General features: G+C 42.8%; 1 protein-coding gene and 1 long non-coding RNA gene across 3 annotated transcripts; one reads left to right on the forward strand and one right to left on the reverse strand.

The window, feature by feature from the left end:
- Nucleotides 1-3,760: 3,760 nt before the first annotated feature.
- Nucleotides 3,761-121,149, forward strand: LOC106571794 (pleckstrin homology domain-containing family G member 1). Of its 2 annotated transcripts, none has more exons than XM_014145252.2 (17): nucleotides 3,761-4,020; nucleotides 74,611-75,152; nucleotides 86,988-87,088; nucleotides 88,475-88,544; nucleotides 105,246-105,292; nucleotides 106,451-106,601; nucleotides 108,357-108,488; nucleotides 111,188-111,370; nucleotides 111,454-111,549; nucleotides 111,900-111,986; nucleotides 114,560-114,593; nucleotides 114,706-114,798; nucleotides 114,927-114,985; nucleotides 115,185-115,367; nucleotides 115,540-115,662; nucleotides 115,853-117,710; nucleotides 117,876-121,149. In XM_014145252.2, the coding sequence occupies exons 1-17, from the start codon at nucleotides 3,936-3,938 to the stop codon at nucleotides 118,907-118,909; spliced, it is 4,878 nt and encodes a 1,625-aa protein (XP_014000727.1). In that variant the 5' UTR covers nucleotides 3,761-3,935; the 3' UTR covers nucleotides 118,910-121,149. The 2 variants fall into 2 exon arrangements, with proteins under 2 accessions (XP_014000727.1, XP_014000728.1); XM_014145253.2 differs by lacking the exon at nucleotides 3,761-4,020 and adding an exon at nucleotides 27,552-28,070.
- On the reverse strand, nucleotides 91,287-94,319 carry LOC106571795 (uncharacterized). Its single transcript, XR_001321008.2, has 2 exons — nucleotides 93,132-94,319; nucleotides 91,287-92,613 (listed from the first exon to the last, which is right to left on the reverse strand). It is a non-coding gene; the product is annotated as an uncharacterized lncRNA (long non-coding RNA).
- Nucleotides 121,150-121,896: the final 747 nt, after the last annotated feature.

A 121,896-nucleotide genomic window follows, 5' to 3' on the forward strand; every position in this document is an offset into this window, starting at 1 on the left:
AAATAAAATGTGTAACTACACACACGCTGCACTTTGGTCTACTCCTTTCAACAGCCGTGACAGAATCACCCACCACCAAGGGACCAAGCAGCGTGATATGGACCTGTGGACATTTGAGGAGATAAGGAGGAGTATATCCAGGGCTTTGGAGGATTTAGGGGCAGGAGAAGAGCTCCTCCCATGGGAACAGGTGGAGGCAGCAAGAGCGCGGCAACAAGGGAAGCACGAGAGGCAGCCCCCCCCAAAAAAATTGGGGGTGTGCACACAGTGAGATTGGCAGAGTCAGGTTGGAGACCTGAGCCAACTCCTCGTGCTTACCGTGAGGTGCATGTCACCAGTCTGGCGCCACCTGTACCAGCCCCATGCATCAGGTCTCTAGTGCGCCTGCCCAGTCCGGTGTGTCCTGTTCCTGTTCCTCGCACTCGCCCTGAGGTGCGTGTTACCAGTCTGGCGCCACCTATGCCAGCCCCACGCATCAGGCCTCCAGTGTGTCTTCCCAGTCCAGAGCTTCCGGCGACGTCCCCCAGTCCGGAGCCTCCAGCGACGTTCCCCAGTCCGGTGAGACCTGTTCCGGCTCCACGTAAGAAGCCTCCAGTGATGATCCATGGCCTGGAGCCTGTAGGGATATTCCATGGCAAGAAGCCTGTAGGGATGATCCATGGCCCGGAGCCTGTAGGGATTATCCATGGCAAGAAGCCTGTAGGGATGATTCCTGGCGCGGAGCCTGCAGTGATGATCCATGGCATGGAGCCTGTAGCGACGGTCCCCAGTCCGGAACCTCCTGAGACGGCCTGCAGTCCGGAACCTCCTGAGACGGCCTGCAGTCCGGAACCTCCTGAGACGGCCTGCAGTCCGGAACCTCCTGAGACGGCCTGCAGCCCGGAACCTCCTGAGACGGCCTGCAGCCGTTTATTTGGCCTGTTTGATTCAGAAATCCACCTGTTCCAACTCGCCCAACATGCCAACAAAGGAATCTAAAAAGTTACCTGTAAACTTCGTCCAAACAATTCAAACAACGTTTCTAATCCAACCTCAGGTACCCTAATATGTAAATAATCGATAAAATTTAAGACGGAATATAATGTGTTCAAAACCAGAGAAAAAGAACGAGGAGCGTGCGCCAAAAGACTAGAGTCCTTCTGAGGGATACTTCGAAAGAATACGAATACTTCTTCATTTTTCAAAAACAAGCATGAAACAATTTCTAAAGACTGTTGACATCTAGTGGAAGCCATAGGAACTGCAACCTGGGTCCTAATTATTAGACTTTCCCATAGAAATGCATTGAGCAGTCCAATGACCTCAAAAACAATCCTGGATGGATTGTCCTCGGGGTTTTGCCTGCCAAATCAGTTCTGTTATACCCACAGACAATATCTTAAGAGTGTTGTCTATCCAATGCTACCAATTATATGCATATCCTGGCTTCTGGGCCTGAGTAACAGGCAGTTTACTTTGGGCACGTTTGATAAGAAACCCAATAAAGGACTCAAGTCCTTTATCAGAGGAAGGAAGTTTGACATGCTTTTTACATTTGTATTACAAATAGGGATGTGCACAGTTATTTGAATACTAGAATATCTGAATTTAGACATACTCAAATCAAATCAAATTAATTTATATAGCCCTTCTTACATCAGCTGATATCTCAAAGTGCTGTACAGAAACCCAGCCTAAAACCCCAAACAGCAAGCAATGCAGGTGTAGAAGCACAGTGGCTAGGAAAAACTCCCTCGAAAGGCCAAAACCTAGGAAGAAACCTAGAGAGGAACCAGGCTATGAGGGGTGGCCAGTCCTCTTCTGGCTGTGCCGGGTGGAGATTATAACAGAACATGGCCAAGATGTTCAAATGTTCATAAATGACCAGCATGGTCAAATAATAATAATCACAGTTGTCGAGGGTGTAACAAGTCAGCACCTCAAGAGTAAATGTCAGTTGGCTTTTCATAGCCAATCATTGAGAGTATCTCTACCGCTCCTGCTGTCTCTAGAGAGTTGAAAACAGCAAGTCTGGGACAGGTAGCACGTCCAGTGAACAGGTCAGGGTTCCATATGTTATATCACACTATAAGGAGTATAATCACACCAAGATGTTGTCTGTATCATGTATGGTTCATAGGGTCTTACAGGAGGCATGTATAGTTCTAAAAAGGGCCTAAAATGGCTACTTTCATCATGATTTTCAAAAGAATGGTTTGTGATACCAATCGTCGCTCTCTGATGGAAACCTTGTAACAAAATGTTAGTATTTTTTTTAAATATAATTATTGAAAGCTGTAACTCCCCTCAATGTATACTAAACAGTTCATGACTCAAGGACTAAGAAAGTGAATACAAAATAGCTTTGGAAGTTTCATAATTGTATATTGTATTGTTTCAATTTGTTTTGTTTTTCATCAGAAAGCGACAAAATGTAAAAAGTATTTCAAACATCCTTCCTCCCAATGAAGTTTATGTGAGAATTGCCAGAACAATTTGAAATACCAACAATATTTTCAATTTTCAATGGCGTGGAATCGCCCACGTAATCCATTCCAAGGACTGGCATCCAAACAGTTTAATTAATATTCCTAGAACATGAAAATCCTTCATGGAGAGAACATGAAAATGTATAATTGAACTGGTGTTTGGAACTGACAGGGCTGTGAGGTATCTGAATTCCAGGAAGCCTTGTTGCTGTCAGAAGTTAGGAACGCCATTGGCTCTCAGTGAGGGGACTTTCCTCTGGCCTGGCTGTGCACACTGCACTGTGAGGATGCAGAACAATGAGTCCCTAATGACTCACAGTTGCAATGACCACTCACTCACTCAGATATGCATGCATGCTTATACACACTTATTCACATTCACTCAGTCATCAAGTTGTAATGGATCTGAACGGTTAGCTCCTAACTATTTAAGTTGGAATTCCAACAGTTCAAGTTAATCAGCCGAATCTAATGTCATCTTTATCTTCTAACCCTAAACTCCAGAACTGAGTCAGAAAGTGGGAGCAAGGGAGTGGTAGAGGAAGGTATAGAGAGAGAGCGAGAGATGGGGGGAGGTGGAGAGAGAGGGATCAGGCTGAGATCTGGTGCTGTGTCTCTGGGCTCTGGGTAATGTGACCCAGTTGTGTTCTTCATTTTTTTAAGGGAAGACAAGACTGCTGCTGCTCGTCCTTGGGCTGTCCTCTCTCTGTCTTCTCACGCTCTCTCTCTCGTTCAATACTGATTTCCATCCTTCTCTCCATTTTGATATCCACTCTCTCATCCCTGACTTTTTAACTCTTAACTTATTCGATCCATCTCTCCATCCCTCTCTCCTTGTGCTTTTGTTGACACCCTCTCTATCTCTCTGTCACTGTAATTTCTATAATTTGTGCCACCTGCAGTGTTGGCTGTTCTCCAGTTCTCCCAAGGAGAGTGAGTCTGTGTGTGTGTGTGTGTGTGTGTGTGTGTGTGTGTGTGTGTGTGTGTGTGTGTGTGTGTGTGTGTGTGTGTGTGTGTGTGTGTGTGTGTGTGTGTGATGAAGAAAGAGAGAGCAAGCGAGAAGGACAGAGACATAGAGCGAGAAAGCGTGATAGAGAAACATGGAGTGAGATACCTCGATAGAGAGTGTGATAGAGGGAGTGTGATAGATAGAGAGTGTGTGTAGGGAGAGAAAGAGAGGATTCTCTTGCAATGGAAATTGGTCAGGATGTGGGCTAGCTTGACGCGTGCTCCCTTCTCTCTTCCCTCCCAGTCGGCTCTGCTGCTTTCTGTTTCCGCTCCCATCTACTCCCCTCGCTTCTCTCTGTCTCTCTCTCTCTCTGAGCTGTCTGACCTCATAGAGGTGGGGACCTGTCTTCTACTGACCAGCCCAATGCACATAATAGCTCTCCGCTTCAAAGCGTGTATGTGTTTTTATAATTTAGTGCGTGTGTGTATGTGTCTGAGTGAGGCGAAACTTCCCGATGCATGGAGATGGAACTAAACAGTGAAAGATTACTGGGAAATCAGCATCTTGCGCTGCCCAGAGGAATTACTAGCCGTGGGAACAAAGGTGAGGAGGAGGAGGAACTCAATAACGTTGTTGCTTTGTAAAATTGTTATATATTGCACACTTATCATGGCTGTGTGATTATCATTCACACTTTGTCAGAGAGATTCACAGCAGAGGTCTGTTTGATACTGTGGAGCAGTTTTGAAGTAATTCATTTGAAATATAACCTGTAATATGTGATACAGATTCTGTGCTCGAACTGAAATCAACTTGTCTCCTATAGTACCACTATTTAGGGTTTTCCCTGCCAGGGTCTCGGTCTTCATATAATCATAATTGTAGTGGTCAATGTGCCTCGGCTGCACTTACCGAAATTACTCTGTCCAAGGTTTCAATTTAGCCTGGAGCTAATGGTAGCCTTGGACCCCACTTTAATTAGATGGCGGTCCACTGGTCTTGTTGCCAGTCTTATCTCTACACTAGATGCTATCCTCTCTTCTGCAATTAAGATAAAGACAAGGTAAAGACGTAGTGTGTGTGTGTGTGTGTGTGTGTGTGTGTGTGTGTGTGTGTGTGTGTGTGTGTGTGTGTGTGTGTGTGTGTGTGTGTGTGTGTGTGCGCACTATGTATCACTCTACTAGTGTCCAATTGTGTAACTAGTATCCAACAGTGTAGCCTTCTGGTTCTCTAAAGCTTCATGTTTGTGTTTTGGTCACGCGAGGGATACAGGTTGGTAGGTGCAGTATTCTATGTTTAGAGTGCCAGGATGTTTGTGTGTGTGTTTGTGTGTGTGTGGGTGTGTGTGATGGAAGTATGTTGTAGTGTAGTATAATGTAATTAGATGTTAGTGGTTGTTTTTGTCTTGTTTTATTGACATAAAATGAAGATGTGGGTCTGGGCGTTCTAAGACTTATACAAATGGAATGCATTGTTTCCCCTATACTCATTTAGCAGCAGTGGAGTGAAACAATACGAAGACAAAATCTATATAATATGCAATGGGGTGTGAAATGATTGACACCCTTGATAAAGATGAAGAAAAATGAGTGTATAAAATGTTATTCAAATACTGAGCTATATTGTATGCTCAAATAAGTAATGATGAGTGAGCCTCTGTGAATTTCTCGCTCATCATTATTCACCATTCATTCAGAATAAACCGAAGCTGCAAAAAAATCCTAGACATTGAAATGTGATTTATTTATTTAAAGTTCATGATTTAGAGGATAGGGGTGATTTAATGTTATCCGTATTATAATCCCAGACTGTATTATCTCACCTTTAAACACTAGCGTGTGTGTCTAGGTGTCGAGAGAGAGAGAGAGAGAGAGACTTTGGATCATATTTAGCCTTGATTTATTTTAACTTCTTTACATCTTGAGTTTGACCAAAGGTCACAGTTCTTTCATAAACTCTAAATTACCATGGAAATGTGTGTGTTTCAGTGATACGTGTTTGTTTTCTTCCTATGGTCCAGGGTGCTGTGTTTAGTTGTGTTGTAGTGGTAGGAATAGAGAGGGAGGAGGTGGAGGAACGGAAGGCCATTTCACAATCTCTCCCCCTCTCACCTTCTTCCTGCTGGACCTTTCTCCGTCCGCCACACACACACACACACACACACACACACACACACACACACACACACACACACACACACACACACACACACTGTCCCCCATACACACACACACACCGTTCGACATACAGTAAACACACAGACACACAGTCCCACTCACTGTCACACATACACAAAATCACACACCGCCTCACATACACACACTACCGTGTCCAGTCGTAACTCTGGCAGCTTCCTCTCTAACTTTACCATTTCCCATTCTGTGCCCCACTTCCAATCTCCTTCTCTCCCACCCTCTCTTCTTCTCGCCCTCTCGCCCTCCTTCCTTTCCACTCTTCTTTCCCCTCTAGTGATTTGTTAAATCCATTGAATGGGGTATGTGAAATGAATACTAAACACTGTACTACTTACTACCCTGATAGTAGTGGATGTCATTGTAGTTTATATTGTGGTCAAAGAGCTGCTGCTTTTGTTGTTTTAGTGGCAATGCTGTTTTGTTGTTGTTTAGTCTGCTGTAATGGAGAAGATGCTCCTTGTTGTCTGAGTCGGTTTTCTGGCTCCTCCGGACCATTCCAAGTATATACGTTTTAATTGCAACTTCAGAATTCTGGCCGCCCAGCTTCAGACATTCCTGAACTTGTCCGGGCATCATGGCCAGACTGCTGCATGCTGCTCAAGGAATATGTGAATCTGGGAAAAATGGCCCTTTTAATTTATAGGATTCACATAATATTCAACAAATATAGAACCCAACATCTGATCTGGACAAACTTCTTCCTACCATTTACTGTTTTACACAAGCATATGGAGTAGCCAGTCAAATAGAAAAAGTAGCCAGCCAGGCTCCAACGGGCTGGGGAGGATGTTAAGATTTTTTTTGTCAAACAAGCTTTACTTTGGTGGCCTCTAGTACCTTGTAATTGTAATTTCTACCAGCAACTATCAGGAAATAAAACTGATTAAAAAAAATCACACTTTTACAGTATTAGATTAATCAGCTGTTGTACAATATGATATAAAACACAGATCACTGCGCTGGGCCTTAACAGAATCCTGTAAGTCTGCTGGCTTCCACAGGCTTCAAGCTTCCTTTAAAGAGACATTTTTTATGATTGAAGAATGAAGCAGGTGTTAATCATGGGCTTTGCTCCACAGAAAGCAGCAGATGACTACTCCATTGTCAACACTTTGATTAAATCAGTAGAGCTACATCAATATCTTTGAAAATACCACAAAAGTATCATTAGCTTTAAAAAATAATAATCTGTTTTCTTTTATCATATTTTATACCAGGCTCTCTCTCTACTAGCTTAACTATTGTTCCTCCAGTGAGGAGTATTCCTCCTATTCATCAAATGCTTTCATCAATTATCTGCAGATAATTGCCAAAAAACCTATCAGTATGCAAATTAGGAAGCCAAATGAACAGCACTCTTACCAATGCAATTCGGTAGGCTCCTGATGAATAACTCACTTTCATTTGACATGTCTGGCAAGTCCTGATGGACCTGCAACTAGCTCTCACAGTTTCACGCCAGAATTAGGCGTTAATCCATGTTTCTCAAACATCAGTTTACGCATTAACTCCAAATGTTTTAGGTTAGGGTACATTTTTGGCATTAACTCCAAAATCTTAAGGTTAGCCGTTAAGGTAAGTGTTAAGGTTTAGGATAAGCTTAAAACTAAAATCGAAAAAACTACTTTCTATCGCTGGATTAGAACATGCAACCTTTGGCACCAGAGGCAGATGCTTACCGAAACCTATTTGAAGGTAACAGCATGCACTGTTGCCCCTAGTTGAAGGTTTCCACATCATCTCCCGACGTCCTCAGTCATGGATGGTTATCAAAAACTGACTTGTAATCACAGGTGACCTGGCTGTGGGTGTCGAAAATACAAATTAGATCTTGCTCGGATGAAATACCATAGACATATAACTACATTGTATGATTTATGAACAATAAAGGACATGAGAAATGTTATTCAGTCAGTTCAACCTTTCATAAACTAGTCAAGATTGACAAACAGCAATCAAAGCACAGTAAATAGCCTATGCATCACAACTACGTGGCTACATATGAAACACGCCAGGGTCCAACATTAACTTTTTATCTCACGCCAAAAATCTACTGGCCCGAACAGAATTTCTACTTGCTCAGACATTGTGTATTTCTTAAATGCATTGGGGTCATGCAACAAAGCCCCCCCCCATTTCTCCTTCACCCAAATCCAGACAGCTGATGTTCTGAAAGAGCTGCAAAATCTGGACCTCTACAAATCAGCCGGGCTAGACAATCTGGACCCTCTCTTTCTAAAATTATCTGCCGAAATTGTTGCAACCCCTATTACTAGCCTGTTCAACCTATCTTTTGTATTGCCTGAGTTTCCCAAAGATTGGAAAGCAGCAGCGGTCATCCCCTCTTCAAAAGGGGTGACACTAGACCCAAACTGCTACAGACCTATATTTCTAAGGTCTTCGAAAGCCAAGTTAACAAACAGATCACAGGCCATTTCGAATCCCACCGTACCTTCTCCGCTATGCAATCCGGCTTCAGAGCTGGTCATGGGTGCACCTCAGCCACGCTCCAGGTCCTAAACGACATCATAACCGCCATTGATAAGAGACATTACTGTGCAGCCGTATTCATCGACCTGACCAAGGCTTTCAACTCTGTCAATCACCACATTCTTATTGGCAGACTCGACAGCCTTGGTTTCTCAAATGATTGCCTCGCCTGGTTTACCAACTACTTCTCTGATAGAATTCAGTGTGTCAAATCGGAGGGCCTGTTGTAAGGACCTCTGACAGTCTCTATGGGGGTGCCACAGGGTTCAATTCTCGGGCCGACTCTCTTCTCTGTATACATCGATGATGTCGCTCTTGCTGCTGGTGATTCTCTGATTCACCTCTACGCAGACGAGACCATTCTGTATACTTCAGGCCCTTCTTTGGACACTGTGTTAACTAACCTCCAGATGAGCTTCAATGCCATACAACTCTCCTTCCGTGGCCTCCAACTGCTCTTAAGCATCTCCAATCCAAAATTAAATCTAGAACCGGCTTCCTATATCGCAACAAAGCCTCCTTCACTCATGCTGCCAAACATACCCTCATAAAACTGACCATCCTACCGATCCTCGACTTTGGCGATGTCATCTATAAAATAGCCTCCAGCACTCTACTCAACAAATTGGATGCAGTCTATCACAGTGCCATCCGTTTTGTCACCAAAGCCCCATACACTACCCACCACTGCGACCTGTACGCTCTCGTTGGCTGGCCTTCGCTTCATACTCGTCGCCAAACCCACTGGCTACAGGTTATCTATAAGTCTCTGCTAGGTAAAGCCCCGCCTTATCTCAGCTCACTGGTCACCATAGCAGCACCCACTCATAGCACGCGCTCCAGCAGGTATGTGTCACTGGTCACCCCCAAAGCAAATTCCTCCTTTGGTCACCTTTCCTTCCAGTTCTCTGCTGCCAATGACTGGAACGAACTGCAAAAATCACTGAAGCTGGAAACTCATATCTCCCTCACTAGCTTTAAGCATCAGCTGTCAGAGCAGCTCACAGATCACTGCACCTGTACATAGCCCATCTGTAAACAGCCCATCTACAGTGCCTTGCGAAAGTATTCGGCCCCCTTGAACTTTTCGACCTTTTGCCACATTTCAGGCTTCAAACATAAAGATATAAAACTGTGATTTTTTGTGAAGAATCAACAACAAGTGGGACACAATGAAGTGGAACGAAATTTATTGGATATTTCAAACTTTTTTAACAAATAAAAAACTGAAAAATTGGCCGTGCAACATTATTTAGCCCCTTTACTTTCAGTGCAGCAAACTCGCTCCAGAAGTTCAGTGAGGATCTCTGAATGATCCAATGTTGACCTAAATGACTAATGATGATAAATAGAATCCACCTGTGTGTAATCAAGTCTCCGTATAAATGCACCTGCTCTGTGATAGTCTCAGAGGTCCGTTTAAAGCGCAGAGAGCATCATGAAGAACAAGGCACACACCAGGCAGGTCCGAGATACTGTTGTGGAGAAGTTTAAAGCCGGATTTGGATACAAAAAGATTTCCCAAGCTTTAAACATCCCAAGGAGCACTGTGCAAGTGACAATATTGAAATGGAAGGAGTATCAGACCACTGCAAATCTACGAAGACCCGGCCGTCCCTCTAAACTTTCAGCTCATACAAGGAGAAGACTGATCAGAGATGCAGCCAAGAGGCCCATGATCACTCTGGATGAACTGCAGAGATCTACAGCTGAGGTGGGAGACTCTGTCCATAGGACAACAATCAGTCGTATACTGCACAAATCTGGCCTTTATGGAAGAGTGGCAAGAAGAAAGCCATTTCTTAAAGATATAAAAAGTGTTGTTTAAAGTTTGCCACTAGCCACCTGGGAGACACACCAAACATGTCGAAGAAGGTGCTCTGGTCAGATGAAACCAAAATCGAACTTTTCGGCAACAATGCAAAACGTTATGTTTGGCATAAAAGCAACACAGCTCATCACCCTGAACACACCATCCCCACTATCAAACATGGTGGTGGCAGCATCATGGTTTGGGCCTGCTTTTCTTCAGCAGGGGCAGGGAAGATGGTTAAAATTGATGGGAAGATGGATGGAGCCAAATACAGGACCATTCTGGAAGAAAACCTGATGGAGTCTGCAAAAGACCTGAGACTGGGACGGAGATTTGTCTTCCAACAAGACAATGATCCAAAACATAAAGCAAAATCTACAATGGAATGGTTCACAAATAAACATATCCAGGTGTTAGAATGGCCAAGTCAAAGTCCAGACCTGAATCCAATCGAGAATCTGTGGAAAGAACTGAAAACTGCTGTTCACAAACGCTCTCCATCCAACCTCACTGAGCTTGAGCTGTTTTGCAAGGAGGAATGGGCAAAAATGTCAGTCTCTCGATGTGCAAAACTGATAGAGACATACCCCAAGCGACTTACAGCTGTAATCGCAGCAAAAGGTGGCGCTACAAAGTATTAACTTAAGGGGGCTGAATAATTTTGCACGCCCAATTTTTCTGTTTTTTATTTGTTAAAAAAGTTTGAAATATCCAATAAATTTCGTTCCACTTCATGATTGTGTCCCACTTGTTGTTGATTCTTCACAAAAAAATACAGTTTTATATCTTTATGTTTGAAGCCTGAAATGTGGCAAAAGGTCGAAAAGTTCAAGGGGGCCGAATACTTTTGCAAGGCACTGTATCTACCCCATCCCCATACTGTATTTATTTATTTATCTTGCTCCTTTGCACCCCAGTATCTCTACTTGCACATTCATCTTCTGCACATCTACCATTCCAGTGTTTAATTGCTATATTGTAATTACTTCGCCACCATGGCCTATTTATTGCCTTAACTCCCTTATCTTACCTCATTTGCACTCACTGTATATAGACTTTTTTGTTTTCTTTTTTTCTACTGTATTATTGACTGTATGTTTTGTTTATTCCATATGTAACTCTGTGTTGTTGTATGTGTCGAATTGCTATGCTTTATCTTGGCCAGGTCGCAGTTGCAAATGAGAACTTGTTTTCAACTAGCCTACCTGGTTAAATAAAGGTGAAATAAAAATTAAATCAATCAATAAAAATGCAGGTCCTATAAGTTGGCATGCTTTCTCTCTATATTCAGCTATTAATAGGCTACTTTGATTATTATCAAATCAAATCAAATGTATTTATATAGCCCTTCTTACATCAGCTGATATCTCAAAGTGCTGTACAGAAACCCAGCCTAAAACCCCAAACAGCAAGCAATGCAGGTGTAGAAGCACGGTGGCTAGGAAAAACTCCATAGAAAGGCCAAAACCTAGGAAGAAACCTAGAGAGGAACCAGGCAATGAGGGGTGGCCAGTGCTCTTCTGGCTGTGCCAGGTGGAGATTATAACAGCACATGGCCGATCTCAAAGCCGATCTTTGAGAGTATCTCTACCGCTCCTGCTGTCTCTAGAGAGTTGAAAACAGCAGGTCTGGGACAGGTAGCACGTCCGGTGAATAGGTCAGGGTCCAGCAGGTCTGGGACAACAGGTCTGGGACAGGTAGCACGTCCGGTGAACAGGTCAGGGTTCCATAGCTGCAGGAAGAACAGTTGGAACTGGAGCAGCAGCACGGCCAGGTGAACTGGGGACAGCAAGGAGTCATCAAGCCAGGTAGTCCTGAGGCATGGTCCTAGGGCTCAGGTCCTCCGAGAGAAAAAGAGAAAGAGAGAATTAGAGAGAGCATATTTAAATTCACACAGGACACCAGAAAAGACAAGAGAAATACTCCAGATGTGACAGACTGACCCTAGCCCCCCGACACATAAACTACTGCAGCATAAATACTGGAGGCTGAGACAGGAGGGGTCAGGAGACACAGTGGCCCCATCCGATGAAACCCCCGGACAGAGCCAAACAGGTAGGATATAACCCCACCCACTTTGCCAAAGCACAGCCTCCACACCACTGGAGGGATATCTCCAACCACCAACATACCATCCCGGGACAAGGCCGAGTATAGCCCACAAAGATCTCCGCCACGGCACAGCCCAAGGGGGGGCACCAACCCAGACAGGAAGACCACGTCAGTGACTCAACCCACTCAAGTGACGCACCCTCCCAGGGACGGCATGGAAGAACACCAGTAAGCCAGTGACTCAGCCCCCGTAATAGGGGTAGAGGCAGAGAATCCCAGTGGAAAGAGGGGAAACCGGCCAGGCAGAGACAGCAAGGGCGGTTCGTTGCTCCAGCCTTTCCGTTCACCTTCACACCCCTGGGCCACACTACACTTAATCATAGGACCTACTGAAGAGATGTGTCTTCAGTAAAGACTTAAAGGTTGAGACTGAGTCTGCGTCTCTCACATGGGTAGGCAGACTATTCCATAAAAATGGATCTCTATAGGAGAAAGCCCTGCCTCCAGCTGTTTGCTTAGAAATTCTAGGAACAATTAGGAGGCCCGCGTCTTGTGACCGTAGCGTACGTGTAGGTATGTACGGCAAGACCAAATCGGAAAGATAGATAGGAGCAAGCCCATGTAATGCTTTGTAGGTTAGCAGTAAAACCTTGAAATCAGCCCTTGCCTTAACAGGAAGCCAGTGTAGGGAGGCTAGCACTGGAGTAATATGATCAAATTTTTTGGTTCTAGTCAGGATTCTAGCAGCCGTATTTAGCACTAACTGAAGTTTATTTTGTGCTTTATCCGGGTAGCCGGAAAGTAGAGCATTGCAGTACTCCAACCTAGAAGTAACAAGGCATGGATGAATTTTTCTGGGTCATTTTGGACAGAAAGTTTCTGATTTTTGCAATGTTACGTAGATGGAAAAAAGCTGTCCTTCAAACAGTCTTGATATGTTCGTCAAAAGAGAGATCAGGGTTCAGAGTAACGCCGAGGTCCTTCACACTTTTATTTGAGACGACTGTACAACCATCCAGATTAATTGTCAGATTCAACAGAAGATCTCTTTGTTTCTTGGGACCTAGAACAAGCATCTCTGTTTTGTCTGAGTTTAAGAGTAGAAAGTTTGCAGCATCCACTTCCTTATGTCTGAGACACAGGCTTCTAGCGAGGGCAATTTTGGGGCTTCACCATGTTTCATTGAAATGTACAGCTGTGTGTCATCCGCATAGCAGTGTAATTTAACATTATGTTTTCGAATGACATCCCCAAGAGGTAAAATATATAGTGAAAACAATAGTGGTCCTAAAACGGAACCTTGAGGAACACCGAAATTTACAGTTGATTTGTCAGAGGACAAACCATTCACAGAGACAAACTGATATCTTTCCGACAGATAAGACCTAAACCAGGCCAGAACTTGTCCATGTAGACCAATTTGGGTTTCCAATCTCTCCAAAAGAATGTGGTGATCGATGGTATCAAAAGCAGCACTAAGATCTAGGAGCACGAGGACAGACGCAGAACCTCGGTCTGACGTCATTAAAAGGTCATTTACCACCTTCACAAGTGCAGTCTCAGTGCTATGATGGGATCTAAAACCAGACTGAAGTGTTTCATGTACATTGTCTGTCTTCAGGAAGGCAGTGAGTTGCTGCGCAACAGCTTTTTCTAAAATTTTTGAGAGGAATGGAAGATTCGATATAGGCTGATAGAACTAGGATACTTCAAAATTTCGGAATTGCTAACTGGTTGAACGTGGCACGTGTATTACTACAAGTCATACATTTCCGAGTTTCCTAGTTCCGACTAGCATGCGGCATCAAGTACTGCTCAAGAAATTGGGACTAACGGGAGAGTGGTGGTGCTTAAATGAACATCCAATCATATTGCTCAAATATGTGTAGTCTTCAATGGTTTACAATGGTAGGCTGCAACAGAGCAGGTAAATATTGAACTGGAATGCAAAAATCGTTCATGTCGGACCCTGCATGCTCAAGAAAATAAATGAATGTGCCAGAAAACAATAGGCAAAGTGGATTTCGACTCATCTTACCACGTTAGGCTATATGAGACGTGTAAATTCACTCACATTATATGGGACGTGCAAATTTATGCTCTCTCACCCAGTAGCGGTGCGTGGGTAAAATCAGAGGAAGCCAGTCCAGAAAATAAAGCCATATTAGAACCTATGTGTTGTGATAATTGCGTTGTTTGCTCTATAACCTGTTCGTTCACCGTGATATATAGACCTAAGGCCGAGACAATAAGACAAAGTGGCAGAATAAATTCAATCACACATTTGTTTCATTACAAAACTGGAGAACAACATCTGTCCATTGAAGTCTACAAAACATATTGCATGTATCAAATCCCCAAGCTGACAAGGTAAAAATCTGTCGTTCTGCCCCTGAACAAGGCAGGTAACCCACTGCTCCCCGATAGGCTGACATTGTAAATAAGAATTTGTTCTTAATTGACATGCCTAGTTAAATTAAACATTTATTTCAAGGACATTTCTAAGTGACCTCAAACTTTTGAATGGTAGTGTACTTCTCAACTCTCAATATTCAGCTTAATTGCAACTATTTTATAACCAAGACATTTGTTATGGCTTTGAGATATGAAGCGGCGCACCGGCCATTGTGATGACATAGGCCTATAGGTCTCTTGGGCAGTAGCCTACTACTGCAACGTTGTTTTAGGACATTACATTTACTGTTGGATGAATACATGGTTGCAAGCAATGGGTATTATATTTACAGTTAGCGATTTAGTCTGTTACGTGTTTTGAGTTACCAATTCCTCTGGTGTTAAACCCCAAATTAATCAGCCTATGATATTAGTTTGTTCATATAAAGACCTATTTAACTCATCTCTACTGAAAAAAATTATAATGTGGAAATTCTAGAGTCCTATTTTGACAGTAAAATATAGCAACTATAGTCTAATTGTCAACCCAAAATTAATGTCAATCACTGGATTAGATTGCACATAAAAATATCTTGAGTCATGCATTCCTGCTCGGTCGTGTTATTTTTATAAAATTTCTATTATTTCACCTTTATTTAACCGGTAGGCCAGTTGAGAACAAGTTCTTATTTACAACTGCGACATGGCCAAGCAGTGTGACAAAACAAAAACACAGAGTTACACATGGGATAAACAAACGTACAGTCAATAAAATCTGCATACAGTGTGTGCAAATGAAGTAAGGAGGTAAGGCAATAAATAGGCCAATGGTGGCGAAGTAATTACCATTTAGCAATTAAACACTGGAGTAATATGTGTGTGTGTGTGTGTGTGTGTGTGTGTGTGTGTGTGTGTGTGTGTATATATGTGCAGATGAGGATTTGCAAGTAGAAATACTGGTGTGCAAAAGAGCAGAAAAACAAATATGGGGATGAGGTAGGTAGTTGATTGGATGGGCTATTTACAGATGGGCTGTGTACAGCTGCAGCAATCGGTAAGCTGCTCTGACAGCTGATGCTTAAAATTAGTGAGGGAGTCTCCAACTTAGGGGATTTTTGCAATTCGTTCCAGTCATTGGCAGCAGAGAACTGGAAGGAAAGGCGGCCAAAGTAGGTGTTGGCTTTGGGGATGACCAGTGAAATATAACTGCTGGAGCGCGTGCTAAGGGTGGGTGTTGCTATGGTGACCAGTGAGCTGAGATAAGGCGGAGCTTTACCTAGCAAAGACTTATAGATGACCTGGAGCCAGTGGGTTTGGTGTCAAATATGTAGCGAGGACCAGCCAACGAGAGCATACAAGTTGCAGTGGTGGGTAGTATATGGGGCTTTGGTGACAAAACGGATGGCACTGTGATAGACTGCATCCAATTTGCTGAGTAGAGTGTTGGAGCATATTTTGTAAATGACATCGCCGAAGTCAAGGATCGGTAGGATAGTCAGTTTTACGAGGGTATGTTTGGCAGCATGAGTGAAGGATGCTTTGTTGCGAAATAGGAAGCCGATTCTAGATTAACTTTGGATTGGAGATACTTAAAGTGAGTCTGGAAGGAGAGTTTACGGTCTAGCCAGACACCTAGGTATTTTTAGTTGTCCACATATTCTAAGTCAGAACCGTCCAGAGTAGTGATGCCAGTCGGGTGGCCGGGTGAGGGCAGCGATCGGTTGAAGCATTGCATGCATTTGGTTTTACTTGCATTTAAGAGCAGTTGGCGGACACGGAAGGAGTGTTGTATGGCATTGAATCTCGTCTGGAGGTTAGTTAACACAGTGTCCAAAGAAGGGCCAGAAGTATACAGAATGGTCTCGTCTGCGTAGAGGTGGATCAAAGAATCACCCGCAGCAAGAGTGACATCATTGATATATACAGAGGAAAGAGTCGGCCCGAGAATTGAACCCTGTGGCACCCCCATAGATACTGCCAGAGGTCTGGACAACAGGCCCTCCGATTTGACACACTGAACTCTATCTGAGAGGTAGATAGTGAACCAGGCAAGGCAGTCATTAAAGAAACCAAGGCTGTTGAGTCTGCCAATAAGAATACGATGATTGACAGAGTCGAAAGCCTTGGCCAGGTCGATGAAGGTGGCTGCACAGTACTGTCTTTTATCGCTGGCGGTTATGATATCGTTTAGGACCTTGAGCGTGGATGAGGAGCACCTGTGACCAGCTCGGAAACCAGATTGCATAGCAGAGAAGGTACGGTGGGATTCGAAATGGCCGTTGATCTGTTTGTGCACTTGGCGTTTTCGAAGACTTTAGAAGGACAGGGCAGGATGGATATTGGTATGCAACAGTTTGGGTCTAGAGTGTCTCCCCCATTGAATAGGGGGATGACCGCGGAAACTGTCAAATCTTTACGAATCTCAGACGATACGAAAGAGAGGTTCAACAGACTAGTAATAGGGGTTGCAACAATGGCGGTGGATAATTTTAGGAAGAGAGGGTCCAGATTGTCTAGCTCAGCTGATTTGTAGGGATCAAGATTTTGCAGCTCTTTCAGAAGATCAGCTGTCTGGATTTGAGTGAAGGAGAAGCTGGGGGGGGGTGGGGGGCTTGGATTAAACAACTTATTTCTTGAACTTATTTCTTGAGTTTATTACACTTCTTAATAAAGCACTATGAATGACTATACAAGATGAGTATCAGACCAAATTATGGACTAGTGCTATCAACTGTAAAAGATTAAGATGGGCAAAAGAACAAAGACACTGGACATTGGAACTCTGCCTAGAAGTCCAGCATCCCAGAGTCCCATCTTTACTGTTGACGTTGAGACTGGTGACACCGGGGGAAAATGTTTGTCTGGAGCCCTGTAGTAATTCAGACAGACAGACAGACAGACAAGATGCTGAGACAGACATCAGAGAAGATGCTGAGACAGACAGCACAACAGAGAGGCAAACAAAATGTGGGCTTTTGTTGTCCCAGTCCGCCCTTGCAGGTGCCTGTCCTATCAATTGATGCTAGAAGATACATATCATTCATTCTAGCGGGAAAGTGCTCGGCAGCCTTTTTTTCCTTCTTCTCAGATATCAAATTATATTTCAACAAAATTATGTTTCAGGAATGCTAATCTAATCAGCTTCTAACTACAGAAACAAGTTCAGAACAATCTGAGATGGTGGATGTTGAAATCCTCTTTCTAGTGCTTTTTGAGGTGGAATGATTCACCCCCTCTTTCCCAGCGCTGAGGGGTTGGAACAAGCTACTCTGTTCTTGTAGTCATATGGAGTACATCCATCTTTTCCTTGGGCGCACTCACACACACACAGTTTTGTTTGTCTCTTGTGTTCAAGCTCTCTGATCGTGTGTGTGTGTGTGTGTGTGTTGCAACTAGCTCTCACGTCATTGTTTATCCATGTTTCTCAAAAATACACATTTTAAGGCTAGGGTTAAGTTTAGGCATTAACCCTGAAATCTAAAGGTTAGGCATTAACTCTGAATGATTAAGGTAAGGGTTAAGGTTTGGTATAGGCTTAAAACAACAATCTCAAAAGTAACTGTCTATCGCTGTATTCAAACTTCCAACCTTTGGAATCAGATGCTACACATCACCATCCGTGTCCATAATGACATAGCAAAACCGAAACCTACTTGAAGGTAACACCGTGCACTGTTGTCCCTAGTGGCCGGTTTCCACATCATCTCCCGACATTCTCAGACATGGATCGACTTCGAATACTGACCAGTATCACGGGTGACTTGGCTTGTGTATGAACCCTTACCCAACTCCCAAGTGCGTGTTCTGTCTGAGTGCTATGAGGGAGAGAGAGCTTTATTGACTCTACGCTCTCTGTGCCTCTTCTCTCTCTCTGTTTGCCCTTCCTCTGTTACTCGGGTGAGCCGAGCACCTGGAAGTTACCACAGTGAATACAGCGCTATGGCCTCGATCATTCTGGCAACCACACAAACCTTCAAACCCGCAATCCTAAGTGTGTGTGCATGTGTGTTAGCCCTGAAGTAGAGAGTGGCCTTGTGATTGGGTGTTTTCTTATAACAGACCTTCAGGAGAATAATTTGCTTCTGAAGAGAAGGATGAATTATAGAAAGTTCTATAGACTAAGTTAGGGGGAAAAGAATAAGAGATGTTAGGCAAGGTTAACTGTTGTAAGGGAGTGAACATTATTTATAAGGACAAGGGAGAGGTTGAAATTTACACAAAAGTTACCCGGAGGAAAGGGGGACGGCTTACTATTTTTTACATTCAGCCCAGGGGATGCTCATGCAATTTGTAATCAATTAAATGTGATATTGCTCAGGGTTTGAGAATTAGTTGCTTATTGTAGTGTCTCGTGTGCCCGATGATGACCCTCATCCCTAATTCCTCGCTTGGCGCGCAATATCAAGTATGCCTACTGTGGTCTCAATAAAATTATCCATAGCCTATACCAGCCTTTCTCAATTCCCGGTCTGTGGTCTGCAGCATATTTGTCTGGAATAACTACTTGCCATAGGCCTACTTGCACAATGCCCTGAATTATGCATGCGCGGTAAACAAATTGTGTTGCCATGACAAATTAGCCTATAGCTACACTAAACACACAAGCTAGCCCAACTTCGCAGCCTGCATGCTCTCTCTGGATTTGTTTCAAATAACAGCTGCCCGCCAAAACCGGTCTGTGTGATTGTAACGGTTGTCGTCAGGGATAGAGGACCAAAATGCAGCAGGAATGTGGATGCTCATCTTGTTAATTTATTTTAAATCAAGAGAACACCAAAATGACAAAAACGAATAACTCACGAAAAACAAAACAGTCTTGTCAGGCTCACACACGCAAAACAAGAAACAATCTCCCACAAACACTAAACCAAACACATACCTATATATAGGACTCCCAATCAGAGGCAACGAGAAAACACCTGCCTCCAATTGAGAGTCCAATCCCAATAAACCAGACATAGAAATACAAAACACCAGAGACCACATAGAACATTACCCAAAAACCCGGAAATAATAAATCAAAATGCCCTACTAAATAAACCACCACCTCGAACCACGAAACAAATACCCTCTGCCATATCCTGACCAAACTACAATAACAAATAACCCTTATACTGGTCAGGACATGACAGTACCCCCCCCCAAAGGTGCAGACCCCGGATGCACCTCATAAATAAAAAAAATAAAAAAATAAAAAAAATCCCCCTAAACTAAAGGGAGGGAAGGGAGGGTGGCTGCCGTCACCGACGGCACTTGTGCTACACCCCCCCTCCCCAACCCACCTATACAGGTGGTGGTTCAGGCTCCAGCCTACTGTCCTCCAGAATGCAGACAGACTTGATCAGTTTCGGGCCGTAGGCAGACTCCCCTCGTTCCAGATCGTAGGCAGACCTCTTCCGTTCCACACTGTAGGCAGACTCATTTGAAACAGTTACTTATATTTAGTTCCGGATCGTCAATAGACTTACTCAGTTCCGGGTCATAGGCAGACCCCCTGGTTCCGGACTAGACACCGTTGCCGGATACTCTGGACTGCACACCGTTGCCGGATACTCTGGACTGCACACCGTTGCCGGATACTCTGGACTGCACACCGTTGCCGGATACTCTGGACTGCACACCGTTGCCGGATACTCTGGACTGCACACCGTTGCCGGATACTCTGGACTGCACACCGTTGCCGGATACTCTGGACTGCACACCGTTGCCGGATACTCTGGACTGCACACCGTTGCCGGATACTCTGGACTGCACACCGTTGCCGGATACTCTCGAGGCTGGGCTGACGCACTGGAAGCCTGATGCGTGGTACTGGTACTGGATGTGCCAGTCTGGGGACACGCACCTCAGGGCTAGTGCGGGGAGCGGGAACAGGCTGAGTCGGACTGGGTTGACGCACTGGAAGCCTGATGCTGGTACTGGAGGTATCAGCCTGGGAACACGCACCTCAGGGCTAGTGCGGGAACAGGCCGAGTCGGACTGGGTTGACGCACTGGAAGCCTGATGCGTGGTGCTGGTACTGGAGGTATCAGCCTGGGAACACGCACCTCAGGACTAGTGCGGGGAGCGGGAACAGGCCAAGTCGGACTGGGTTGACGCACTGGAAGCCTGATGCGTGGTGCTGGTACTGGAGGTATCAGCCTGGGAACACGTACCTCAGGGCTAGTGCGGGGAGCGGGAACAGGACGAGTCGGACAGGGCTGACGCACTGGACCGTAGAGGCGTACTGGCGGTCTCGAGCACAGAACTGGCATCGCTCTTACTGGCTGGATGCCCACTTCCCCCTGGCAAATGCGGGGCGCTGGTATTGCGCGTACCGGCCTAAAAACACTTGGCCTCGCCACAGTACCCATTACCCCGAAGCACGGGACCTGTCCATTCACTGGTTGCCCAGAAAAGGTACGGGGATTTGGCCTTGGGCTCAAACCTCGCCCAGCCAAACTACCCATATGCCCCCCCCAAAAAATTATTGGGGCTGCCTCTCGGGCTTAAACGCCAGTCGTGTTCCTCAGTAGCGTTCCCGGTCCTCACTAGACTTCCTCCATGGGCCCTCTCCCGCCAGTCCATGTCGAAATCCCTTTGCTCCTTACTCCGCTGCTTGGTCCATTTGTGGTGGGAGATTCTGTAACGGTTGTCGTCTGGAATGGAGGACCAAAACGCAGCAGGAATGTGGATGCTCATCTTGTTAATTTATTTTAAATCAAGGGAACACCAAAATGACAAAAACGAAGAACTCACGAAAAACAAAACAGTCTTGTCATGCTCACACACGCAAAACAAGAAACAATCTCCCACAAACACTAAACCAAACACATACCCAAACAGACTCCCAATCAGAGGCAACGAGAACACACCTGCCTACAATTGAGAGTCCAACCCCAATAAACCAGACATAGAAATACAAAAGACCAGAGACCACATAGAAATACAAACATAGAACATTACCCAAAAACCCGGAAATAATAAATCAAACGCCCTACTAAATAAACCACCACCCCGAACCACATAAAACAAATACCCTCTGCCACGTCCTGACCAAACTACAATAACAAATAACCCTTATACTGGTCAGGACGTGACAGTGATACATCAGACTTGCCTCAGCAACAATGCTATGAAGCCATTGAAAATGCACAAACATTTAGAAACAAAACATCCACATTTAATTTTTTTACAAAAAAGAGATGACCAACCAAACAAAAATGTTACACAATAATTTCACAGACAAGGAGAGTTTACTTAAGGCTTCATACTTACTCTCTCATAACATTTCCAAGTGCCATGCTCCTTTCACTTTAGTTAAAAAGCTGGTCATGACCTCAGTCGTGGATGCTTGTGAGAGGTTTTAGACCCAACCAGGACCGGCACCAGAACAAATCAGTTGGACGGGCCTTTGATTTACATAGGCGAGCACGTTTTTCAAGGGACCGCACTTTCACAATTGATTTTAAATAGTGTAATAGTAAAGAACCATAGGCAGCTTGTGAGTTTCTACCGATCTGCTCTCTCTCTCTCTCCCCCAGTTATGATTATTTTTATATGCGCATTTTTGTGGAACAGTTTCATGTCAATAACGTTTTGGTTTCTCAAAATCATTGTCACGAGGTTAAGCATAAAAATATGAAGTAAAATGTTCAAATTCAACTATGGTGAGAGCACCAGCCTCTGCCATATGGACACATTAATACACTGTGATCAATTGGTGGCTAAAGAAATGAGAGCATAGAACTCAGAGATAGCCTATAGGCCAATGCAGCAGCAGGCGATGGGCCCATCGTCAACTAAGTAAAATACATAGGCCTAAAGCTAACAAATAAAAACAGTAGACAATATCCTGGTTCTTCTGGTTCTGGTTCTTTCAATCACATTCATTCTGGTTCTTTAAATTCTGGTTCTTTCAATCACATTCATCTCTCTACTCTGCCTGTCTCCCTCCCTTTCTATCTGTCTTGACTGGAGCTATTGCTAGTGAAGTGCAATTGTATCAAATCATCACTGTCCCTAGCGAATTTGCAACGTATCAACTAGCCTGTTCTGGGACCTCAGAGTTTCCTGCGCTCGGGACAGACAGTAGTTTTTTATGATGTTTCCACTGGATATATGGGATCATCAGATCATGATATTTTTCTCTTTCACATCGAGGATTGTTGATTATCGAGGCCGGGAGTGTTGGAAAGATTTTTCAAATACTGAGGAACTATCATTCGCAATGGATGTAAAAAAACATTAAAAAAAATTGTTGACTTGTGTGAGGTGAAGAAGAAATGACTGAGAAGCTCAGCTTATTAGTGGTGTACATGGGGAGTTAAGACAATCAGAAATCAGATAATCAAATCAAATCAAATTGTATTTGTCACATACACATGGTTAGCAGATGTTAATGCGAGTGTAGCGAAATGCTTGTGCTTCTAGTTCCGACCATGCAGTAATATCTAACAAGTAATCTAACAATTTCACAACAACTACCTTATACACACAAGTGTAAAGGAATGAATAAGAATATGTACATTAATATATATGGATGAGCGATGGCAGAACGGCATAGGCAAGATCCAGTAGATGGTATATAGTACAGTATATACATATGAGATGAGTAATGTAGGGTATGTAAACATTATATAAAGTGGCATTGTTTAAAGTGGCTAGTGATACATTTATAACATCCAATTTTTTATTATTAAAGTGGCTAGAGATGAGTCAGTATGTTGGCAGCAGCCACTCAATGTTAGTGATGGCTGTTTAACAGTCTGATGACCTTGAGATATAAGCTGTTTTTCAGTCTCTTGGTCCCAGCTGTGATGCACCTGTACTGACCTCACCTTCTGGATGATAGCGGGGTGAACAGGCAGTGACATTGGAACAGGCCTTCCTGTGACATTGGGTGGTGTAGGTGTCCTGGAGGGCAGGTAGTTTGCCCCTGGTGATGCGTTGTGCAGACCTGACTACCCTCTAGAGAGCCTTACGGTTGTGGGCGGAGCAGTTGCCATACCAGGCGGTGATACAGCGTGACAGGATGCTCTCGACTGTGCATCTGTAAAAGTTTGAGTGTTTTTGGTGACAAGCCGAATTTCTTCAGCCTTCTGAGGTTGAAGAGGCGCTGCTGCGCTTTCTTCACCATGCTGTCTGTGAGGGTGGACCATTTCAGTTTATCCGTGATGTGAACGCTGAGGAACTTAAAACTTTCCACCTTCTCCATTACTGTCCCGTCGATGTGGATAGGGGGCTGCTCCCTCTGCTCTTTCCTGAAGTCCACGATCATCTCCTTTGTTTTGTTGACATTGAGTGTGAGGTTATTTTCCTGACACCACACTCCGAGGTCCCTCACCTCCTCCCTGTAGGCCGTCTCGTCGTTGTTGGTAATCAAGCCTACCACTGTAGTGTCATCTGCAAACTTGATGATTGAGTTGGAGGCATGCATGGCCACGCAATAATGGGTGAACAGGGAGTACAGGAGAGGGCTGAGAACGCACCCTTGTGGGGCCCCAGTGGTGAGGAACAGCGGGGTGGAGATGTTGTTTCCTACCCTCACCACCTAGGGGCGGCCCGTCAGGAAGTCCAGGACCCAGTTGCATAGGGCAGGGTCAAGACCCAGGGTCTCGAGCTTAATGACGAGTTTGGAGGGGACTATGGTGTTAAATGCTGAGCTGTAGTCGATGAACAGCATTCGTACATAGGTATTCCTCTTGTCCAGATGGGTTAGGGCAGTGTGCAGTGTGATTGTGTGATTGTCTGTGGACCTATTGGGACGGTAATCAAATTGGAGTGGGTCTAGGGTGTCAGGTAGGGTGGAGGTGATATGGTCCTTGACTAGTCTCTCAAAGCACTTCATGATAACGTAAGTGAGTGCTACGGGGTGATAGTCATTTAGCTCAGTTACCTTTGCTTTCTTGGGAACAGGAACAATGGTGGCCCTCTTGAAGCATGTGGGAACAGCGGACTGGGATAAGGATTGATTGAATATGCCTGTAAACACACTAGCCAGCTGGTCTGTGCATGCTCAGAGGGCGCGGCTAGGGATGCCGTCTGGGCTGGCAGCCTTGCGAGACTTAACACGTTTAAATGTTTTACTCACGTTGGCTGCAGTGAAGGAGAGCCCGCAGGTTTTGGTAGCGGGGCGTGTCGGTGGCACTGTATTGTCCTCAAAGCGAGCAAAGAAGTTGTTTAGTTAGTCTGGGAGCAAGACATCGTGGTCCGCGACGGGGCTGGTTTTCTTTTTGTAGTCCGTGATTGACTGTAGATCCTGCGACATTCCTCTCGTGTCTGAGCCGTTGAATTGCGACTCTGCTTTGTCTCTATACTGACGCTTAGCTTGTTTGATTGCCTTGTGGAGGGAATAGCTACACTGTTTGTATTCGGTCATGTTTCCGGTCGCCTTGCCCTGATTAAAATAAGTGGTTCGCACTTTCAGTTTTGTGCGAATGCTGCCATCAATCCACGGTTTCTGGTTGGGGAAGGTTTTAATAGTCGCTGTGGGTACAACATCACCGATGCACTTGCTAATAAACTCGCTTACCGAATCAGCGTATTCATCAATGTTATTGTCCGATGCTATGTGGAACATATCCCAGTCCACGTGATTGAAGCAATCTTGAAGCGTCGAATCCGATTGGTCGGACCAGCGTTGAACAGAACTGAGCATGGGTGTTTCCTGTTTTAGTTACTGTCTATAGGCTGGGAGCAACAAAATGTAGTCCTGGTCAGATTTTCCGAAAGGAGGGCGGGGGAGGGCTTTGTATGCATCGCGGAAGTTATATACAGATATCTGATTTCAGCCTCTTGCAAATTGGAAAGGAACGTTGGCGGGTGATTAGCGCACTGTTAGGATGCTGAATTGCCCTAAAGTAAATTGATGTTTCGTCAAAATTATATAATTATTCCCGTCTAACTAAAATCACTCAAAATACTTCACCAGGGATTATGACTTCACCACAGAGGATCATTAGCTTTTTTTCTGTGGGTTGTTTCAAATCACAAGTGTGTCGGCATATGCCTATTTGGGAAGGCCACAATTTGGGTTAGTGCACGTGGCATTAGGTCTAGCTGATTGAGTTGCAGCTGACAGTGAAAAGCATCTAAAATATGTGGGAAGATAATGTGTTTTGAGTATAATTTAAAATGTTGCATCAGGAAGGGGAGGGGTGTGTAGCGAAGATATTGTGCTTCTCTCTCCAGAATGCATGCATATGTAGGAAAGTGCCCATTTGGCATTTGGGAGGGCTTTGTATGCGCACGGAAGATAGAATAACAATGATCCAGGGTTTCGCCAGCCCTGGTCGCGCATTCGATATGCTGATAACATGTAGGGAGCCTTGTTTTCAGATTAGAATGTTAAAATCCCCAGCTACAATAAATGCAGCCTCAGGATATGTGGTTTCCAGTTTACATAGAGTTCAAAGGAAACCACATATCCTGAGGCTGCATTGATTGTGTGCTTAGGATCGTTGTCCTGTTGGAAGGTGAACTTTCACCCCAGTCTGAGGTCCTGAGCAGGTTTTCATCAAGGATGACTCTGTACTTTGCTCCGTTCAACTTTTCATTGATCCTGACTAGTCTCCCAGTCCCACTTTACCATGTAATGCTAACAAAATGAAGAACAGTTTCTAAATCTGCATATCTTAGTTGCATCACAAAGCCTCCATTTTGTTAGTCTAATTAAAAAATGTATGTTTCAATTATTTATACCTTCTCGAATTTGATTGTGCTGCGGCTGCTGGTTCAGGTTTCAGCACCACAGTGTAAGTTACTCGAATCTGGCTTATTGCGAGGTCAATAACAGAACATAAGCTATAGGCTAGTCCACGCGCAAGATTTTTGGGACTAGGCCTAATCAAAAATAATTTTCTGAACAAACCTTTGACTCTCTTCCTAACCTGCCACCACAGCCTTACACAGCACAACCATCGGTTTTTGATCATCTAGAGCAGAGCAGGGTTGGAATATCCATTACAGTGTGTAATGCAGCCTAGTTTTATTTACACCATCCCAGTAACTTTCTTAGAAATATAACTTTGCTCTGTGCTTCTCCGAGCATGCACTTCATAGCCTATAGCCTATAGTCTATGAATCATTTTGATTGAGACCACACTAACTAGTCTATAGGCGCAATTGATATTGAACACTAAGCGGAGAATCAGAGACGAGGGGCGGCATGGAGCACACATTGACATATAGCCTAATAAGCAACTACTTCTAAAACACTGAGAAATAGTGACATTTTATCATTTACAAATTACTTTACCCTCCCCTGGACTAGATTTAAAAAAACACTCAACCCTCACGTTGACTGAAATTGAAAAAGCATGACCCTCCCCCATGTAACCATTCTGTAAATTTTGATCCATCCCTAAGGCTGTCAGATAGGATGTGAGAGACATTTTACATTTACATTTTAGCAGATGCTCTTATCCAGAGCGACTTACAGTAGTGAATGCATACATTTCATTTCGTGCATTTTTTTTGTACTGGCCCCCCATGGGAATCGAACCCACAACCCTGGCGTTGCACACACCATGCTCTACCAACTGAGCCACAGGGAAGACAGACAGTAGGGGTTTGTCCTCCAATTAACTGGCCGGAGTTGGAAGCAGGAGAGCTGGTCAGTGGTGTTAAGTATTTGCTTAGCATGGGGTGCTCATTATGTGGCATGGGGAGAGGGCAGTCAGTGTTTGGGGTTAAGGGGAGAGGGCAGAGGCCTTCATGGGTCAATGGGTCCCCTCAGTGCTAGAGAAGGGTTGTGCTGCTGGAGATAGACCTTTTACTGCAGGCTGCCTAGCACCTGTTGGGGTGGGGTGGAGGGCACTAGTTGGAAAGTTCGCAGTTAGAGGGTTCACTAGCGTTGTATGGTAGCCTACTGACCAGTAAGCTGCACTGTTCTGTGAACCTATTGACTAACTGCAGGGATTCAATGCCTGTGCTGTCACACACACAAACACACCCATACATAGTGTCTTTTTTCTTCATGCGGAATACAGAGACTTCCCGAGAGTTTGAAAAGAACGACCGACTTAAGAAAAATGGGAGGAGGAAGATAAAAGGAGAGAGAAGAGCGGACATGGGGAGAGAGGGCACTTAATGTGGAAATCAACTCCTTGTAATTTGCTGTGGGAGAGAGGGGGAGGAGTCGGGTGGAGGGGAAAGCCCAGGGGGGAGGGAACAGGGGAGAGCAGAGGTCCTTCAGTATGACGCACAAAGAGACATACACACATACACTGAGTGGACATGCTACCACCAGAGAGAGAGAGAGGGAGAGAGTGAGCCCGTCTGAAAGAGGGAGACAGAGAGCCCAGTGAGAGACAGCTTCAGCAAGCCAGCAAAGAAGGGAAAGAGAGAGCAAGCTATAGAGAAACAATCTGAAATAAAGTATAGAAAGAGGGTTCAACAGCTGCTGCACCAGTGAGAAGCCTTAGTGTGTGTGTTAGGTGCCAGAGTGAGTGCATGTTTATGAGTGAGTGCATGTTTATGAGTGTGTGTTGGGAGCAGTGTATAGCATGCTTGCTCCCTGAAGAAGGAAATGTATTCGACTGACTGAGAGAATGTGAGGAAGTCTGCATGCTGCGGGAAGGGAATACTGCGATTGGAATACTCTGCTCCTGGTGGATATGCAAACTTTCCTGGACTGTTGTTTTCTTTTCGAACCATTTACTCCTCTTCAGGGGTTTAAACTCTTCTGATCTTTTTGCTGAAGGAAAGTCAAGCCATTATGCCAACTGGTAAGCTGGATTTATTTATGTTATTTTGCTGTAGACTGTTTTATGTCCAATGCTGTTTGGGGCCTCCTTCATCTGTCAAATGTTTTACATTGTCAGTTGTTTTTTTTCTCAAGTGTCTGATCCGCAGTCAAAGGTGCATCAGAGTTTAGATTTCTTTATCTTTCATATCATGTTGTGTCTATGTGGTAAACTAGGGTCCTTTTAATCACTGTCCTAGTCCTAAAGTCTTTGAAGGTGAATGCCTTGATGGTGTGACTGGTAGGAATTCATATGTTTTTATTAATATACACATAAGAGCTGGCTCTGTTTTAGTTAAATATGTCATTCTTGCATCTAGAAAAGGTCATTTGAATGAAACTTGTTGTGTACTTTTATTGTCCTTATTGGTTTGTTAGTTGTGCTGTATCTAGCACCATTGTTGTCCGTTGTGTGTGTGTGTTTGCTTCTTTGTGTGCTGGTGGGATATCTTCTCAATGCCTACAATGTTGTGTGAAGTGTGTGACCTCTTTGTCGTTGTTCTCTCTCCTGTGCTGTTGTATGAACAGTGTTTTATAGTTGCTTTCCCGCAGAGTCAGTTGAATGGAACATGTTTGCTTTCTCGCAGGGATGTTGGTTCTTGCTGATTAGGAGTGATATCCTTAGTTCCTCTCCTGTAACTTTTCCCCCACAGACGTTGTTCATATGTAGAGCGTATTCTCACTGACTGAGAGGTAGAGATTTTCACTGAGTATACAAAACATTAAGAACATGCTCTTTCCATGACATAGAATGACCAGGTAAATCCATGTGAAAGCTTTGATCCCTTATTGATGTCACTTGTTAAATCCACTTCAATCAGTGTAGATGAAGGGGAGGAGACAGGTTAAAGAATTTTGTAAGCCTTGAGACAATTGAGACAAGATGTAAGTGTCTTGAACGAGGTATGTTAGTAGGTGCTAGGCGCACCGGTTTGTGTTAAGAACTGCAATGGTGCTGGGTTTTTCAAGCTCAACAATTTCCTGTGTGTATCAAGAATGGTTCACCACCCAAAGGACATCCAGCCAACTTGACACAACTTTGGGAAGCATTGGAGTCAACATAGGCTAGCATCCCTGTGGAACGCTTTTGACACCTTGTAGAGTCCACGCCCCGATGAAGCCAAGATCAATGATATAAAGAATAATGGAAAAAAACGTAGGAGTACTTTTAAATGAAATTATGGGCAGAAAGACGAATTCAACTCCATCTTTCATCAAATCAGATGGCTTTATCATCACAAAACTATTTGGTGTTGCCAATTATGTTTACGATTATTTCATTGGCAAAGTGGGCAAACTTAGGCAGAAAATGCCCACAACGAACAGTGAGCAATTGTATTCATACATAAAAAAACTAATAATGAAAGAAAAGCAGTGCTAGTTTGAATTTTGTAAAGTTAGTGTGGGAGAAGTGGAGAAAGTATCGATCAATAATGACAAAACCTCCAGACATTGACAACTTAGATGGAAAGCTACTGAGGATGGTAGCTGACTCTATAGCCACTTCTATCTGTCATATTTTTAATTTGAGCCTGGAGGAAAGTCTTTGTCCTCATGCCTGGAGGGAAGCCAAAGTAATTCCGCTACCCAAGAGTGGTAAAGCGGCCTTTACTGGTTCTAACAGCAGACCTATAAGCTTGCTGCCAGCTCTTAGCAACCTGTTGGAAAAAATTGTGTTTGACCAAATACAATGCTATTTCTCCATAAACAAATTAACAACGTACTTTCTGCATGCTTATAGAAAAGGGCACTCAACATGTACTGCACTGACACAAATGATGATGATTAAAATAAATTGATAGTAAGAAGATTGTGGGAGCTGTACTGTTAGATTTCAGTGCAGCCTTTGATATTATTGACAATAACCTGTTGTTGAAAAAACATATGTGTTATGGCTTTTCAACCTCTGCCATATCGTGGATTTAGAGCTATCTATCTAATAGAACTCGGAGGGTTTTCTTTAACCTCTGGACTGGACGGACATCCAGCGAAAAATCCTATTGCCATTTGCATAACAAAATGTAATATTTTTTTTTTCAAATATAGGACTATTTAATATCGTTTTATAGATACACCTCTCCTGAATCGAACCACGTTGTCTGATTTCAAAAAGGCTTTACAGCAAAAGCAAAACATTAGATTATGTTAGAGGAGTATATCATAAAAGTAGCCACATAGCCATTTTCCGACCAACCACATGCATCACAAATAACCAAAAAACAGCTAAATGCAGCACTAACCTTTGACAATCTTCATCAGATGACACTCCTAGGACATCATATTACACAATACATGCATTCTTTTGTTCGATAAAGTTCATATTTATATATAAAAACAGCATTTTACATCGGCGCGTGACGTTGACTAACTATTTTCCCTCAAATGCGTCCGGTGAAATAGCGCTACAATTTACTAAATTACTATTCGAAAACATTTTTAAAATGTAATATTGTCATTTTAAGATTTATAGATTAGCATCTCTTGAAAGCACCTGCAATGCCAGATTTAAAAATAACTTTACTGGGTAATCACACTTTGCGATAAAAGGGGATGCGATACTCAGAAAAATAGGCTAGCAATACAGGTCAGCGCCATCTTGGAACAATCGCATATCAAATCTAGTCTTGTATACTATTGTCAATAATCCCTTACCTTTGATTATCTTCATCAGAAGGCACTTCCAGGAATCCCAAGTCCACAACAAATGTATTTTCGTTCGAAAAAGTTAATCCTTTATGTGTTCTTGTTAGCGCGTTCTGAAGGCTGCACCAAAAGTACCGTCGTGCGCGGGACTCCTCTCTTACCAAAATTGATTTTTTATTTTATTTAAGTTCGTTCAAACATGTCAAACGTTGTTTAACCTCTCTGGGCTAGGCGGGACGAATTCGTCCCACCTACGTAACAGCCAGTTGAATCCTGTGGCGCGATTTTCAAAACGTTTGAAATGCTATTACTTCAATTTCTCAAACATATGACTATTTTACAGCTATTTAAAGACAAGACTCTCGTTAATCTAACCACACTGTCCGATTTCAAAAAGGCTTTACAGCGAAAGCAAAACATTAGATTATGTCAGCAGAGTACCAAGCCAGAAATATTCAGACACCCATTTTTCAAGCTAGCATATAATGTCACAAAAACCCAGAAGACAGCTAAATGCAGCACTAACCTTTGATGATCTTCATCAGATGACAACCCTAGGACATTATGTTATACAATACATGCATGTTTTGTTCAATCAAGTTCATATTTATATCAAAAACCAGCTTTTACATTAGCATGTGACGTTCAGAACTAGCATACCCCCCGCAAACCTCCGGTGAATTTACTAAATTACTCACGATAAACGTTCACAAAAAGCATAACAATTATTTTAAGAATTATAGATAAAGAACTCCTCTATGCACTCGATATGTCCGATTTTAAAATAGCTTTTTGGTGAAAGCACATTTTGCAATATTCTAAGTACATAGCCCAGGCATCACGGGCTAGCTATTTAGACACCCGGCAAGTTTAGCACTCACCAATATCAGGTTTACTATTATAAAAGTTTGATTACCTTTTGTTGTCTTCGTCAGAATGCACTCCCAGGACTGCTACTTCAATAACAAATGTTGGTTTGGTCCAAAATAATCCATCGTTATATCCGAATAGCGGCGTTTTGTTCGTGCGTCCCAGACACTATCTGAAATGGTAAATCAGGGTCGTGCGCATGGCGCAATTCGTGACAAAAAAATCTAAATATTCCATTACCGTACTTCGAAGCATGTCAACCGCTGTTTAAAATCCATTTTTATGCCATTTTTCTCGTAAAAAAGCGATAATATTCTGACCGGGAATGTCCATTTAGCTAAACAGAGGAAAGTAAACAAAGCTTTCGGTCGACGCGGACACGAGCCTGAGTCTCACAGTACTGTAACCAGCCACTACCCAAACGCGCTACTTTTTTTCAGCCAGAGCCTGCAAAGCCACGATTCAGCTTTTTACCGCCTTCTGAGACCCTATGGCAGCCGTAGGAAGTGTCACGGGACAGCTAAGCTCCTCACTCTTCAATAAACAGAGACAAGAAGAACGACACCTTGTCAGACAGGCCACTTCCTGAATGAAACCTTCTCAGATTTTTGCCTGCCAAATGAGTTCTGTTATACTCACAGACACCATTCAAACAGTTTTAGAAACTTTAGGGTGTTTTCTATCCATATGTAATAAGTATATGCATATTCTAGTTACTGGGTAGGAGTGGTAACCAGATTAAATCGGGTACGTTTTTTATCCAGCCGTGTCAATACTGCCCCCTAGCCCTAACAGGATAACATAAATCTTTAGGGCCTTTTTCAACCAGAGCTCCAATAACATTCAAGGGGGACGATTGCATTGTCTTTCAAAACGTTTCGAAAGGGGAGGGTAGCCAAGGGCGCCGGCGTCATAATGGTGATGGCCCTCCCCATGTGACCACGTTCCACAGACTCTCATTCTGTCAGTTTTCACAGTAGAAGGCTCAAACCACTTTGTAAAGACTGGGGACATCTAGTGGAAGCAATAGGAAGTGCTCAATGAACCATAGCTCACGGTGTGATTTATAGGCAAAGTGATGAAGTTGAGTCCGCAATTCAGAATTCCACATCCTGTTACGATCTGTCTCGGGGTTTTGACTGCCATGTGAGTTCTGTTATACTCACAGACACCATTCAAACAGTTTTAGAAAATGTAGGGTGTTTTCTATCCACAGGTATTAATTATATGCATATCCTAGCTTCTGAGTTTGAGTAGGAGGCCGTTTAAAATGGGCACGATTTTCTTTCAAAAATCGCTGTAGCGCCCCCTATCCTAGGCGACCGTCAAGAGGTTAATGGAAGCTTCTCTAATGTCAAATATGTAAAGTGTGGTGTACCGCAGGGCAGCTCTCTAGGCCCTCTACTCTTTTCTATTTTTACCAATGACCTGCCACTGGCAAAAAAACTAAGCACGTGTGTCCATGTATGCTGATGATTCCACCATATACACGTCAACAACCACAGCTAATGAAGTCACTGAAACCCTTAACAAAGAGTTGCAGTCTGTTTTGGAATGGGTGGTCAGTAATAAACTGGTCCTGAACATCTCTAAAACTACAGTGCCTTGCAAAAGTATTCATCCCCCTTGGCGTTTTCCTATTTTGTTGCATTACAACCTGTAATTTAAACAGATTTTTATTTGGATTTCATGTAATGGACATACACAAAATAGTCCAAATTGAAGTGAAATGAAAAAAATTACTTGTGTGCATATGTATTCACCCCCTTTGCAATGACGCCCCTAAATAAGATCTGGTGCAACCAATTACCTTCAGAAGTCACATAATTAGTTATATAAAGTCCACTTGTGTGCAATCTAAGTGTCACATGATCTGTCACATGATCTCAGTATATATACACCTGTTCTTAAAGGCCCCAGAGTCTGCAACACCACTAAGCAAGGGGCACCACCAAGCAAGCCACACCATGAAGACCAAGGAGCTCTCCAAACAGGTCAGGGACAAAATTGTGGAGAAGTACAGATCAGGGTTGTGTTATAAAAAATCTTCCGAACCTTTGAACATCCCACGGAGCACCATTAAATCCATTATAATTTTTTTTCAAGAATATGGCACCACAACAAACCTGCCAAGACAGGGCCACCCAACAAAACTCATGGACCAGGCAAGGAGGGCATTAATCAGAGAGGCAACAAAGAGACCAAAGATAACCCTGAAGGAGCTGCATTTTCAAGTGGCAGGCAGGTTGTGTAAATCAAATGATACAAACCCCCCAAAAATCTATTTTAATTGAAGGATGTAAGGCAACAAAATAGGAAAAATGCCAAGGGGGTGAATACTTTCGCAAGTCACTGTAAAAGCATTGTATTTGGTATAAATCATTCCTTAAGTTCTAGACCTCAGCTGAATCTGGTAATGAATGGTGTGGCTGTTGAGCAAGTTGAGGAGTCTAAATTACTGTCACGCCCTGACCTGAGAGAGATGGTTTATTTCTCTATTTTGTTAGGTCAGGGTGTGGGGTGGGCATTCTATGTTTTATATTTCTATGTTTTGGCCAGGTGTGGTTTCCAATCAGAGGCAGCTGCCATTCGTTGTCTCTGTTTGGGAACCATACTTAGGCAGCCATTTTTCCCTCCTTGAGTTGTGGGATTTTATTTTTGTACTGCTCGGTAAGCCTGCAAGACGTGACTGTCGTTTACCATTGTTTATTATTTTGTTTATTAAGTGTTCTGAGTAAAAATAAATATCAAGATGAACACTTACCACGCTGCACCTTGGTCCCCTCATTGCGACGGTCGTTACAATTACTTTGCATTACCTTAGATTGTAAACTGTCATGGTCAAAACATATAGATCCAATGGTTGTAAAGATGGGGAGAGGTCTAGCCGTAATAAAGAGATGCTCTGCTTTTTTGACACAACTCCAAAAATCAAGTTCTGCAGGCTCTCGTTTTGTATAATCTTGATTATTGTCCAGTCGTGTGGTCCAGTTCTGCAAGGAAAGACCTAGCAGCTGGCCCAGAAAAGAGCGGCATGTTTTGGTCTCTTGGCTAAGAGTTGAGGAGAGACTGACTGCATCGCTCCTTCTTTTTATAAGAAACAATGTGTTGAAAATCCCAAATTGTTTGCATAGTCAACTTTCACGCAGCACTGACACACATACTTATGCCACCAGGGGTCTTTTCACAGTCCCCAAATCCAAAACAAATTCAAGCGTCCAGTATTATATAGAGCCCTTATTGCATGGAACTCTGTTTAAATTGTGTGATATTTAATGTCTCCCTCTGCACTCCTAATACCTCAGATAGCCGTTTGTTAGTTGGTGTGTGTCAGCAGATACTGAGTGGGTTGGTTGTTTAGTTTCCTCTCCCTGCATGTCTGATTGAGTAGCTGTTTGGGGAGTGCCGAGATGCCATTCTGCAGCCCGTGACCCAAATTAGAGCCCTCGGGAGTGGCAGGAGGGGGGCGAGGGGTAAGGAATGGGGGTGAGTGGGGGGTCATAATTACTATGTCGAGGCTCAGTGGACAATGCACCCCCCTCCTTCCACCACCCTACCCCAGCTTACTAAGACATCTGCCCCCATACTCAGCTAGTCCTGCTGGGGTGGGATGGGAGCATGGGGAGAGTGGAGGGTGGGAGGGGGGCAGGTCAATTTGGATGAAATCTTCCCCTCTCACCCTCAAAAGTTTTCGGTGTGTGTGTGTGTGTGTGTGTGTGTGTGTGTGTGTGTGTGTGGTGAGAGGTAAGGAGACTTAGGGAGGCTGTGGAAGGCAAGCACAGGTTTGTGGGAGAGATACAGACATTCAAAATGGAAGAAGATTTGTAATGGATAGTAGTGACGAGTGGTGTGTGTGTCTGGAAAAAAGGGGGTGTGAGTATGTGTGGACTTTTTCCCACATTAGCAGTTGCCATACCAGGCGGTGATGCAACTGGTCAGGATGCTCTCGATGCTGCAGCTGTAAAACTTTTTGAGTATCTTGCTCTCACTATCGATCTCCACCCTTCTCTCTATGTTACTATCCACTCTCTCATCCACAAATGTTTTACTCAAATTACTAATTTCAACTCAATCGATCCCTCTCTTCATCCCTTTCTCCTTGTGCTTTCGTTGACACCCTCTCTCTCACTGTAATTTCTATCATTTGTGCCGTCAGCAGTGTTGGCTGTTCTCCAGTTCTCCCAATGAGAGTGAGTCTCTCTGCGTAAGTCTGTCTGTGGCTTGGCTGCCGGTATAGAGATATAATGAGTTTACCTTGTTGTCTCTGTGCCAGAGAGACAGTGAGGTGGTTTATGAACAGTATCAGTATCATCTCCAGTGTTCAAACATGCCTGGCCCTCTTCAGGTTGAAGTGCTGTTGTGCAGCATGTGTAGCTTATGCAGAGCCAAAGCATTAGCGTGGAATGTTTTTCTCCTTTTTAGCAAGCTCTCGCTGACACACGTGCGCACTTCGCGCAGACACACACACACACACACACACACACACACACACACACACACACACACACACACACACACACACACACTCAAATACGAATGCACACACACACACATGCACTCTCACTTTCTTTCTCTCTCTCTCTCAATTCAATTCGCTTTATTGGCATGACGTAACAATGTACATATTGCCAAAGCTTATTTTGGATATTTACAATATAAAAATAAATAAAATGAGAATCAAAATTGTCAACGGTACAACAGTAACAACAATAACCAAGGGTCAAAATAACCATACATTCAACAATAAGCATACAGTAGAGTACATGTGCAGGTTGATTGGTCTGTCAGACACTGTCCCTCAATTATGGTAGGCAGCAATGTAGTGCGCTGCCAACACACAGCTCTCTGCGTCCTCCCCCAACAGGACGGGTAGCCTATCCTCATCCGAGAGGTCTTTGAAACCTTGAATAAGGGTTTCAAATTTGGGAAAATGATACTCTAATTGTTTTATATTTTTTACATTTTGTCAGGAAATGCAGCTCCGTCTCAGGTTCTGCTGTTGTGCAGTGGTTGCACAGCCTTTCCTCTACAGGAAGCCAGGTTTTCCTGTGTCTACCCATCTCAATGGCAAAGCTGTGCTCACTGAGCCCGTACTTTGTCAAGGTTTTTCTAAGGTTTTGATCAGTAACCATGGTCAAATATTTAGCCACGGTGTACTGTCGATTTAGGGCCATATAGCACTGCATTTTCCTTTGTGTTTGTGCTTGTGTTTCCCAATAAGCAATGTAGTTTTGTTTTGACTGTGTTGTAATTTGGTTTATTCTGACTGATTGGATGTTCTGGTCCTGAGGCTTCAGTGTGTTAGTAGAACAGGTTTGGGAACACAGCCCCAGGACCAGCTGGATGAGGGGACTCTTTTCTTTGTTCAGCTCTTGGCATTGCAGGGCTTGGTAATGATATGAGAGGGGGGTCACTGTATTTTAGATGTTTCCAAAACTTAATTGCTCTTTTCTGAGTTTTTATTATTAGTGGATATTGGCCTAATTCTGCCCTGCATGCATTTGTTGTAGTTTTCCTCTGGGCATGTAGGAGTTTCTTACAGAACTCTGCATGCAGGGTTTCAATGGGGTGTTTGTCCCATTTGATGAAATCTTGTTTTGCAAGTGGACCCCACACCTCGCTGCCATAAAGTACAATTGGTTCAATGACATATTCAATTCGTTTTAGCCAAATTTTAATAGGTATTTCAATTAGAATTTGCTTTTTAATGGCGTAGAATGCCCTGCGTGCTTTCTCTCTCAGTTAATTTACTGCCTCATTAAGGTGTCCAGTTGAGCTTATTTTTAAACCTAAGTAATTGTAGTGTGTACAGTACTCTATATATTTTGTACCAATTGAGAACTTTGGTCTAATTCCCTGAGATCTGGATCTTCTCTGGAAAATCATTATTTTAGTATTTTTGGGGTTTACTGCCAGGGCCCAGGTCTGGCAGTACTGCTCTAGCAGGTCCAGGCTCTGCTGTAGGCCATGTGCTGTGGGTGACAGCAGGCATAGGTCATCTGCGAAGAGTAGGCATTTAACTACTGAATTGTGGAGACTAACACCAGGGGCTGAGGATTCTTCTAGAATAGTGGCCAATTCGTTGATGTAAATATTGAAGAGTGCAGGGCTCAGATTGCAACCCTGACTAAGGCCCCGCCCAATTTGGCTTTTACTCAAGACATTGTGCTTGTTAACCTCTATGGGCTAGGTGGGACGCTAGCGTGCCACCCGTGGTGCACTCCATCAACAGCAGGTGCATTTCAAGAGCGGCAAATTTGAATCCAAATAAATGTCAAAATTGAAATTTTTCAAAAATACAACTATTTTACACCATTTGAAAGATAAACATCTCCTTAATCTAACCACGTTTTACGATTTCAAAAAGGTTTTACGGCGAAAGCATAAATTTAGAGTATGTTAGGACAGTACATTTACAAGAGTTGTGTGTAATGTTTTGTCAAGTCAAAGACAGGGTCACCAAAACCATAAAACCAGCTAAAATGATGCACTAACCTTTTACAATCTCCATCAGATGACACTCCTAGGACATTATGTTAGACAATGCATGCATTTTTAGTTCTATCAAGTTCATATTTATATCCAAAAACAGCGTTTTACTATGGCATTGATGTTGAGGAAATCGTTTCCCTCCAATAACCGGCAGTCAAGTCAGCGTCACAAATTAAATAATTAAAATTAGAAAACATTGGTAAAATATTATATTGTCATTTAAAGAATTATAGATTTACATCTCTTGAACGCAATCAACTTGCCAGATTTAAAAATAACCTTACTGGGAAATCACACTTTGCAATAATCTGAGCACTGCGCCCAGAAAAATACGCGTTGCGATACAGACTAGACGTCATGTTGGGGAGATCTAAAATCGAAAATACTATGTAAATAATCCATTACCTTTGATTCTCTTCATCAGATGTCACTTCCAGGTATCACAGGTCCATAACGAATGTAGTTTTGTTCAAAAAAGCTCATCATTTATGTCCAAAAATCTCCGTCTTGTTAGCACATGATCTAAGCCAGCCGGACTTCTCGTCATGAACGAGGGGAAAAAAATATTTCCGTTCGTTCAAACATGTCAAACGTTGTATAGCATAAATCATTAGGGCCTTTTTTAACCAGAACATGAATAATATTCAAGGTGGACGAATGCATACTCTTTTATAACGTATTGGAACGAGGGTACCCAACATGAACTCGCGCGCCAGGTGTCTAATGGGACATCATCGTTCCATGGCTCTTGTTCGGTCAGATCTCCCTCCAGAAGACTCAAAACACTTTCTAAAGGCTGGTGACATCTAGTGGAAGCAATAGGAAGTGCCAAAATATTCCTCAGCCCCTGTGTTTTTCAATGGGATAGGTTTAAAGTCAATACAACACATCAGGTATCCACTTCCTGTCAGAAAATGTCTCAGGGTTTTGCCTGCCAAATGAGTTCTGTTATACTCACAGACACCATTCAAACAGTTTTAGAAACTTTAGAGTGTTTTCTATCCATATATAATAAGTATATGCATATTCTAGTTACTGGGTAGGATTAGTAACCAGATTAAATCGGGTACATTTTTTTTATCCAGACGTGCAAATGCTGCCCCCTAGCCCTAACAGGTTAAGGAAGTTTAGAACTCTTACTCTCTCTCTATCTAACATTTGTTCTGTAATGTATGGCCCAGTCTTGGCAGGTCTGTGTGTGTCGGGTGGTCTTTGCTTTCTGGTATTCTCTCCCATCTTCTATCCTCTCCTTTCCCGCTGTTTCCTTTGGATTCATTGAGCTGCAGCGTGAACTCCTGAGTGACACTTTTAGGTGTTAAACCTCGGTAGAGATCAGCCCCGCATCTCTATCAGAAAGGGAGAGAGGCGGCGAGCGAGAGAGACTGGGAGGGAGGGGGACACTCGGTCAATATTTCAGAGCCAGAGAAGAGAGTTGATACAGACAGACAGAACCCTATGTAGCCCAATATACAGTGGCAAGAAAAAGTATGTGAACCCTTTGGAAATACCTGGATTTATGCATAAATTGGTCATAAAATTTGATCTGATCTTCATCTAGGTCACAACAATAGACAAACACAGACTGCTTAAACTAATAACACACAGACAATTTTACGTTTATCTCTTTATTGAACACACCGTGTAAACATTCATAGTGCAGTGTGGGAAAAGTATGTGAACCCATGGATTTAATAACTGGTTGACCCTCCTTTGGCAGCAATTTTTATTTTATTTTTAATTCACCTTTATTTAACCAGGTAGGCTAGTTGAGAACAAGTTCTCATTTGCAACTGTGACCTGGCCATGATAAAGCAAAGCAGTTCGACACATACAACAACACAGAGTTACACATGGAATAAACAAACAGAGTAGAAAAAGTACATTTACAGCATGTGCAAATGAGGTAGGATAAGGGAGGTAAGGCAATAAATAGGCCATGGTGGCGAAGTAATTACAATATAGCAATTAAACACTGGAATGGTAGATGTGCAGAAGATGAATGTGCAAGTAGAGATCCTGGGGTGCAAAGGAGCAATATAAATAAATAAATAAATAAATACATACATACAGTATGGGGTGAGGTAGTTGGATGGGCTATTTACAGATGGGCTATGTACAGGTGCAGTGATCTGTGAGCTGCTCTGACATCTGGTGCTTAAAGCTAGTGAGGGAGATATGAGTCTCCATCTTCAGTGATTTTTTTTGCAGTTCGTTCCAGTCATTGATAGCAGAGAACTGGAAGGAAAGGCGCCCAAAGGAAGAATTGGCTTTGGGGGTGACCAGTGAGATATCCCTGCTGGAGCGCGTGCTACAGGTGGGTGCTGCTATGGTGACCAGTGAGCTGAGATAAGGCGGGGCTTTACCTAGCAGAGACTTGTAGATGACCTGGAGGTGCGGGCAGTGAATGGTTGAAGAGCATGCATTTAGATTTACTTGCATTTAAGAGCAGTTGGAGGACACAGAAGGAGATTTTGTATGGCATTGAAGCTCGTCTGGAGGTTAGTTAACACAGTGTCCAAAGAAGAGCCAGAAGTATACAGAATGGTGTCGTCCGCATAGAGGTGTATCAGAGAATCACCAGCAGCAAGAGTGACATCATTGATATATACAGAGAAGAGAGTCGCCCGGGAACTGAACCCTGTGGCACCCCATAGAGACTGCCAGAGGTCCGGACAACAGGCCCACCGATTTGACACACTGAACTCTATCAGAGAAGTAGTTGGTGAACCAGGCGAGGCAATCATTTGAGAAACCAAGGCTGTTGTGTCTCCAGATAAGAATGTGGTGATTGACAGAGTCGAAAGCATTGGCCAGGTCGATGAATACAGCTGCACAGTAATGTCTCTTATCAACGGCGGTTATGATATCATTTAGGACCTTGAGCGTGGCTGAAGTGCACCCATGACCAGCTCTGAAACTAGATTGCATAGCGGAGAAGGTACGGTGGGATTCGAAATGGTCAGTAATCTGTTTGTTAACCTGATTGGGATAGGGGGCAGTATTTTCACGGCAGGATAAAAAACGTACCCGATTTAATCTGGTTACTACTCCTCCCCAGAAACGAGAATATGCATATAATTAGTCGATTTGAATAGAAAACACTCTAAAGTTTCTAAAACTGTTTGAATTGTGTCTGTGAGTATAACAGAACTCATATGGCAGGCCAAAACCTGAGAAGATTCCATACAGGAAGTGCCCGGTCTGACAATTTGTTCTCCTTCTAGGGCATCTCTATCAAAAATACAGCATCTCTGCTGTAACGTGACATTTTCTAAGGCTTCCATTAGCTCTCAGAAGGCGCCAGAAAGCGGAATGACGTCTCTGCCGTCTCTGGGTGAAAAAAATCTGCAGTTTTTGTGAGTGGTCAGGCAGGGAACAATGACAATGGAGTGTGCGTGCATGAGACGACTCCATGTTTTTCTTTCAGTCTATTTATGAATATAACGTTGCCCGGTTGGAATATTATCGCTATTTTACGAGAAAAATAGCATAAAAATGGATTTTAAACAGCGTTTGACATGCTTCTAAGCACGGTAATGGAATATTTTGAATTCTTTTGTCACGAAATGCGCCTGCGCGTCACCCTTCGGATACTGACATGAACGCACGAACAAAACTGAGCTATTTGGATATAACTATGGATTATTTCGACCCAAAACAACATTTGTTGTTGAAGTAGCAGTCCTGGGAGTGCATTCTGACGAAGAACAGCAAAGGTAATCCAATTTTTCTTATAGTAAATCTGAGTTTGGTGTGTACCAAACTTAGTGGGTGTCAAATTAGCTAGCCTGTGATGGCCGAGCTATCTACTCAGAATATTGCAAAATGTGCTTCGCAGAAAAGCTATTTTAAAATCTGACGCCGCGATTGCATAAAGGAGTTCTGTATCTAGAATTCTTAAAATAATTGTTATGTTTTTTGTAAACGTGTATCGTGAGTAATTTAGTAAATTCACCGGAAGTTTGCGGTGGGAATGCTAGTTCTGAACATCACATGCTAATGTAAAAAGCTGTTTTTTGATATAATATGAACTTGATTGAACAAAACATGCATGTATTGTATAACATAATGTCCTAGGAGTGTCATATGATGCTGCTCTCTTTAGGTCATGCCACAGCATCTCAATCGGGTTGAGGTCAGGACTTGTATTTTCTTCTGTTTAACCTCTATGGGCTAGTTGGGATGTTAGCGTCCCACTCTATTCAACAGCCAGTGGAATCGCGTGGCGCGAAATAAAAATACCTCAAAAATGCAATAATTTCAATATTTCAAACATACGACTATTTTACACCATTTGAAAGATAAGACTCTCGTTAATCTAACCACATTGTCCGTTTTCAAAAAGGCTTTACATCGAAAGTAAAACATTAGATTATGCCAGGAGAGTATATAGACACAAATAACCACACAGCCATTTTTCAAGCAAGCATGTATGTCACAAAAACCCAAACCACAGCTAAATGCAGCACTAACCTTTGATGATCTTCATCAGATGACACTCCTAGGACATTATGTTATACAATACATGCATGTTTTGTTCAATCAAGTTCATATTTATATTAAAAAACAGCTTTTTACATTGGCGTGTGATGTTCAGAAATTGTATTCCCACCGAAAACTTCCGGTGAATTTACTAAATTACTCATGATAAACGTTGACAAAATACATAACAATTATTTTAAGAATTATAGATACAGAACTCCTTTATGCAATCGCTGTGTCAGATTTTAAAATAGCTTTTCGGCGAAAGCACATTTTGCAATATTCTGAGTACATAGCTTAGCCATCACGGCTAGCTATTCAGACACCCGCCAATTTCGGGGCTCACGAAACTCAGAATTACTATTAGAAAAATTGGATAACCTTTGCTGTTCTTCGTCAGAGTGCACTCCCAGGACTGCTACTTCAACAACAAATGTTGTTTTTGTTCCAAATAATCCATAGTTATGTGCAAATACCCCCGTTTTGTTTGTGCGTTCAGGTCACTATCCAAAGGGTAATGAGCAAGCACATTTTGAGACAAAAAAATTCAAAATGTTCCTTTACCGTACTTAGAAGCATGTCAAACGCTGTTTAAAATCAATTTTTATGGTATTTTTCTCGTAAAATAGTGATACTATTCCAACCAGACAATGCTGTATTCATTCAAAAAGGAGGAGAAAAAATGGCGAGGTCTAATGAACACACATTTCCAATCTTTTAGCCACCAGGCAGTCCACTGACAAACTGTGCTCATGTAGTCTGCCCGGAGACAGGAGACGCGTCAATCCGCTTTCTGAACGCTTTGAGAGCCAATGGAAGCATTAGAAAGTGCCATATTCATAACCCCACCACTGTAGTTTTAGATAGTTAGAAGCAAAGGAGACTACAAAATCGCAGATCGGGTTCCACTTCTTGCTTGGAATTTTCGCAGGTTTTTGCCTGCCATATGAGTTCTGTTATACTCACAGACACCATTCAAACAGTTTTAGAAACTTCAGAGTGTTTTCTATTCAAATCTACTAATACTATGCATATTCTCATTTCTGGGAAAGATTAGTAACCAGATTAAATCGGGTACATTTTTTTTTATCCGGCCATGCAAATACTGCCCCCTAGACCCAACAGGTTAAGCCATTCTGTTGTTGATTTACTTCTGTGTTTTGGGTCATTGTCCTGTTGCATCCCCCAACTTCTGTTGACCTTCGATTGGCGAACAGATAGCCTAACATTCTCCTGCAAAATGTCTTAATAAACTTGAATTCATTTTTCTGGTGATGATAGCAAGCTGTCCAGGCCCTGAGGCAGCAAAGCAGCACCAAACCATGATGCTCCCTCCAGCATACTTTACAGTTGGGATGAGGTTTTGATGATGGTGTGCTGTGCCTTTTTTTTTCTCCACACATAGTGTTGTGTGTTCCTTCCAAACAACTCAACTGTAGTTTCATCTGTCAACAGAATACTTTGCCAGTAGCGCTGTGGAACATCCAGGTGCTCTTTTGCGAATTTCAGACGTGCAGCAATGTTTTTTTTGGACAGCAGTGGCTTTTTCCGTGGTGTCCTCCCATGAACACCTTTCTTGTTTAGTGTTTTACATATTGTTGACTCGTCAACAGAGATGTTAGCATCTTCCAGATATGTCTGTAAGTCTTTAGCTGACACTAGGATTCCTCTTAACCTCATTGAGCATTCTGCGCTGTGCTCTTGCAGTCATCTTTGCAGGACAGCCACTCCTAGGGAGAGTAGCAACAGTGCTGAACTTTCTCCATTTATAGACAGTTTTACTTACCGTGGACTGATGAACATCAAGGCTTTTTAAAAATACTTTTGTAACCCTGTCCAGCTTTATGCAAGTCAACCATTCTTAATCTTAGGTCTTCTGATATCTCTTTAGTTCGAGGCATGGTTCACATCAGGCAATGCTTCTTGTGAATAGCAAACTCAAATATTGTGAGTTTTTTTTTATTTATAGGACAAGGCAGCTCTAACCAACATCTCCAATCTCGTCTCATTGACTGGACTCCAGGTTAGCTGACTCCTAACTCCAATTAGCTTTTGGAGAAGTCATTAGCCTAGGAGTTCACATACTTTTTCCAACCTACACTGTGAATGTTTAAATAACGAATTCAATATCGACAAGAAAAATACAATAATTTGTGTGTTATTAGTTTAAGCACAATATGTTGGTCTATTGTTGTGGCTTAGATGAAGATCAGATCAAATTTGATGACCAATTTATGCAAAAATCCAGGTAATTCAAAAAGATTCACATACTTTTTCTTGCCACTGTATTATAGATAAGTCTAATAGTGCATGAGCACTTTTTCAGAGTGAACCTACCAAGGGAGGTCTCTGAAAGATGGGAAGAAACGGTGGGAGAATGAGGGGAGGGTGGCGTTTATGACTGATGACCCTTCCTCTCCTCTCCCCTTTTTTCTGTCTTTCATGTTCTCTCCCTCTTGGGTTTGTCTTGATCCTGATCTGATTTAATCACAGTTGAAACTATTACCATAATGTTGCCTAGGCGGAGAGACGGCCGTAACTCACGGCAACGCCTTTGGCCTATTACTGCTACTCATGTCCCCTGAGTGTCCTACACTCCTCTGCCCCTCCTTCCTGACCCAATACACACCCCACCCCTGGCAAACTTTTATATTTGTTTGTTGTTGTTACTTGTTTTTGTCTGTGTTCAACTCTCTTATTGCAGACACCATCCATAATGATTGACTGTCACCACAGATTTAGTGCAATGAATAGAGGGCAATAAACAATTATGTGGCATAGACACTTCTACTAGTTGGCATTGTTGTTCTTCTCTAGGTTGTTGGTGGGTTGATGGGAGGGGAATATGTGGTCAGACCCTGCCCAGTCAGAGGTGCTCCACTCTGGGGTGGAGAAACCACATTTGGCTCCTTGGTGAGAGAAGGGCGAGAAAGGCTGGAATTCAGTCTGATGTTTAAGAACTCAGTTCCAGAATCCCTCTCTCCTTCTTACCTCTGTTGTCCCTCTCTCTATAGCAGGAGCGGTTCATGCCATTCAAGATTAGAGCTGACTTTTTTTTCCTTCTCTATTACAGCATATTGGATGACTGTCACTCATATTCCATTCACCTAGCTCAATGTAACAGCAATAGGTTTAGGCTACTACATGATACTCGAATTTGCCCTATACCCATCATCGTTCGGTTTGCTTCCGTTTAAGAAACATTTTGCAACAGAATCTGCTTAATAAATATACCCCTGATCACCCGCACACACACACACACACACACACACACACACACACACACAGTTCACTTTCATAGCAGTCCGTACAGCATCATCACTTTGCTTATTGTAAAATTCCTTCTCGCATCTATGAGCTCCCACCTTTTCCCTTTGCTAGTGAACTTCAGTGCACAACACAACAGCTGTCTGTGAACAGGTGCAAAAACTTCTCCAAGCCAAACCATCATACCATAGCCGCTTACCACTACACAAACTACATCATTATCACCATATTAACTTTATAGTCAACAAAAACTACAACTTTAGTAAACAGTGTACAGCAAGGAGTTTATCAATTACACCGGCAGGCCCCAATATCAATACATTTATAACACCGAAAGCTTACCTTGACTTAGAACAGTTGCAGTATTTCATACCTTTATCTATCTAGATAACATAAATAACTTTCCTCTCTGTTGGAGTCAGATTGTTAAGTAGGCAAAATTATCTGCAGTAGCTAAGTAAGTGAAAGGTAAAATAATAAGACATAAAATTCAACAAAATAAAGCTAGCTCTTAATTTTAAGAAAATGATTTGTTCAAAACTGTTCAACTATAGTCTTTCTCTCACTTTGAGTCAACTACTCACCACACTTTATGTACTGCAGTGCTTGCTAGCTGTAGCTTATGCTTTCAGGACTAGATTAATTATTTGATCCTTTGACTGGATGGACAAGATCTTAGTTCATACTTCAAGAGCTCTGATAGGTTGGAGGACTTCCTCTGGAAGTCATCATAATTACTGTGTAAGTCTATGGAAGGGGGTAAGAATCATGAGCCTTCTAGGTTTTGTATTGAAGTCAATGTTCCCAGAGGACAGAAAATAACAGTCCTCCGGCTACACCATGGCGCTACACTGGTATATTTTAGATGTCACTGTATTAGACTAAGCATAGGTGATTTGATGATGTTGAAATGGTGCTGGAATAGTGGAGGCAGCCCCTGTTTTCTTTGCGACTTGGGGTAGCTCTCTGAGGTTCTAAATCAATAGTTGTTCAGTGGACCGAAAAAGTCTCAAACATTAACTTGTTATGGATAGGGGGCAGTATTTTCACGGCCGGATAAAAAACGTACACGATTTAATCTGATTATTACTCCTGCCCAGAAACTAGAATATGCATATAATTATTTGCTTTGGATAGAAAACACTCCAACGTTTCTATAACTGTTTGAATGGTGTCTGTGAGTATAACAGAACTCATTTGGCAGGCCAAAACCTGAGAAGATTCCAAACAGGAAGCGCCCTCTCTGACTATTTCTTGGCCTTCTTGATCATCTCTATCCAAAACAGGGGATCTCTGCTGTAACGTGACATTTTCTAACGCTCCCATAGGCTCTCAGAAGGCGCCAGAACGTTGAATGATGACTTTGCAGGCCATGGCTGAAAAACAGTAGCGCATTTGGATAGTGGTCGATCTGAGAACAATGAGACTGGGGCGCGCGTGCACGAGACGACTCCATGTTTTTATTTTTTTGTCTTTGAACGAAAACAGGGTTTCCCGGTCGGAATATTATCGTTTTTTTACGATAATAAAAATTTATTTTAAACAGCGTTTGACATGCTTCGAAGTACGGTAATGGAATATTTAGCATTTTTTTTTGTCACGAAACGCGCCGGGCGCGTCACCCTTCTTTACCCTTCGGATAGTGTCTTGAACGCACGAACAAAACGCCGCTATTTGGATATAACTATGGATTATTTGGAACCAAACCAACATTTGTTGTTGAAGTAGAAGTCCTGGGAGTGCATTCTGACGAAGAACAGCAAAGGTAATCCAATTTTTCTTATAGTAAATCTGAGTTTGGTGAGTACCAAACTTGGTGGGTGTCAAAATAGCTAGCCTGTGATGGCCGGGCTATCTACTCAGAATATTGCAAAATGTGCTTTCACCGAAAAGCTATTTTAAAATCGGACACCGCGATTGCATAAAGGAGTTCTGTATCTATAATTCTTAAAATAATTGATGTTTTTTGTGAACGTTTATCGTGAGTAATTTAGTAAATTCACCGGATGTGTTCGGTGGGAATGCTAGTTCTGAACGTCACATGCTAATGTAAAAAGCTGTTTTTTGATATAAATATGAACTTGATTGAACAAAACATGCATGTATTGTATAACATAATGTCCTAGGAGTGTCATCTGATGAAGACCATCAAAGGTTAGTGCTGCATTTAGCTGTGGTTTTGTTTTTTGTGACATTATATGCTAGCTTGAAAAATGGGTGTCTGATTATTTCTGGCTGGGTACTCTGCTGACATAATCTAATGTTTTGCTTTCGCTGTAAAGCCTTTTTGAAATCGGACAGTGTGGTTAGATAAAGGAGAGTCTTGTCTTTAAAATGGTGTAAAATAGTCATATGTTTGAAAAATTGAAGTTTTGGGATTTTTGAGGAATTTGTAATTCACGCCACGCCTATCATTGGATATTGGAGCAGGTGTTCCGCTAGCGGAACGTCTAGATGTAAGAAGTTATTAACTTGCTTGACCATGCTGTAGGTCATGTAACTGTTTGTTACGTGCAATATGCTTTGTGAACTTTACCGGACAGACGATGCTCTCCGATTTTGTGACAAAGGTGTGGTTGAATTTATTCTGCCACTGTGTCTTCTTATTGTCTCTGCCTTAGGCCTATATATTACGGTGTCAAGGCATATGAACTAACAGGTTATAGATTAAACAATGCAATTATCAACACTTCCTGTTGAAGGTGAACAAGGGAGAGCTCGTTTTGTTGTTTTGAAAGTTTATTGAAAAAGTTTAGTTACTAGCTAGCTGCCTTTTGAGTTAGGATCCCGCAACGCGGTTAGCACCAGTTGATGGGACCACTACTATCTGTCCAGTAATCCTGCTGACCAAGGTTGGGTCTGAGGAGCTGTTTGCTATAGCAGCTAGCCTAGCTAGCTGCCCATCAAGCTATTGGTGTTTTCTTAAGGGCTTGAACGCAGCCCACAACACGGTTAGCCATTGTGGCTGGGACCGCAGAATGTCCCGGGCTTGTTGCTGTCTAGATCCCTGCTGTTTGTTGTTGTTGTTTTCAATCTTCCCTGTGACCTGCCCTGTCTGAAACTGCAAACAGTAACAGTGTAACCTATTTTGCTACTATGACAAAGACGATTGGAGTACCGTTAAGGAGAGTGGTGTCTCTCTATCACAAGTGGTTAATTAACAAAAAGAGTTCTGCAAGCAGTTGTTACAAGAAAATAGCTTTGTTTTGTCCAAATACTAGTGGTGTCAACTAATAAAATAATGGATAACCTGACCAGAGAGGTCCAGGACCTGAAGAACAGTTTGCAGTTCTCCCAGGGTCAGATCGATGAGTTTAAACATGAGAATGGCAAGATGACAGCAATCTGTAAGTAACTGAGAGAGGACAGGAATAACAAGGAAGGAGAAATCAGACGGAACAGGAAGGCGGAACAACATGCTTGTGGATGGAATTGCAGAATCTCCACATGAGACCTGGATGGAGTCTGAGGGACAAAGTGAGGGAAATAATCTTGGAGAAATTGAAGATGGACCACATAAAGATTGAGATGAAGAGACCACAGGACTGGAAAACCCACCACTGACCCAGGTGACAGGCCCAGGCTGATAGTGGACAAGTTCCTGATTTTCAAGGACAAGGTAGCTGTTCTGGAAAAGCTAAGAACTTGAGAGGAACGTATATCTTCCTCAACGAGAACTATCCTGAACCTGTGCGCCAGAAGAGGAAAGAATTTATCCCACCCATGAAAGCTGCCAAAGTGTATGGGGACATTGCTTTCATCAGCTATGAGAGGCTCATTGTCCACCCTCCCTCCCTCCCAAAAGCCTGGAAGGGATGAGAGGGCTAAGCTTATCGGTTTGTAGCTTCAACCCCGCAGCACTTACACACACAAACTGATTAATGGACTGCTGAATGTACACTACCGTTCAAAAGTTTGGGATCACTTCCATGAAAACATACATGAAATTAGTTGCAAAATGAATAAGAAATATAGTCAAGACGTTGACAAGGTTATAAATAATGATTTTTAATTGAAATAGTAATTGTGTCCTTCAAACTTTGCTTTCGTCAGAGAATCCTCCATTTGCAGCAATTATAGCCTTGCAGACCTTTGGCATTCTAGTTGTCAATGTTTTGAGGTAATCTGAAGAGATTTCACCCCATGCTTCCTGAAGCACCTCCCACAAGTTGGATTGGCTTGATGGGCACTTCTTATGTACCATACGGTCAAGCTGCACCCACAACAGCTCAATAGGGTTGAGATCCGGTGACTGTGCTGGCCACTCTATTATAGACAAAATACCAGCTGACTCCTTCTTCCATAAATAGTTATTGCATAATTTGGAGCTGTGCGTTGTGTCATTGTCCTGTTGTAGGAGGAAATTGGCTCCAATTAAGTGCCGTCTACAGAATATGGCATGGCATTGAAAAAATGGAGTGATAGCCTTCCTTCTTCAAGATCCCTTACACCCTGTACAAATCTCCCACTTTACCACCACCAAAGCACCCCCAGACCATCCCATTGCCTCCACCATGCTTGACAGATGGCATCAAGCATGCCTCCAGCATCTTTTCATTTTTTCGGAGTCTCATGAATGTTCCTCTTTGTGATCCGAACACCTCAAACTTAGATTTTTTCCAATCTTCCTCTGTCCAGTGTCTGTGGTCTTATGCCCATCTTAATAGTTTTATTGGCCAGTCTGAGATATGGCTTTTTCTTTGCAACTCTGCCTAGAAGGCCAGCATCCTGGAGTCGCCTCTTCACTGTTGACGTTGAGACCGGTGTTTTGAATGTACTATATAATTAAGCTGCCAGTTGAGGACTTGTTAGGCGTCTGATTCTCAAACTAGACTCTAATGTACTTGTCCTCTTGCTCAGTTGTGCACCGGGGCCCCCCACTCCTCTTTCTATTCTGGTTAGAGCCAGTTTGCACTGTTCTGTGAAGGGAGTAGTACAGTGTTGGACAAGATCTTCAGTTTCTTGGCCATTTCTCGCATGGAATAGCCTTCATTTCTCAGAATAAGAATAGACTGACGAGTTTCAGAAGAAAGTTCCTTTTTTCTGGCCATTTTTAGCCTGTAATCGAACCCACAAATGCTGACGCTCCAGATACTCAACTCGTCTAAAGAAGGCCAGTTGTATTATTGCTTCTTTAACTTCTTACATCTAGACGTTCCGCCAGCGGAACACCGCTCCAATATCCAATGATAGGGCGTGGCGCGAAATACAAACTCCTCGAAAATCCGAAAACTTCAATTTTTCAAACATATGACTATTTTACACCATTTTAAAGACAAGACTCTCCTTTATCTAAACACACTGTCCGATTTCAAAAAGGCTTTACAACAAAAGCAAAACATTAGATTATGTCAGGAGAGTACCCAGCCAGAAATAATCAGACACCCATTTTTCAAGCTAGCATATAATGTTACAAAAACCAAAACCACAGCTAAATGCAGCACTAACCTTTGATGATCTTCATCAGATGACACTCCTAGGACATTATGTTATACAATACATGCATGTTTTGTTCAATCAAGTTCATATTTGTATCAAAAAACAGCTTTTTACATTAGCATGTGACGTTCAGAACTAGCATTTCCACCGAACACTTCCGGTGAATTTACTAAATTACTCACGATAAACGTTCACAAAAAACATAACAATTATTTTAAGAATTATAGATACAGAACTCCGTTATGCAATCGCTATGTCCGATTTTAAAATAGCTTTTCGGTGAAAGCACATTTTGCAATATTCTGAGTAGATAGCCCGGCCATCACAGGCTAGCTATTTTGACACCCACCAAGTTTGGTACTCACCAAACTCAGATTTACTATAAGAAAAATTGGATTACCTTTGCTGTTCTTCGTCAGAATGCACTCCCAGGACTTCTACTTCAACAACAAATGTTGGTTTGGTTCCAAATAATCCATAGTTATATCCAAATAGCGGCGTTTTGTTTGTGCATTCAAGACACTATCCGAAGGGTAACGAAGGGTGACGCGCCGGCGCATATCGTGACAAAAAAATTCTAAATATTCCATTACCGTACTTCGAAGCATGTCAAACGCTGTTTAAAATCAATTTTTATGCGATTTTTCTCGTAAAATAGCGATAATATTCCGACCGGGAGACGTCGTTTTCGTTCAAAGACTGAAAATGTAAAATGGACTCACGTGCACGCGCACACCCGTCTCATTGTTCTCAGATCGACCACTATCCAAATGCGCTACTGTTTTTCAGCCAGAGACTGCAGAGTCCTCATTCAACGTTCTGGCGCCTTCTGAGAGCCTATGGGAGCCTTAGAAAGTGTCACGTTACAGCAGAGATCCTCTGTTTTCAATAAAGAGGTTAAAGAAGGCCAAGAAATGGTCAGAGAGGGCACTTCCTGTTTGGAATCTCAGGTTTTGGCCTGCCATATGAGTTCTGTTATACTCACAGACACCATTCAAACAGTTTTAGAAACTTTTAGGGTGTTTTCTATCCAAATCAAACAATTTATATGCATATTCTAGTTTCTGGGCAGGAGTAATAAACACATTAAATCGGGTACGTTTTTTATCCGGCCGTGAAAATACTGCCCCCTATCCATAACAGGTTAATCAGAACAACAGTTTTCAGCTGTGCTAACAATTGCAAAAGGGTTTTCTAATGATCATTTAGACTTTTTAAAGTGATAAACTTGGATTAGCTAACACAACGTGCCATTGGAACACAGGAGCGAAGGTTGCTGATAATGGGCCTCTGTACGCCTATGTAGATTTTCCATAGAAAAATCAGCTGTTTCCAGCTACAATGGTCATTTATAACATTAACAATGTTTACACTGTATTTGTGATCAATTTGATGTTATTTTAATGGACAAAAAAAATGCTTTTCTTTAAAAAGCAAGGACATTTCTAAGTGACCCCAAACTTTTGAATGGTAGTGTATGTTTTATTTTTTATTTTTTTTGCTCTTTTCCATATTATGTCTATCTCTGATAAGCTACCCAGGAAAAGGCTGGAAATAGCCCATATTAATATATGCAGCCTTAAAAATAAGGTGCCTGGAATGAATAACTTTCTAACATCAGATAACATTCATACACACTGCTCAAAAAAATAAAGGGAACACTTAAACAACACAATGAAACTCCAAGTCAATCACACTTCTGTGAAATCAAACTGTCCACTTAGGAAGCAACACTGATTGACAATACATTTCATATGCTGTTGTGCAAATGGAATAGACAACAGGTGGACTTGGTCACTTTTGAATGCTGGCCGTGCTTTCACTCTAGTGGTAGCATGAGACGGAGTCTACAACCCACACAAGTGGCTCAGGTAGTGCAGCTCATCCAGGATGGCACATCAATGCGAGCTGTGGCAAGAAGGTCTGCTGTGTCTGTCAGCGTAGTGTCCAGAGCATGGAGGCGCTACCAGGAGACAGGCCAGTACATCAGGAGACGTGGAGGAGGCCGTAGGAGGGCAACAACCCAGCAGCAGGACCGCTACCTCCGCCTTTGTGCAAGGAGGAGCAGGAGAAGCACTGCCAGAGCCCTGCAAAATGACCTCCAGCAGGCCACAAATGTACATGTGTCTGCTCAAACGGTCAGAAACAGACTCCATGAGGGTGGTATGAGGGCCCGAAGTCCACAGGTGGGGCTTGTGCTTACAGCCCAACACCGTGCAGGACGTTTGCCAGAGAACACCAAGATTGGCAAATTCGCCACTGGCGCCCTGTGCTCTTCACAGATGAAAGCAGGTTCACACTGAGCACATGACAGACGTGACAGAGTCTGGAGGCGCCGTGGAGAACGTTCTGCTGCCTGCAACATCCTCCAGCATGACCGGTTTGGCGGTGGGTCAGTCATGGTGTGGGGTGGCATTTCTTTGGGGGGCCGCACAGCCCTCCATGTGCTCGCCAGAGGTAGCCTGACTGCCATTAGGTACCGAGTTGAGATCCTCAGACCCCTTGTGAGACCATATGCTGGTGCGGTTGGCCCTGGGTTCCTCCTAATGCAAGACAATGCTAGACCTCATGTGGCTGGAGTGTGTCAGCAGTTCCTGCAAGAGGAAGGCATTGATGCTATGGACTGGCCCTCCCGTTCCCCAGACCTGAATCCAATTGAGCACATCTGGGACATCATGTCTCGCTCCATCCACCAACGCCACGTTGCACCACAGACTGTCCAGGAGTTGGCGGATGCTTTAGTCCAGGTCTGGGAGGAGATACCTCAGGAGACCATCCGCCACCTCATCAGCAGCATGCCCAGGCATTGTAGGGAGGTCATACAGGCACGTGGAGGCCACACACACTACTGAGCCTCATTTTGACTTGTTTTAAGGACATTACATCAAAGTTGGATCAGCCTGTAGTGTGGTTTTCCACTTTAATTTTGAGTGTGACTCCAAATCAAGAACCTCCATGGGTTGATAAATTGGATTTCCATTGATTATTTTTGTGTGATTTTGTTGTCAGCACATTCAACTATGTAAAGAAAAAAGTATTTAATAAGATGATTTCTTTCATTCAGATCTAGGATGTGTTTAAGTGTTCCCTTTATTTTTTTGAGCAGTATATTAGCCATTTGTGAGAGTCACTTGGATAATTAATTTGATGAGAGAGCAGTAGCAATACAAGTATATAACATCTATAGAAGAGACAGGAATGCTAATTCTATTCAGAGCCATGTCCCTGTAATGCTTAGAGAAGATCTTATGTCAAGTGTTATTGTGGTTGCAGGTTCACCTGGCACACATAAAGCCTTTTTTGCAGGGGTGTTGCTATAGGCCACCAAGTGCTAACAGTCAGTACCTAAATAATATGTGTGAAATGCTTGATAGTGTATGTGATGTAAACAGAGAGGTCTATTTCCTTGGGGACATGAATATTGATGTCACGGGTATCGTCGGTGAAGGAGGACCAAAATGCAGCAGGATTGTGTTTGTTCATTTTGAACATTTATTAAATCAAAACGAACACAAAAACAACAAACAAGAGAACGAACGATCCACTGACAGTCTGGCAAGGCACAAGGCTAAACACAGAACAATTTCCCACAAACACACAGACAAACACACCCAACTAATATAGGACTTCCAATCAAAGGCAACACCACACAGCTGCCTTCAATTGGAAGTCCACCCCAATTAACTCCACATAGAAACACACTTACTAGACTACACATAGAAATACATAAACATAGACCATAAACCAAAAACCCGGAAATACTAAATCAAACACCCTTTTACCAAAACACCACCCCGGACCACATAAAACAAATACCCTCTGCCACGTCCTGACCAAACTACAATAACAATTAACCCTTATACTGGCCAGGACGTGACAATTGACTGATTTCCATCAAGCTGTCCACTCAAGAGGAAGCTTCTCACTGTAACCAGTGCCTGTAATCTGGTTCAGGTTATTAATCAATTTATCAGGGTATTTACAAATACTACAGGAACAACAACAGCCACATGTATTGATCACATTTACTAATACTGTAGAACTTTGTTCAAAAGCTGAACCCATACCCATTGGATGCAGTGATCACAATAAAGTAGCTATATCCAGGAAAGCCCAAGTTCCAAAAGCTGGGCCTAAAATAATGTATGAGAGATCATATAAAAGATTTTGCTGTGACTTTTATGTGGATGATGTTAAAAATATTTGTTGGTCTAATTAATAAGGAGCATCCAGACGCAGCATTTGATGAATTTATTAAATTGCTTCTTCCAATTTTTGATAAACATTCACCTGTTAAGAAACTGATTGTTAGAGCTGTTAAGGCTCCCTGGATTGATGAGGAGTGGCTAATAAGTCTGGCTGACTGGCTGACTTACTGCAAATTGAGAAATTATGTGACAAAAAGAAGAATAAACTGTATTATGAAGCCAAGATCAATGATATAAAGAATGATGGAAAAAAAAACTTTGGAGTACTTTAAATGAAATTATAGCCATTAAGACAAATTCACCTCCATCTATCATCGAATCAAATGGCTTATTCATCGCAAAGCCATTTGATGTTGCCAATTATTTTATGGAATACTTCATTGGCAAAGTGGGCAAACTTAGTCAGGAAATGCCAAAAACAAACAGTGAGCCATCGTATAAAAAATATTTTTATTTTTTATTTTGTAAAGTTAGCGTGGGAGAGGAATAATTGTTTTTTTTTATCGATCAATAATGACAAACCTTCTGGCATTATCAACTTAGATGGAAAGCTACTGAGGATGGTAGCTGACTCTATAGCCTCTCCGATCTTTCATATATTTAATCTGAGCCTAGAGGAAAGTCTTTGTCCTCAGGTCTGGAGGAAGCCAAAGTCATTCCGCTACCCAAGAGTGGTAAAGTGGCCTTTACTTGTACAGCAGACATATCAGCTTGCTGCCAGCTCTTAAATATTAACAAACTGTTGCAATTTTTTTTTTGACCAAATACAATGCCATTTCTCTGTAAACAAATTAACAACAGACTTTCAGCAAGCTTATAGAGAAGGGCACTCAACATGTACTGCACTAACACAAATGACTGATGATTGTTTGAAAGAAATTGATAATAAGTAGATTGTGCAGGCTTTGATATTATTGACCATAACCTGTTAAGAAAACGTATGTGTTATGGCTTTTCAACCTCTGCCATATCGTATATTCAGAGTTATCTATTTAATAGATCTGTTTTCTTTAATATTTGTTTCTTAACTTTTCTCTAATGTCAAACATGTAAAGTGTGGTGTAGCTGCTCTAGGCCCTCTACTCTTTTCTATTTTTACCAATGACCTGCCACTGGCAATAAACAAATCATGTGTGTCCATGTACAGTATGCTAATGATTCAACCATATACGCATCAGCAACTACATCTAATGAATTCACTGAAATCCATAACAAAGAGTTGCAGTCTGTTTTGGAATGGGTAGCCAGTAATAAACTGGTCCTGAACATCAATCAAATCAAATCAAATTGTATTTGTCACATGCACCGAATACTACAGGTATACCTTACCGTGAAATGCTTACTTACAAGCCCTTAACCAACAATGCAGTTCAAAAAATAGAGTTTAGATTTATTTAGTAAATCTTTTCTTAAGTAAACATTTTTTTAAATCAATAACAAGGCTATATACAGGGGGTACCGGTACCGGAACATCTCTAAAACTAAGAGTACTGTATTTGGTACAAATCATTCCCTATGTTCTAGACCTCAGCTGAATCTTGTAATGAGTGGTGTGGCTGTTGAACAAGTTGAGGAGACTACATTACTGCCATGACCAAAATATAAAGATTCAATGGTTGTAAAGATGGGGAAAAGTCTGTCTGTAAAAAAGAGGTGCTCTGCTTTTTTGACACCACACTCCACAATGCAAGTCTTGCAGGCTCTAGTTTTATCTTGTCTTGATTTTTGCCCAGTCATATGGTCAAGTGCTGCAAATAAAGACCTAGTTAAGCTGCAGCTGGCCCAGAACAGAGTGGCACGTCTTGCTCTCCACTGTACTCTGGAGCGGGATCGATTTGGAGGTGGGGGGTTTTTCATGGTCTGGGGTGGTATGTCACAGCATCATCGGACTGTGCTTGTTGTCATTGCAGGCAATCTCAATGCTATGCATTACAGGGAAGACATCCTCCTCCCTCATGTGGTACCCTTCCTGCAGGCTCATTCTGACATGACCCTGCAGCATGACAATGCCACCAGCCATACTGCTCGTTCTGTGCGTGATTTCCTGCAAGACAGGCAGTTTTTACAATTTTTAAAACATTACAATACATTAACAGATTTCACAGATGTGCCCTCAGGCCCCTACAACACCACTACCACATATCTGCAGTACTAAATCCATGTGTGTGTGTGTGTGTGTGTGTGTGTGTGTGTGTGTGTGTGTGTGTGTGTGTGTGTGTGTGTGTGTGTGTGTGTGTGTGTGTGTGTGTGTGTGTGTGTGTGTGTGTGTTGCTTCACAGTCCCCGATTGATGACTTGATGACAGCTTTCCACACTCTTGGCATTCTCTCAAACAGCTTCATGAGGTAGTCACCTGGAATGCATTTCAAATAACAGGTGTGCCTTGTTAAAAGTTAATTTCTGGAATTTCTTTCCATCTTAATAGATTTGAGCCAATCAGTCGTGTTGTGACAAGGTAGGGTTGGTATACAGAAGATAGCCCTATTTGGTAAAAGACACCAGGTCCAGAACAAATTCATAGAAACAAACAGTATTATTTTATTTATTTATTTCACCTTTATTTAACCAGGTAGGCAAGTTGAGAACAAGTTCTCATTTACAATTGCGACCTGGCCAAGATAAAGCAAAGCAGTTCGACAACATACAAAAACACAGAGTTACACATGGAATAAACAAACATACAGTCAATGATGCAGTAGAAAAAATAATAAAAATAAAAATAAGATTATATACAATGTGAGCAAATGATGTGAGATAAGGGAGGTAAAGGCAAAAAAATGCCATGGTGGCAAAGTAAATAAAGTATAGCAAGAAAAACACTGGAATGGTAGATTTGTAGTTTGAAGAAAGTTCAGAGATAAAATATAAATAATATGGTGCAAAGGAGCAAAATAAATAAATACAGTAGGGGAAGAGGTAGTAGTTTGGGCTAAATTATAGATGGGCTATGTACAGGTGCAGTGATCTGAGAGCTGCTCTGACAGCTGGTGCTTAAAGCTAGTGAGGGAGATAAGTGTTTCCAGTTTCAGAGATTTTTGTAGTTCGTTCCAGTCATTGGCAGCAGAGAACTGGAAGGAGAGACGACCAAAGGAGGAGTTGGCTTTAGGGGTGACCAGAGAGATATACCTGCTGGAGCGCGTGCTACAGGTGGGTGCTGCTATGGTGACCAGTGAGCGGAGATAAGGGGGGACTTTACCTAGCAGGGTCTTGTAGATGACCTGGAGCCAATGTGTTTGGCGACGATTATGAAGCGAAGGCCAGCCAACGAGAGCGTACAGGTCGCAGTGGTGGGTAGTATATGGGGCTTTGGTGACAAAACGGATGGCACTGTGATAGACTGCATCCAGCTTGTTGAGTAGGGTATTGGAAGCTATTTTGTAAATGACATCGCCGAAGTCGAGGATTGGTAGGATGGTCAGTTTTACGAGGGTATGTTTGGCAGCATGAGTGAAGGATGCTTTGTTGCGAAATAGGAAGCCAATTCGAGATTTCACTTTGGATTGGAGATGATTGATGTGAGTCTGGAAGGAGAGTTTACAGTCTAACCAGACACCTAGGTATTTGTAGTTGTCCACAAATTCTAAGTTAGAACCGTCCAGAGAAGTGATGCTGGACAGGCGGGCAGGTGCAGGCAGCGATCGGTTGAAGAGCATGCATTTAGTTTTACTTGTGTTTAGGAGCAGTTGGAGACCACGGAAGGAGAGTTGAATGGCATTGAAGCTCGTCTGGAGGGTTGTTAACACAGTGTCCAAAGAAGGGCCAGAAGTGTACAGAATGGTGTCGTCTGCGTAGAGGTGGATCAGAGATTCACCAGCAGCAAGAGCGACATCATTTATGTATACAGAGAAAAGAGTTGGCCCAAGAATTGAACCCTGTGGTACCCCCATAGAGACTGCCAGAGGTCCAGACAGTAGGCCCTCCGATTTGACACACTGAACTCTGTCAGAGAAGTAGTTGGTGAACCAGGCGACGCAATCGTTTGAGAAACCAAGGCTACTGAGTCTGCCGATGAGGATGTGGTGATTAACCTCTATGGGCTAGGTGGGACGCTTGCATTTGAATTCGTCCCACCTACGTAACAGCCACTGGCAGCCTGTGGCGCGATTTTCAAAACGTTAAAAATCCTATTACTTCAATTTCTCAAACATATGACTATTTTACAGCTATTTAAAGACAAGACTCTCGTTAATCTAACCACACTGTCCGATTTCAAAAAGGCTTTACAACGAAAGCAAAACATTAGATTATGTCAGCAGAGTACCAAGCCAGAAATAATCAGACACCCATTTTTCAAGCCAGCATATAATGTCACCAAAACCCAGAAGACAGCTAAATGCAGCACTCACCTTTGATGATCTTCCGATTTTAAAATAGCTCTTCGGTGAAAGCACATTTTGCAATATTCTAAGTAGATAGCCCGGCATCACAGGGCTAGCTATTTAGACACCCACCAAGTTTTTAGCCCTCACCAAAGTCAGATTTACTATAAGAAAAATGTTATTACCTTTGCTGTTCTTCGTCAGAATGCACTCCCAGGACTTTTACTTCAATAACAAATGTTGGTTTGGTTCAAAATAATCCATAGTTATGTTCAAATATCCTCTGTTTTGTTTGTGCGTTCAAGACACTATCCGAAGGGTGACGCGCACGACGCATTTCGTGACAAAAAAATTCTAAATATTCCATTACCGTACTTTGAAGCATGTCAACTGCTGTTTAAAATCAATTTTTATGCAATTTTTCTCGTAAAAAAGCGATAATATTCCGACCGGGAAAGCGTGTTTACGTTCAAAGAGAGAGAAAATAAAAACATGGGATCCCCTCGTGCACGAGCCTCAGTTTGATGGTCCTCTGATAGAGAACTTACCAAAGGCGCTAATGTGTTTCAGCCTGGGGCTGGAATTACATCATTCAGTTTTTTCCCGGGTTCTGAGAGCCTATGGGAGCCGTAGGAAGTGTCACGTTACAGCAAAGATCCTACATTTTCAATAAACAGAGCCAAGAAGCCCAAGGAATGGTCAGAGAGGGTACTTCCTGTACAGAATCTTCTCAGGTTTTTGCCTGCCATATGAGTTCTGTTATACTCACAGACACCATTCAAACAGTTTTAGAAACTTTAGGGTGTTTTCTATCCAAAGCCAATAATTATATGCATATTCTAGTTACTGGGCAGGAGTAGTAACCAGATTAAATCGGGTACGTTTTTTATCCGGCCGTGCAAATACTGCCCCCTATCCCCAACAGGTTAAAGCATTTCATGGCTACATATGTGAGTGCTACAGGGCAATAGTAATTTATTCAGGTTACCTTCTCGTTCTTGGCAACAAAGAATATGGTGGTCTGCTTGAAACATGTAGGTATACAGACTGGGTCAGGGAGAGGTTGAAAATGTCAGTGCAGCCCCACGGGACTCGTCTGAAGTCGATAACACTGATGTACCAACTTATATCTATAGTACCTGAACCGTTTGGGCTACAAACTAATACTCGTCTGAAGGTAACCCATGCAAATTCATGGAAGTACGTGACTTGCTGGTAGAAGTTAGGTAAAACGGATTTCAGTTTTCCTGCATTAAAATCACCGGTGAGTCTATTCTTGATGAGCATTTTCTTGCTTGCTTATGGCCCTATACAGGATGTTGAGTGCGGCCTTAGTGCCAGCATCGGTTTGTGGTGGTGAATAGACAGCTATGAAAAATATAGATGAAAACTCTCTTGGTAAATAGTATGGTCCTATTGATAGGATAGTCTTGAATGGAGCTCGTCCAGTTTGTTCTGAAAAATAGATAAATAAAATAAAAAATCCAAGATGGCGTAGCAGTCAGATGTCTTGTCGTGTCCCGTGTATATATCTTTTATATATTTTTATTCGCATATATTTTTTAAATATTTTTCTTAACCTCAACTTCAACATACTCTCCTGCAATCCGCCTCACCCAATGTGGTATGGATCTGCTATTTTCTTTACTTTAAAACCGGTACCCCCAACAGAAGCTAGCCAGCTAACTAGCTACTAGCTAGTAGTCAGTTAGCGGCCATCAGCTACCCTTTAGCCCGGGCAACTCTTGCCAGTCTGCACAGTGCGATTCAAACCAGAGCATATCGGACTTATTTTTCTCCATATCTCTGGATTCCTAGCACAAGCTCTGAACCTTTTCATCTGGATCATTGCAGCTAGCTAGATGCTATCCGAGTAGCCACTCCTGGCTAATGTCTCTGTCCCGAAGCAAGCACCAATTTAGCCTGGAGCTAACCTATGCAAGGTCCATCTCCCGGCTAGCTGAAGAGGTCCAACAGCCACTCCTTGGGCTACAATACCTATTTTGCCAATTGGCCTGGACCCCTTTTACTGCCGATACGGAGACCCGCCGATTCACGACTGAACTACCGACGTAATCTGCCCGAGGGGTTTTTTCAACAGGCTCCTCCGTCGCGACGTCCCCTGTCGGCCCATCTGCTAGCCTGCTAGCTGCGACCCGCTAGCTGTCTAGAGCATATCGGACTGCTAGCTGAAGAGGACCATCGGCCAATTTCTTGGGCCACTATACCTATTTTGCCAATTGGCCTGGACCCTTTTACTAAACAGAGCCCTGCTGATCCATCACGACTGGTCTGCCGACGTAACTGCACGAGGGGGCTGCAACAGACTTCTTCCATCACAACGTCCCTCTAAGGCCCCTCTGCTAGCTTGCTAGCCCCGGGCCGCTAGCTGTCTGAATCGCCATGTCTCCAGCCTGCCTAGCTACTCACTGGACCCCTATGATCACTCGGCTACGCATGCCTCTCCCTAATGTCAATATGCCTTGTCCATTGCTGTTTTGGTTAGTGATTATTGTCTTATTTCACTGTAGAGCCTCTAGTCCTGCGCAACATGCCTTAGCTAACCCTTTGGTTCCACCTCCCACACATGAGGTGACCTCACCTGGTTTAAACATCTCTAGAGACAATATCTCTCTCATCGTCACTCAATGCCTAGGTTTACCTCCACTGTATTCACATCCTACCATACCTTTGTCTGTACAATATGCCTTGAATCTATTTTACCGTTCCCAGAAACCTGCTTCTTTTACTCTCTGTTCCGAACGTACTAGACGACCAGTTCTTATAGCCTTTAGCCATACCCTTATCCAACTCCTCCTCTGTTCCTCTGGTGAGATAAAGGTTAATCCAGGTCCTGCAGTGCCTAGCTCCACTCCCATTCCCCAGGCACTCTCATTTGTTGACTCCTGTAACCGTAAAAGCCTTGGTTTCATGCAAATTAACATTAGAAGCCTCCTCCCTAAGTTTGTTTTATTCACTGCTTTAGCACACTCTGCCAACCCGGATGTCCTAGCCGTGTCTGAATCATGGCTTAGGAAGACCACCAAAAACCCAGAAATTTCCATCCCAACTACAACATTTTCCGACAAGATAGAACTGCCAAAGGGGGTGGAGTTGCAATATACTGCAGAGATAGCCTGCAGTTCTGTCTTACTATCCAGGTCTGTGCCCAAACAATTTGAGCTTTTACAATTAAAAATCCACCTTTCCAGAAACAAGTCTCTCACCGTTGCCGCTTGCTATAGACCACTTTCTGCCCCCAGCTGTGCCCTGGACACCATATGTGAATTGGTTGCCCCCCCATCTATCTTCAGAGCTCGTGCTGCTAGGTGACCTTAACTGTGACATGCTTAACACACCGGCCGTCCTACAATCTAAGCTTGATGCCCTCAATCTCAAACAAATGATCAATGAACCTACCAGGTACAACTCCAAATCCGCACCCTCAAAGATATCATCCTAACCAACCTGCCCTCCAAATACACCTCTGCAGTCTTCAACCAGGATCTCTGCGATCACTGCCTCATTGCCTGTATATATTTGGTTATGGAAAATATATTTCACAGCAGTTTAGATGGTACAATGATTCTCTACATTTGCTTTGTTTTACCACATAAACTGAAATTAGGGGAACTAATAGAATTTTTGCAACCAGGAAATGGAGGAGCAATTTCTGCACTGTGCACCTTTAATTTCTGTAAGATCAAAATATATTTAAACAAATAATGTTTCCAGGAATGCTTATCTTATCGATTTCAGAGCAATGTGAGATGGTGGGTGTCATAGCTTGCTGAAATGACATGGAACGACCAATGCCCAAGCTATGAGAGGATTCCATGGCACTCTTTACATCTCCCACAGTACTCCTTCAGCACCTCATTTCAATATCATAAAAAATTTTTTGGTCATGTAACTCATATACCTCAAAGTTTATGCTTGTCAAATACTGTAGCTGATATAAAGTTTGTGAACTTGAGATTTCAAGTGACAGTTGGGATTGGCAACTTTGTAAGCTATGTAGATAACTCTCAGTGTGGGTGAATTATTTGAGAAAGTGAACTAGTCTTGGCCCACACATGTTCTCTGCATTGTATGTGCCCTGGTCTGTAAGTATATATATGCTCTGCCATGTGAGTATATTTTTATGTGGTAAAGTACTTGCTTTTTATATGGTAAAGTATATGCGCTTAGGAACTCATTAATCCTCTGGAATCTCCCAGGACAGGATTGCTGGAATTGGCAAAGCTGTGAGTGGAACCCTTACATGACTTCCTAAACATCATGTCTCTATGAACAACACTGACATAGAGGATCTGTGGCAGTTATATTTATGAATGTTAGGGGAAAGGAGGGAAGAAGGAAGGGAGAAATGAATGGAGTCAGTGAGAGAGAGAGTAAAAAAAGTAAGAGCAAGTAGGGAAGAAAATATAGGAGCGGTACAGAGGGATAAAGAATGTGAGGGAGGCGTAGGGAGAAGCCTAGAGATCACAGGCCAGACCATTGTCCTGAGCGGAGCTGAATTCAATGATGTCATGTTTTAGAGTGAGTCTCTCAGCAGTAGCACTCAAGAGGGCCCCCTCCATTTCTCCATCTGTCCTTTTTTTATCCTTACCCTCTTTATCTCTATTCATCTTTGTCTGCCCATTTTTGTCTCTATCCATTTAACTTTTTCTCCTTTCCTTTGAGTTGATATATCAAATCAAATGTTATTTGTCACATACACATGTTTAGCAGATGTTATTGCAGGTGTAGCGAAATGCTTGTGTTTCTAGCTCCAACAGTGCAGTAATATCTAACAACTCACAACAATACACACAACCTAAAAGTAAAATAATGGAATTTAAGGAATATTGAATATCAGTTTGAGCAATGTCGGAGTGGCATAGACTAAAATACAGTAGAATAGAATACAGTATATACAGTTGAAGTCGGAAGTTTACATACATTTAAACTCAGTTTTTCACAATCCCTGACATTTAATCCTAGTAGAAAATCCATCTTAGCTCAGTTAGAATCACCTCTTTATTTTAAGAATATGAAATATCAGAATAATAGTTGAGAGAATGATTTATTTATTTCATCACATTCTCAGTGGGTCAGAAGTTTACATACACTCAATTAGCATTCGGTAGCATTGCCTTTAAATTGTTTAACTTGGGTCAAACGTTTCGGGCAGCCTTCCACAAGCATCCCACAATAAGTTGGGTGAATTTTGGCCCATTCCTCCTGACAGAGCTGGTGTAACTGAGTCAGGTTTGTAGGCCTCCTTGCTCGCACACGCTTTTTCAGTTCTGCCCACAAATTTTCTATAGGATTGAGGTCAGGACTTTGTGATGGCCACTTCAATACCTTGACTTTGTTGTCCTTAATAAGCCATTTTGCCAAAACTTTGGAAGTATACTTGGGGTCATTGTACATTTAGAAGACCCATTTGTGACCAAGCTTTAACTTCCTGACTGATGTCTTGAGATGTTGCTTCAATATATCCACATAATTTTCCTCCTCATGATGCCATCTATTTTGTGAAGTGCACCAGTCCCTCCTGCAAAGCATACCCACAACATGATGCTGCCACCCCCGTGCTTCACGGTTGGAATGGTGTTCCTCGGCTTGCAAGCGTCCCCCTTTTTCCTCCAAACATAACGATGGTCATTATGGTCAAACAGTTCTATTTTTGTTTCATCAGACCAGAGGACATTTCTCCAAAAAGTATGATCTTTGTCCCCATGTGCAGTTGCAAACCATAGTCTGGCTTTTTTATGGTAGTTTTGGAGCAGTGGCTTCTTCCTTGCTGACCGGCCTTTCAGGTTATGTTGATATAGGACTCGTTTTACTGTGGATATAGATGCTTTAGTACCTGTTTCCTCCAGCATCTTCACAAGGTCCTTTGCTGTTGTTCTGGGATTGATTTACACTTTTCGCACCAAAGTGCATTCATCTCTAGGAGACAGAACGCGTCTTCTTCCTGAGCGGTATGATGGCTGAGTGGTCCCATGGTGTTTGTACGTGCGTACTATTGTTTGAACAGATAAACGTGGTACCTTCAGGCATTTGGAAATTGCTCCCAAGGATGAACCAGACTTGTGGAGGTCTACAATTTTTTGCCTGACGTCTTGGCTTATTTCTTTTCAATTTCCCATGATGTCCAGCAAAGAGGCACTGAGTTTGAAGGTAGGCCTTGAAATACATCCACATGTACACCTCCAATTGACTGAAATGATGTCAATTAGCTTATCAGAAACTTCTAAAGCCATGCACTGGAATTGTGATACAGTGAATCATAACTGAAATAATCTGTCTGTAAACAATTGTTGGAAAAATTACTTGTGTCATGCACAAAGTACATGTCTAACCGACTTGCCAAAACTATAGTTTGTTAACAAGAAATTTGTGGAGCTGTTGAAAAACGAGTTTAAATGACTCCAACCTAAGTGAATGTAAACTTCTGACTTCAACTGTACATATGAGATGAGTGAAGCAAAAATATGTGAACATTATTAAAGTGACTAGTGTTCCGTTATTAACCTCTATGGGCTAGGTGGGATGTGTCCCACCTACTCAACAGCCAGTTGAATCCTGTGGCACGTTATTCAAATCCTTAGATATGCTATTACTTCAATTTTTAAAAAATATGACTATTTTACACCATTTTAAAGATAAGACTCTCGTTAATCTAACCACACTGTCCGATTTCAAAAAGGCTTTACAACGAAAGCAAAACATTAGATTATGTCAGCAGAATACCCAAGCCAGAAATAATCAGACACCCATTTTTCAAGCCAGCATATAATGTCACATAAATCCAAACCACAGCTAAATGTAGCACTAACCTTTGATGATCTTCATCAGATTACAACCCTAGGAAATTATGTTATACAATACATGCATGTTTTGTTCAATCAAGTTCATATTTATATCAAAAACCAGCTTTTTACATTAGCATGTGACTAGCATGTGACTAGCATTCCCACCGAACACTGCCGGTGAATTTACTAAATTACTCACGATAAACGTTCACAAAAAGCATAACAATTATTTTAAGAATTATAGATACAGAACTCCTCTATGCACTCGATATGTCCGATTTTAAAATAGCTTTTCGGTGAAAGCATATTTTGCAATATTCTCAGTAGATAGCCTGGCATCACAGGGCTAGCTATTTAGACACCCAGCAGGTTTAGCACTCATCAAAGTCAGATTTACTATAAGAAAAATGTTATTACCTTTGTTGTCTTCGTCAGAATGCACTCCCAGAACTTCTACTTCAATAACAAATGTTGGTTTCGTCCAAAATAATCCATCGTTATATCCAAACAGCGGCGTTTTGTTCGTGCGTTCTAGACACTATCCTAAAGGCTAAATAAGGGTGACGAGCATGGCGCAATTCGTGACAAAATCATTCTAAATATTCCATTACCGTACTTCGAAGCATGTCAACCGCTGTTTAAAATCATTTTTTATGCCATTTTTCTCATAAAAAAGCGATAATATTCCGACCGGGAATCTGCGTTTAGATAAACAGACAAAGGAAAAGAAAGCATTCGGTCGAAGCGGGCACGCGCCTAAGCCCATAGTACTCTGAGTGGCCACTTGCCAAAAGCGATAAAGTGTTTCAGCCAGAGCCTGCCTCGATATCGTTCAACTTTTTCCCGGGCTCTGAGATCCTATGAAAGATGTAGGAAGTGTCACGTTATTGCACAGATCCTGAGTTTTCAATAAAAAGAGCCAAGATGAAACACTACTTCTCAGACAGGCCACTTCCTGCTTGAAATCTTCTCAGGTTTTGGCCTGCCATAGGAGTTCTGTTATACTCACAGACACCATTCAAACAGTTTTAGAAACTTTAGGGTGTTTTCTATCCAAAGCCAATAATTATATACATATTCTAGTTACTGGGCAGGAGTAGTAACCAGATTAAATCGGGTACGTTTTTTATCCAGCCGTGTCAATACTGCCCCCTAGCCCTAACAGGTTAAAACATCTTGACGGTCGCCTAGGATAGGGGGCGCTACAGCGATTTTTGAAAAAAAATCGTGCCCATTTTAAACGGCCTCCTACTCAAACTCAGAAGCTAGGATATGCATATAATTAATACTTGTGGATAGAAAACACCCTAAAGTTTCTAAAACTGTTTGAGTGGTGTCTGTGAGTATAACAGAACTCATATGGCAGTCAAAACCCCGAGACCGATCGTAACAGGATGTGGAATTCTGAATTGCGGACTCAACTTCATCACTTTGCCTATAAATCACACCATGAGCAATGGTTCATTGAGCACTTCCTATTGCTTCCACTAGATGTCCCCAGTCTTTACAAAGTGGTTTGAGTCTCCTACTGTGAAAACTGACTGAATGAGACGCTGTGGAAAGTGGTCACATGAGGAGGGCCATCACCATTATGACGCCGGCGCCCCTGGCTACCCTCCCCTTTCGAAACGTTTAGAAAGACAATGCAATCGTCCCCCTTGAATGTTATTGGAGCTCTGGTTGAAAAAGGCCCTAAAGATTTATGTTATACAACGTTTGACATGTTTGAACGAACTTAAATAAAATAAAAAATCAATTTTGGTAAGAGAGGAGTCCCGCGCACGACGGTACTTTTGGTGCAGCCTTCAGAACGCGCTAACAAGAACACATAAAGGATTAACTTTTTCGAACGAAAATACATTTGTTGTGGACTTGGGATTCCTGGAAGTGCCTTCTGATGAAGATAATCAAAGGTAAGGGATTATTGACAATAGTATACAAGACTAGATTTGATATGCGATTGTTCCAAGATGGCGCTGACCTGTATTGCTAGCCTATTTTTCTGAGTATCGCATCCCCTTTTATCGCAAAGTGTGATTACCCAGTAAAGTTATTTTTAAATCTGGCATTGCAGGTGCTTTCAAGAGATGCTAATCTATAAATCTTAAAATGACAATATTACATTTTAAAAATGTTTTCGAATAGTAATTTAGTAAATTGTAGCGCTATTTCACCGGACGCATTTGAGGGAAAATAGTTAGTCAACGTCACGCGCCGATGTAAAATGCTGTTTTTATATATAAATATGAACTTTATTGAACAAAAGAATGCATGTATTGTGTAACATGATGTCCTAGGAGTGTCATCTGATGAAGATTGTCAAAGGTTAGTGCTGCATTTAGCAGTTTTTTTGGTTATTTGTGATGCATGTGGTTGGTCGGAAAATGGCTATGTGGCTACTTTTACGATATACTCCTCTAACATAATCTAATGTTGTGCTTTTGCTGTAAAGCCTTTTTGAAATCGGACAACGTGGTTCGATTCAGGAGAGGTGTATCTATAAAACGATATAACATAGTCCTATATTTGAAAAACAAATAAATAAAAATGTGTTATGCTAATGGCGATAGGATTTTTCGCTGGATGTCCGTCCCGCATACGGGACGGAGCCCGACCAGGGGTTAAAGTGGCCAGTGATTTCAAGTCTATGTATATGGGGCAGCAGCATCTAAGGTGCAGGGTTACGTAATCGGGTGATGGCTATTTAACAGTATGATGGCCTTGAGATAGAAGACCGCACCACCCTCTGGAGAGACCTGAGGTTGTGGGCGGTGAAGTTGTTGTACCAGGCAGTGATACAGCCCGACAGGATGTTCTCATTTGTGCATCTGTAAAAGTTTGTGAGGGTTTTAGGTGCCAAGCCACATTTCTTCAGCCTCCTGAGGTTGAAGAGGTGCTGTTGAGCCTTCTTCACCACACTGTCTGTGGGTGGACCATTTCAGATTGTCAGTGACATGTATGCCGAGGAACTTGAAGCTTTCCACCTGCTCCCCTGCGTTCCCGTCGATGGGCGTTCTCCCTCTGCTGCTTCCTGAAGTCCACGATCAGCTTTGTTTTGTCGACATTGAGTGAGGTTATTTTCCTGGCACCATACTCCCAGGGCCCTCACCTCCTCTCTGTAGGCTGTCTCGTTACTGCTGGTAATCAGGCCTACTACTGTTGTGTTGTCTGCACTTGATGATTGAGTTGAAGGCGTGCGTGACCACGCAGTCATGGGTGAACAGGGAGTACAGGTGGGGGTTGAGCACGCACCCTTGCGGGGCCCCTGTGTTGAGGATCAACGAAGTGGAGGTCTTGATTCCTACCTTCACCACCTGGGGGCAGCCTGTCAGGAAGTCCAGGACCCAGTTGCACAGGGTGGGGTTCAGCTTAATGATGAGCTGGGAGGGTACTAGAGTGTTGAATGCTGAGCTATTGTCCATGAATAGCATTCTAACATAGGTATTCCTCTTGTCCAGATGGGATAGGGCATTGTGCAGTGCGATGGCGATTGCATCGTCTGTGGATCTATTGGGGCGGTAAGAAAATTGAAGTGTGTCTAGGGTGTCAGGTAAGGTAGAGGTGATTATGATATGATCCTTAGCTAGCCTCTCAAATCACTTCATGATGACAGAAGTGAGTGCTACGGGGCGATAGACATTTAGTTCAGTTACATTCAGTTACCTTTCTTGGGTACAGGAACAATGGTGGATATCTTGAAGCAAGTGGGGACAGGAGACTGGGATAGAGAGAGATTGAATATGTCTGTAAAAACTCCAGCCAGCTGGCCTGCGCATGCTCTGAGGACGCGGCTAGGGATGCCGTCTGGGCCGGCAGCCTTGCGAAGGTTAAAATGCTTAAATGTGTTACTCACGTCGGAGAAGGAGCGCCCACAGTCCTTGGTAGCGGCCGCGTCGGTGGCACTGTGTTATCCTCAAAGTGGGCAAAGAAGGTGTTTAGCTTGTCCGAAAGCAAGACGTTGGTGTCCGCGACGTGGCTGGTCTGTATGAGTTAAATATGAATGCGGGAGCTACTTGTGGATGTGTTTTATTTTGGCCAGCTGAGGCGGGTGAAATCGTGGGGGTACAGAGGACGGGGTGTGCATGGAGGGTGTGTGTGTGTGTGTGTGTGTGTGTGTGTGTCTGGGGCTCTTTGTAGAGTGAGAGATTTGACTGTTGAAAGCTGTATTGGCTGTATTGAAGGCTGTATTGTGACAGAGGGGCAGAAAAAGAGAAAAGAAAGGACAGCAGCTGCTTTATATACCCTATACAGATCTGATTCTATCTGTGTCATCTGCTGACTATGAAGGCTCATAAAAGTCTCATTGTGACGTGTTGTGTTTACACAGGCATATGTTAAGTATATTAAACTGGGCTCGATAGAAGGTATGAGGGCTGGTCTTTGTCTCCTTATTGAGTTAGCCTAAATGTAGGCCAGGTTCTGAAACCCACTGGTTCACTGTCTCTCTGTTATGGCAGGAAAGGTAGAGCTCGCAGCACTAATTCCTAAACACACACACAAATGTGCACACGCATATACACACACACACAGACACATGCACACACAGACATGCACACGCACGTTCATGCACAAACACATACACACACAGACACGGCCAAATGCAACAGGAGATACAGTACCAACCTGTAGGCTTTAGGCCCATAATTAGAGATCATTTACACAGATCAGGTTGAACATAATCTGGGCTGAAGGTAACTACAACATTCCCCCAACCCCCCTGCCCTTTCCTGCCCACCCCACTCTCTACTCAGTCTTTCTACTCACTCTCTATGCTTGTTCTATTTCTCTCTCTCTCTCTCACTCACACTCACACACACACACACACTCTGTGTGTGAGACTGAGAGAGCGAGAGAGAGAAACGGGTTAGGTGTGTCCCCAACAAGGAGCTGGAAGGTGCAGGGGAAGGTCTGGGTAAACAGAAGTTAGTACATCTTCAAGTCTGTTGTTTGGGTTTCACTAGGAGTGGAAACACAAATGGTTTCTTTGTGTGTATGTTGCTGGCCCTTGGTTAATAGCTCTAATGGCTACAAGGAGCCACACTAAAGCCATTAGCTCAGTTAGTATTCTGCCCTTGATTTGCATTCCCATGCAAAATTAGACAGAAAGCTAACAACTAAGTCTTCAATAAAACTCCCAAGGCGTGACTTTTCTTGAATTAATATACTGAAAACGTTTATATTGTGAAACTGCAAAATACAGAAAATAATCTAATTTAGTATTCAATTCACATCGACATACTGTACATTATACATTTCAAGTTGAAGTTGAATAAATACAAAGCACGTGCCAAGGTACCGTGTATGAGGCATGATGCCAAACCATATAGCTAATTGTTACTCATATGTTTTACAATTCGTTTACATGACGCACGAGCAAAGTAATACAGCTGACTGCATACATGAAGGCAAGGCAATTTGTGTGAGTAAATGCAACCAACTAACGATGATAAGTAAGCAATTCTATCAATAACAAGATTATCATCACTAGCAATATGCTTGAATCGAACTAACAAATATTTTCCAAGGCTGAAGACAAGAAATAACTGCACTGAAAGACCTGCAGCGTAGCGTTGTTTTTAGCTGCTTCTATGCGTGCAGAACGAATTCTCTACTTCCTGTTTCCGTACAGTCTTTCCAAGTACCAGAAAGTTCCACTAGGGGGCGATAAACACCATGGAACACAATGAAAATCCATTTTAACCACTGTAATAACATTATCTGTTACCTTCTAACAGGATGGCAGCACAGTTAGCCTTATCTTAGGGATGATAAACCAAATGTATGTAACGATAGGACTGGGAATTGCCAGGGACCTCACGATACAATATTATCATGATACTTAGGTGCCGATACGATATGTATTGTGATTCTTTCTCACGATTCTCGCAATTCTATATGTATTGGGATTTCTTTTGCGATTTGATGTTCCAAACATATTGCTCACTGTATGTCTGCTGCAGAGAGATGAGAACATTTGTGTGGATCAGTCATGGAAATAAAAGTGCTGAAAACATGTTGAAGTTTTGACGCAGATTCAAACAACTAGCGCTAGCTAATGCTACCTAGCAAAAAAATAACGATTGATATAATATAGTCCAAAATAATATCGAAATATGTGACTATCAATTTTTTTCCTGTCACTAATAACAACCACAAACACACACTCTCTTACTTTCTTCATTCTTACAAACTCACACACGCATGCATATCTGAGTGAGTAGTCATTATGAAGTATTGTGTGTGTATCACTGCTCCTCTGTAATTAGGGTGGCATGAGGTGTCTGCAGTTTTGGTTTGTGGCCATTTTCTCTCTTTCTCACTGATCTGTCAATGTTATAAAGTGAGTCAGACTGGGGACTGTCATCTAGACCCTACACACACACACACACACACATACACACAGCGAGTCCCAATCTCATGGGAGTAAGTACGGTGGAATGGAACACGGTTTAGTACTGCTTCAGTTAGGGCTGCTCACATTCATCATTCATGCTTTCCTTTGGCCTGGCAGTCCAGACATACAGACACCCACATTCTACTCTCAGACTCATAAGACTCTCATAAGCATATCATAGCCCTATATACAGTCTTCATAGAGCCTGCATACTGAGTGTGAGAGTGTCTATGGCCTCTTAGTCAAGGTGAGAGATCAGAAATGCGGTGGCATCATTCTTTGAGTGTGTTCACGGTTTCACGTTTCATGTTTTTCAGCATGTGCCTTGAACCTCTTCTGATCCCACATGATCACACGTGCTTTGATGTTAGATGGTCTAACTGCCTGACTGGACAGAGACATGAATGCGTAAAGACACAGGCAGCTTTATATCAGGGATTTGATTATAATGTTGCTAAAACATCCAATGGTGCTGGGTAGCTAGATTTCCCGTAATAACAAAGATTGGTGCCACCGTCTACTGTACCTGGGATATAGAATTTCTCTCTCTCTCTCTCTCGCCCACTTTCTCTCTCTTTCTCAGTATCTCTCTCTCTCTCCAACCCCTCCTACTCCCCTTGCTGAAAGTGGTCTTTCTTCTGAGGGGAGATTCCTGTACAGTGCCAGTAGCAGTTCAGAGAGACCCTTTATGTGTGGTTTCACCTCAATGGACGTGTGTGTGTGTGTGTGTGTGTGTGTGTGTGTGTGTGTGTGTGTGTGTGTGTGTGTGTGTGTGTGTGTGTGTTCACAGACACAAGGTTATGTCGGCACCAATCTGTCGCCTAAGACGCACACACACAGCCCCCTCTCTTCTAGAGAAATAGGGCTTTCATTCATTGCTCGAGAGAGGGAATATTCTCACCATTACACTGTTAATCTGGTCATTAAACCCCCTCTGTCTCTGGGTTGGCTGTTACAATCTTCCTCTTTTTCACTCACTCTCTATCTTGCTCTGTTTTTGTCTCCCTCTCTCTGTTTCCCTCTTTCTTTCTCCCTCTCTGTAAATGACTCAGTATGATCATCATGGCTTGGCAGAGTGCTTATTTTTGTGCATGTTCAAAGCCTTCTTAACTGGCCATAGTGTGAGTGAAAGACATAGGCGTCAGTTTCAGAAAGGCTGGACGCCACACTCTTATGCCTGTGGTCTGTTTTTCAGTTGCAATCCTGAACAGATCACCACTGTATGAGACATGAACACGATGTGTGTTTTCTGCTTTTGCCGGTAGAGTTGAGGACATGGCTCCACTGTCACTAGCTTTTTTGCTGAGTGAGTGTGAGTGTGTGAGAGTGTGAGTGTGTGAGAGTGTGAGAGTGTGTGAGAGAGAGAGAGAGATTTCCAGTGGCCAGTTAGGCTGTGGCCTGGCAAGCTTTCCACTTGGAATCCAGATAGGGGCACTGTGGGGGGAAAAAAACAATTCAACTTGGGGGGATAGTTGAGGCCTTTAAGCATTTTTCTGTTCTGTGAGTATTGACATTCATTGCTCTGTACTTGATGAGAGGACAATGATAAAGGTCTCAGTTTTCACACCTTCCTTTTCTCTCCCTTTCTCTCTTCCTCCCTTCAGACGATTACACGGATGCCCTCCCTCCTCTGCCGGACATTCCAGACGCCGACTCGGTCCTAAGCTCCGTGGGCATTCCAGGTCGCTTCCGCCACTCCAACAGCCGCCACGCCCCCCTACGCTACTGTTCTGCCCACAGCATGGACTCCTCCCCCGACAGCGGCGAGCGTCCAATCAGCTACGGCTCCACCTCTTCCTCCGCCTCCTCCCGGGACAGCCACTGCTCCCTGGGCAGCCGCTCCACCTTAAGCCCCTCCTCTCACTGTCATCCCGCTTCGGACCGCGACCTGGACTCCGGGGCGATCTGGTTGGAGCTGGTTCCAGCTAGGCAGCTGGGGTGTGGGGATGAGGAGGAGAGGAAGGATGGCGGGATAGAGACAGGGAGAGAGATGGTTAAACATGGGTCTGCACAGACCCCACAGTCAGACACAGAGGCTGGGGAGAGGTCCAACCCGGGGCCCAGGGTGCTGTATGTTGACAGGGTGGTTCAGGAAATACTGGACACTGAAAGTACCTACGTAGAGGACCTGCACAGCATTGTACAGGTGAGGAACATGGTACCACACAACCACTGGAAAGATACACCAGCTATCTCAGTAGGATAGCACATACAGTACAAGACTAACTGGCATGGTACAGATAGCATAGTAAAGAAGAATATTACAGAACATCATTACTATCATACTAGTCAGAACCTGTGTAAGAAAGAACACGAGTCAAGATGGGTGAGTGTGAGGTCCACAGACAACACCCATATCCCGGTACACAGGAGTAGTTAACTCGGGTTACTATTTCAGGGGGGGACATAAAAATGGGAGGATTTCAATTACTAGTTTGGAGTTGACAGTCAGAGACCTCTCCTAGTGTTTCTCCTGCAGGGATTTCCTGCCACACGTGACACAAACACCTTGTTGCCGGCCTGGCGTCCCTCTTTCTCTCTCTCTGTAGCTCTTAACAGGGTCACTTGTGTGTACGGATGGGGTTAGGCAGGGTAACCCGACACTCTGCCTTTGTCCAGCTGTTTTACACACACACACACACACACACACACACACACACACACTGCTGACAACGACTAGGTTTGAACTGCAAATACACATTCATACTGATATACACGCGCCCGGTGCCTTTAAATGTGTTTCTGTCTCTGTGTTAAAAGAAATGTATGGTTGGAGTAAAGAGGAGGGGAGTGCGTGCGTGTATTAAATGATATGTCTCAGGAAGGGCTCTGATACACAATATAATTTAGTGCGTGATCATCCCTGTTCATGTGTATGTGAAAGTAGGGCAAACATTGGCATTAAAGAAGATTGATATCAGGCCCAGTTTGTTGATCCAATATGATACTGAACAGATGAAACGTGAGTGTGACACAGTAATGTGGGGCTGAGTTTTCTCTCCCCCATCGTCCCTTTCCTTCTAAGTGACACTTCCTCTCTTCCTCTCCTGGTCTGAGTCTAGACTGGGGAAGTATGGGGTAGGGGGGTAGCGGGGTCATAGGCGGAACGGTTGTCGTCTATAAGAGGACCCATCTAGCAGGAAACCCTTACAGAAAGAGAGGGATAAGGGATTGAGGGGAGGGGAGGGGGTGAGGGAGGAGTATGAGAGTTTGTTTGAAGGAAAAGTCTGCTTCCTCCCACCCATTCTCCCTACCCTATCCCTTCTCCCTCCGTTCAGGGTGAGGAGAAGAGGAAAGGGTGAGAGAACAGTGCTGTAGGAAGAGGGATTTAAAGCTGTGATAACAATGTCTAAAGTAGGTTAGCTAAACACTGAGCAGAGCTGAGGAGCACCACTTTAAAGGCGTATACTCCCCTTATAAAGACCTGTATTCCTTAATGAACTTATACCCTTATCAATACCCTTATCAGATCTATGGGGCAGGACACCCACTCTTCCACTACACTTTTAGACAGGAACATAATTTTTCACCCCTTAACTTCAATATTTGTCAACCCTGCCAACGCTTACTGCTATTAACCCTTTGACGAGTACAATCACATATTTGTGATCTTTGTTGAGTGGTCCCTGCAGCGTACCATCGCAAATATGTAATTGGAAAAGTAGCAACAGAATGTATGATGCAACAAACGAGTCTAAACAACATTCTTGTCTGAAAAGCACCTAAACAAAGTTTTGTACTGATGGGAAATTAAGGTCTTCACAACTTTATTCCTCAATTTCATGTTTTATTGTAAAAGATAAATGCGAACTTCATCATCAATGCATTACACGGAACACATCCACAGCCAAACTCATTCCATAAACCAGTCTAAATAACAGGTTGTGCTGACAAAAAAACAGCAGCTAAATTCTTTGATGGCAGCCATGTTTGTTTATGTTTGACAAGTGAAATCTCCCTAATCCGAGAATGCCGTTCACTATAAGACGCAAATTAACAAAGTCAAAGTCAAAGATGGCTGTGCCCATTGCATGAGAAATATTAACTTAGTTTGACCACTTTTTAGCATATTACAAATATTTGATCAAATCAAATCAAGCTTTATTTATACAGCACATTTCAGACATGGAATGCACGACAATGTGCTTCACAGGAAAAAACAAATATATTTACTACACACCAAACATAAGAGGATAACAATAAAAACTGAACAACTAAAACACTCTTAGGAAAAGCAAAGCTAAAAGGTATATTTTAAATATGTCCACAGTTTCGGGTCCCCTCAGGTTCTCTATATTTTGGTCACATTCCTAATATGTGATTAAACATTTAGTTCAGAATCTAAAATAACACCTAAATCTTCTATGTACTTGTTACAGTGTATACAAGAACCGGAGCACGTGACTTGACAAGTCGTTTACAGTTTTTGACTAATCACAAAGCAAATAAAATGTTATCACCTCACAGATCATCACCCCCAGCTCCGACTGGGAAAAATCATTTTAAACAGTGATCCAACTCAGAAATCAACTCGAACTCGGACCTATTTCTAGAGCTCTGACTTTCTGACCTGAAGATCATTGACGTCATGATTTGACCTCATATTTCCCAAATGTCTTGAAAGCACCATAAGTCAGTCAAGTGAACCATCCCTTCACCTTGTTTTGTAATAATTTTTGGTCTGACAGATGCTTACGTGACAACGAGAATGCATTGTATAATGTCAACAAACATGGCGCCACACATAGCTGCCAAATAGCTTAGCATTTCAACAGCTCATCATAATTAGTACAACCTTCAAAAATGTATTTTACACACATCATATGTGTCCATTAAAATCTATGCAAGAATCGGAATGCATGATTTGTCACCAGAACTTGAAAACGTGAATAAAAGCGTAAATACATTATGGGGATCCTGAGTGGCACAGCAGTAAAAGCAACTGCAGCACAGGGTTCGGATTCAAACCTGGGCTATATCACAACCGGCCGTGATCGGGAGTCCCATAAGGCAGCGCACAATTGGCCCAGCATCGCCCAGGTTAGCAGAGGGTTTGGCCGGGGTAGGCCGTCATTGTAAATAAGAATTTGTTCTTAATGTTGAGGACAGACGTTCCGCTAGCGGAACGCCTCACCAATAATCAATGGTCGAGAGTGGTGCAAAATACAAAAAACCTTAAAAATGCTATAACTTCAATTTCTCAAACATATGACTATTTTACACCATTTGAACGATAAGACTCTCGTTAATCCAACCACATTGTCCGATTTCAAAAAGGCTTTACAGCGAAAGAAAAACATTAGATTATGTTAGGAGAGTACCCAGCCAAAAATAATCACACAGCCATTTTCAAAGCAAGCATATATGTCACAAAAACCCAAACCACAGCTAAATGCAGCACTAACCTTTGATGATCTTCATCAGATGACACTCCTAGGACATTATGTTATACAATACATGCATGTTTTGTTCAATCAAGTTCATATTTATATCCAAAAACAGCTTTTTACATAAGCATGTGATGTTCAGAACTAGCGTTCCCACCCAAAACTTCCGGTAAATTTACTAAATTACTCACAATTAACGTTCACAAAATACATAACAATTATTTTAAGAATTATAGATACAGAACTCCTTTATGCAATCACTATGTCAGAATTTAAAATAGCTTTTCGGCGAAAGCACATTTTGCAATATTCTGAGTACATAGCTCAGCCATCACAGGCTAGCTATTTAGACACCCGCCAACTTCAGGGCTCACTAAACTCAGAATTACTATTAGAAAAATTGTATTACCTTTGCTGTTCTTCGTCAGAATGCACTCCCAGGACTGCTACTTCCACAACAAATGTTGTTTTTGTTCCAAATAATCCATAGTTATATCCAAATATCCCCGTTTTGTTCATGCTATCCAAAGGGTAACGCGCGAGCGCATTTCGAGACAAAAAAATTCTAAATATTCCATTACCGTACTTAGAAGGATGTCAAACGCTGTTTAAAATCAATTTTTATGATATTTTTCTCGTAAAATAGCGATAATATTCCAACCGGACAATGTTGTATTCATTCAAAGAGGAAAAGAAAAATGGCGAGGTCTCGTGAACGCGCATCTCCAATCTCTCTGTCACCAGGCAGTCCACTGACAAACTGTGCTGCTGTTATCTGCCCAGAAACAGGAGACGCGTCAATCCGGTTTCTGAAGGCTTTAGAGAGCCAATGGAAGCCTTAGAAAGTGTCACGTAACAGCTCAGATACAGTAATTTCGATAGAGATGCAACAGAATGACTGCAAATTGTCAGACAGGCCACTTCCTGCTTGGAATCTTCTCAGGTTTTTGCCTGCCATATGAGTTCTGTTATACTCACATTCACCATTCAAACAGTTTTAGAAACTTTATGGTGTTTTCTATCCAAACCTACTAATTGTATGCATATTCTAGTTTCTGGGCAAGAGTAGTAACCAGATTAAATCGGGTATGTTTTTTTCACCCGGCCGTGAAAATACTGCCCCCTATCCACAACAGGTCACAACTGACTTGCCTAGTTAAATAAAAGTTAAATAAATGAAATTAATTCATGAAAAATGCTACTGTAGAAACGACAACACGATATATTGAAAATAAGGCACTTACTTTGATTGGAACACACACATCCAAAGTTAATATTTGTAAGGAAATCAACAATGAAGGCAATGCGGGCGCTAGCCAGAAAATGCGCCAAAAATTCAAAATCAAATAGCTAAATTATCCTTAGTATGACATTTTAACTTCTTGGGGCTATGTGGGATGCTAGCATGCCACCCGTGGTGCACCCTATCAACAGCAGGTGCATTTCAAGAGCGGCAAATTTGAAACCAAATAAATGTCAAAATTCAAATTTTTCAAACATACAACTATCTTACACCCTTTGAAAGATAAACATCTCCTTAATCTAACCACGTTGTCTGATTTCAAAAAGGTTTTACGGCGAAAGCATAAAGTTAGATTATGTTAGGAGAGTACATTGACAATAGCTGTGTGTAATGTTTTGTCAATTCAAAGACAGGCGTCACCAAACCATAAAACCAGCTAAAATGATGCACTAACCTTTTACAATCTCCATCAGATGACACTCCTAGGACATTATGTTAGACAATGCATGCATTTTTAGTTCTATCAAGTTCATATTTATATCCAAAAACAGCGTTTTACTATGGCATTGATGTTGAGGAAATCGTTTCCCTCCAATAACCGGCAGTCAAGTCAGCACCACAAATTAAATAATTAAAATTAGAAAACATTGGTAAAATATTATATTGTCATTTAAAGAATTATAGATTTACATCTCTTGAACGCAATCAACTTGCCAGATTTAAAAATAACCTTACTGGGAAATCACACTTTGCAATAATCTGAGCACTGCGCCCAGAAAAATATGCTTTGCTATACAGACAAACGGCCATGTTGGAGAGATCTAAAATCGAAAATACTATGTAAATAATCCATTACCTTTGATTCTCTTCATCAGATGTCACTTCCAGGAATCCCAGGTCCATAACGAATATAGTTTTGTTCAAAAAAGCTCATCATTTATATCCAAAAAGCTCCGTGTTGTTAGCACATGATCTAAGCCAGCCGGACTTCTCGTCATGAACGAGGGGAAAAAATATATTTACGTTCGTTCAAACATGTCAAACGTTGTATAGCATAAATCATTAGTGTCTTTTTTAACCAGAACATGAATAATATTCAAGGTGGACGAATGCATTCTCTTTTATAACGTATTGGAACGAGGGTACCCAACATGAACTCGCGCGCCAGAGTCTAATCGGCCATCACCGTTCCATGGCTCTTGTTCGGTCAGATCTCACAGTAAAAGACTCAAAACACTTTGTAAAGGCTGGTGACATCTAGTGGAAGCAATAGGAAGTGCCAAAACATTAGTCAACCCCTGTGTGTTTCAATGGCATAGGCTTAAAGGTCATTCAACACATCAGGTATCCACTTCCTGTCAGAAAATGTCTCAGGGTTTTGCCTGCCAAATGAGTTCTGTTATACTCACAGACACCATTCAAACATTTTTAGAAACTTTAGGGTGTTTTCTATCCATATATAATAAGCATATGCATATTCTAGTTACTGGGTAGGATTAGTAACCAGATTAAATCGGGTACGTTTTTTTATCCAGCCGTGAAAATACTGCCCCCTAGCCCCAACAGGTTAAAACAATTCTGTATAGCTTAGTAGAACACCCCCCCCCCCCCCCCATTTGATATTTGATGTTGAACAGGAATTTGGGATTACACAGGGAAAATCTCTGTGCTTCTGGGGATTCTCAGCAGAGACTATGGTATGTGAGGTTCCAGAAAGGGAAAATGGATGTTTGGAGTTAGCGTGTCCTAGTGAATTGGCTTTCACATGGGCGTATGGAGTGAGGAGACTGTGTATCAGTGTGTGTTAGATTTGGAGAAATTGAGAGAAAGTGTATGTGAGTGTTAACCTCTCTAGGTGTGTGTTAACCTCTCGTCCCACCTACTCAACAGCCAGTTGAATCCCGTGGCACGTTATTCAAATACCTTAGAAATGCTATTACTTCAATTTCTCAAACATATGACTATTTTACACCATTTTAAAGACAAGACTCTCGTTAATCTAACCACACTGTCCGATTTCAAAAAGGCTTTACAACGAAAGCAAAACATTAGATTATGTCAGCAGAGTACCCAGCCAGAAATAATCAGACACCCATTTTTCAAGCTAGCATATAATGTCACATAAACCCAAACCACAGCTAAATGCAGCACTAACCTTTGATGATCTTCATCAGATGACAACCCTAGGACATTATGTTATACAATACATGCATGTTTTGTTCAATCAAGTTCATATTTATATCAAAAACCAGCTTTTTACATTAGCATGTGACGTTCAGAACTAGCATACCCCCCGCAAACTTCCGGTGAATTTACTAAATTACTCACGATAAACGTTCACAAAAAACATAACAATTATTTTAAGAATTATAGATACAGAACTCCTCTATGCACTCGCTATGTCCGATTTTAAAATAGCTTTTCGGTGAAAGCACATTTTGCAATATTCTCAGTAGATAGCCCGGCATCACAGGGCTAGCTATTTAGACACCCACCAAGTTTAGCACTCACCAAAATCAGATTTACTATAAGAAAAATGTTATTACCTTTGCTGTCTTCGTCAGAATGCACTCCCAGGACTTCTACTTCAATAACAAATGTTGGTTTGGTCCCAAATAATCCATAGTTATATCCAAATAGCGGCGTTTTGTTCGTGCGTTCAAGACACTATCCGAAGTGTAAATAAGGGTCATGCGCACGACGCATTGCATGACAAAAAAATTCTAAATATTCCATTACCGTACTTCGAAGCATGTCAACCGCTGTTTAAAATACATTTTTATGGCATTTTTCTCGTAAAAAAAGCGATAATATTCCGACCGGGAATCTGTGTTTAGGTTCAAAGACGATAGAAAATAAAAACATGGGGTCGACTCGTGCACGCGGCTAAGCCCATTGTCCTCTGATAGAGCACTTTCCAAAAGCGCTAATTACATCATTCAGCTTTTTCCCGCCTTCTGAGAGCCTATGGGAGCCGTAGGAAGTGTCACGTTACAGCAAAGATCCTCAGTCTTCAATAAACAGAGTCAAGAAGCTCAAGGAATGGTCAGACAGGCCACTTCCTGTAAGGAATCTTCTCAGGTTTTTGCCTGCCATATGAGTTCTGTTATACTCACAGACACCATTCAAACAGTTTTAGAAACTTTAGGGTGTTTTCTATCCAAAGCCAATAATTATATGCATATTCTAGTTACTGGGCAGGAGTAGTAACCAGATTAAATCGGGTACGTTTTTTATCCGGCCGTGCAAATACTGCCCCCTATCCCCAACAGGTTAAAGGGATAGTTCACCCAAATTGCAAAATTATATACTGGTTACTTTACGCTGTAAGGTAATGTATGACAACAATCCATGCTTTGGTTTAGTTTCCCTCTCACTGTTTCCAAATGCTAATGTTTTAGCATTTGTGGTACAAATCCCATTCAAGTCATGGGATCAATATCATTTTTCGTGCATCCAAATCTTGTTCAAATCTTTCAAAAGTATCTCAAATGTATTGTGAAGCTCAACAAAGTCACTTATAGATTATTTGAACATGATGCTAATATCGGTCCCATGACTTGAATGGAAGGAAAAACAATCCCTTTAATGTGTAACGTGTAAGCGTCAAATGCAGTTTATATTTTGTCGAAGAAGCTTAGCTGGGAGTGTGTGTGCGTGTGTGTATAGCTGCTTGTGTGTCTGAGGTATGTGTGTTTAGCATGCTGTGGGGTTTTAACACTGTGTGTTTGTGTGTGTGATCAGGCTCAGACTAGGCTGTGTTGATTGACTGGGTCAGGACAGGCCACATCTGTGACCCGTGGCTAAAAAGTCTCATCTTACTCCTTAACCGTGGCCAATGACCCTAACCCAACCCTAAACATGATCTTGGTCCCCGACCCTGACTCCACCAACCACCATTATCCAAGCTGTAAGCCAAAACTCCAACCAAACTCTTACCTCCAAACCTGACCCTAACTCATTGCCCTGAAACCCCTATATCTGCCCATTCACCTTTAAATCCTCCATATGAACATTCACCCATGCTCTGTTACACAATGGTTCAGTCTGAGTTCCCCTCTGGGTGATTCTAGTTGGTTGTGTCTGTCACTGCCCAGGAGAAGAGAGGATGACCTCACCAAACACCAAACAATCAAATCTACTGGCCAGGGTGCGGTCTTTACAGTCATAATAACCAGGTCAGGATTAGAAACCATGCACACCAGCAGATGAGGGTGTGTGTGCCCTGTGTGTGTGCCCTGTGTGTGGGTGGACAAACTGAGTGTAGGACAGCCTAGTTATTTTTTCTGCTGTAATGCAATAAATGGCTTGCACCCACACAGTCTGACAAGTCTGTTTTTAAAAGTTGTTACACCTCCATAAAGATCCATTTTCACTCTACATTTACATTTACGTCATTTAGCAGACGCTCTTATCCAGAGCGACTTACAAATTGGTGCATTCACCTTATGATATCCTACGTCGTTTCAACATGGCTGGTCCTACCTGTTTGTGGTTAGGACAGCTGTGTAGATGCTGAGCTGGAAAGTGTGTGTGTGTGTTGCATTTCAAGTTGTGTTTGTCACATGCACAACTACAGAATATCAAAAAGAGTATAGCTAATAAGACAAAAAACCCACAAAAAATAAGAGGAAACTAATACAGGGTAAATTTACAGGGATACTGGAGTATTTGAGGTAGATACGATACAGTGTGTAGGCAGAGATTAGAAGAAAGTGTGTGTGTGTGAGAGAGGTAGAGGGGGGTGTTGACACAGTGTGTGTTTGGGGTGAGACGTAGGTTGGCTACTTTGTGTAGCCTGCAGGTATAGATGTTATCAGTGTGAGAGAATGTACTGTACACATCCAACGAGACAAAGGAGAGATGAGTGGAGAGACAGGAGGAGGGAGAAAGTGTGTGTGTGTGTGTGTGTGTGTGTGTGTGTGTGTGTGTGTGTGTGTGTGTGTGTGTGTCTGTGTGGAGAGAAAGCCAAGATGCATAATCACCATTGGTAGCTGAGACCATCTGTCTCCGCCTGCATTAACACAGTACACAGTATCAGTTCCTTAGACAGTGCTCTACAAGCCTCTCACCAGTGTATCCTGTCCTATTGGCTTTGGACACTCTGTAGGCCCGTTTGACATTTTGCTGTGCTGGGTAAACAGCCATCTGTATTACGCACTGAAGAGTCTGTAGGCGGATTGAGACTGGAGAAGTCGGGGAGAAGTGTGGCTGTGGGCCCAGTTGTTTTACTAGACAGAAACTCGGTTCAAGTGTGAAGTGTGTTTCTTAGCAGTGTTAAAGCAGATTGAATGTGTGAGCTGAATAAGTGAAGTGTATATGGTCTCAAAGAGTTTGCAATGATGTGGTTATTTATGAGCGGTGAGTGTGTTTTTGTCTGTGTGTGTGTGCGTATTCAGTGTGTGTTTCATGGTGGGTTGGCAGGGTGATGCCAGGGAGCATGTCGGGCATACTGTCCTTCTCACATGACTGATGATGGGATATCCTTTGATACACTTTGATGTACAGTGGGGGGAAAAAGTATTTGATCCCCTGCTGATTTTGTACGTTTGCCCACTTACAAAGAAATGATCAGTCTATAATTTTAATGGTAGGTTTATTTGAACAGTGAGAGACAGAATAACAACAAAAAAATCCTGAAAAACGCATGTCAAAAATGTTATAAAATGATTTGCATTTTAATGAGGGAAATAAGTATTTGACCAATCTGCAAAACATGACTTAGTACTTGGTGGCAAAACCCTTGTTTGGCAATCACAGAGGTCAAACGTTTCTTGTAGTTGGCCACCAGGTTTGCACACATCTCAGGAGGGATTGTGTCCCACTCCTCTTTGCAGATCTTCTCCAAGTCATTAAGGTTTCGAGGCTGACGTTTGGCAACTCGAACCTTCAGCTCCCTCCACAGATTTTCTATGGGATTAGGGTCTGGAGACTGGCTAGGCCACTCCGGGACCTTAATGTGCTTCTTCTTGAGCGACTCCTTTGTTGCCTTGGTCGTGTGTTTTAGGTCATTGTCGTGCTAGAATACCCATCCACGACACATTTTCAATGCCCTGGCTGAGGGAAGGAGGTTCTCACCCAAGATTTGACGGTACATGGCCCCGTCTATCGTCCGTTTGATGCGGTGAAGTTGTCCTGTCCCCTTAGCAGAAAAACACCCCCAAACATAATGTTTCCACCTCCATGTTTGATGGTGGAGATGGTGTTCTTGGGGTCATAGGCAGCATTCCTCCTTCTCCAAACATGGCGAGTTGAGTTGATGCCAAAGAGCTCCATTTTGGTCTCATCTGACCACAACACTTTCACCAGTTGTCCTCTGAATCATTCAGATGTTCATTGGCAAACTTCAGATGGGCATGTATATGTATTTTGTGCAGGGGGACCTTGCGGGCGCTGCAGGATTTCAGTCCTTCACGGCATAGTGTGTTACCAATTGTTTTCTTAGTGACTATGGTCCCAGCTGCCTTGAGATCATTGACAAGATCCTCCCGTGTAGTTCTGGGATGATTCCTCACCGTTCTCATGATCATTGCAACTCCACGAGGTGAGATCTTGCATGGAGCCCCAGGCCGAGGGATATTGACAGTTATTTTGTGTTTCTTCCATTTGCGAATAATCGCACCAAATGTTGTCACCTACTCACCAAGCTGCTTGGCGATGGTGTTGTAGCCCATTCCAGCCTTGTGTAGGTCTACAATCTTGTCCCTGACATCCTTGGAGAGCTCTTTGGTCTTGGCCATGGTGGAGAGTTTGGAATCTGATTGATTGATTGCTTCTGTGGACAGGTGTCTTTTATACAGGTAACAAGCTGTGGTTAGGAGCACTCACTTTAAGAGTGTACTCCAAATCTCAGCTCGTTACCTGTATAAAAGACACCTGGGAGCCAGAAATCTTTCTGATTGAGAGGGGGTCAAATACTTATTTCCCTCATTAAAATGCAAATCAATTTATAACATTTTCGACCAGCGTTTTTCTTGATATTTTTGTTGTTATTCTGTCTCTCACTGTTCAAATAAACCTACCATTAAAATTATAGACTTATCATTTCTTTGTAAGTGGGCAAATGTACAAAATCAGCAGGGGATCAAATACTTTTTTCCCCCACTGTAGGTGAGATAACTGACCTCTCTCCCCCTTCTCTTCTCTCTCTTTTCTCTCTCTCTCGCCCTCTCTCTCTTTCTCTTTCTTTCTTTATCTCTCTCTCGCTTTTTCTAATTTCTATTCAACGTGCTTTATTGGCATGAAATATATTCTGTAATTGTATTCCAAAAATCATACCTTTAAAGTCAAAAATACAATTGCATGAATTCATTGTATCTCAACAAAAAAAAACATTTCTCTCTCTCTTTAGGATTACCTTGAGTGTATCAGTAACCAGTCTCGTCTAGCACTGAGCTCAGAGGATAGAGTCTCTCTATTTGGAAACATCCGCGACATCTACCACTTCAACAGGTAAACAACAATCACCTACTGTACAACTTCAAAGAGGTAAACACACATACCTAAAACAAATATAGAGTGCAGTCTCCAAAGAAATATAGAGTGCCGTCTCCAAAGCATCTACTGAATGAAGATGGTTTGTGTCACCTGTCGATATGAGGGTGGGGGGGGTGGGGGGTGCTGTAAACTGTATCTATATACACTACATGGCCAAAGGCATGTGGGTATATACCCTTTCAATTTAGTTGATTCGGCTATTTCAACCACACCCGTTGCTGAAAGTTGTATAAAATCGAGCACCCCGCCATGCAATCTCCATAGACAAACATTGGCAGTAGAGTGGCCCGTACTGAAGAGCTGATTGACCTTAAAAGTGGTACCGTCATAGGATGTCACCTTTCCATCAGTGCAGTTTGTAAAATTTCTGCCCTGCTAGAGCTGGTCAACTGTAAATGCTGTTATTGTGAAGTGGAAATGTCTAGGAGCAGCAACGGCTCAGCCACGAAGTGGTAGGACACACAAGCTTACAGAATGGGACTGCCGAGTGCTGAAACGCGTAGCGTGTACAAATTGTCTGTCCTCGGTTGCAACACTCACTACCGAGTTCCAAACTGCCTCTGGAAGCAACATCAGCACAAGAACTGTTTGCCAAAAGCGTAATGAAATGGGTTTCCATAGCCAAGCAAGATTACCATGCGTGTTCTCTGGAGTGATGAATCATACTTCACCATATGGCAGTCCAACGAATCTGGGTTTGGCAGATGCCAGGAGAACATTACCTGCCCAAACGCATAGTGCCAACTGTAAAGTTTGATGGAGGAAAAATAATCATCTGGGGCTGTTTTTCATGGATCAGAGATACACAGCAACAAAGGGACAATGACATCATGCCCTACTCATGTAACTATAGCTACACCAGTTGACAGTTTTTACATCAACCAAGAAGAATAAGGGACACACGCATGCACACAGAGAGACGGAACATATTTCAATTAATGGAAGTGACTTTTTGTTCTGATTACAGCACCCTAGGACCTAATATTGTGTCCTAAGTTAAATTTGTTCCTGAAAATGTTTTCTTTTTTAGAACATAGATCAATAAGGAGTAATTTGCATGAATTAATTATGTGTGTGTGTGTCTCTGTGTGTGTGTGTGTGTGTGTGTTGTATTTGTGACATGCACAATTACAGAGTATCAAAAAGAGTATAGCTAATAACAAAATAAAAAATAAGAGGAAGCTAAATACAGGGTAAATTTACAATGTGCAGGGATACTGGAGTATTTGAGGTAGATACAGTATGTACATGTAGGCAGGGATTAGAAGAAAGTGTGCGTACCTGCGTGTGTGCACGTGTGTGGTCGACGTGGTGATATCCTGAAGTGATTTTGTTTTTCAGAGATCTGCTACATGACCTGGAGAAATGTAATTCAGACCCTGTGGCCATCGCAGAGTGCTTTGTATCAAAGGTAAGAGACTCTCTCTTTCTCTATTCCTCTTTCTCTCTATCTATCGCACACCTTCTTGTTGAAGCCTGTCTGAACAGCCGGTTGGGAACCAATAAACACTCCAAGCATGCACATACTGGCCGTGTCCGAATACTACATACTTAAACTGCATACTTATTTCGGAATTTGATCTATCCACAAGTTTCCTGTGTCCCATGATGCCTTGTGGGAATTATGGGTGTTATTTCCTGTTCTATGTAAACAAACGTTTTTTTCATTCATTCATTCATGAAGAGCTTGCCAAACTAATAATGATGTGGGAACACAACCTGATGGAGATCAAAAAGGGTAGTATTAGCCTACCTTTACCCTCCGTAATTGATAGTTGGGAAGATGACGTGAAGAAGTGGCCTTGTATCACGTACGGTAGCATATTTACTTACTTTGTTGAATCTGTAGCTTGCGATGGTAAGGCGATGAGCAACTTAAAAAGTTCGGAGGCTTACCAATACCTACACAGTAACAAAGTTGTTTGGGTGTTATTGAAGGATGTTGGAGACGACCTTGCCTACCTAAAAGCAGACATAGAGCCGAATCAGAGCCTGCACGCATCTCATCACAAGGCGTGGGTACTAGCATCAACGACAGGTGTCATACAGACAGTGGGTTGCTCATGTATTGCAGGGCCAGAACGCTCTTGTAGTCATGCTGCAGCAATTCTGTTGAAGGTCAGTAAAGTAACGACCAAAAATTACATAAAAGTGCAGGACAACGGGTACTCCAGGAGAGGTTTGGGAAACACTGGATTAGATAATAACTACAAATATTTTCTTCAATGTGGATTGAGAGTGCAGTCAGGCAAGGCGAAACAGGAATGGCATGCACTGTTGTGCAAAGGACGTGGAACTCAGGTGTGAGGAAGAATGTAGGGCTGAGGAAGGCGAAACACATACATTTTAAACACCACAGACCCCACCACACATATTCAGGCCCATCAACGTCATCACAGGACGATTCCACAACCTCCCCCCGACTTTTTAGGAACCATGCAGAGTTCACAAGCCACATCAACTCCTCGGTAATGGCTCCACTATTTCGGCTCCAGACAAATGGTCTTCTTCAGCTAAGTTACAGAGCAAATGTAGACAGCAGCAGCAAGGCAGGCCCAAGTCAACATGATTCAGCCCACACAAACACACTGTGTCACACTGAACACAGCACAACACTAACCTGTAGGAAGTGCACAATGTTTTATGAGGCCTACATCAAATTATCCCCCGTACAAGCAGCTACATTGATGTAAGAAACCAAGATCCAAAGTACTTCACAACTATGGCATGATGCTAGGAAGCTGCGTCTAACAGCCAGCACGGTGAAATGAGTCCCAAAACGAAACACCACAGATCCCCAAAAAATTTGTAAATGAGCATTTGTACCCAACCTTCACTGGCAATTCAGCAACAAAGCATGGCAAAGAAAATTAGGTCAATGTCATCCCACTCCTGGAGAGCAGAGGGCATGTTGTGGAGAACAGGGGCCTGGTGGTGCACCCTGACCATCCTTGGTTGGGAGCCAGCCCAGATGGGATCCTTGATGCAACACAGCTCCTTGAGATCAAGTGCCCCTTCAAGAGTTCCACGTCAAATTTCTGAGTCGGCCAAATGGTGACATCAAAAGCTTGGATGATGGACAGTACCTATTCGTCCCAATGGAAAAGATGGGTACTACCTTCAGGTGGGTACATTTTTTTTCAAGAAAATAGATTATTAGCTGTATTATTACAAGTATTGAATTGTATTGTAATTCTGTGGCAATGTGCTTTCTTATTCCTTCTTTCAGACACAAGTCAATCAACCCAATGTATTTATAAAGCACTTCTTCCATCAGCTGATGACACAAAGTGCTCTACAGAAACCCAGCCTAAAACCCCAAACAGCAAGCAATGCAGGTGTAGAAGCACGGTGGCTAGGAAAAACTCCCTAGAAAGGCCAGAACCTAGGAAGAAACCTAGAGAGGAACCAGGCTATGAGGGGTGGCCAGTCCTCTTCGGCTGTGCCGGGTGGGGATTATAACAGAACATGGCCAAGATGTTCAAATGTTCATAGATGACCAGCAGGGTCAAATAATAATAATCACAGTAGTTGTTGAGGGTGCAACAGGTCAGCACCTCAGGAGTAAATGTCAGTTGGCTTTTCATAACCGATCACTCAGAGTTAGAGACAGCAGGTGCGGTAGAGAGAGAGTCCAAAACAGCAGGTCCGGGACAAGGTAGCACGTCCGGTGAACAGGTCAAGGTTCCATAGCCGCAGGCAGAACAGTTGAAACTGGAGAAGCAGCATGACCAGGTGGACTGGGGACAGCAAGGAGTCATCAGGCCAGGTAATCCTGAGGCATGGTCCTAGGGCTCAGGTCCTCCGAGAGAGAGAGAGAGAGAGAGAGAATTAGAGAGAGCGTACTTAAATTCACACAGGACACCGGATAAGACAGGAGAAATACTTGAGATATAACAGACTGACCCTAGCCCCCCAACACATAAACTACTGCAGCATAAATACTGTGACCATGATGTGCCTGGGCCTACAGAGCTCCAAGCTGGTCGTCTGGACACCAAGCGAGCACATAGAAGTAGACATTCCATTTGATAAAGACTACGCACATGTGCAACAGCTGCAGAAGTTCTCCTTTTTACACATGCTACCTAAGTTGGCTGATGATTTGGCTGACAAGAAAATACACCTCTGTTATACCTACACAAACACAGTGTAATGATCTCTCACCAGTTTATTTTTCATAGGACAAAGTCAGTTTTTCATAGGACAGAACCAGTTAAAATAGCCAAGTTGGTACAGGCAGTTGTGTGAGCTAACAAAATAATGACAAAACAATGATTTACAACAAATACAGCTGGAATAAAAGAATGTTACAAATGCTGACAATGTTTTGCAGTTCATTAATAGGAATAAAGTGATGCACATTTTTGGAATACATAAACGATCAGTGCATGTTGTTAGTCATGTTGATTGTGTTAGACATTGTGTCTATTTGCTAGAAATAAGCTTTCCTCTCAGATTTACAAGAGCTGCACAAATTTTACGTATGTTGTCAATTTTAGGGACCAAACTAATAAGCACAGTTTGTGAGATAATCTTGCACACCTTAAAACGCATTATTGCTCATTCCACATGAATATAGACATTAGCAATCCGTTGTGTGTGAGTGACCTGCTCATTTGTCAACTGGCATTTCTTGCGTGGAAATGCTGTTAAGACCAAGCATACATTCCGTTCCTCTAGCAAGTCCCTAATTGTGAAGCCACCGTCCCCCATCACCTCATCTCCAGCACGCAAATGGTCGAGAAACCCTGAGTTCTGTGTTATGAACCTATCGCTACATTTCCCACAATAAGCCTCTGAAATGAACATAACTATTCCTGATGGAGTAGGTGCAACTAGATATTTTACAGTATTATTGGCATAGTAGTGACTGTAAGATTCAGTTCTTGAGTCTACACCTTCTGTGCAGTCAGTAACACAAGTTGTGTTTGAAAAGTTCTCCTGAAATACCTGTGGCATAGTAGCCTTTATCGTCTCACAAGGCAGCAATGGAATGAGATCCTTGGTGTGCTCAGCAATGACATCTATCCAGAATTTCAATGTTTTACTGACCTGACCGGGTGACCTTTTGAAGCGTCTTGCTAAATCGGCTATAACAAAGTTCTGTCTAAGTTTCATTAGTGTCAACAGAATTTGGTCTACAACTGGCATTGTTGATGATGTGGGGGCAAAACCTTGTAAACGAGACACAAGAGTGTTGAATTCTAGTAGTGGGATCCCTGTGTACAGCAGACAGTCTGCATCATCTTTCAATGTAACATCTGCAACAGACAGTGACCTCTCGGGCTGGTGAGGTCGTCATGCCACATGTGATGATAGGTCCTTTGGAGTAGGTGTGGTCCTCCATTGCTGGGTCTGACCACTGTGTTTGGGCATCAAGGAAGGTCTTTGAAATAGGACCTGGCTCCTCAGAAACCTCCACCACACCAGGCTCATCTGCAGGTGATGATTAGTTCATGAGATTATTGGGTAAGATTCTGGAAAGCAAATACACTAATTAGGGATACTTTTAAAAACATTTTAAACTCTCTGTGCCTCACTTATAGCGTTTATCAGACTATTCTCCACTGCTAATAAGCACTATAAACCCAGTGGGATACATAGACTAGGTTTAATATTTTCAAAATATATATTCTGTATCTATTAGCTAGAACAAGGAATGAAATTAACACCTGCCAAATACAGGGTAAATGTTGGCCGTGGCAGGTGAACATTTCAGGTCACCTGCCACCATGGCAGAAAGGTTATTATTCTATTAATATTATTATAAATTAAGAATAATCATGGATTATTAAGGTTACACAATATGTACCATGTTTCTAATGTCAGGTAGCCTACCACTGACTCAGTGTTTTCATAAGTGGTAGATTTTAAAAAAAAGTGGCTGGTAGAAATTAAAGAGATTAATTTCGGACCCTGACTAGAAGCTATCGTAGTCAGATTCTAGTAACAAAAACTGAAGACAAACGCGCAATATCAAAACTAGTCAACATACCTGTTCTTGTGACATGTCTGTCAACCCTCCTGCAAAGGCGGCATCTCTTCTCTGGTGGCCTCTCATAACCCAGAAAGAGCTTTGGGTATGGGTTATCCCGTGTTTGTGTCTTATCAACAAATTGAAAAGAGCAAAACACACAACTTTTTGGGGTGCTTTTTTAAGTTTAAGTTTTTGAGCCAATTTCTTTATGCTTCGTCGTCATTTGGGGTGCGATGGAAACTATACCATCTCTGACAGGAACATTCTGATTTAGCTTTGGGTTCATGGTCGAAGCACTCCAATTTAAGCCAATCATTAACTTTTGTCTGTTTGTATGTACAACCATGAACAGCACATGTTGTCCCCGAGCTCCATAACATTTTAACATCTAGCGAGTTAATATTTTATTATTGCTTATCCCAGTTTGTTAGCTTCTAAAATCAAAAATACTGCCGGTCAACTCCGTACTTCGCTACTTCCACCGGAATTGTCACCCTTAATCGTTTCCCCAGTGACCTCCCCAGGAAACTTGTTGATACTGAACAAAAATATAAATGCAACATGTAAGGTGTTGGTCCCCTGTTTCATGAGCTGAAATAAAAGATTCCAGAAATTGGCCCGCTGTAACAAAATGAACGAATTGCGGGAGTCATCACAATCACACATTAGATGATGCATTCAGAGTACTATTTTCGAAATTCACCTACTATAAAACGTTACTTTTTCGTATGGTAGTATGGGTATTCAGACACGGCCACTGTCTCTCAAACTCACACTCACACTCAACATTATTTGGGTTAGGAGATTTTTGGAAGTTAGGAAGCGTCTAAACCCAAAGTCAGCCTAAAACCAAACCATCTAGCCAAACTCTAAATCAAACTTAATCAAATCAAAAGCCCTTCTTACATCAGCTGATATCTCAAAGTGCTGTACAGAAACCCAGCCTAAAACCCCAAACAGCAAGCATACTGACTACTTATCATGACGCTCTACATGTTGATCTGTTCTGTACTGTGTGTGTGTGTCCAGGAAAGACGGGTACTCACACATAGTAGGAATGTAGGTCTCAAGTGCAGCAGCAGAGGAGAATTTCTTAGGAATTTCCAGGGCCGGCTGGTGAGAGCTAATGGTAGTGCTTCAACAACAACAACTGAGCAAAAAACTCTGCTCTTCTTGTAGCTCTTATCTTTCTCACTCACTCACTCACTCTCTCTCTCTGTGTGTGTGTGTGTGTGTGTGTGTGTGTGTGTGTGTGTGTGTGTGTGTGTGTGTGTGTGTGTGTGTGTGTGTGTGTGTGTGTGTGTGAGAGAGAGACTGTGTTCTTTAAATTCATGTGGCTCCCCATCCGTAGAATAACAGTGAAGACATCAAAGCTATGAAATAACACATATGGAATCATGCAGTAACCAAAAAATCGAAATATATTATGAATCAGGCCTTCATGGTCGAATTGCTGCAAAGACACCACTACTAAAGGACACCAATAAGAAGAAGAGACTTGCATGGGCCAAGAAACACGAGCAATGGACATTAGACCAGTGGACATCTGTCCTTTGTTTTAATGAGTCTTAATTTTAGATTTTTGGTTCCAACTGCCATGTCTTTGTGAGACTAGAGTAGGTGAACGGATGATCTCCGCAAGTGTTATTCCCACCGTGAAGCATGGAGGAGGAGGTGTGATAGTGTGGGGGTGCTTTGCTGGTGACACTGTCAGTGATTTATTTAGAATTCAAGGCACACTAACCAGCATGGCTACCACAGCATTCTGCAGCGATACGCCATCCCATCTGGTTTGCACTTAGTGGGACTATAATTTGTTTTTCAACAGGACAATGACCAAATATACCTCCAGCCTGTGTAAGGGCTATTTGACCAAGAAGGAGATTGATGGAGGGCTGCATCAGATGACCTGGCCTCCACAATCACCCAGCCTCAACCAAATTGAGATGGTTTGGGATGTTGGACCGCAGAGTGAAGGAAAATCAGCCAACAAGTGCTCAACATATGTGGAAGTCCTTCAAGACTGTTGGAAAAGCATTCCAGGTGAAGCTGGTTGAGAGATTGCCAAGAGTGTGCAAAGCTGTCCTCAAGGCAAAGGGTGGCTACTTTGAAGAATCTACAATATATTTTGATTTGTTTAACACTTTTGGTTACTACATGATTCCATATGTTTTATTTCATAGTTTTGATGTCTTCACTATTATTTTACAATGTAGAAAATAGTACAAATAAATAAAAACCCTTCAGTGAGTAGGTGTGTCCAAACTTTGACTGGTACTGTATCTCTACCAAAACTACAATAATGACACGGTCTGTAACAAGATTTTGTCTGTCTGGAGAGGCGCAAACACACTAGTCATTTCACCATGGTCTGTGCCAGTGTGTACCACATATGCCTAATAGTTTTATAGTTAACTGTCTGACTATGAACAAAAACAAACAATAGTCATATCACTGTTCAAGAGTTTACGACACTACCACATACAGTAGCTATTGTTTAAACATGCGTAAAATTCTATAGTTATCCACATAGCACCCCATTTCAAATTTGATTTGATATTGCACCGGAGAAGAAGGCTGACGTTTTATATGTCCCCAACCGATTGTGTTTTTGTTCGTTTATTTGCGTTGTTTGTAACTTATTTTGTACATAATGTTGCCGCTACCGTCTCTTATGACCAAAAATAACTTCTGGACATCAGGACTGTGATTACTCACCACGGACTAGCAGAATCCTTTTTTTCCTTTAATGAGTCTGACGAGCCCGACGCAAATTATAAACTGCTTTCTCGGGAACAGGCCCAGGTTCCCGTGATTTGCGTGAAGAGGAGGCAGAGAAAAAGGGGTCAGAGCGCGGGCTGCCTTCTGAGAATTCGTAGGCGATTGAATGAACCCCACTTTCTTCCATTCTGCTAGCAAACGTGCAATATTTGGAGAATAAAATTGATGACCTACACGGAAGATTAAACTACCAACAGGACATTCAAAACTGTAATATCTTATTCTTCACGGAGTCGTGGCTGAATGACGACACTATCAACATACAGCTGGCTGGTTATACACTGTACCGGCAGGATAGAACAGCGGCGTCTGGTAAGAGAAGGGTCGGCGGACTATGTATTTTTGTAAACAACAGCTGGTGCATGATATCTAAGGAAGTCTTGAGCTATTGCTCGCCTGAGGTAGAGTATTTCATGATAAGCTGTAGACCACACTACCTACTGAGAGAGAGTTTTCTTCTGTATTTTTCGTAGCTGTTTTACATACCACCACAGACTGAGGCTGGCACTAAGACATCATTGAATGAGTTGTATTCCGAAAGAAAACGCTCACCCAGAGGCGGCACTCCTATTAGCCGGGGACTTTAATGCAGGGAAACTTAAATCCGTTTTACCACATTTCTATCAGCATGTTAAATGTGCAACCAGAGGGGAAAAAAAACTCTGGACTACCTTTACTCCCCACACAGAGACTCATACAAAGTTCTCCCTCGCCCTCCATTTGGAAAATCTTACCATAATTATATCCTCCTGATTCCTGCTTACAAGCAAAAATGTAATCCGGAAGCACCAGTGAGTAGATCAATAAAAAAGTGGTCAGATGCTAAGCTATGGGACGGTTTTGCTAGCACAGACTGGAATATGTTCCGGGATTCCTCCGATGGCATTTAGGAGTACAGCACATCAGTCATTGGCTTCATCAATAAGTGCATCGATGACGTCATCCCCACAGTGACCGTACATACATACCCCAACCAGAAGCCATGGATTACATGCAACATCCGCACTGAGCTAAAGGCTAGAACTGCCGCTTCAAGGAGTGGGACTCTAACCCGGAAGCCTATAACAAATCCCGCTATGCCCTCCGACGAACCATCAAACAGGCAAAGCATCAATACAGGACTAAGATTGCATCATACTATACCGGCTCTGCCGTGCGTCAGATGTGGCAGGGCTTGCAAACCATTACAGACTACAAAGGGAAGCACAGCCGAGAGCTGCCCAGTGACACGAGCCTACCAGGCGAGCTAAACTACTTCTAATGCTCGCTTCGAGGCAAATAACACTGAAACATGCATGAGAGCACCAGATGTTCCAGAAGACAGTGTGATCACGCTCTCCACCTCCAATGTGAGTAAGACCTTTAAACAGGTCAACATTCACAAGGCCACAGGGCCAGACGGATTACCAGGACGTGTGCTGCGAGCATGTGCTGACCAACTGGCAAGTGTCTTCACTGACATTTTCACCCTCTCCCTGTCCGAGTCTGTAATACTAACATGTTCTTAGCAGACCACCATAGTGCCTGTGCCCAAGAACACTAAGGTAACCTGCCTAAATGACTACCAACCTGTAGCACTCGCATCTGTAACCATAAAGTACTTTGGTCATGGCTCACAACAACACCATTATCCCAGAAAACCTAGGCCCACTCCAATTTTCATACCGCCCCAACCGATCCACAGATGATGCCCTTTCCCACCTGGACAAAAGGAACACCTATGTGAGAATGCTATTCATTGACTACAGCTCAGTGTTCAACACCATAGTACCCTCAAAGCTCATCAATAAGCTAAGGACCCAGGGACTAAACATCTCCCTCTGCAACTGAATCCTGGACTTCGACGGGCCGCCCCCAGGTGGTAAGGGTAGGCAACAACATGTCTCCCACCAAAACCTTGTTTCTTGGATACATCCACGATACACGCGCGCGCACACACACACACATACACCGCTAGAGAGTAACAACAAGGCAAAGCGTTTGAAGGAGAGAGAAAAGTAAGAGACCATAAATCTCCCCCCCCCCCTCATTCTTTTGGCTATCTGTCCTGATGTTCCTTATCCTGCTCTCAGTGAAATGTGCTGAGTAAGCAGCCTAGCATTTATGCGTCCCTACATGCTGACTGCAGCACTGATGCACAATAAAACAAGATTATAATGTTTTATCATCTGGTTGAAAGAAATGCCAGTGTAGCGCCCTTAGCCTGCCAGACGGTCAATACAGATTCAAAACCAATTATTGTAAAATGTCCCATAATGTTACTCCTATGATGATGAGCAGCACAGTCTGGAGATGTACTGTCTATAAATCCACATCTATGGTAGCTCAGAAGAAATCCTCAGGTCCAGTTGCTCAGGCCTTGCTGTCCTGGGATGATCTGAACTTCACTATTAGTCTATATCTATGTTACATCAGGAGGGATTGATCTATATAATTTAGAAAATGTCCTCACTGAACAAAGCTGAGCAGAAATTCACAGATCCAATCTCTGCCTTTGTTTTACTGAGATGATCTAAGGGTTTCTACTGTGTGTAAATGCCAGCCATAGTTTAGGACTCAATAGGACCTCAGGAATCGGATATACTTTAGATGGTGCTGAATATACTGTATAGTGGATGAGTTCATATATTTTTACAAGGGCAATATTTATAGATCTGGGTTATTTCTGTGACTTTAATTTGCTTGTTAGGGTCACAAAATGTTTGTTTGGACGGAGTGTGTGCATGCGTGTGTGTGTTATGGTTTGGGTATTGGTGTGTGTGTGTGTATTGGTGATCAGTGTGTATTGTGTTTAGTTGACTCTGTGGTGGGAGACTGCTGGAAACAGTTTATATATGTTACCCTTGGCAGCTTTATCAGAAAGCACAGCATTGATATAAATACTTGGATGGCTCACAACTTCCTCCAGCTAAATCAAGACAAGACCGAGGTACTTATTGTTTTTTATTTTTATTTATTATGGATCCCCATTAGCTGCTGCCAAAGCAGCAGCTACTCTTCCTGGGGTCCAGCAAAATGAAGACAGTTTGTACAATTTTAAAACATTACAATACATTCACAGATTTCACAACACACTGTGTGCCCTCACCACTACCACATATCTACAGTACTAAATCCATGTGTATGTATAGTGCGTATGTTATCGTGTGTGTGTGTTTATTTATTTATATTTTTTATTTTACCTTTATTTAACCAGGTAGGCAAGTTGAGAACAAGTTCTCATTTACAATTGCGACCTGGCCAAGATAAAGCAAAGCAGTTCGACACACAACAACACAGAGTTACACATGGAGTAAAACAAACAGTCAATAATATAGTAGAAAAATAAGTCTATATACAATGTGAGCAAATGAGGTGAGATAAGGGAGGTAAAGGCAAAAAGGCCATGGTGGCAAAGTAAATACAATATAGCAAGTAAAACACTGTTATGGTAGATTTGTAGTGGAAGAAAGTGCAAAGTAGAAATAGAAATAATGGGGTGCAAAGGAGCAAAATAAATAAATAAATAAATACAGTAGGGGAAGAGGTAGTTGTTTGGGATAAATTATAGATGGGCTATGTACAGGTGCAGTGATTTGTGAGCTGCTCTGACAGCTGGTGCTTAAAGCTAGTGAAGGAGATGAGTGTTTCGAGTTTCAGAGATTTTTGTAGTTCGTTCCAGTCTTTGGCAGCAGAGAACTGGAAGGAGAGATGGCCAAAGGAGGAATTGGCTTTGGGGGTGACCAGAGAGAGATACCTGCTGGAGTGCGTGCTACAGGTGGGTGCTGCTATGGTGACCAGCGAGCTGAGATAAGGGGGGACTTTACCTAGCAGGGTCTTGTAAATGACCTGGAGCCAGTGGGTTTAGCGACGAGTATGAAGCGAGGGCCAGCCAACGAGAGCATACAGGTTGCAGTGGTGGGTAGTATATGGGACTTTGGTGACAAAACGGGTGGCACTGTGATAGACTGCATCCAGTTTATTGAGTAGGGTATTGGAGGCTATTTTGTAAATGACATCGCCGAGGTCGAAGATCGGTAGGATGGTCAGTTTTACGAGGGTATGTTTGGCAGCATGAGTTAAGGATGCTTTGTTGCGAAATAGGAAGCCAATTCTAGATTTAACTTTGGATTGGAGATGTTTGATGTGAGTCTGGAAAGAGAGCTTACAGTCTAACCAGACACCCAGGTATTTGTAGTTGTCCACATATTCTAAGTCAGAACCGTCCAGAGTAGTGATGCTGGACGGGCGGGCAGGTGCGGGCAGCGATCGGTTGAATAGCATGCATTTAGTTTTACTTGTATTTAAGAGCAGTTGGAGGCCACGGCAGGAGAGTTGTATGGCATTGAAGCTCGTCTGGAGGGTAGTTAATACAGTGTCCAAAGAAGGGCCAGAGGTATACAGAATGGTGTCGTCTGCGTAGAGGTGGATCAGAGACTCACCAACAGCAAGAGCAACATCATTGATGTATACAGAGAAAAGAGTTGGCCCAAGAATTGAACCCTGTGGCACCTGCACAGACACGCGCACACACACACACACACCAGGCCGTCATTGAAAATAAGAATTTGTTCTTAACTGACTTACCTAGTTAAATAAAGGTGAAATAAATGTGTCTGTGCCAATGTTTGTCTTGCTTTACAGTCCCCGCTGTTCCATAAGGAGTTTTTTATCTCTCTGTGTACATCCAAGGGCCAGCCGTGCTGCACTGTTCTGAGCCAATTGCAATTTTCCTAAGTGCTTTTTTGTGGCACCTGACCACACGACTGAACAGTAGTCAAGGTGTGACAAAACTAGAGCCTGTAGGACCTGCCTTGTTGATAGTGCTGTTAAGAAGGTAGAGCAGCGCTATATTATAGACCGACTTCTCCCCATCTTAGCTACTACTGCATCAATATGTTTTGACCTTGACAGTTTATTATCTAGTGTTACTCCAAGCAGTTTAGTAATCTCAAGTTGCTCAATTTCCACATTATTTATTACAAGATTTAGTTGAGGTTTAGGGTTTAGTGAGTGTTTTGTTCCAAATACAATGCTTTTAGTTTTAGAAATATTTACGGCTAACTTATTACTTGCCACCCACTCTGAAACTAACTGCAGCTCTTTGTTGAGTGTTGCAGTCATTTCAGTCACTGTAGTAGCTGACGTGTATAGTGTTGTGTCATCTGCATACATAGAAACCCTGGCTTTACTCAGTCAGTGACATTTCATTAGTAAAGATTGAAAAAAAGCAAGGGGCCTAAGCATCTGGATTATATTTGATAGGTTTCCATTAAAAAACACCCTCTGTGTTCTGTTAGACAAGTAACTCAATATCCACATTATAGCAGGGGGTGTAAAGCCATAACATATACGTTTTTCCAGCAGCAGACTATGATCAATAATGTCAAAAGCTGCACTGAAGTCTATAACAAGACAATCCTTTTATCATCAATTTCTCTCAGCCAATCATCAGTCATTTGTATAAGTGCTGTGCTTGTTGAGTGTCCTTCCCTATAAGCATGATAAAATTCTGTTGTCAATTTGTTTACTGTAAAATAGCATTGTATCTGGTCAAACACAATTTTTTCCAGAAGTATACTAAGGGTTGGTAAAAAGCTGATTGGTTGGCTATTTGAGCCAGTAAAGGGGGCTTTACTATTCTTAGGTAGCGGAATGACTTTAGCTTCCCTCCAGGCCTGAGAGCACACTCTCTATAGTTGGCTTAAATTGAAGATGTGGAAATATCGTCTGTTATTATCCTCCAGTAATTTTACATCTACATTGTCAGACCCTGGTGGCTTGCCATTGTTAATGGACAACAATACCTTTTTCATCTCTTCCACACTGACTTTATGGAATTCAAAAGTACAAATCTTGTCTTTCATAATTTGGTCCGATATACTTGGATGTTTAGTGTCAGCGTTTGTTGCTGGCATGTCATCCCTAAGTTTGCTTATCTTGCCAATGAAAAAGTCATTAAAGTAGTTTGAAATATCAGTGGGCTTTGTGATGAATGAGCCATCTGCTTCAATAAATGAAGGTGCCGAGTTGGCTTTTTTTCCCCAAAATGTAATTTAAGGTGCCCCAAAGCTTTTTACTATCATTCTTTATATAATTTATATTTGCTTCATAGTGTAATTTCTTTTTATTTAGTTTAGTCACATGATTTCTTAATTTGCAATCAGTTGGGCTGCCAGACTTAATCCCATATCTTTTGCCTCATCCCTCTCAACAATACAAATGTTCAATTCCTCATCAATCTAAGGGGATTTAACCATTTTTACAGTCGTTTTCTTAATGGTTGCGTGCTTATTACTAACTGGATTAAGTAAACTCTGCAAAAATAAAGAAACATCCCTCATTCAGGACCCTGTTACTCAAAGACAATTCATAAAAATCCAAATAACTTCACAGCTCTTCGTTGTAAAGGGTTTAAACACTGTTTCCCATGCTTGTTCAATGAACCATAAACAATTAATGAACATGCACCTGTGGAACGGTGGTTAAGACACTAACAGCTTACAGACGGTAGGCAATTAAGGTCACAGTTATGAAAACTTAGGACACTAAAGAGGCCTTTCTAGTGACTCTGAAAAACACCAAAAGAATGATGCCCAGGGTCCCTGCTCATCTGTGTGAACGTGCCTTAGGCATGCTGCAAGGAGGCATGGGGACTGCAGATGTGGCAAGGGCAATGAATTGCAATGTCCGTACTGTGAGACGCCTAAGACAGCACTACAGGGAGACAGGACGGACAGCTGATCGTCCTCGCAGTGGCAGACCACGTGTAACAACACCTGCACAGGATCGGTACATCCGAACATCACACCTGCGGGACAGGTACAGGATGGCAACAACTGCCCGAGTTACACCAGCAACGCACAATCCCTCCATCAGTGCTCAGACTGTCCGCAATAGGCTGAGAGAGGTTGGACTGAGGGAGGGCTTGTAGGCCTGTTGTAAGGCAGGTCCTCACTAGCCCATAGGCAACAACGTCGCCTATGGGCACAAACCCGCCGTCACTGGACCTGGCAGGACTGGCAAAAAGTGCTCTTCACTGACGAGTCGTGGTTTTGTCTCACCAGGGGTGATGGCCGGATTCGTGTTTATTTTCGAGGGAATGAGCGTTACACCGAGGCCTGTACTCTGGAGCAGGATCGATTTGGAGGTGGAGGGTCCGTCATGGTCTGGGGCAGTGTTTCACAGCATCATTGGACTGAGCTTGTCGTCATTGCAGGCAATCTCAATGCTGTGCGTTACAGGGAAGACATCCTCCTCCCTCATGTGGTACCCTTCCTCAGGTCCTCAAGCACTGGCATTTTAACTATCCCAAAGGCCTATGACCAAGAGGCATGGAGAGGCAGACTTTAGTTATAATGCCCCCAGCCTCTGGAATAGCCTGCCAGAGAACCTGAGGGGGGCCAAAACTGTGGACATTATTAAAAGTGATCTTAAAACCTTTTTAGCTTTGCTATTCCTTCAGGTATTTTTTTTTGTCATTCAGTTTGTATTGTTATTCGTTTGGTTTTTATCCTCTGATGTTTGTGGTGAATATTTATGCTTTTATTTAACTTGTTTTTATTAGTTGTTTTCCTGTAAAGCACATTGCGTTGCATTCCATGTCTGAAATGCACTTCATAAATAAAGCTTGATTTGATTTCAAAACCCTGTTTTTCAATTTACGGCTTTTCCCACGGGGAACCTCCAGGCTGTGTGTGTGTGTATGTGTGTTCGCACATACACGTGTACAGCATGTACAGTACCAGTCAAAAGTTTGGACACTACTAATTCAAGGGTTTTTCTTTATTTCTATTTTCTACATTGTAGAATACTAGTGAAGACATCAAAACTATGAAATAACACATATGGAATCATGTACTAACCAACAAAGTAGCCACCCTTTGACTTGATGACAGCTTTGCAGACTCTTGGCATTCTCTCAACCAGCTTCACCCGCTTCACCATATATGTTATTTCATGGTTTGATGTCTTCACTATTATTCTACAATGTAGAAAATAGTAATTATTAAGAAAAACCCTTGAATGAGTAGAGGTGTCCCAACTTTTGACTGCTACTGCATGTATGGTATGATGTGTGCATGTGAGTAATTATTTGGTATGAATGGAAGTGTGTGTGAAATATTTCTATATTTTTATTTTCTTTGTGACTGTGTGTCACATGCCCGTGTGTGTTGATGGAATCACATGTTTTTGTCCTAGAGTGTGTACAGTACATGTGTGTGTTTGTACAGTATGAGTGTGCAAAGCTACAGAACAGGACAGCTCCCCATCATCTTTCCCGTCTGTTTAAGATTCTGTTATGTTTCCTGTTATAACTGTCCACTTCCTGTCTTTGGCCTACCCCAGAGTATTTATTGACACATTATGAACACAATCAGGACCAGAGCTATTATCAGTTACACAGCTCCAAATCATTTGATTTGATGTGTGTGCCTTGGCAGCAAGGACAGGGGGATGAGAAAGGAAGAAGGGTATAGAGAGATGGACATGAGTGGGGAGAGAGATAAGAAAGATAGAGGGCTAGTGCAGAATGCGAGACAAGGAGGTATGGAAAAATGGAAAGAGATGTAAATGTCCAAGAAGGGAGAGACTGAGCGAAAGACAGGGAACAGGAGAGACAGTCAGCGAGATCAAGGTAGAGAAAATGGAATAGAATGAGAGTAAGGGAGGAGGAGAGCAAGGTTCATTCCAGCTTTGATAAGTCATGTTGCCTCTGTCTTTAATGCATGGATGCATGAGAGATGGAAACTGACAAATTAAAGGGGCAGGGATGGAACAGCACCTACAGCAGGGCTCTCCAACCCTATTCCTGGAGAGCTACGGTCCTGTAGGTTTTCGATCCAACCCTAATCTAGCGCACCTGATTCTAATAATTAGCTGGTTGTTAAACTCCACCAGGTTAGTTACAACTGTGGTTGGACAGAAAACCTACAGGAGTGTAGCTCTCCAGGAAGAGAGTTGGGTAGCCCTGGCCTACAGCATAGTGCTCAACAGAGCCTTTAATAAGACATGGATACTGGTAATCATAATAATAAGGTTCACTTTCATTCTCTACCTTAAAGCTGAAGAGAGAGGCCTCCTTATTCCGTTTCTAGCTCAGTAAGCATTGCTCAGGAACGCTTTACCACTGACTCATCCAAAGTGACCACCCCTCTTCCCCTTGATACAGACACACTAATCCATTCACTGTAAATGTAAACTCACTCACTTTCACATTCACAAACATTTTACAAGGTCTTTAAAATTCTCTAGTCAAAGAGGAATGTTGGTTGATTCAAGAGAAGATAGTTTCTCTGCTACTGGTATGAATGCTTGCAAGGACTAATGCTAATGTAAAATAATTACATTCGTGTTATCTTTCTTTTCCAGAGTCAAGAGTTCCACATTTACACTCAGTACTGCACCAACTACCCAAGGTAAGAAACCCCAACTATGGCTGCATTAAACACAAATAGTTTGCCCCCCTTTTATTGTGTCTTTGTGCGTGTACGTTTGTGCGTGTTTGAAAGTCTAATATGAAGTATGAATGTATGTAAAAGCATCCACATTGTTACCTTATGTGATCTGGGTTTGCATACAGGTGAATCTCACATTCATGTTCTTGATTCCCAGAGTGTCATAAAGCTCTGTATTGTCTGTATAGAGCTACAATACCTCAGCCTTTCTCTCTCTGTGTAGCCTTGATATACAGCCCAACCCAACAGGAGTCCAACTCTATGCCTCACTGCCAGTTAATGCCCCAAGGTCTCTACCTCCCTCTTTCTTTTTTTTATATGGAGCATATTGATGGAGTTACAACCCCTACTCTAACAGATGGGTATTATACCCATCACCTTATCATACTCAGCGACTTTAATGTTTTATTTCACCTTGTGTGAACGACCTGTTGTTATTGGAAATCGTGTGTGTGTGTGTGCGTGCTTGTGTCTGGGGACCAAAAACACGAGGCAATTCTTCACAATGAAACCTAATGAGGGCTGTGTGTTTCACAATGGTTGTGACGCACTAAAAACAGCACACCTGAAATTATCGATGATGATTAATAGAGTAGTTACAGATATTGTGTGTGTACACGTGTGTGTGTGTCCACATTACAGTGCAGTTCCACACAGGCCTCACTTTGTTCTCTCTACGAAACCCAAACTGAGAGCTCAGAATGACTGAGATACAGCAGCCTTGGTTCCTATTCTAATTGTGAGTGTGTGTGTTTTGTGTGTGCGTGTGCGTGCCGGTCGTGTGCGACCTTGGCTAGGGTCACCAGCTGTGTGAGGGGGTGGTTGAGGGTCTCAAAAATCCTTACAAGAGCCCATTCATACACACACACTCAAATATATTCCTATTTGGCCTTTCCTTTTTCTGTAGGTCACAGCATAGAAAGTCCATGGGCCTTGACCTGACCTTGCTTCGTCCTCTGACAGGACTGTGTGTGCGTGTGCATATTTGTGTGCGTGTGTGTGCGTGCGCATGTGATCAGTCACTCTGTCTTTTAATTGGTCTACAATATCTGTCATTGTTTCCTAGGATTAATATCAGGTTTTATTTTTCCTTCTCTCCCTCCCCCTTTCCCTCTGCAGGTCAGTGGCTGTGTTGACTGAGTGTATGAGGAATAAGGCATTGGCCAAGTTTTTCCGGGAACGTCAGGAATCTTTGAGACACTCCCTGCCTTTGGGCTCCTACCTGCTCAAGCCAGTGCAGAGGATCCTCAAGTACCACTTACTGCTACACGTTAGTAATACATCTATACACACTCAATGACACCTACCTCACACAAGCAAAGCCCCACATACTGTGCATTTGGAAAATATTCACACCCCTTAAGTTTTTCCACGATTTGTTACATTACAGCCTTATTCAAAAATGGATTAAAGACATCCTCAATCTACACACAATACCCCATAACGAAAAAGCGAAAACAGGTTTTTAGACATTTTAGTAAGTGTATTACAAATAAAAAAACAGATATACCTTGTTTATATAAGTATTCAGATCTTGCTATGAGACTCGAAATTGAGCTCAGGTGTATCCATTGATCATGTTTTTCTACAACTTGATTGGAGTCCACCTGTGGTAAATTCAATTGATTGGACATGATTTGGAAAGGCACACACCTGTCTATGTAAGGTTCCACAGTTGACACTATATCTGAGGAAAAACCAAGCCATGAGGTCGAAGGAATTGTCCCTAGAGCTACAAAACAGGTTTGTGTCGAGGCACAGATCTGAGGAAGTGTACCCAAAAAATTCTGCAGCATTGAAGGTCCCCAAGAACACAGTGGCCTCCATCATTCTTACATGGAAGAAGTTTGGAACCACCAAGACTCTTCCTAGAGCGAGCCGCTCGGCCAAACTGAGCAATGGGGGAAGAAGGGCCTTGGTCAGAGAGGTGACCAAGAACCTGATGGTCACTCTGACAGAGCTCCAGAGTTCCTTTGTGGAGATGGGAGAACCTTCCAGATGGACAACCCTTTCTGCAGTATTCTACCAATCAGGCCTTTATGCTATAGTGGCCAGACGGAAGCTACTCCTCAGTAAAAGGCACATAACAGCCTGCTTGGAGTTTGCCAAAAGGCACTTAAAGGACTCTCCAGCCATGAGAAACAAGATTCTCTGGTCTGATGAAACCAAGATTGAACTCTTTGGCCTGAATGCCAAGCGTCATGTCTGTGGGAAACCTAGCACCATTCCTACGGTGAAGCATGGTGTTGGCAGCATCATGCCTTGGGGATTGAGGGAAAGATGAACGGAGAAAAGTACAGAGAGATCCTTGATTAAAACCTGCTATAGAGCGCTCAGGACCTCAGACTGAATGTCCTCGAGTGGCCCAGCCAGAGCCCGGACTTGAACCCGATCGAACATCTCTGAAAATAGCTGTGCAGTGACGCTCCCCATCCAACCTGACAGAGTTTGAGAGGCTCTGCAGAGAAGAATGGGAGAAACTCCCCAAATACAGGTGTGCCAAGCTTGTAGCATCATAGCCAAGAAGACTTGAGGCTGTATTTACTGCCAAAGGTGCTTCCACAAAGTTCTGAGTAAAGGGTCAGAATACTTATGTAAATGTGATATTTCAGATTTTTTTTTAAATATATTTTTTTCTAAAAACCAGTTTTTGCTTTGTCATTATGTGGTATTGTGTGTAGATTGATTTTTATTTTTTTTTAAACGATTTTCGAATAATGCTGTAATGTAAGAAAATGTGGAAAAATTCAAGAGGTCTGAATACTTTTTGAATGCACCGTACTCCTAACACACACTGTAAGCCTAACCACACAGAACTGCATCCAAAACTTACATTTGTGTGTGTACAGTTGGCTCTAATGGACTGTATGTACAGTTAGCCACCGGTCTATTTTTGAACTAGCTACCCCTATTGCCAAGAATAACCAGGCAAACATTGCTGGAAACAGATGGTACCCAGTCTAACGTACATCTAGCCGATTACATTACCCACTCTAACCCCAAGTGTATTTCCTGCCCCCTGTAGGAGATAGCCAACCACCTGGAGAAGGACACAGAGACGTATGAGGTGGTGCAGGAGGCCATAGACACCATGCAGAGAGTAGCCTGGCACATCAACAACATGAAAAGGAAACATGAACACGCTGTCAGGTTGCAGGTAAATTAACACTTCCAAATGAACATGCTTAAACAGGTACATAGGCACACATGCTCACTGTCACGGCTGTTCGAAGGATCGGACCAAAATGCAGCGTGTTCGTAGTTCCACATATTTTATTTATAGTGAAACTAAATGCAATACACGAAAATACTTGAATACACACAAAACAACAAACCGTGACGCAGAGAGGAAAACACACTACTCAAAAGATAATCACCCACAAACACAGGAAGAAAAAACCCACACTTAAAGACGATCTCCAATCAGAGGCAACGAGGATCAGCTGCCTCCAATTGGAGATCAACCAAAATAACCCCAACATAGAAACAGAAAAAACAGAACTCAAACATAGAAATAGAAAACCCAAAACACCCCCTGTCACGCCCTGACCTACTCTACTATAGAAAATGACATCTTACTAGGGTCAGGACGTGACACTCACACACATCTGCATATGCAGGTGTGTGTGAGCCCACATACAGGACGTGGGTTTTGTCCTCAGATCCTCCCATCGTGTCCCTAGCCTTCGCCAGTCTAGCTAGCATCCCAAATGTCCCCCCTATTCCCTACATAGTGCACTAGTTTTCATCAGAGCCCTATGGGTCCCAGTCAAAGTAGTGTACCGTATAGGGAATAGGGTGTCATTTGGGATGCGGAATTGGTTTCAGTCTCCTCTAAGTTATGCAATACATTGTTTTCCAGGGCTAAGGATGGCCTTGCATAACACAGCAGACAGAAAAAAGGGAAAGTGTAGCTTTAATCTATGGGGAGGGAGGATGATCAGATGGTCAGATGAGTGAAAGAATGTGTGTGGAAGTACACTGCTCAAAAAATTAAAGGGAACACTTAAACAACACAATGTAACTCCAAGTCAATCACACTTCTGTGAAATCAAACTGTCCACTTAGGAAGCAACACTGATTGACAATAAATTTCACATGCTGTTGTGCAAATGCAATAGACAACAGGTGGAAATTATAGGCAATTAGCAAGACACCCCCAATAAAGGAGTGGTTCTGCAGGTGGGGACCACAGACCACTTCTCAGTTCCTATGCTTCCTGGCTGATGTTTTGGTCACTTTTGAATGCTGGCGGTGCTTTTACTCTAGTGGTAGCATGAGACGGAGTCTACAACCCACACAAGTGGCTCAGGTAGTGCAGCTCATCCAGGATGGCACATCAATGCGAGCTGTGACATGAAGGTTTGCTGTGTCTGTCAGCGTAGTGTCCAGAGCATGGAGGCGCTACCAGGAGACAGGCCAGTACATCAGGAGACGTGGAGGAGGCCGTAGGAGGGCAACAACCCAGCAGCAGGACCGCTACCTCCGCCTTTGTGCAAGGAGGAGCACTGCCAGAGCCCTGCAAAATGACCTCCAGCAGGCCACAAATGTGCATGTGTCTGCTCAAACGGTCAGAAACAGACTCCATGAGGGTGGTATGAGGGCCCGACGTCCACAGGTGGGGGTTGTGCTTACAGCTCAACACCGTGCAGGACGTTTGGCATTTGCCAGAGAACACCAAGATTGGCAAATTCGCCACTGGCGCCCTGTGCTCTTCACAGATGAAAGCAGGTTCACACTGAGCACGTGACAGACGTGACAGAGTCTGGAGACGCCGTGGAGAATGTTCTGCTGCCTGCAACATCCTCCAGCATGACCGGTTTGGCGGTGGGTCAGTCATGGTGTGGGGTGGCATTTCTTTGGGGGGCCGCACAGCCCTCCATGTGCTCGCCAGAGGTAGCCTGACTGCCATTAGGTACCGAGATGAGATCCTCAGACCCCTTGTGAGACCATATGCTGGTGCGGTTGGCCCTGGGTTCCTCCTAATGCAAGACAATGCTAGACCTCGTGTGGCTGGAGTGTGTCAGCAGTTCCTGCAAGAGGAAGGCATTGATGCTATGGACTGGCCCGCCCGTTCCCCACACCTGAATCCAATTGAGCACATCTGGGACATCATGTCTCGCTCCATCCACCAACGCCACGTTGCACCACAGACTGTCCAGGAGTTGGCGGATGCTTTAGTCCAGGTCTGGGAGGAGATCCCTCAGGAGACCATCCGCCACCTCATCAGGAGCATGCCCAGGCGTTGTAGGGAGGTCATACAGGCACGTGGAGGCCACACACACTACTGAGCCTCATTTTGACTTGTTTTAAGGACATTACATCAAAGTTGGATCAGCCTGTAGTGTGGTTTTCCACTTTAATTTTGAGTGTGACTCCAAATCTAGACCTCCATGGGTTGATAAATTGGATTTCCATTGATTATTTTTGTGTGATTTTGTTGTCAGCACATTCAACTATGTAAAGAAAAAAGTATTTAATAAGATTATTTCTTTCATTCAGATCTAGGATGTGTTGTTTAAGTGTTCCCTTTATTTTTTGGAGCAGTATATTTCGTCAGGATCAGGTAAAGAGTGCTTAGTTGACCTGCCTAAATCTCTGTCCTTTTTTCTCTCGCTCCTCTCCTCCCTCTCTTCTCTCGTTCGGCTCTTCTCTCCTCCTACTCTTCTGTCCTTTCCCGTCCTACTCTTGTTTTCTCACTTGTTTCACTTACCTTTCTCTCATCCTATTCCGCTCTCTCTATCCCTCTCTTACTCACTCTCCCCCTCTCCTCCTCCTCCCTCTCTATCCCTGTCCCTCTCTCTTTCATTCACTCTTACCCCTCTCCTCCACCCTATATCCCCCTCCCTCTCTCAGGAAATCCAGAGTCTGCTGACCAACTGGAAGGGGCCTGATCTGATTGGCTACGGGGAGCTGGTTCTGGAGGGGACGTTCCGTCTGCAACGAGCCAAGAATGAGCGCACGCTCTTCCTGTTTGACAAACTGCTGCTGGTCACCAAGAAACGTGAGGAGGCCTACACCTACAATGCCCACATCCTGGTCAGTCACTACACTATCTCCCAAAAGGTGTACCATAATAGAAAGACATCCATCATACTAGCCATGTCTCTATGTCATTATAGTGTTGCAACCTGATGTTGGTGGAAGTCATTCTGAAAGAGCCACTCAGCTTCAGTGTGTTCCACTACAAGAACCCCAAACTACAGCACACCGTACAGGTAACGCAAAACTACACCCCACTACTAGAGCATATTCCACAGGCGATTGTACAGCATAGAGTACAAGTAAATTGTACTATATCACTTGTGCCCTGCCAAGCCCACCACTCCAGACTTGTTCAATTCTTTAGGGTGGATAAGAAGAGTTTGTCATTTCTCAACGTGAGTGTTTGGGTATTCACTTCAAACAATTCCATAATCTGTGTTACATAACAAACACAGAGGAGTAGAAGGTCAGATCCCACTGTTGTTATGGGTTTGTGATAATCGTCTTATACACCGTTTAAAGTCTCTCCCTTAATCTGTCTCTCTTCTTCTCTCCTCTCTGTTGTGTTGTGTTCCGCCCCCAGGCCAAATCCCAGCAGGACAAACGCATGTGGATCCTGCATCTGAAGAGACTCATACTTGAAAACCACCCGGCTAAAATCCCAGCCAAGGTGAGACACGGAGCAGGCAATGTGTGTGCTCACTAACGACATAAACACAACACTGAGTGGAAGGAAGTGGAATGGTCTCTCTTTCTCTCTCTCTCTTTCTCAATCCCCCCTCTCTCCACTCACTTCCTTCAGTCTTGGCTCCGGTGCAAATGGGAAATTATGCTTTTGTCCGGAAGAAATTGTTGAGAGTGTTCATTGTAATTACAATAAAGGGATCTCTTGTTAAACTTGATATTGAAGAGTAGTCTTGTTCTGTTCGGTGAAGACTACTGTCTGGCGCCATCTGGTGTCTGGAAGCCCCATATATCAACCTCAAGTATAGGATTACCGAACTCTGTAATATAGAGCTCACTTTAATAAAGGAACGTTTAAAAAATATTCAACTTTATATTCATCATCTCCAGCACCACCCCATCATCAAAATATGTGAAAATTGCATGATTATACAGTACCAGTCAAAGTTTGGACACACCTACTCATTCAAGGGTTTTTCTTTATTTGTACTATTTTCTTTATTGTAGAATAATAGTGAAAACATCAAAACTATTAAATAACACATATGGAATCATGTAGTAAACAAAAACGTGTTTTAAAAAATCCAAATATATTTTATATTTGAGATTCTTCAAAGTAGCCACCCTTTGTCTAAATGACAAAGGGTGACTTTGTACACGCTTGGCATTCTCTCAACCAGCTTCACCTGGAGTGCTTTTCTAACAGTCTTGAAGGACTTCCCACATATGCTGAGCACTTGATGGCTGCTTTTCCCTAACTCTGTGGTCCAACTCATCCCAAACCATCTTAATTGGGTTGATGTCAGGTGATTGAGGAGGCCAGGTCATCTGATGAAGCACGCAATCACTCTCCTTATTGGTCAAATAGCCCTTACACAGCCTGGAGGTGTTTTGGGTCATTGTCCTGTTGAAAAACAATGATAGTCCCACTAAGCGCAAACCAGATGGGATAGCGTATCGCTGCAGAATGCTGTGGTAGCCATGCTGGTTAAGTGTGACTTGAATTCGGAATAAATCACCAAGTGTCACCAGCAAAGCACCCCCAAACCATCATACCTCCTCCTCCATACTTCACAGTGGGAACCACACATGCGGAGATCATATTTCCTGGCCCAAGCAAGTCTCTTCTTATTATTAGTGTCCTTCAGTAGTGGTTTCTTTGCAGCAATTCGACCATGAAGGCCTGATTCACATAGTCTCCTCTGAACAGTTGATGTTGAGATGTCTGTTACTTGAACTCAGTGAAGCATTTATTTGGGCTGCAATCTGAGGTGCAGTTAACTCTAATGAACTTTTCCTCTGCAGCAGAGGTAAGTCTGGGTCTTCCTTTCCTGTGGCGGTCCTCATGAGAGCCAGTTTCATCATAGCGCTTGATGGTTTTTGTAACTGCACTTGAAGAAACTTTCAAAGTTCTTGACATTTTCCTCATTGACTGACCTTCATGTCCTAAAGGAATGATGGACTGTAATTTCTCTTTTCTTATTTGAGCTGTTCTTGCCATAATATGGACTTGGTCTTTTACCAAATAGAGCTGTCTTCTGTATACCTTGTCACAACCGATTGGCTCAAACGCATTAAGAAGGAAAGAAATTGCACAACGTTTAACAATGCACACCTGTTAATTGAAATGAATTCCAGGTGACTACCTCATGAAGCTTGTTGAGATAATGCCAAGAGTGTGTAAAACAATCATCAAGGCAAAGGGTGGCTACTTTGAATAATCTCAAATATAAAATATTTTTTGATTTGTTTAACACTTTTTTGGTTAGTGCATGATTCCATATGTGTTATTTCATAGTTTTGATGTCTTCACTATTATTCTACAATGTAGAAAATAGTCAAAATAAAAACCTTTGATTGAATGGGTGTTTCAACTTTGACTGGTACTGTAAGGTTTGTAGTAAAAAAGATACAGGAGGATAATTGTTTCCAATTACATTATCGATGTGCATCGTGTGATTTTAACAAGTTATGAGTTGGCATTGTCTACTAATTGCCTACTAATTGGTTAATGATGTCATTGGGAACACTTATCTTCTATATTTTTTACTAGAAAACATAGAAATGCACCATTTTCACATATGTTGATGTTGGGGTGTTGCTTGAGATGATGAATATGAAGTAGAAACATTTCCCTTTAATGTAGGGATCATCAACTCGTTGCAGCTGCTGAATATTTTTTTTTCTTGAGCGGATGATTATGGTGCCTGAACATAATTACAAATCATTTGTAGACTGCAAATTGATCGCAAGAAGATATAATATTTCACTAAAACATAATAATTTCAAACCTTGATTACATTTGTATATGATCACATGCGTCTGTTTATTATGCATGGGAATACTTAGGAATAGATTTCCAAATAAAAAATAATTTGGAGCTGATTTCCTGGTGTTTTTAGTATTTTATGTCCATCAATGATTTTAGATTTTTCATAAAAATAAGAATTTTTGCTCAGAAAACTTGGGTATCCAAATAAAACCACCCGCGTGCCTCCAGTTGTGGAAATCTGCTTTAATGGTTGTTGTTTGTTTTAGTTTTTTTCTCTTGATTTTCAGGCCAAGCAGGCCATTTTGGAGATGGATGCTATGCGTAAGTATCCATTTGATATTGATTGAAGCCTCTTGTGACTATTATAAGATCATTACATTCATGGGTGTTTATTTGAGTGTCTGTAACATTCCCTCTCCCCTGTCCTCTCCAGACCACCCAGGGTTCCAATACAGTCCCGACAGGAACAAGAGGAGCCCCCACACCAAGGAGGGCCCCTCCCCTCGACGGGTCCGCAGGAAGTCAGGTAAGGAACACAGGAAGTACAGGGACAGGAAGAAGGCGCTGTAAATTATTTGGTGCTGATGCCAGTAGACTGAGCCTGTTTCTCTGCCTCTATGACTGACATGTCCTGTCCAATCTGTCTCTCCTCAGAGCCTCTGTCCAAGTTACTGAAGAACGCTAAACATGGTGCCAAGGAAGATGTCTCAAAGGTGAGCTTAACCCCACAATGCAGTCATTTACATATATGAATGGTGACACAATGCTACAGTTAGAAACAGTGTTATATCTCCATAATAGACTAAAGGTTTCAGCTAATTTATTATTTGCAATGGTTCCTATACCACTCACCTAACTCTCACTCAAGGACACATTTAACACTCCCTGCCTTATCACTCTCTTTCTCTGTAGAGGACAAGTCTGGGCACCACCCTGCTCTCCCCTGTGTCCCAGCTGGCTCTGGGCACTATTGGCCGCAGCCGCAGCCTGGTCAACCAATCACAGAAGTCCCTGGACCCAGGTGACCATTTTGACCATAGCAATGGGGAGGAGCCACATCAGCAGGACGCCGATGATGAGGATGACAGCAGCCTGGTGAGTCTCTCCTACCTACCCACAATGCACCAGTTTGACAATTTAACCTCTTATCAGATTAGCCTGTTTTGATTTCCATCCCTAGCCCATTGCCCTAGCCCCTTTGCAGGTATAAAGTGATTAGATAGGTAAAGGTATGCTCATTACATGATTTTCTAACCGTGTGTTGCAGGGTGGGGAAAAGAGGGTGCGAGTCCCAGGACAGTCTAGCAGGAAGAGATTGAACCAACAGGCGTCTATAGACAGCAGCATCAACCAATGGAAGACCTTCAACATGAGCGCCTCAGACCTACAGGTGACTGACCTTAACACTGTGATGAGAATGACTAGTAGGAATAATTGTGTACTGCACTTGTAACTGTAATTTAATAAAGGTCTGTGTTTGATCTCAGAAATAGACTTTCACCACACTTGTTGGTTAGCAGAGCAAGCTAGTACATCTATATTTGCACATTTACAAAATAATCTAATCTTCTTCTATCCAGAGGTCTAAGGAACGTCACCACCCTCCTCTCCTCAGGACGCCCTGTGTGACAGATGAACCTCCGGAACCCCACGTCCCCTCCATGCTGATCCCAGACGGTGACCCCCAGACGGTGGGGAACATCTGGGCGGATCACCTCGTCCGCAGAGCCATGTTCCCCACCCGCCAGCGCACCATGAACCCCGACGAGGAGGACGAAGACATCTACCAGATGTTTGTCCCCACCGAGCCCGGCGGGCCAGAACCAGAACCACCTCCTGTTAGGTCAGAGGTCACGTCATCTCCCAGCAGGACCCAGGGACGACCCTGCAGCTGGCATGTGGAGCAGGTGCCCATAGTGCAGATTGACCACCCATCCACTGGGGACAGCAGAGTGCTGCGGAGAGCCAGCAGCGTGGGGGAGAAACAGACTGGCTCCCGACAGAGCCCCCCTGATCAGGATGACAACCAGCAAGAGATGATCCACACTGAATCCTCCAGCAATGACATCTCGGGTTCATCGTCAGCCGAGCACCTGACGATAGATGACATTGAGAATGTTTATGACAACATCAGCTACGAGGACCTGAAGAGCATGGGGCTGATCAAGAGGGAGCAGGAGGGTCGGGGGGTCCAGCGAGAGGGCCCTAGAGACACACAAGACCCTGGGGCCCTAAACACCGGGGTGACAGGGGGTATTACAGAGACTCTTATCGAGCCAGACAGCTTGTCTGACAGTAACCACTCCTCCACTGCCCAGGAGCTGAAGATCGTGGAGGAGAACATATATGACACTATCTGCTTCAGGGAGCCCCCAACGAAGTGTGACAAGGACGGGGACAGAAAGGCACAGGAGAGGGACAGTCTGTTGCAGTCTGCCTCTGAGACTGGCTGTGAGAGACTTGGGGGCTTCGTGTCTGAGGAAAGCCTCCATTTTGGGGAGGACGAAGGAATGGAGGATAACTCTCATCCCGTCCACGGCAACTCTGAACCGGACTACTCCTCCTCATCTGCCTCGAAAACATTCTCCCAACAGTCCAACACCGGCGATCGGATGTCGGAGCAGGTGGACGAGATCTGGAACGATTTGGAAAACTACATCAAGAAGAACGAAAAGAAAGTGGAACGCCTTCCCGCCGCATTTCCCATGAGCACCAGCGAGGCCCCCAAGACCTCATCTGTCAAGAGCAGCACCAAAAAGAACAACCCACATACAGCCAGCCCGCAAACATGCAGCCCCCCTACCAAGAGCCCCCTAGCCCGCCATCCCAACCCTCCCACTGTGACCCCACCTCACCAATTCACCATCCCCATCCTCAACATCCCGGAGTTGCTCAGAGAGGGTACTTTTGAAGACGAGGATCATTACCCCTCTCACTCTCCCCTCACTCCCCCGTCCCTCCCCCTGCCGGCCATTCCAGACCCTGCCCCTCCCGGGACAGTCAAGAGCATCCATAACAAACTGGCCCACCTCAGCACTGGGAGCTTCCATCTGGAGGATGATGATGAGCTGAGGGAGCTGCCCCAACAGCACCCCAGCCAGAAGGAACCCTCCATCAGAGACCTCCACAGCCTGTTCCCTGGGGAGCTGGGTTTGGACTCCCCCTTGGCTTCCTCCTCTCTCCTTCTGGGTGACTCAGTGGACAGCTTCTCCCAGGACCTCATGGACAAGACCAAGAACCGTGTGTTCCTGATGGCTCGCCAGTACAGCCAGAAGATCAAGAAGGCCAACCAGATGCTCCGCATGAAGAGCATGGACCCCGGCGACATGTCAGGGGGACGCAACAGGGAGGAGAAGAAGCAGCAGAAAGACATGGAAAAGAAGCAGAATGACCTGGCAGCCATTTTGGAGGAGAAGAAGCAAGGCGGTGCTGCCATAGGTAACAAACAAAATCAGTAGCTGCTTATGCCTTACAGTCATGATATATACAGATAACTAGTGGATTATTTTTTTTTGTCACTCATTGTCCCCTTCTTCCTCTTTGTCTCCTTCTCCCTCTCATTCTCCATCTCCATCTCCTTCTCTCGCTCTCTCTCTGTCTCAGGCGCGAGGATAGCCGAATACTCCCAGCTGTATGACCAGGTGATGTTTAAAGACCCTCCAGATCAGGGCTCCAGCAGCCTGGGCCCTTCTGGCTCGCACTATTCCCACCCAGCGCTACCCTCTTCCCAATCCCTGCCTGAGACCTGCTCCTCCCTGGGGCTGGAAGACGACTGGCTCCACTCAACCTACAGCAACGGGGAGCTGACCAGCTTTGTGTCAGAGATGCTGTCCTCCACCCCCCAGAGCAAGCTCACCCCTGCCTGCTCCGTCCCAACCCTAAAGACCCTACCTCCCTCTCCGGAGACCTCTCCCACCCAGCGGTGGAGCTCTTGTGTCTCCGCCCCCAGCGAGAAGGAGGAGCATGTGTACAGTTATATTAAACGACAGACCTCCTTTAACTCCCCCTTATCTTCCTCCTCCTCCTCTAAACCACCTCCTTACAGCCGCTGCCAGTCTATCTGCTCACTGGGTGACCTGCAGGAGAAGGAGAATGACTGTGTCGAGTCCAAGCGTGGTCCGACTGCAGTCCAGAGATCTGCAGAGAGACTCCATGGCCCCAGCAGTCTGGTCCGGGCCAGTCGGCAGAGCAGCCTCCCGGAGCAGTCCAGTTTCGGTCATGGTCACTCTGACCTCACCCTCCAGGACAGTCAGCAGGTGGTGGTCCTGAACCACGCCTCTGCACTGAGCATGCTCACAGCCACCCAGAACTACATGGCCAACTTCAAAGACAATGGCGACGATGACGATTACGTAGAGATCCGCTCTGAGAACAAGAGCGAGCGGGATCAGGACTGCTCCAGGCAGTGTATCACCGGTGGTGGTGCGGGTGGTGGTGGTGGTAGCTCCAAGGGACCAGCCCAGAGCCAAATCCAGAGTCTGCCCTGCACTCCGGTAAGGTCCTCCTGTGGGCTGATGGACCGGGAGCGTCTGCAGGAGTACCTGCGGGCGGAGCAGCAGACACAGCAGAACCAGTCCAACATCGTCCAATCACTCAGAGAGAAGTTCCAATGCCTCAGCTCCAGTAGCTTCGCTTGAGTCGCCTTGACTACCCTTAACACACCACCATATGAACACACTAGTGCATGTAGCACAAGCAGGTCTGTAGCTTTGCCATTCTCATCATGACAACAAATAACTCTCAGTATACACAAAAGACAACAAAGGACATGATTTCCTTCAACACACAACACGTCTAGAGTTATTATGACAAGGAATGACACACTAAATGCTAAATTCAGCACACTACTGTACACACATATTACACACAACAAAGGTCTGTAGCTTTGTCAGAGTCTTCAGGACAACATGAAAATAGATATATACATCTTAGCCTCACAGTTATATTTCACACACAATGTGCAATACTGCAGCTTTGCCAAAGTCACATGGTCAAAGTTCAACATGTCACAAAACAACATGCCAAATACTGCATCTGAGGAGTCATGGCAAAATACAGTACAGGAACATACTAGTACTGCAGAGGCACTCCACCACCACAGCACTTCCTTACAGTCTTCCGTGTCAAGTAGATTGACATTCATATTTATTTTAGATAAGTTGAAAAAGAACTATGAAACGGTCAAAGTTATCATTCTAGCAAACTGTAGATGATATTGCTGAGTCCAACAGGGTGTGGTAAGGGGCTCAGAGTGCATGGGCTTAAGGTTCAAAGGGAAGCATACAGGTTATATTTTAGAGATGTTGGAAATGATGATGCCATATACTGTACAGATCCATTAATTCTAACACTTTCCCCCTTCAACAAAAATACTGACATCCCAAAAATGTAATTTGGTAGCCTGCTGTAGACTGCTAGCATCTATTGATGAGGAAATGGCACTTGCTGAATTGGGGTTATGTTGCTGTTTTAAACACCTGTTCATTCTAGTAAACAACCCCCTTATCAAGGTTTCAGCCTTTGAGTATCGGAAAAGCTCTTCCTTTTTAAAAGTTGTTTTGTTTATTTAACTTCCTATAGTTGAGCTTACCCGTTATCAAAGGTATGATCCTATATGACAAAACGTCAGTGATAGTGTTTTAACTGTGTACAATACAGTATCAACCAATTTAACAATCTGAACAAGCAGCTTAATGAATTAGCAATTAGCTCAGGATTACAGGCTAGGTATGGACAGTTTATCAGCAATAATATATGTATTTTTTTTAAATAGGATCCAGGTGCCTTTTTAAGCTTGGAGACTCCACACATACTGCTCATTAAGATGAGTTGACCTATATTTTACTTTGGGCTGTGGTGACGTCAAGCAGCAGATAGCCTATACCAGCATTCCTATAATGATGCGGTTTTCTCAACCTGCTTTGTCATAACTACGGATCATGCTTTAAACAGAATAATCTTAAAATAAAGAGAAAGTCATGTTGATATTTCAAAGATTTTCAATAAACAGCGACAGGAGTTATCTATTTATTTTTGAATCTGTGTATCTGAAAATTGTATTAATTATATATTAGTCCTTTGCGTACACTATGTAGGTTAAGTAGCATAATGCATCCCAAGAACCTAAAATGTTATTTTATCTTATTCGTAAAAATAAATAAAAAACGTTGTTTTTAGGAGGGACCATGGAGGACAGAGTGGGGTGTGTTTTGACCTAGACATCACTTCACAGTTTCAGTAGTGAGGATACATGTTTGAACTCATCAATGTGTCCCACTTACAATATCTTATTTATCTACAAAAAAAATCCCTATTCTTGACCCCACACATTGCTCTTGAATTAGAATATTATTGACCAAAGTTTGTAAATTAGAATAAAATGTATTTATTAAAACTTTGTCTTCTTGATGAAATTTGAGACACTTTGGATACAATTTGGTTAATTTGTTTACTGTGAACGTTACAAAAATGTTTAGTTTTACTTTATACACTGTTTGATGATATTTACTTATCAAAATAATAAATGAAAAGTTGGAATGCACAATACCATAGCAACGTTAATGTATCCAAAACAACTTAAAAATATGAAGTATGATTTTTTTGTTCACGGTATATTTTGTTTCTTGTGTTTCACTGGAGGGGATTGTCAAACTAAATTGAAATTGAATTTACTCTTGCACTTTTTCTTTCTTTTTTGTAACATTTGATTTGTAAACACTTTGTAAAGATGTACATTTTAGGAAAGTTATTATTGTATGCAATATAATGCTTTAGTGTTTAAGTTAAGTGTACTGTAATTTGTTTAACTGCCTAGTTACCATTCCTCAAGAAAATAAATGTATCTGAAACAATAAAGAAAATACATACTTAAACATTTTTTGGAGGGGTTAGTGACTTTTTTGTTGAACACTGACACTTGTAAGCTACCCATGACTGAAAAACATGATGGATAAATTCATACACAAGATTGCATGAGAGCTATTCAGAGAAGAGGTTGGACCCGGCCCTGAACAGACCCAAGATCAATCAGACCTGACCCGAATACAGTGAGGGAAAAAAGTATTTGATCCCCTGCTGATTTTGTCAGTTTGCCCACTGACAAAGAAATGATCAGTCTATAATTTTAATGGTAGGTTTATTTGAACAGTGAGAGACACAGCCAGTGAAATATCAGGGCAGCAAATTCAAAAACAACAAAATGTCATAATTCAACTTTCTGAAACATACAACTATTTTACACCATTTTAAAGATGCACGTCTCCTTGATATAACCACGTTGTCCGATTTCAAAAAGGCTTTACAGCGAAAGCAAAACATTAGATTATGTTAGGAGAGTACATAGAAAAAAATAATCACACAGCCATTTTCCAAGCAAGGACATGTGTCAATAAAACCCAAAACACAGCTAAATGAAGCACTAACCTTTGACGATCTTCATCAGGTGACACTCCTAGGACATTATATTACACAATACATGTATGTTTTGTTCGATAAAGTTCATATTTATATCCAGAAACTGCATTTTACATTGGCGCATGATGTTCCGAAAATGTATTCCCACCAAAACGTCCAGCACATCAATTTACAAAAATACTCATCATAAATGTTGACAAAATATATAACA

This window comes from Salmo salar, chromosome ssa15 (assembly GCF_905237065.1).
Source record: "Salmo salar chromosome ssa15, Ssal_v3.1, whole genome shotgun sequence".
NCBI classification, from domain to species: Eukaryota; Metazoa; Chordata; class Actinopteri; order Salmoniformes; family Salmonidae; genus Salmo; species Salmo salar.

Bases quoted from the DNA above. Each gene is read 5' to 3' on its own strand.
- LOC106571794 (XM_014145252.2), top strand. From the start codon at position 3,936: ATGGAGATGGAACTAAACAGTGAAAGATTACTGGGAAATCAGCATCTT. The intron at 87,089-88,474 runs GTAAACAACAAT...TTTGTTTTTCAG, and splicing joins GACATCTACCACTTCAACAG to AGATCTGCTACATGACCTGG. The intron at 117,711-117,875 runs GTAACAAACAAA...TCTCTGTCTCAG, and splicing joins GCAAGGCGGTGCTGCCATAG to GCGCGAGGATAGCCGAATAC.